Genomic DNA, 141,309 nt, shown 5'->3' with positions numbered 1-141,309 from the left:
AATTACACAGAGAAGCAGACCAGAGCAGACTTAAATGATGTTAGAATAAAGTCTGCAACTTTTCTGTACCGTGCATAAACCTCTTAGAAGGTTGTCCTTAAAAGCTAAAATAATGTAATTTTTGTAAAGTGTACGAAAAAACAGAACACAACTAGTTGCTTTGCATATTTATGGGGTATATTGTAACACATTAATGTGAGTCATTATTATGCAGAGACAGGGGAAACATCTGGCTATTATCTGTAGTGCAGACTTGAAGACAGAGACCGCAAAGAACAAGTAGCGTAGAAAATGAGTGTGTGGTACAATACGCCGGTGTATGTCGCTCTGAAGTGGGCAGTGGGACACAGCGCTCTATGCTTTTGTGTGGCTGCCATGGCAACCTCATAATTATAAAGGCCAGCTACATTTCTGTATATCTTTTGTGAACACTAACCTTTTGAGTAAAATCTAATAAAACAACAAACATAAGTGTTTTCTTATGAAATATTTATGCAAAGTCCTGCTTTATGAGAAATACTTCCTCATAAATAATTAATTTAATTTAATTTGGATTATTGTTGTTGTCGAAACGGCTTACTTACCCTCGTCTTTGAGCTTTTTACAATCTGTTTATTGTTTGGGCTCAGTAGGTACATGGGGTACAGATGGTGTAGTTATCAGGAGATACCCACTCTAACAGATGTGACATTCTACACTGATTTACACAGGGCTTCTTTTTTTCACTTATTATTAAGATGTTAGCTATAAAGTCAAGAAAACAGTCGCCTAAACGTATTTCATTCTATCCCTGTTGTGACTCATTTCAGCATTTGTTTTGAAGGTTCAGAATGTAAAACACTGACAGTCATAATGGAATGAGGGCGCTGTGCAGGATCTGACCGACTTCTCTGTGTATCACTTCAGTCGTCCCCTGAGAGATTCTTCAAAAACCCAATCACTCCAGGGGTAATCAGGACACAAGAAGAAACAATCTCCCGACGGTGATTGCCAGAATTAAGGTTACACACCCACACCTCCATCACTTTACCGCAATTACCGTCTCCTTGAATTTGAAACACCAAGTGATTTGTATCATTACACAGATCTCTCCATTATTTTTTTAAAAACTTTTACAGAAGGGGTGGGGATGCAGAGTGGTGTCAAAAAATGTAAACAAGGCATTTTAATGTGTGTCCAAAAAGCAAAGTTGTGGCTCAAGAAGCCTTTTTAAAAAACCTTCTTTTTGAGGAATTATCACATGATGGTTTCTAATCACGAAGGTTCAAAGTCAGAATGTTGAGGTCTACACAAGGAATTTTATATGACCTCTTTATCATTTGACAATCTTCTGACTGATATTATATTATTGTGTTAGTGTATGTACTGAGTGAAAACAAAAAGAGTGGGTTCAGTTTTGCTGCTGTGAAGGCTAAGGCAGGTGAGGGTGCATCCTTATAGTTGTCATGACAACCTCTTCACCCTAATAACACTGTTCTGATAATGAAGGGGGAGAGCCTTTACATGTTAACATGTGAAACACATTTACCATTTGTATCAGACATAGCTGTGCAATGTAAACTATTACATCATGATTAAATAAAAGTTCAAAAACATTAGATATAAAATCATCAACCTTACGTTTACATTTTTCTGAGAAGTTTTCATTTAATTAATAGTCATTTTTCCTGTGTCATAGAAAAAAATGTACTGTATATATGTTTCACATGAACATATTTGCCTGATTAAGCCAATATTCAATTTCAAATATGAACAAGAAGTTTATACATCATGGAAAATGATGTAAAAGTGGACTAGATTGGGTTGTGGTCTTTCTTGGAGGCTGGTTGAGAAGCATTTGAGAGGAACAGGCTGATGGATGACATGTAACGATGTAGAGCAAAATGAGGTAATAGCATTTAATGCTTTGTGTCAAAGCTGTGCTCTTCAAACGAGCAGCAGCATTGAGGCAGGTGATGAACAGGGTTTATGATGTGCATTTAAAAGGCAGATGCAATATTCTTAACGTAAGTTTAAGGTTCAGTTGTGGTTTTAGATCAACAGTTGCAGACTCTAATTAACAGTTTTCAACACACTGTCATTCTAATTAATGTTGTTTGTGTTGAGTCATGTTGGTGGCATACAGTGTTTCTAATTAATGCAGTGTTTACAGTTAACCTGAATGATACCGCAAGTAGTTCCACATAGCAGCTATTTATTTTCACTGTTCTTTTATTTATTCATTCTGCTGACATAGTGAAAAGCAAGGATCAAAACACTTGTGAAGTTTTCATTCTTGACACTAGAATGAGCTGGGGGGGAGCGAAGTGTTTAGATACGGTATACTGATTACTTTTACCTTCTGGCTGCCTGTGCTAAGAGGCTTTTAATTGATCCAAATGTTTCTGGACATGATTCCAAACAAACAGTGTTAGATTGTGTGAGAGTGTCTGCATCATCTTCAGTTGTTCAACCATAAACTGTCCTATAGATGGTTTCATCGGACACACGTGCTCGCCCGGAGTTAATGTCCGATCTGTGTTTGGTTATAATATAACGATTTATTTTCTATTTAATTTATGTTCATGTTAATTCTAATTCATATTTTATTGTATATTAATTGTAAGATTTGCGGAGGTCTACCAGAAGTTAAGTTTGGGCCACACAATGTTTGTTCATGTTGTTGCCGCTGAAACGGTCTATTGGTTAAGTTAATGACCACAAAATATGTGGTTCTTCATGGTCCACAGTTGTCTAACATTAATCTAAAATTTTAATGGTTTAAAATAAAATCAATTGTATATAGGTTTATAGAATTATTGTTTTAATATGAGTGAAAATGGAAAGCTTCTTACTATATTTGGCCAGAGCAGATGTGCTGCGGTAGCAGAAAAGTTACACCCAAACAGTACACTGGTCTGATGAGTCTGCTTTAAGCATCACCAGAAAAGATTTAAGACGAGAGACTATTTTGAGACATAATGCAGAGTGGGCAATTAGCCGGCTAATTATAGAAACTGTGAAAAGTTGATCTGCGCCTGCCCATCAAATACATTGTCCAAATTGAAGACATTTTTATTGTTAGTCATTTATTTATAAAGTTTTCAGGGTCTGGATTACAGTTTAAATACATTATGGCTTTTCACCATAGGGTGCACAGCACGCTGCCTCTGTCACTTCATGTCCTCATGGCATCAAAAGCTTCAGAGCAATTGAATTGAAAGTATTTGGCCTTCCTTTTGATGAACGGAAGAGAGATTGTGAATGCACACTGCATTTCAGTATGTCAGATTGATAGAATTTGAAACATTTGATTGAAATTTCTTATTTCACTTCCCTTGAGAAACCATAAGTGTGATGTCTTGCCTTGTTTTATGTGAATGAAAAGAATACTCTTTGAACCTAACAGAGGGCATGGTAAAATAATTTAGCAAACATTTTAGTCTTTCAAGATTTCCATTATATTTTGTATTTGTAGTTATGAATTACAAGAAACTGCAGTGCTGTTCTTCACACACCCGATAAAGTGAAAATCTTTTATGTTAAGGTAAGACAAAAATGTGACCAAAGCAAACTGTAGTGGTTTTTGTTATGTGACAGATGGCAGATGTTAAAAGGCTTAGCACTTATTGGTGAAACTTAATATATTGCCATGTGACATTGCACTTAATGTCATGTCATGGCAAATTATGTTATGATTCATCTTTTGTTCTTTCTCTCTCTCTCTCTCTCTCTCTCTCTCTTTCTTTCTTTCTCTCTTTCCATAACATACCATAAATGGTTTTGTCCCATTGTTATTCATTATGTTCTTACTCCATTCATGAAATGTCCATCTTTTTTGGTGACAAAAGTAATTACATTTTTTAACAATATTTTTGACTTTCCCTAAAAATAAAGGTTCCTAAAGGGTTCTTTGTCAGGCTGTATAGTTCCATAAAGCACTTTTGACACCCACAGAAGCTTCCTGTTGCACACAAGGTACTACAGACTAAGGGTAAGAAATAAGTGGTTCTTTAGAATTTATGACCGAAAGGTTATTTGGCATTGCTGCCTGTTCCTGTGATGTTTCTGGTCCTGCTCCCTCTCTCAAACACACACACAGAGAGCTCCATTTAAGATCAGAACTGAAATGTAATGCTGACTTTGTCTACTGTTGTATTTGGTAACAGCCCAGATTTAAAAATATGCACAGCCTTGATCTGAGCATGTGGTACGTGAGGTCAGCCTAGTTTAACTGGTACACACACAGTATTTTAAGGGCTGAGGCCAAGAAAGAGTATTAGGTGGCTCAGATAGGTGCTCAGGCCTAATCTGGGATTAACGGTGCTACTCCGCAGATTGCTTTAGGGATTTCTCAGGTCTCTTTAGGTTGCCTGGAAGAACCATGTTGATGTCAGAGCTGGTGATATCGGTATTGTGCCATCAGTTTTTTTCCTTCGATCTCTAACATCCCTGAGTGCTGGTTTATCAAGACAAAAACACTGCCTGACCTTTTTCACACATCAAAAATATGTCATACAATGCATATCAGTTTTCTTTTTAATAGAGTGGCAAAATTACAACTTTAAGATAGAAGCTGTTTTTGCTTTTAACAAATATAAAATCCGTACTAAAATGACAACAACAAAAAAATTCTAGTATGATGTTTCAAACTGTCAAAAGCACAAGGCAAAGAACTGAGCATCGTCAATGAATAATAATGAGAAGACGAGCATTAAGCTCCGCCCACCTCTACAGTTCTAACACGGAGCTGTCCGTCATCGGAGGTGCTGAAGACTCATCTACGCATCCTTGGAAGTACATGAAATCAGGACATTTATACATATATGGACAATAGATTAGTTCAGTAAAATGGAGATAAAACACCCGACACAGTGGGAAGAAATTGAGGGCCAAAAATGAAAACTCGAGTTTTTTCTTTAAAGATGGGATTTTGCAACATAACAGCTGCGTCGATCAAAGAGCAACTTGAATGAGCGGGAAATTACAATCTGCTGCATTAAATCTGTTCAATTTCTCATTTTTGTTGCTCCACAGGTAAGTTTCACATTATTATTTAATTTAGTAAAAACGTGAATAAAAGTTTTATACAAAGCCATTTTTGGTTTCCGTTTGTACTTGTATTTCTAGTCGATTAATTATTATTTTAACAAAATTAAAATGACCTCGTAACATCCTGCTTTCAAATGAGTTAACAGGATTCAGTCTCCCGATTGAATGTTTCTGGTGCACGTATAGCAGTGCTCAGATTTCCAACTAAACCGTTTAGTGACATAATAAACCAGTTTAGATGTTCACTTTAGAGAGCGATTGGCTAATGAATCATAGAAAACGAATCCAAACGAATTATTGCAGAAATAACAAAAAAAAGTGTCATCAACATAAGATTCAGTTAAACATTTTTTTTACAAATACATATTTGTACAACAACCACAGATTTACTATAGTCTCATCACAATAATTATAGTTTAACCATGTAGTAAAGCTGTGGTAACACAATGGTAACCAAAACCAAACCATGGTTACTATACTTTTACTATAATAAAAACATAGTACATTTTCCCTAAGAGTTGTATAGTGTGAAGTGTGACTGTCGAGTTACTTAAATTTTCACACATCAATGGGCATCTCCTAACTCGAAAAGAGCTTAGTCAATCACAGGTTCAACTCCAAAAATAGCTTTACTTCCTTTATCAATGGACTTATTACAATCTTGATATATAAGCAGTGTATTGAGTTTACATCCATTCAACTCCAATCTCAGAAGAAACGAATCAACTTGAAAAGGTTTTACTTACATCCTCAATAAATTTAATACAGTCTTGATTGACTTTCAGTTCATTGATTTTACATTTGCTAGGTTGATAACCTTTAAGAAAAGACAATCAAATATTTTAACATCCTAAACAACACAAGTGCACAATAAATGTTTGCACATTAAACATGTATTCCAATACAGAGCTGCATATACAAACAATGAAATATTAAGCAAGCATATCTTTATAAAGTCCGTACTTCATATTAATACAAAAAGACTATTATAGATTGAATATGAGCCAGCTTTGTCTAATTTAACAGCACTCGTCCTACCATCAGCGTCCCGGATTGACGTATCACTGATATGCATCCGCTTTCTAGCGTCCTCAATTTCTTCAATCACGAGGCACATCATCTTTTCCTCAGAAGACACATTTTGCATTCAAGCATTCACAGCACCAATAATCTTTGCAGACGAATGCCCTTTTTTAGTCTTTCTTGCCCGCGTTTGGCGTTCGCACGCTCTATCCACAAGCTCAGCTTACTTCCGTGTTCCGGGTATCTCCGTCACTCTTTGTAGTTTTCTGCATGCGCCATTTCCTCTGACGTCCTCTCACAATTATTTAAAATAAATCAAACTACTTTTCTGACTTCACACCTCCCACTTGACATTCTTGGTTCTTGAATCCAGGATGTCACACTTAACTCTTTTCCTCCAAATTATTGGATTGCTCTTCCACTGGTATCAGCATAACTAATCGTCGAACGTCTCTGTGAAGAACGGTTGGTGGGAATTGTATTATTTTCCCTTTTGATGGCCTTTCTTAAATTTATCTTGCAGGACCTGAGCAGAAGACTGGATGACTGGAGAAGACTCTGACATCAACTTCTCTTACGACACCTTTAGAATCAGCATTTGCCTTGATGACTTTTCCCATCCTATACTGACCCCATAGGGCATTATGGCCTGCAACCCAGACAACATCCCCCACGGCAACGTTTCTTTCTTTCGTATGCCACTTACTCCTTATGAACAGATTTGGTCCTGCTAGTTGGCTCCATCTTTTCCAGAATTTACCAATTTCCTCTTGGATAATCCTTAATCTCTTATATGGGTATCCTTCAAAATGAAAATCTCCTGGATCTCCTCTTGAACTTGCTCTTCCCAATAAAAGAGAGTTTGGTATAATATATTCCAAGCAATATTCCCGGCTCTGTGTTCGTGCATCGATTGGCCTTTCATTAACTAGGTTTGCTGCCATGTACAAAAAAGTTTGTAATTCACTCCATGTAAAGACACCTTCACTGCCCAGGTTAAGAAGAGCTCTCTTTACCACATGGACTGCAGCTTCAGCAGCCCCATTCCTATGGGGTGAATTTGCTGTATGAACCACTCAGTTCCATGCTTTCCAGTTTCTTCTTCTAGTTCTGACTTCTCTACTTTACTCAGAAACCCATAAAGATCTTTCAAGGCTGACTGCGCTCCCACAAAATTCAAGCCTGGATCCGACCACACCTTCGTGGGATGTCCTCTCATAGCTGTGAACCTCTTGTAAGATAGTAGGAAACCCTCTGTGGATTGATCACTCACGATATCTGTGTGAATAGCCCTTGAAGCCATGCAGCAATACACAATCCCCCAAACTTTCAATTGCACTCTCCTCTTGACTTCATCCTTTACTTGATAAGGACCAAATAGATCCACTGACACGAATTCAAAAGGCACAGCTGGTCCAATACTTTCAGGTGGGAGATCACCCATAACCTGCTTACATCTTTTCGCTCTTGCTTTCCTGCAGGTGATACAACTTTCCACAACTTTCTTGGCCAGTCTCCGACCTTTCACTACCCACGCTGTTCTTCTCATCCTTACAAGAGTTCCAGCAATCTCCTCATGATTTACATTATGCGCTTCATGAGCCAGTAGCAATTATACTTGTGCTTCAATGGGTAATAATGGAACTGTAAATCCTTCTTTTCCAAAAGAATCATATCTTCCGCTGCATAAATGAAGTCCTGTGTTTTCTTCTTTAACTACAACCAATCTACAGAGTGTGGTCTCAGGAAATATTATACTCGTTTGAGCTGCCAGAAAGAGTGCCTTCAAAGCATCCTCCCTCTCCTTTACAGTCAGCACATGCTCACTCCTTACTTCAAGGTCTTGTTTCCCAGAAGATTTACTTCTCAGATCAAGCCACTTTCTTACACTGCGCCATACCCAGCCAATGACTTTAAATTAGCTTGGTCAATCTGCTGAATTTGTTAATATTCACCAATCCTTCAGTGATTAATTTACTCAGCTTTTCCAGTTGTACCAATTCTTCTAATACTAGAACTTCCTTTTCTTCTGTACTTTTGTCCATCTGGGACAGTTCTACTCACTGCAGCTGAGAAGACTTTTCTTTGGAGATTATTAACTCTTTCTCTAGCCTCATCAGCGATCTCAACTGCTGATTTCTTAGGCCATTCATCCACAGACCGTTTAAGGAATTCTGGTCCATTTTTTCACACAGAATCTTCACCAAGGTCTTTAATACCTGCTCCTCGTGTAATGATATCTGCAATGTTCACATTGCCTGGAATCCACCACCAATCTCAACCGTCTCCTGTTTTATGGATTTCTCCAATCCTATTTGCAAAAAAAGGTTTGATAACCATAGCTGTCGCGTTGGATGGCTCCCAGCACTGTCTGACTATCCACAAAATGAAACCATTTCTCTACTTCTCTACTTTCCTTTCCAATTAGCAGGCATAAGACTTCTATGAAACTTAACCTTCTGGAGTCTCACATACTCTTGGAACAAATCAATAGCTTCTCCATAGATTCCTTCAGAAAGTGCTACATCCCTTTTCTCTCTGGTCAGATGCCCACATCCAGTTTCTTGAAATGCTTTCCTGACAAGAATTGCACCTTTCTGTTTAGCTGGTGTCACAAGACCAAGTGGGTCATAAAGTCCTGCCACCTGACTCAATAGATGTCTTCTGGTCAATGGGTTTGGTGTCTTAAACCTCACCTCTTCCTCAAGCAGAACCCACTCAGTCCTTACTTTCTTTTTCCGTTTGGAAAAATTGATGGAAGTCATAATATACAACTTGTCCTCTTCCGCCAAGTATCCAATTCCTAGAGCCTTATTGTTCTCTTCACTCAATTGATTAGGAAGTATAACAACTTTCTCGGGAATCAGACTTGAAGGTTTCTTACTTGTCTCTACAGGACCGGACCTCCCACTTTGACCTGACCAGATCCATGCTTTCAGTGAGAATCCACCAGCTTCCAAAACGTCTTCTAGGCCTTTCACTATTTCAAACAGTCTCCTTTGATTGTTATGAGATGTAAGAATGTCATCTACGTATGTGTCTTCCTCTAGAATTCTGCGTTCTTCCTTCAGATGAGCAAAAGCTGCCAGGCTCGTTGTCTCCCTCATACACTCAACCGGACGATCTCCAATGTTGACTCTGGTTATAGCATACTTCTCTATCTCCTTCTCTGGTGTATCCCTTCAGAGAAATTTGTGGAGATGCATTTCTCGTTCTTCTAGCCACACGGAATTATACATCTTTTTAATGTCGCCCAATAATCCAAACACTCCCTTTCTGAACCGGAGTAGAACAGCTCTAATAGGATTCAGTACATCAGGTCCCTTCAACAAGAGGTCATTCATACTAAGCCCCTTAAATTTCTGACTACTGTTCCACACAAGACGCACAGGTGTAGTGACTGAATGCGGGTTGGGGGCAACTAAATGGCTTACATACCAAACACTTATCAATCACTTCTCTCGTAAGCTTTACTGCAGTGCCTCTCTTGACCATCTCGTGAACTTGTGCAGCATAGACTGTTTTCCACTGAGGCATTTTCCCAAGCTGCTTTTCCGTTCTCAAGAAAGTTGACTCCACTCCGATTATGGTGAAGGGAACCCGGATCTTGGATCCATGGATACTTTGCATCCCAATGCGGTTGATCACTATGATTATCTGCTTGCACATATGTATATCCACTTCTTACAATCTCCAACTCTCTCTCCTCCTCCAAAGTCATCTCTTTTCTCCCTGGTTGGCAGTTTCCACAGTGGCAGCCTCCGCATTTTGGCTCACATGCAGCTCCAATGCTATCCCAGCTCCACCACTGAAGAAACTCTTTTCCACTAACAAGTGTGCTTCTTGCATTACCACAGCTTAACTTTCCTTCTTTAGAGGCTCCTGGAATCATGAATGGTTTAATCCTTCCAAGCACTTCCTCATACTTGATTGCAGCAGCTCTCATAGATCGTGCAAAGTGTGTTTTTGACTCGTACGCTGTCAGGTCTACTGCCTCAAATAAGTCTGGATGCGAACCACCCACCATCTTTCCAAGTGGGCTGTCCCACAGGACAAGATCTCCTACTATTTTTACCCTTTGTGGTGCAAGTTTTCCTTCCCGATGACTAAGTAACAGTTCTACTTCCTCAGGTCTCTTTAGCTCTTCTAAATCTACTTCTGGGAAGAACCTTTTCAGCCATTCTGGACTCACACGCTTGTTTACTCTTGCGATCTCTTCCAGACCATAACAGACAAGCTGGTGAGCCTTTTCTGTTCCCGTTGGCATTCTAAGGAGATACCTTTTAGTTTTTACATGAATAGCCATCTTCCCCACTCCATGAACAATCAGATCGATTTTCTCACCTCTTAATATGAGCCTATTAGCAGCTTTATGAGTTATGTAGTTTGTGTCATGTGCCAGATCGATTAAAGTTCAGATTTTTTTGTCCTGCATTGGTCGTCACCTCTTTAAGCATCATAAGGACTGGAAGCTCTTGAAGTCCATAATTTTTTGAAGTCCTAATTTCCCTCCTTTAGATGTTCCAATCATAGCCTTGTTGGTGAACGCTTTCACACACTTTTCCACCATTTCGGGAGAAAGTTTAGAAAGGAATTCTTCTTGCTCCACAGTTAATCTGCTTCCCTTTTTCCCTTCTTTGATGGTAACTTTATCTTCATACTCAGACTTGATCGACGACTTAGTCTCTCTTTTAGGACATATAAGATAATGATGATCTGCACCCTTGCATTCTTTACTCCTACACAAAAATGCATCCCTGAACTTACTGTCATCTTCATGATATCCAAAGCACTTCTTATACAACCCAAACTTTCTCAGAATTTCCTTATTTTCAGCCAACTTCAGTTCCTTGAACTTCTTGCAGAAGAAGATTTTAACTTTACATATGTGTCTCAAATCCGCACACAATGCACATACTATCTGATGTCGTTGCCTTTACTGATTTAGTGAATGCATGACTTCTTTCAAACTTTCTTTCTTGCCTTTCCACTTTATCCATGACTTTAAGTTGCTCTAGTCTCTCAAGGATTCCTTCTTCAAGAATTCAAGAAGCTTGTCAAAGTGGTTTTCAGTTGTGATATCACTGTTAGGAGCAGTCACTAGTGCAAGCCAATCCCTTTTCATAAACTCAGGAAGTTTACTTTCTATGGATTTAACCACAAGATGATTCTTTATAACCCCTGCATCTTCTAGGTCAGTGAGATCCACTAAATCTCTTTAGCCTTCTCCACTGTTTGGACAAGTTCAATGACTTTACATGGTTGTTTCCCCTTATGACAGGAATTCTCTCCAGTTCTTCCACAATCTCTATTGTAATTGCATATTTGTTTTCATATCGATTTGTAAGTGCTCTGAAGATATCATCCACTGTATTATAGGAGGACAATCTGAGGTCTTTCATAATCCTGATGTCTATACTATCCAACAACTGAATCTTTTGAACTTCTATGGATCCTGAAGGTTCACCTTGTTGTTGAAGGCTTTCCCAGTCTTTCCTCCAACGATAGAAGTCTCTCTTGTTTCCATTAAACACAGGCATACTTGCTGGTCTAAATCTAAATTTAGTCACTAAATTTAATGTCGCAATCACTTGCAGTCCTTCCAATTTCGACATCCTGTTGCACTGAAAGTACTACTTCCTCATCTTTACTCTAATCAGTCTCCATATTGGCGAGAAGTCCAATTCTATACTCATCACTAGTCTCGAAAACTCTCCGTGCAGCAAAAGAAAATTTCTCAAACTCTTGCTTGAGCTCCACTTCCATTAGCCTGAAAGCTTCTCTGCTGAGAAAGTTAACTTGTCTAGTGAAATTAATTTTTGCAGCAGTCCTTTCCTTTTTAAGCTGCTCGATTGGTTTTCCCACTGCTTCTTCAGCCATTTTGAACTTATTCACTTGACTCTCTTTCAGCAAAAGTTCCAGTTTTCACCTTCCTGCTCCACCGTCACGCCGACTGAGCTTGGCCTCTCAATTCTGCCATGAACACGAGGACAACTGGTGTTATGCTGATCAGCAAGCTACAGTATGTCCAAACTGTGGCTGTTAGCTATGGTTATCAACTGTTGAGTTACTTCAATTTTCACACATCAATGGGCATCTCCTAACTCAAAAAGAGCTTAGTCAATCACAGTCACACGGTTCAACTCCAAAAATAGCTTTACTTCCTTTATCAATGGACTTATTACAATCTTGATAAATAAGCAGTGTATTGGGTTTACATCCATTCAACTCCAATCTCAGAAGAAACGAAGATCAACTTGAAAAAGTTTTACTTTCATGCTCAATAAACTTAATACAGTCTTGATTGACTTTCAGTTCATTGATTTTACATTTGCTGTAGGTTGATAACCTTTAAGAAATGACATAATCAAATATTTTATACAAACATACTATATATTTTATACAAACTTAAATGTTTAAATATATTTCATATACAAACAATGAAATATTAAACTAGCAAGCATATCTTTATAAAGTCCGTACTTCATATTAATACAAAAAGACTATTATAGATTGAATATGAGCCAGCTTTGTCTAATTTAACAGCACTCGTCCTACCATCAGCGTCCCGGATTGACGTATCACTGATATTTCACAGCACCAATAATCTTTGCAGACGAGCGCCCTTTTTTAGTCTTTCCTAGTTTGGCGTTCGCACGCTCTATCCACGAGGGCACTCACTTAATTCTTGGTGTTTCGAGTCAGATCCGTGGGCGTGGCTTGTTGGTTTTGACTAAATCTTTGGTGTTTCAAGTCTTACGAAACCTTTACCCTAACCCACACCCTAACCCTAACCTTACTGTAACCATCTAAACTACCCATGATTGTTAAAATTGACGAAAAAACACGTTTGGGTGATCACGTCTGACTCGAAACACCAAGGATTTAGTGAGTGCCATCCAACGAGCTCAACTTACTTCCGTGTTCCGGGTATCTCCGTCACTCTTTGTAGTTTTCTGCGCCATTTCCTCTGACGTCCTCTCGCAATTATTTAAAATAAATCAAACTACTTTTCTGACTTCACAGTGACCGAAGCAACTTGTTTGCGGCTTTGAAGTGACTACTGAGCCCGTATTCTTAAAGCTTCTAAGAATCCTCTAAAAAAGCTATTAATTTATCTTAAAAACTTCTACGTAGGAGTCTTATCTTAAAAAACGATTCAGGACCAATCTGAGAGCAACTCTGCGCAAGGAAAAGACAAAAACTTTTATCTTAGTGAGGAGGTGAGGCCGACCCCGTTGCGATGTATGACACAGTCTTTTAAAGTCTTTTTTTTCTTCCTGTTTTACCGTACTCACGCACAAGTTATTTACCATGCTGTTAATGTCAACGTATTTCATAGTTTCTGTAAGTGCTGTAATTGTTTGTGTGATCACTATAGAAGGTTGTGATACAACCAAATCACCTCTGCAGCAGCATTTCTCCAGTTGCTAATTATGTTAATGTAGTGATTTCTTCTATTTCTGGCGCTATGGCATTTCTGCACTGTCTTGGAGATGTTAGCGTGTCTCTAATAGAATCGGTCACAAACATGAACCCTGCACGATCTAATGTGTTGTGTCTTATTAACTCACTGTCATTGAATTCAATGTAATTTTATTTTATAGCGCTTTTACAACTTGCATTGCATCAAAGCAGCTATACAAGAAAACCAAAACCAAGATAATCAAAAGTTGAACACACAAAAAACAATAAAAATAAAAAATCAGATAAACCTTAACAGTAATATGGAAATTGTCATGCATTGCAACACATTTCTTCTCACTTTTCGTGTTTCATCCATTTTCTCTGCTGCTAAAGAAACTTTTAAAGGGGTCATATGCCGCGAATACGTGTTTTTCTGTGTCTGTGGTGTGTTATAAGTTGCCCATGCATGTACTAGACACGTAAAATTGCAAAAATAAAGTGTCGGAACAAAAGATTCATTCTATCTAAAAGTGAATGCTCACCCAGACCTGCCTGAAACGCCTCGTGTAACCACACCCCCACAAATCTACCTCAGTTCGTGGTATGATTTGACTAAGACCACCCAAATGTATACGCAAGTAAGGTGGGCGTACCTGTCAGTACAATTGCTTTGGAACCTGATGTTCCAAATATGGTAAGAGGCGTTACATTTCCGTCACACGCTTACAGTATTCGACCAATCACTACGCACTGGTTAACTGGCCAATCATAGCACACCTCGCTTTTCAGAGCAATGAGCTTTGTAAAAAATCCACGCTTTTCAGAGAGGAGGGGCAAAGATGAGATACAAACATGCACGGTATGTGGAAAATACAGCGTTTTTTAACCTTAAATCGTGTATACACATTGCATTACATCTACAACAAACAATAATATTCGTTTTAGCTGTGTCATATGTTGTGTTTACATGATACTATTTCAAGGTACGAACACTAGAGGGAGATAGAGATGAGTTCTGTATTGAGGTTAAGAGTAAGAGAGAACTGTGTGTACCTTGTGTGCTACGTGTTGGTCTGTAGTAAGAGTTGAGTTGTAAGTAATCCACGTGCCTTCGTATTCTTTTATTGCTTCTGAATACCTTACATTCAGAACATCATATGACCCCTTTAAGTCTCTTAAAAGTCCTCCTCGCTACTCCAAAAATTTTGGACATTAAGAGCCCTTTTAAGGGTTAAGATGCTTTATGAATTACTTTTTTCTTTATTAGGATCTTTTCTGTCATTTTAAGGGGAAACGCCCACATTTCTAAGATTTTTTTTAGAATTTTGTCACTATGAGCAACTGTTTGCGCTAAGATTTTTCATGAATACGGGCCTGAACTTCAAGGGATCACCCTTGTTAGTCAAAGTTTTGAGAGTTTTTCTGAAATGAAATGAACCCTGGTTGGTGGAAATCAGGGCTGCTGACAAGAAGTTGGGCTTTGTGTTCCCTGCATTAGTATCACTCTGGATTTGGAATAGATTACACAAATAGCGTGGGTGGTGTTAGTCTAATTACAGTAATCTCTGCTCAACAATACCATAAAACTAAACATCATTATATGGAGAAAGTTTTTTTTGTGAAAAACTTAAATGTAAGTGTTGTTTAGAAAATGTACAGATGTTGTGTGTTCTTTTCAATAACAACACATTTTGAATCGATATACAACAACAAAAAATATAATTATTATTTTTTTTCTATCAGAAGTAACTCCTCTCCAAGATTTCTAGCTTGACTTACAAGTACATATATAGTGATCTTCCCGTGAGGTGGGTGGCTGATCTTAGTTTTTTAGGTATGAGTAGGATGTATTTTTAGGTTCAGTGTTTAAGATGGCAATGTTGTTGATGTGAAATTTGTTCAAACCAGTCAACAGGATAAATGCAACCTATTCAGATTTAAATACAACATACACCGTCACTTAACTTTACATTAGACCAGTCGGGATGATAAAATCATTCAAACTGTTCAGTGATCTTCTAAATTAAGCTGTTTGTAAATAGACTATAGAGCAATGAATAGTGTACTTTGTAAGGATCGGACACAATGCTATCTGCAATAGTTTCATTAATGGTAACCTATTAAACACTGCATTGATGAAATGATTCATAGAGAATATTCCTGTCATTTGTCACACTTGTTGTTCTATCAAGCACTGGATGAATAGGCAAAAAGACAAGAGAGAATGGCAAAGATTTGTACGGAGCACTCCTACCCATCCCGGCACCGGCTCACAGTTCGAGCTTCTGATGAGGAACTGAACTTGACTGAAAATGGAGCAAGCAGGTTAGAGTAACAAGACTAACATAGAGGTCATATCATTTTCCCCAAAGGTCTTCTTGTTTTATCGAATTTGTCAAAACATTAATAACGTGGAAAGTTTGATCAAAATGAAATTTCTTCTTTGTTTGGATTCAATCCAATGGGAGTACATTATGACTTACTTCAATGCCTAATAAAGTACTCAAGACTATCAGCGATCTATATTAAGTAATAAAAGATAAAGGACAATGATATGACCTTTTAACCAGATTAAACATCACTCTCACTTATCTATTCTGCATGAAAGTCAATAGATGGTGACAATAAATTAACCAATAAAATATAGCTCAAGTTTTTCTCCCACTGTTTCTTAGAGCACATTCGCTCTGTGAGGACACCTCTGACATGCAGGGAATTGTTACTGGAACAAGCCAGCTTCAGGACTCCAGGAGAAGTTCTTTCACAGGTGCAGGGGCTATGGCAAGGTAACATCTAAGTGATCCCTTGTGTATTGTTGAGCACGTGGACCTTACTTTAACTAACCTAAACCAAATGCATGCTTAGCAGTCCAGAATTCCGACCAGTGCAGACATGCATTACACATTATCTAACTTAACATGTTTTTTCAAACAAGCTTTATGGAAGAACTTAAGGAAAAAAGTGTGCATTTGATTTGGTTGGAACACAAAGCTACATACTGTACAAAGAGCTTGTATGTGTATTACTTGATTCCCGCCGATTTTCCAGACTCACTCACTTCCTGGTTATGCTGAGGACCTGGGCATCTCACAGGCTTCACAGAGAGGTTGAGCGTCCTGACTCCTTCTTGGAGCGTTTCCGAGGACCAGACCTCAAAGACTTATCTAGCCGAGGAAGTAATGCCCATTCCTCTGTAGGTCTTCCTGACAGGCCTCATAAGAGGATGTAAGTAAAGAAAAAGTGAGATTTCAGCACAAATCCTTCAGCAGACAGTGCGTTTTGCCATAGTGCAAACGCCCAGAGAATCAAAGAACCAAAAATTCATACAAAGCACGAGGATGGGTTGGGCCAGAAAATAAAATCTGAAAACAGTACAGTATGTAGATTTTATACCTGTAGTCTCCCTTTAGGTTAGACAACATAGCAACCACTAGTAGTGTAGTGTAGAAACGAATACAAATATATGTTCCCTATAGATAAATAGATCGATTTTAATATAGAAAGAGTCAATATCAACAGATAAAACAAAAGAACAGTAGTGACAGTATGGTCAATAGTCCTAGAATCATCCAAATTCTATAATAGTAACATTAAAATGAATGCTTTTTACTTCCTAAGAAAAGCCAAACATTGGCCTTTGGCACCTTACAACATGAACAACTGCAACAATACTGATGAGTAAGTAAACTCAAGTGTTATCTTCCCTGGATAGTAATCCCTACAACTGAACGTTTTAGAGCTAATTTAAACAAAAAATGTATATTTGAAATCGAGTTTTAAATAATAAAGTTAATATTATAATAACAGAGGATGTTTGTTTGATATTGTTAATAAGTTGGTTAATGCTGCCATCTGCAGGTAAACATGATACTGCATGATGAGTTTTAAAGTAGTGACCTGTAGTACCCTGATAGAAACCAGACTAGCTGTTAAAAAGTAATTAAAAAATACATTTAACAATATAAAACAATCAAAAACATTACCTTTAGCAAAAAGGAAGAGAAAAAGGAGGAAATAAAAAAAGATGGAGACAAGGAGGAGAAAAAAGATGAGAAAAAGGAAGAGAAAAAAGAGGAGAATAAAGATGAGAAAAAGGAAGCGAAAAAAGACGAGAAAAAGGAGGAGAAAAAAGACGAAAAGAAAGATGATAAAAAGAAAGATGCTCCTCCCCCACCGTGAGTATAAAACAAATGACAATTTAACAGTAGCAATTGCAATTTTAGTAACACTAATCAGATAAAAACTTTGATTATTTCTAAACGATCTAAAAGACAACATCTAAAGACAAATGCGGTAATTTAGTGAATGGGATTCTTTTTGAAAGGGGCCAGAAAATAATCTTCTGTGTTTTTTAGGAAAGAAGTTTGGATCATGGATCCATCCTCAGACAAATATTACAGATGGCTCTCAATCATAGCAGCGCCTGTTTTTTACAACCTCATTATGCTTGTTACAAGGTTTGTTTACATTGCTTATGAAATCAATAAGTCTGTGTGCATCGATGTGGTTAAAAGCTGAATTGTTTATATTTCTATAGGGCTTGTTTCAATGAGCTTCAGAACTCTTATACGATTCTTTGGATCATCCTGGACTACAGCTCAGATGTGATCTACTACATGGACACGTTTGTCAGATCAAGAACAGGTATGGTCATTTTTTATTTTTACCACTTGAAATTAATGTGACAGTAAGGGTAAATACAACTTCTGTTATGCTAATACGAGATATATAACTACTTTCATTTTAGGTTTCTTGGAGCAGGGCCTTCTTGTTAAAGATGGCAAGAAGCTGCGAGACCATTACAAAACAATCCCACAGTTCAAATACGACATGATTTCAATGATCCCCACAGATTTAATAATGTTGAAAGTGGGATTCAACAATCCTGAACTTCGCTTCAACCGTCTCTTCAAAATGGCACGCCTATTTGAGTTCTTCGACCGCACGGAAACCAGAACAAACTATCCGAACATTTTCCGTATCAGCAACCTTGTGCTCTACATCCTCATCATTATTCACTGGAACGCTTGCATATTCTTTGCCATTTCCAAAACTATCGGCTTTGGGACCGACACATGGGTATATCCAAACATAAGCCACCCTGAATATGGCCGCTTAGCCAGAAAATACATCTACTGTCTGTATTGGTCCACTCTCACTCTTACCACCATTGGAGAAACTCCTCCACCAGTTAAAGACTTTGAATATTTGTTCGTCGTTGCCGACTTTCTCATCGGAGTGTTGATTTTTGCTACCATCGTCGGTAATGTAGGTGCAATGATCTCCAACATGAACGCTTCTCGTGCTGAGTTCCAGGCCAAGATCGATTCCATCAAGCAATACATGCAGTTCCGTAAAGTCAGCAAAGATCTGGAGGCTCGGGTCATCAAATGGTTTGACTACCTCTGGACGGAGAAGAAAACGTGCGATGAGAAGGAAGTCTTGAAGAACCTTCCAGATAAGCTCAAAGCGGAGATAGCCATCAACGTCCATCTGGACACGTTGAAGAAGGTTCGGATCTTCCAGGATTGCGAAGCCGGACTGCTTATTGAGTTGGTGCTGAAGTTGCAGCCACAGGTTTTCAGTCCTGGAGATTACATATGTAAAAAGGGCGACATCGGACGAGAAATGTACATCATCAAGGAAGGGAAGCTTGCTGTAGTGGCTGATGACGGCGTCACGCAATTTGTGGTGCTCAGCGACGGTGCCTACTTTGGAGAAATCAGCATTCTTGGAATTAAGGGCAGTAAGGCTGGAAACAGGAGAACAGCAAACATTCGTAGCGTTGGCTATTCAGATCTTTTCGCCCTTTCGAAAGACGACCTGATGGAGGCGCTGACCGAGTACCCTGACGCCAAAAAAGCCCTGGAGGAGAAAGGAAAGGCCATCCTGAGGAAGGATAACCTTCTTGATGAGGCTGTGGCAAGCGCAGGTGCTGATCCCAAAGGTCTGGAAGAGAAGATTCACCGTCTAGAGGGAAGCCTTGATATCATGACCTCCAAATTTGCCAAGCTGATGGCAGAGTACACGTCTTACCAGAGCAAGATCAAGCAGAGGATCACCAACATGGAGAGTAAAGTTAAAACACTACGAGTTGAGGATCTGTCTGAGGTGGTCGAGGACAAGAAAGATGATGACAAGAAGGCAAAATAGTCCAAGCACAGACATTGGGGTTAATGGGGTTTTAGGGTCCATGTACATATTTCTTATAGCACATTACTTTGAAAAGGTTTATACTTATCTATTTATACATTTTACATATGACATGGTATTCATTTCCACATGTGTTCAAATATAATTTCAATGCCGTATATTATTCAATATGATATATTGAAGAGCTCAGATGATAATTATTAACATACGATGCAGGATCTTTGATCTTTATCATCAAAAGAAAGTATCACTGGTACCTTCTTGCATGATGTAAGAATGTATTCTTTGTTGACACATGACTAAGTCTAAACTTTAGACAGAAGTTGAAAAAGAGTGAACACAATTTGTTAACTCTTTTTCACATGCTATCCACATTTTATGCTTCTATAATAAACATTCTAACAAATGTGCCATGCTTGGTAAATAGTTCTGGTTTATATGAAAATGCTTTTGAATGACACAATTTAAACAATGTAGAATTTAAAAAGTGCTAGGGACTTTGTGGGGTGTGTGTTGCTCAAGGATCCAAATTTAGATCTAAAGGGGTCACAACATGAGTTTTTATTTAATTCTCAGAGGTGTAACTTTAATTATAATTTTTCCCCAAAACGTACTAAATTCAATTTTACACTAAGGTCACTTTACAATGATTTCTGTTACTGAGATTCATGAATTAATCTTAATCTTTTGTGTTTAATGTTTAAAATGACTTTTGCAGACAAAATATAATTGTGCCAACAGATAAGGTTTGTTTATTAGAAAACATAATACTTTTTTTATGGATTACTTGGACCAAATGTGTGTATAACCAGTGTCTTGGACCAGATCCTGTTCTTTTGTGCAATGTAATAAAAACTCAAGAATGAACGCATCAGTTACAACGTATTTAAATGAAATGCGGTACAGTTTGCAGGATTCTTGCTTGTCCCATAACAATTAGCATGCAAGTCAGTACTGACATGATTTGGGCATTGGTTAAAAATAAACAATCCATTTCTCTGTGACATGGGGATCCTTCGGAGGCTTGTTTTCCACCGTCAGGAAGAGCACAACGTTTGTGTGATATCGCAATCTTACTTGTTTTGCAAGCTTGTAAACAAGTCCTCCTCCCGATCCATTTGCTGCTCAGAAGGAACGCCAGTGGGCGGCGCCAATGATGCAAAAGTAGTAAGTGTTGTTGTTACCTTTGCTGTAGGTAGGTCATATGAAAATGACTCTTCTACCTTGTGATGTCACATATCCAGAGATTGTGCATTAGGATTTTTCCGGAGAATGACTCCATAAATGCTTTTCTTGTTGATGAGTTGGACATTTTATAACATGAAACTAGCAGGATGTATTTATGATACCAGGAACTTATTCTATGTCAAAACACGTTAACATGTAATATATGTCTATATGTCTAAATACATGTCTGGAATTCATAAATGGTGCTAAATTTAATGTGAACTTGAATCAAAAAAGCGTTTTATTCTACTAAAAGCTACACTGAAGATTTAGGTTGTTTTAAAAATAATAGTATATCTGTATATGCTCAATATAGCTTGAGAATCTAGAGAAACGAAACTTCTAAAAACCAGCGGTTTTGTCTTTTCTGACAAATGATATCTGTAATTTCATTCATTTCTTTGACACAATGGGATTTTGTAACACCTTTGTAAACACCTGGATTTCATTACACCAAAAGACAACCAACGTCTGCATCACATTTCCACACAGTCGTTTGTTTTTCAGTTTTGAATTTATTTAAGAATAATCTGAAACAATCGAATGTTTTCATTCTCAATATCAAGTTCTATTTCCCCCTTTTATGTTAGCGCCATCAGCAGTAGAACAAACCACAGTTACATTTAATATGCAAGAGGGTAAACAAAAAAGAACATTGCTAAAGTTTGGTTTCCAGCTATGCCTGGACAAACCGGAGCGGCGATTCTCAGCATAAATGTTTGGCACAACGAGACAGTGGTACAATTTGTGCCATTTTCCCCTCATTTTCATCCAACAGTATAGCAATTCGGGCCAGACACTGTGCAGAGCAAAAAACAAAGCAACTAAAATATAAACACAGTTTCTTCAATGGGGCACTGTCAATTTAGTATACTAAAAAGTCCACAATTTTGAATTAAAACAAGACAGGAAACAAAATAACAAAACCGTTTTAGAAAAGCTTTGCAAAAGATGGGAAGATTAGATTTTTCTTGTAACACTTCTTGTTTTGTCAGGAGTGCACCACGAGATTGACATCAATTGAGAGAGACAATGTTAGAAAGTGAAATGTGGAACACTGGCCGTAAAAAAGCAGCACAATTCGCCAAGCGGCATTACAAACAATGCAGTCCTTCAATAAATACAGGTTCCTGGACAAAACTGAGACTGGATTTTCTCTGTACCTTTGAAAGCATTTTGCCATAAGTGCGAATAAACTAGGGAAGACATGTGAACCATAATTAAAGAAAGGGCAGAAAAACTAAAGAAAAACAACAAAGACGACATTCTGAATATTGAGTTAAGTGCACTTTCACAGTTCAACCATTACACACCGATAAACTTCCGCTTTCTCCCTTTGATCTCATTGTTCTATTAAGTTTACATGGTGATCAGTCCTGCAGGTGTTGGAAAACCTCTAACCTCTAAATGAACAAAAAATGAGCCGATTTCCTGGCAGACATGACGTAAGAGATTTTATCCCTTAAAATAAATAATGCTAAATCTCAGTGCATACAAAAAGGGAGCCATAACACTTACATAAGAGGGAGAGAGCCAAGAGTCCAGTGTGGTTTTATCAACTATTTTAGGCACAGGTCACCAGAACGTTCCCATTTTAACCCATTTCACGTTGCCTTACGTTTAAACTTGATATTTACTTTAAGTTGTCGATGTAGAATATTTCTCCTTTGACGGACAAACGAGTGAGTTCTTTCGCAGATCCTGGTGTCTCAGAGCATGCCGAAGCCTTTGGCGTAAGTGATGGCTTTAAGGAGTCTCTCTCTAAGTTTCTCCTTGGTGGAGTATTCAGGGAGGAGCAGCACATTGAAGCAAGTATGAGAGGTGGGTAACCTGGTCAGATGAAGAGAAAAGCAGTATTATGCTTGAATTATGTCATGGTGGGAAGGTATATAACAAGTATAAATGTAAACCCTAGTTAAAGGACCATTTGAATTCACCAGAAATTCTCTCGCAATTTACTCTTACGCCACTCCAGATATTCTTCAGGCAATGTTTTTACATGTATGTAAGGAGAGTTAAAAAATCATATTTGATGGAACAAGCCTAATTTTTATCACATTTACACGTCACTTGGCATGCTGTCTTTCACATCAGAATTGGGTGACTTTTCACCCATGAGATTTGCTTTTGTTGAAATTCAACAGATACTGGTCTCAAGACAAAATGCAGTTTTGGAAAACATAAAGAGACCAGTCAATATTTGACCTCTTTACTGGTACAGAATGACCACCATACAAGTAAAGAGATCAAATACTAAGTGGTCTCTTTGTTTTCTAAAGCCGCATTTTCTCATAAGACTAATGGGGTTTGAATTAGGGCTGGGTGATATATATTGCGGTTCACGCTAATTATATGCGTCTAAATCGATTCTGAAATCAATTCGATGTTTTATGCACAGCTTTTCCGTGAACTACGGCTCTTTGATCAGTAGGAAGTACTGCTCGATCTAAAATCACTACGAGATTGAGTCGATTATAACATACATTTGAAAAAGCAACACTCGTCAAACATCATCACTATAAATATACTTTATTGTCATGAAAATACCTGAAAAGGTTTGAAGAAAAGCGATAGAATATGACCACTGGCATTTCCAGGAACTAATTGTTCTTCTTCTGTTTCTCATATCCGGAGTTTCTGCGCAAGAGCGCCCTCTGGCTTTCGGATGTGGCGGTATTTAACCGTAAGTCATTGAGAAACTGAGAGCATAAGAATCGCACGATATATCGCTCAGCCCTAGTTTGAATCTACATGTCATCCTACTTGAAATTTGTATTTTTATTGGTTTTGTGTTTTGCTTCAGAAGGTATTTAGAAACCCCCTGGAGTCATATGCATTACTTTCATGATGGAAGCACATGCTTTTTGGAGCTTCAACAAGTTGGGACGTGAACAGTATCTGATATCTGACATTTATATTCACAAAATAATATTTCTGTTCGACTGAAGAAAGGAAAGCATATACTCTACATCCTACATGAGAATTGTCATTTTTCAGTGAACTATTCCTTTAATCTCTATCCGACATTAGTGTTGAAAAATGGTTGACTAAACGTTCAATTGCACTAGAGCCCCTGTTGAGAAATTTCCATATAAAGAAATACAATTTTCTTGCCATCAGGAATCAAGTTTATTCTGCGTTTCCTCTTCAGCGAAGTCTTATTTCACATAACTGACACCATTTAAGCAATGTCTTTTCAAATGCAGTTGCCTATATGTAGAAGCTCTAATAGAGCTTAACTTTAATTTAACAGAATATTCATTTAAACTGTAATTAGGCATGACACCTTTCTCCAACTCTATCACTAGGAGTTTCTGCAGAGCTACAAACAAGTGATGGAACTTATTTTACATCGTACAGAGGCAGTTCTTATGTTTACCTGTCTGAGTCGGGGCCATTTTTGGCAATGATCATCTTGAGTTTGCCCAAACCTCCAACTGGAGCTCTATCTGTGCCAGTGGTGAACTGTAGAAACAACCTCTTCTGTTCCTGTCCGAACGAGTGCACAGTCTCCCAAAAATCTCTGAGAACAGACAAAAAATAATGCCTCTTTTCATCTTCTTGCATCATAAATCAGTCTATTATTTGATTCTTTGAGGTTAGCAATAACTAATCACACAAAAGAACATGCATGCAAGGATGCACATACTTAATAATATGGGAGTCTTTGTTGTATCCACCATCATACTCTGTACTATCTTCAAGTGCTTGAAAGTCGAGATTCTGTATGGGAAGAACACAATGTCAGTTACGCACGCGTCACACGCGTGATAATATCCCGGGATGTGCGTTCGACTCACCCTGCTGCCACATATAAGCAGCTCAATTTCTTCCGATCGAAACAGATACTTCAATGGGGATTCATTAGTGACCATGTGGAATCCTCTTCTGAAGGCCTTGAACTGCTTCTCTACACTTTTGTTCAGCATGTACTCTGCATAGAGGGCCACAAACTCCTGCAGATAGCCGCCACATGTTATATTGGCACAAAAAGAAACTAGTTTAAAAGTAATACTTAGTTACTTTAAAAGTGGACTGACCTTTCTGCTTTCATTGGTAACTGGGATTTTGTCGCCACCTTCCTTTAAATCATACATTAGTGGGTTTCCAAACAGGTCTGTCTGTGAGATCTGGTAGGTAATCATCATATCTTCCTCCACATTACCTTCATACTGCAGGAGATCCTTCAGACTCTGATAAAGAACCTGCAGAAACAGACCTCAGATCATTTAATACTATCACAAGGGGCTTTTTAAAGGGGTCATATGACACAGCTAAAACAAATATTTTCATTTGTTGTAGATGTAATGCAATGTGTATACACGATTTAAGGTTCAAAAACGCTGCATTTTCCACATACCGTGCATGTTTGTATCTCCTCTTTGCCCCACATCTCTGAAACGTGCGGATTTTTAACAAAGCTCATAGCTCTGAAAAGCGAGGTGTGCTATGATTGGCCAGTTAACCAGTGCGTAGTGATTGGTCAAATACTGCAAGCGTGTGACGGAAATGTAACGCCTCTTACCATATTTGGAACATCAGGTTCCAAAGCAATTGTACTGACAGGTACACCCACCTTACTTGCGTATACATTTGGGCGGTCTTAGTCAAATCATACCACGAACTGAGGTAGATTTGTGGGGGTGTGGTTACACGAGGCCTTTCAGGCAGGTCTGGGTGAGCATTCGCTTTTAGATAGAATGCATCTTTTTTTCCGATACTTAAATTTTTGCAATTTTACGTGTCCAATACATGCATGGGCAACTTATAACACACCAAAGACAGAAAAACACGTATTCGCGCCATATGACCCCTTTAAATAAACAGTTCAATAAAAATTCAGTGGTCGTTTGGCTAAGTTATATTATTTTTTCTCCGTGAAAAACACAACAGGAGATATTTAGTAGACTGTCCCTGTGTTCTTTTTTATCCACAAAGTAAACATTTAAAAAATGGTAAAGAAAAACTTACAAAAAATGTAATTGTCTACTCTAGACAATTGGAAAGATGTAATGATACCACTGATCGCTACTCACTTGTGATCCATTTAACCTGAGAAATGTGTTTTTTTGCTGCAAGTGCACAAAACAGGTTTTATTTTGCTAGGCTTGCCTGATCAAATATTTGGATCGGCAGTCAGCATATTGTTTTACTGAATTTGCTTAACAGCTAGTTTTGGAAAAATGTGTGGGAAAAAATGGATTATAAAAGAAGGTTAAGCTTTACCGGATGGGAGTCTGCAAGGTCTCGAAACGTTCCTTTCTTTCCCATCAGTTTTCTGTAAACCACCATAGGGAAGTGCACATCAAGAATGCAGTTATTGTAGATAGCTAGGCCCAATACAATGCCTATCAAGGTGAACTGGCCTTCATTTTCAAAAGATGAAGGGTTGAACCAGAAAAGTTTTGTGCTTTCATCATAGGTAAACATGCCTGTAGGAAACAGAAAGCATAAGATCGCATGATTTCAAGCCATCTCACTATTACTGAATCAAGCTGATATGAACAAACAACGATAATAACGATATTGTCACTTATTTAAAGGTTTGTCATGAAAATAAATCAGTTCACTTAAAACCTGATCAAAACAAATTATTTTTATTATTTACTCACCCTCATGTCATTACAAACCTGTATGACTTTCTTCTGCAGAACACAAAAGAAGATATTTTGAAGAAAGTTGGTACCCAAACAAGCCCATTGACTTCCACTGTATGAATACAAAACCACTGAGACATTTCTCAAAAATATCTTCTTTTGTGTTCCGTAGAAGAAAGTCAGTGATACAGGTTTTGAATGACATGAGGGTGAATAAATGACAAAACTATTCTTGGGTGAACTCTAACTTAGGTATACTACATAGCTGCTGCGTCATCCAATCATTTGAAAACTGCATCCATTTAACAATTTTAAGGGCAAAAAATGCAAATGCAGCATAAAAAATACAAATAAGACAACCTTTAGATGTTAAATATTTCTTATTAACAAGATTTCATTTCATTTTGGAAAGCATTTTCATACAAAGTGCTATTTATTAAACCATCGGTTTGTTATATCGGCCTTACTGATGCTATAGCTGATGTGCCAATAGTTTTAAACCGATAAAAAAAATCACCTACAAGCAATATCAGTGACTTTATTGAACAGACTAAACTTATACAAAAGGTACAATGCGTAACGTAAAGGGATAGTTCACCGAATAATGAAAAATCGGTCATCATTTACTTAACCTTTTGTTATTTCAAACCTGTAAGACTTTCTTTTTTCCACCAACACAAAATAAGATATTTTAAAAAAAAATTGGTAGACGAACATTGACAGTACCCATTCACTTCTATTATATGGACACAAAACCAATGCAACTCTATTGGGTGCCGCCGTTGTTCGGTTACCGACATTCTTCAAAATATCTTGTTTTGTGTTCTGCAAAAGAAAGAAAGGCTTGAAATGACATTTTTCAGAGAACTATCCCTTTCAACTCGAAGCAATTGTCAATTACCTATATCTGGGTTAAAGATCTCCTCTACAACCAGTTGAAAGAACTCTTTAGATACTCCTCCTTCATCAACTCCCTGCTCTCCTTCAAACTCCACATACAGCTGCTTCTTCAGGTCTGCTGGGTTTTCCATGGCAATCATCTCCAGCTAAAAATCAATGCACAAAAAGTCATCAATACAAACATAAAACAGCACTTAACACAATATCCATCTTTCTGAGCTCCTACCCTGACAAGAGCATCATCTATGATGTGGTCTCTGCGCACTTTGAGTCGCAGATAGGGGTTGAGTTGCTGTCCCTGCACCAGACTGTAGAGGGCAGTAATCCTGCGCTCACTGTACATGCGGATTCGGTTGTCATAGTACAGCCCTAGATTCTTTGTCACAGCGTTAAGAATGAACGGGCACGTCATAAAGGAGAACTTGCTTTCTGTCTCCACCTTGAAGAAGGTGTAATCTTTGTCCATTTCCAGCACCTCATTAAGAGGTTCATTGATGAACTCCTCAAAGGGGATAAGGGGTTTTCGACAGTCCGAGGTACGGATGCCCAGTTCCGTCTCCAGCGGGTCCACGCGTGGGCCTTTCTTATTGCGTCTTTCCTCCCCCAGCAGCTCTTGCAGGGTCAGCTCGCTGGACTCCGGGATGGGTTCATCGTCCTCCTCCTCGTTGTGATCCATGTCCAGGTCGCCGCCCAGAACGTTTGCATAGTAGACGATTTTCAAGCACTTGTTAGCCGCCACCACACCATCGTCCTCGTTGACCAGGTTGTCGCTGCTGAACTCGTTGCTGATGACCGTGTAGGTTATTAGCTGCTGGAAGGTCTCCACCAGTCGTCGGATCTGGTCGACGCCGTACTGCGACCACAACCGCGCCAGCTTGGCCAGAGCGGGAAGAGGTAGCTTGCTCATGGCCTTGCAGAACTGCGGCAGGGCGATCTCCAGATACTCCGGACTGTGGAGGTTACCGTTTTCCATGATGATGATGAAGACGTTCAGGTAATTGGGGTCGGCTGCGTACACGTTGTGATAGGTGAGGTCACATTCTACGTTGGGCGACAAGTAGACTAATGCGTTGAGGAATGCTGCTTCGATCTTCTCGTTCGATAACAGTCTGTCATACACTCTTCTTACCGCTTCGATGTCTACAGAAACTTCTACAGGGCCCAACTTTTGCACGTTGTTCTCCCCGTGAGACGACCCGTCCCCGGCTGACGCTGAAGCCTCGGCTTCCACCTCCATGGCTGCGGATGAACCGGAAGCCGTCTCTTTCTCATCTTCATCCTTGTCTTCATCCTTGGCCTGGAGGGACTTGAGCTCCTCCTTGGTGTGCTGCTTTGCCTTGCGGAAACTCTGGACCAGGCTCTCCGCATTGGAGAAAACCCTACCGATGACACGGATTAAAGGAGAATAGTCCCCAGTCTCACTACACAGGCTCAGAATTTCATACACCTTCTCTTCAGTCAAGTAATTCAGATCTGCCAAAGAACATGGTAAAGCAGATACAAACATGTATGAGTTTCTTTACAGGAATGGTTTAAAAGACAGCAAGAAAGTGTTTCCCTGAAATTCCATCATCATTTATTAACCATCATGTCATTCCAAACTCTAATGTATGGCTGTTCAACGATTAATCGCGAATAATCACATCCAGAATCAAATTTTGTGTTTACATAATAATGTCTGTACACTGTGCATATTTACTTTGTATTTATAAACACATACACATGTAAATATTTAGTAAACATGTATGCATATATTAATATTTGACATGTAATTAATACCTTCGTGTATATTGTATTTTTCTCAAATATATACATGTATGTGTATGCATTTATAAAAACTTAAACAAATCTTAGCCCCCATTGACTCCATAGTATTTATTTTCCCTACTATGGCAGTAAATGGGGGATGACATGTTTGGTTACTGACATTCTTCCAAATATCTTCCTTTGTGCTTAGTAGAACAAAGAAATGTATACAGTTTGGAACAACCTGAGGGTGAGTAAATGATGACAGAATTTTCGTTCTTGGGTGAACTATCCCTTTAAGCTGACTTTTCAAACAACAAAACTAAACATCACAGTGAGGCAAATAGATGGATATCTTCGAACGTTTGCAGCAAATCTAGGCTAGCGCCTAATGCACTAAAATTTCATAACACTCACCTCTAAAGTCCTCCCGTGTGGGTTGCAGGTCCTTATGGTTCATCTTCCCGTTACTGCACGCAGAGAAGTTGTGAGCTCCTTTGGCACTGTTCTCTGGGAAGGCTGAACTGGCTCCTTTCTTAGAGGGATGAGGATCACACAGTTTGGCATTATTCTTATACAACTCCAGGGCCTTGATGGCCGCTGCATTGTTATCCATGCGCTGGAAAACCGGTGAAGAGCCACAAGCCTCATTCGTGCAGGCCTCATTTCCACAGCCCTCTGTTAACTGGTGGTAGTAGCGCTCGATTAAATGCTTTGCAGCCGCTCGCTTCCTGTATCGGACATTCAGACAGGACGGCAGGTGGATTAGTATGGTTGAATCACAAAATGAGTTCACAACAGAGCAAATAAAACAACTTATTTCAACCATTGTAAAAACGGAGCGTTGTCCATTTCAGTTCATTAAAACATGACCGTTGCGTGTGCACACAAAAGACAGTTACCTACTCTATATTATAAACCTTAATAAAGGATCAAGCATTATAACTTGAAGCAACAGTTCACCGAAATATACAAATTCTGTCATCATTTACTCACCTTCGAGTTGTTCCAAATCTGCATAAATTTCTTTGTTCTGGTGAACGCAGAGAAAGATATTTGGAAGAATGCTAATAACCAAACAGTTTTTGGACCCCATTGACGACCATAGTAGGAAAATGACTTTATAATTTATTTGTTCTGTTTAACACAAAAGAAGATATTTTGAAGAATGTAGGACATCAAACAGTTCTGGTGCACTTTTGACTACCATTGTCATTTTTCCTACTATGGTAGTCAATGGCGTCCAAGAACTTGTTGGGTTACAAGCATTCGTCCAAATATCTTTTTGTGTTTTCAACCGACCAAAGATATGTATACAGGTTTGGACCAACTAGAGAGTGAATCATTTATGACAGAATTTTTTATTTTGGGTGAACTATCCCTTTAATAAGTGTTATAACAAAAGTCAAATTGTCTAAACATGAACATTGGCCTAAACTCAGCTGAATTACCAGAAAAACAAGCTTAAAATTTAATAAAATAAGTGTTTTAAAAGGTGCACCCATAATGCAGTTGACTCATGCAAAATGCCTTAGGACAGGAACAACAATACTCATGCAGTATTCTTGATTCCTATGAGTTATACAAGATAACTTTCATGCAAATATATTTCCTTGCTTCATACTGAAGAAATTATTAAGGAACCTTTAAGAGTTTCATATTTTATTTTTTGAATAACACAGACCAGTAGACAACTTACATTAGACTTGCTTGAGGTGGCCAATATCACACTCTTCTACAGCTCTGAACTCAAGAAGACCAAAAGGTGGTCACGTAGCAATCCTTCAAATGAACAGAGAACACTTTGCTGTCAGTGACACGCATCAATACTTTAAGTGCTGTACAATACCCAGATGACAACTTGACAGCTGATCAACACGATTGAGAAAGACTCTACTGTTGGTAAACATGCACCTAACGTGCTTGACCGGTGTAAGAAGCGCAATGTGTCAACATATTGCCTCTTAAACCCTTGCGAGCTGCCTATCTAGACAGCGTTTCGTTCGATGGGTTCCAAGCGTCTGTGACGTCCACAAATGGTGTCTAGGTAGACAGCTCAATGGATTTTAATCTCAGACCCACGTGTCTGCAATTACAACAGTAGTATAAACGTAAACACAGCTCAGAACTAAAAACACATGTCAAGGTTTCGCAATGGTAACATCCGCTACACCGGTAAACAGTCGTTAACCCCGAAGAGTATGAGAGGCCGCAGAGGGGCAGGCAGGGGGTATGACAGTGCACAAACGCCTTTAGCCGTGCACACACTGTCAATCTCAACAGAAAACACATATGCACATAAGAAACAGTCAGGCATAGACTATGTAAACCGTAAACTGTGCGTTTATTGAAAACTGAAAGCAGTAACCTTGCAGTAACTGTCATAGAGAATAATGGCAGGAAAAAGCTGACTAACTAGTTAACTTAGCCTAGCTAGAACCAATCGCCGTCTGACATTTCAAAGATACCGAATGGTTTTATTTAAGCAGTATAACGTTCGTTGCATAACCGAGCACGACTGAAACGCGGGAACGTACTCTCGCAATAGGTATTATAGGCATTTCGCTTTTTTACCAGAATTCCCACCCCCCCGTCCCTCCCGGAGCGCGTTAGCCGCGCGGCTAACTGGCCTAGTAGCTCTCGTTTCGGCAGCGGTAGCGAGCGATGTGGCCGGGAGAAGCGCGTTTAATGTTTTGACGGCTTACTTCGGCAGGTGTTTTGACGCGGGCGTACGAATCGGGACTCTCAACATCACAATCGCTCCGAGTGTGGCGTGAATTCAGCTCAAGCCCCTCCACAAAATATTCGCGGCCATCTTGATCAACTGTGAAAACACGGTGAGCGATCCCACAATGCAAAGCGAAACGAGGACGACCATCAGGATAAAAGAACACCACAGCGCTTTGGCAGTCTGATACAAGTCAGTCGGTCAGTTCATGTCGAGTGTCTGAAATATATAGAAACGTTTTAAATAAGAACAGAAACCTCATTTGAAGGCTGAATTTCTTGAAAATGAAACAAAAAGTTGTTTGCGTAGTATTCCATTTCATTCTTAGAAAGCAGTAAATCGAATTTGTTTTAAAATGGTAGAGCAGGATGTCATCAAGTTATTTAAATAAGCAAGCAATCCTAAAAGCGCATCCTTGTAAAATCGAAAAAACTGCAATTTTAGGGGTTCGTCAGCAGATGGCACAATTCGAAAGGAAAACCTGTAGAAATAAAATCAATGCAAGAATCCCCAAATAACTCCGCTTAAATAATGAAAACACAAACTGAATATCTTACCATGTTTTGGTTTCCAAGAAGCTGTTGCCTGTTTCTATAGCCTACTGCAGCCCGGCACATCAACAGATCCTATTCACATATCATAAAATCCTTTCACAACTGCAAGACACCATGCAAGATCTGCTTTGACCTAAAAATGTTTTTTCTGTTTTTTTTTGTCTTGACATTGTAAAACATTCCAGTCCCGTAATACATCATCTTCAAATGTGGAAATATGGCAAGTATACACAATCAGAATAGAAGTCACAATAACACGATCGTATATAGAGAGACTATCATACTATCCTTACGAACCTACTGCAGAGATTGCCTCATGCAGAACAATACAGTAATGGTAACCTATATACAGTACAGGAAAGGTTTTGCCATGATATTAAACCACCCCAATACTGTGGAAGAACAATAAACACGTGGGAAAAATGTTTATTATTGATTGTATTGATTATTGTCAATAAAGCACACAATGAAAGACCACTGTCAGATAACACCCCCGCTGTCTGTTCTGCTTATCTCACACTTGCAAAAAAGACCATTCCTTTGTGAGAAACAAAAAGACATTTTGTTAACATCGAGGAAGCTCTCGTAGGGCTGAATGGTGCAAAAGGTGACTGTGCTTACCATGATGCAGCTGTGGAGAATGAGGAGCTCGTGAATATAGACAGCTGTTTAGCCCGGAGTCAACAGGGTTTGAGATTCCACCCCACTCATACAAATCTGCTGCAGCGTTATTAGATGGAAAGACTTAACTACATCAAAGAGCGCAACTGCTGTGCAGTCTTTAAATGCATTTGTGTTGCCAGCATTTCTTTGAAAAACAAAAGGCAACATTTTTTTAGCATGTTTCTGTGTGTCTACCAAGCTGGGTGGTTGCTACGTAGAATGTTAACAAACATTTTCTCGGTGGGAGATTGCTTACGTGACCCGTTTGTCCATTGGTTGGGAAGAAAAACTGTAGAAGACTTTGTCTAGCCTTTTCCACCACACGTCCTCGGTCAGGTAAATGAAAGCCTGTGGGAGAATGTGGCAAACCCAGAACACCTCTGGCTCTTCTTGAGATTATAAACTGCCAAAGCAATAGGGAGTCTGGGGACACTCGCTGCAGGACATACTGTAAATAACCAACCAGTAAAAGAGACGGTCACGTAAGACACAACTAGTTCACATGCTCTCAAAGGCTATCAAAGGGTCTAATTCATCAGAGAGTGAGCACACAGGGACTCGGATCTTTACAAATGTTGCCTTACCACATGTCAGCTTTGTCATTCTGTGTTCTTTTACTAGATAAATGGATTTACGGATTTAGGGCATAAAGTGATGTATTGGCAGGGATCCACATAAGTGGTGCGGAGGTGCGCATGCGCGACCAAAATTAAAAATGCGCTCTGTAAATAAGTTTAGAACGCTCATTTGCGTACTGACATGGTTGAAACCTTTTGATGCACAATCACTGTTTTAGACCGACTAAATGTAATACTGGATAAGATTTCCGTTTGTACTGAATGCTGCCAAATCTACTGATATCTCGTTTGTTCCAGGTGATAAACGGGACCTGGGTGTAAATGATGAGAAACGGAGTATTGGTAGCTCCGCCTTTGTTGGTTCTGCTTTCGTTACTAGAAGCACGCGGCACGCGCAGCCTCTGTGAATGTCTGGAGCTGCGCTGCGCGTCTACCAAAACACAGCTTCTCTTAAACTTTCTAAAAGGACAAGCTGTTTAAACTTGACACTTGCGCGCAGCTTGTGTTTCTCTATGCTATACTCGATCCTAGCCCCGCAACGCAAGTCTCCATGTGCGTTCGCAAGTGCACTTCCCAGCAACCTGCCAAAAACCAAAAAGGTTGTAGTTTTAGGTTTCAAAATTGGTGTCGAAAATTAATATTTACTAATGTAAAAAGAAAAACAAGAAGAAATACATTATCATTGTATTTTAAGTGTATAGGCTACTTTAAAGTAATATACATATAGTATTATCCCACTTTATTATTTTGTTTATTGTTCATTAAAAGTAACTACTTTTTTACTTTTATTTTTAATAGGTAAATATAATTTGTCACACTATGTGCAATGTGAGCACCAAACCGAATCTCCAGGTGCTCTCTTGAGAACCAGATAGAAAAACGTATGTGCACCCCTGTGTATAGGAATAAAAACAGTGACAATACTGAAACACAATAAACAGCAATAAACAATTTGATCAATTTAAATTAGAATTATTATACTGTGATCTGAAGATCATAATATGGTAGATTTTCCCTAATACTTAAGAACATTTGCAAATGCTTTAATCAACAGCATGACTGAAGGCTTCAAACTGAAGGGAAAATATCCATTATTTATGCAACATTGTCCTTCATCCATTGATTTAGTTTTCATTCCTGCAGCCTTTTCAAATATCAGAAGACTTGAAAATTCAGAAATGCAGAATTGGATTTTTAGAGAGTGGATTTCATAGCGAAATGGAATATCGAGATAAAAACCTTTAGCAAATTGAACACAGACTTAATGCCATCATACAATGGCTACATACCTTGAAAAACATTATAGCTCCCACAAACCTATAAGCAAACAGTAAGTGAATTTTTAATGTATACTTTCTATATCTCTTAATGTGTAAACAGAGAATGACACCATCAATCTTCCAAGCGGTACCCTTTAGCTACTCACATAAACAACACTGAGACCAAAGTTTATTTGTATAGTGTGATGGCTGAAGCAATAGAAAAATTAAATATAGTGGGAACAGTTGATATTGCTATATATATATATACATATATACATAAATAAAACAACTTTTTCCAAAAAAAGAGACTTTGTTATTTTCTGTTAATAATAATGATAGTGAGGTATAAGAGTAAGAACCACAAGGACAAAACAGCCCGCTCCCATTGACCATTCTAGAAAATGCCTCTAGGACTCAATCCAATCTTACCATGTTGAAATGCAAGAGGATGTTGCCATTGACCTTTTGAGGAGTAGAAAGTCCAGTTATATTTGTCATATAGCCGTCCCCTCAACGCCCCTATCCCAATGACCTTTTCAACGGGCTGTTTAATAGTATGATAAACTGCAGCATTAGAATTACTGGTGGCTGTGGAATCATTTAAAAATGATTAAGAGGGGGTAAAATAAAAGCTGTATGATCTTCACAGTGTGACACCCAAACCTTTATTTAGTGCCCGTTGCTTAAAATAGATACATGCGTGTAAATGTTATCACTCAGTTGACTTGTACATTGTAAAATTGACATTGCTCATTTTCACACTTCTTTACCAACTGATCTGATCTTGCAAAAAACAAGCAAAATCAAAACGCCATGATGAAGGATCTGTTTGTCTTTATTGTAAGAAATAAAGGCATTGCTGCAAGTTTTGACTATCACCCAGTTCCTTTCTTATTACAAAATGGGTTCTGTCTTCCAGAGGAAATCCATAAATAAGCCCGCTTGTTTTGGTTGTAAATGTTGCTACTAAAATGGTACAAGGCAATTGCTTGAGTGATCACAGTGATTTCAAGTAAAAACAATTTGTCCAGCCTCAGAACGAATATGCTTGTAGACATCCTTGTAATTCATTTGGTGAGGTACTTAAAGGTGCTTTACAGTATCCTTGGTTGAAAGCACGGCTTAATTGACATTGAATGCCTGAACATGAGAAATTATGCATTACTTCTAAAGCAACATCTATTCCCGCCTCTTGGAGTCTAAACCCCAAAGCCCAAGCGTATAATTGATGTCTACCTTTATCGTCTTATTCTCTGTTCTGGTTGAGGAATAGTTCACTCAAAAATGAAACGTATTTCGTCATACTCACACTCTTGTCAATCCAAACCTGTATGACTTTCTTTTGCAGAACACAAAAGAAGATATTTAGAAGAACGTTGGTAACCGAGCAACACTGGTCCGTATTGGCTTCCACTGTATAAACCCAACAGAAAATTACCAAATTCTAGTTAATATCTATAATCTTGTGAATGTAAATGCAGTAAGTTCGGTAAACACACTGCAAAGTTTGAATCATCAGAATCAGATGTTAATTCATGATCCGAGTTGGTGACTTATCTTCAGCAGAGAAGTGATTGCAACCTACAGACGAAGTTTTCAGTATGCACATGACAGCTCATCGCTCAATGCTTTCCTTCTCATCAGTTTTAGAATCTGTTTAACTGGCACTGATGAAGAAGCGCTCATCAATCAGGCAGCCCCTGAGCCTTTCTGTCTTAACAATTCATTTTAATCTTGGACGGAAGCCATCAAAGTCACTTTCTAGGCCTAATGGGCAAACAACTTTGCTAAGATCGGCACAAGACCAGTTTCACAGGTAGAAGTGTACTGCTGTCATCGGAGCAAGATGATTGAGAACCAAATTTCTTTCAAGGGCATATATGCTGTGTAAAACATTCTGAGATCACATCAGAAATGTAGTAATTTATATTATTTATGTTAAGACCAGAAAAAAGGTAAAGGTGTAGTAATCAATTTCTGAGAAACATTTTTAATGGGCCAGTGTATGAAATTTAGCAGCATCTAGCGGTTGGGTATAGGCTTAGAAAAAAAAAACTTTTAACAAAAATCTGAAAACCTGCCTCATATTCATATGGTTTCAAATATTTTAACTCTCATTTTCAGAGCACATTGACATAATTATGTACAACCTTATTTACTATGCGATGGTTGATGCATGCCAGCTGCAAACAGGTGTGCATTTTTGTTTAAAGCACTTGGGTAGAGTTTAGCCATTTCACAGAGTTAATACATGTCGTGTCACAAGCTGCATGATTGAGCTCCTTTCAAGAATATATTTGTGAATCCAAACTCTCCACCGGTACACTGCCATAGATTATTCATATCCATCCAAGGTACTGTAGCCTGAATTATGTTTATCATCTCTGAAAGCACATTGAGCGGAACATACTGGCTCGAGTCTGACTCTGAAATAGATTTTTGTAAATAATGCATGTTTTCATCTAGCTGATGTACGCAGTTCTCATACAGACCTGAGTGTGTTACTTTTCTGTAATTGTATTGGATCGAAAATGAAGTCGTTCATTCTCTGTGACATTCAGCTAAGGCAGCTGTCATTTGAATTTGTGGCTGAAATGCTCAGGTTTCTAAATCAAACACTTAATTATTATTTTTGAGTTGCATAAGACGGATAAAGCATGATGTGAATATACATGTGAGTTTTTTTTAATAAAACATGATATAAACATTAAATCACATATTATAGATTAATATACGTAATAGATTATATGTATATTACACACAACATGAACATGATTTTAGAGTGAAAGTATGAATAGATGTATATAGACCAGTGTTGGGCAACTTACTCTGAAAAAGTAATTAACTACTAGTTACTAATTAAATATTCAACAATGTAATTAGATTACTGTACAAATTACTCTCTTATTAAAAAGTATTTAATTACTTATTACTAATTACTTTCTATATCCTACATCAACCTTGATTAGTTAAGTGAAAGGATAGACATGAAACGGCTCTTTTAATTCATTCAAATAAATAATATAAAACTACATAAAGTAGTATTATTAACTGACCAAAGTATTACAAATGTGAGAATAATACATTAAAGCACGGATTTTAAAGTTAGACTTTGAATTTTGATGTCAATTCCACCATTACACACACAAATATTACACAAGTATTTGGATTAATTACATCAGAAGTAACTGTAATTAAATTACAGGGGAAAATAGAGTGATCCCTTACTTTACTTTTTCCAAAGGAAAAGTAATTTAATTACAGTAACTAATTACTTAGTAACTAGTTACACCCAACACTGATATAGACAGACAAATATGGAATGGAACACAGCTGAAACACAATGAGTTTAAAGAGAGAAGTCATACATATGCATATTTGATCAAACTGCAGAATGATGATGTTTCTGTTATTGCTCACATGAACACAAGGAGTCTCTGTAATATCACTGATGCATTTTAATGCTTACTTTCATTTACTCAGAGAATGCTTAACATGAGAAGATACTGCTGTTCTTACTTTTTTAAATCTCTAGATTTAAACTTTTGCATGGGGATAATTGATTACTTTTACATATAGAGAGAAAATAATTTTCGTTTTGGGTGAACTATCCCTTTAAACTGAACTAAACTACCTATATTTTTTATAACAGTCATTAACAGATGGTATCACAACTTGCTTATTTATTATGATCCACCTAAAGTGTAAATAAATACAGGCTTAGTTTGTAAAAAAAAAAAACATGGGACTTAAAAAAACATGGGAAGCATATGTTAACCTGGAGTTACACTGCATGCAAAATATGATGGAATATTATGCTGTTAGTACATAGTCTGTCCTTCAAAACATTGATTCCGCTAACATGGGAAGAATGCGGCTGGCAATTTTTGCCAAGTGTACAGTATGTGTGGTATTACAAAATAAGGAATGTTTGGTAACAAAAGCCATCAAGGTCCAAACAGATGGGAAAAAGTACAGAAATTGACAATAATTTTCTTGAAACTCGAAACTGCTTGTAATGTTCCTCATCTGTAAGTCCTATTTAGCATCTGCTAAAAACTTAATGCAATGTATGCTTGCCAGATTTGGCAAAGCAAACTTAGTTTTAAGATTTGTTTGTAAGCTATAGGGCCCCCTTGAACCAATATAAATGAAATATATCAGATTTATAGGTTTTAGCCTTTATGTGCCATGAAAAGAACTATTTTTATACCAAACTATGCAATGGACTTTTTGTCAGTGATGCTATCATCACTTTTATCTGACCTGTATCAGGTCTTCAAGCTGATGAGTTGTATTTGATTGCCTCCAGGGACACGGTTGGGAAACACCGAGATAAATGATACACAACAAATGTCAAGTTTGATCTTCAGATAGCTGGCAGTTTGATTGTCAGTGTGCAAGAGCAGATTCCAAATTACAGTAACAGATAGCACTTAGCGGCCAACGGATTTTTTTGAAATTAGAAAACCAAAATCAGGAATCAAGCTTTTTTTTCTTTTTTGCGTTGATTATAGAAAACGGGTAACGAAAAAAAACCCCGTTGTCTGATTTTTTCAAATGTGTTTATAAATGGTAATCGGGAATTAAAATACTCGTGTGAAAATCCTATGTCTCTATTTTCTGCAGTTTGTACCGACCCGGAAGCGGAAGCAATCAAGGTGGGCGGGGCATGTGGACATATTCCTAAATTATAACCTTTCACTGTCAAACTCTATTTGTATCATTCATCTTACAGAGTTACAGTTCCTATAACGTTCTTGCAACCAAAAATGTATTGAAAATCTAACGTTCTAAGAACGTTTATTTGTAATATTAGAAGAACTTTAAAAAGTCCAGTTTGCTTAACGTTGCTGGAACGTTAATGTATGGTTAGCATAATGTTCCTATAACGTTCTTGCCACCAAAAATGTATTGAAAATCCAACGTTCTGAGAACGTTTATTTCGAACAAAAAATAGTTTAGATTAGGTTATTAAAATGTTATTTTAAGATGAGCAGTGCTCATCTGCAACCTTCTCTTTCAACATCATGTTTATTAACATCATTCCAGGAACAAAAAAGTATACAACAGTTACATGTGCAATCAACAAACAAAAACTCATTAATTTCTCAAAAATCTTTTTTTATTATGTTATCATGTTTTTGTGCTAGTTAGCTGTACTTTTTTAGTTATCATAATTTAAATAAAAACAAACCAGCTGCACTTTGATTTATATTAATTGGAATGCTCAATAAAAAACATGATTTTTGAAAAATTTTTAAAACGTAGTTATCTCATTTTGGAACCAAACTCTTCATTTAGATTTATGACAATGAATTATAACTTTACCACCAAAACGTAACAAACTTTCATATGAACATTTAATCAGTGAGAAATCTTATCTGAATGTGTGTGTGGGGGTGGGTGCATAAAAACTAGAGCTGTGGTCCATGGCCTGTCTCTTCATGCTCCATCTGTAAAGTAAATAGATGTTACTAACTTATTTAACACAGGTAAGAAAGTCATAGCATGTGTTTCTAGGTAAGGATGCTAACATTGGCCCATTAACTGACAGTAAGAATGTTCACAGATTAACAGTTAAATTGTTAAAGATAATTTGTCAAGTCAAACTATTTTACATTAATTGAATAAGTGTTGTTGACTGTAAGTTAGTAAGTATTGTTGAGCAATGCTAATCCATCAGTCACATGTGCTTTAAAGTTGATGTTTTTACACTATCAACAACATCCAAATAGACTGATGAGGGCTAAGAATCTTGCCCATTTCCCTAAATTAATAAAATATTAAACAAAATAAATAAATGTTGTTTTGAAATGTTAACTGTCATACTTGTAACAATGTATGCACACATTCCATAAACTCTACTTTACAAACAATAATGCAGCCAGGAAAGGGTGAGATGCAGTGAGTTCTTTTCACATTTTTAACATGCATGAAAATAAGTATTTTCCATCACTTTGTTTATCACTCTTGAAATGACCTCTACACTACGTACATAACAGCAGTCTATTTATTTTCAGGTCCATACAGGTTGATCAGTAGCCTATGTATATAAATGACCATATGAAACAAGTACGTAATTTAGTTGCGGCAGGAGCTGCGCGCTGCCAGTATATGTACAGTCAAACAAAACAATGTGCACAGTTATCAAAGACGCGAGTGCGCATACATTAAAACGTTGTGTTCGGCGAGACGAGGCGCGATGCTTCTGTGCAGTGCGCATACAGTCAACAATGTGTTTGGCAAAGACGCGGCGATCACTAATAACCCTTACGGAAATTTACTACAGTTTAAAAAAAAAAAAACATGGTTACTGTAGTAACCATGGTTTTGCCCCAAGTAATCAATGCACCAAAAAACCATGGTTACTACAATTGTAACACACACAAAAAAAACATGTTTAATTTTCGTAAGGGAATGACTACTGCATCACTCAAGCTTTAACATGGGGTGGCCTTTGTATTCGTGTTGTAACCTTTTCTTTTTTCTGTAATAAAACTGCATATTCGTGCAACGACATGTTCCAAAGACATCAACAGAACGGTTAATCATACTACTCGATAGCTTCCGCTTCCGGGTCACTACAAACAAACTGCACAAATAGAGACATAGGATTTTCACACGTGTATTTTAATTCCGATTACCATTTATAAACACATTTGAAAAAATTGGACAACGGGGTTTTTTTTTCGTTTCCCATTTTCTATAATCAACGCAAAAAAGAAAAAAAGCTTGATTCCCGATTTAGGTTTTCTAATTTCAAAAGGAAAATCCGTTGGCCGCTAAGTACACGGACCCCCCACCCGCCAGAGTGCTACTTTCATGTTTTATTCACTGAGAATGTCCAACAGCTATCGCAAGACCTGATGCGTCAACCTTCCAGGCTCAGGTGCACATTAAACATTCTAATGCACTAAAGAGCCAAATATCCCGCGTGGTTCTAATGAATATTCATGTCACTGTTCATCATGCTCAGGAGTATTAATGAAGGTTGCGGAAACTAATAACGTCACTTTTTGTCATTAAGCGAATTTTGGAAATGTGCTACAGTTACTGTGAGTGTGTGCTTGGTGAGGGACAGGGAGGCAATTAAGTGCGCATCAGTGTGTGTCATGGCCTTAATGAGAACTTTTATATTCCCGAGGCAAGCTGTCACTCCGCGGGTATCCTGTCTCATTTGTCTAATTGCACTCTCGTGTTAAACTTAAAAACAGACTCATCGTTGCATTCCTAGGAATGGACTAAACTTTCCCATTCTTCCTTTTTTACTTTTGATTTTAATAATACTCACAAGAATCCAAGAAATTTCCTGTTCTTAAAGAAAAAAATTGACTTTCATTTGTAGAAGTTGCGATTGACTGAAAGATTATGAGGGCCCATGAATAAAAGTATGACATGCACAGATATATCAATTATAAAAACACTACAATATTCCTTAAAAATTACATTTTCATTTCATTGTGTCGTCATCATATTTGTGTGAGAAAATAATGTGCGTGTGCTGTCCTGTACCAGTCCACAGCACCCCCAAGTCTTTGCAATTCTGGTACATCCAATCCAAAGTAATAGCACACTTCTCTTCAACAAACTGCATGAATTTAGGTGAGGGCAGTCATTTCTTACTGTGAAATCGGGTTTAGTCCTACATGAGCTCCCAAGAGGGCTATTCCCATAGGCAGCCTGAAGGGAAAGTGTGAGGAAGTCACACTGATGGAGAAACTTGTTTTGTGTGGCTGCATAAGGAACTGAAAATGTACACCTGTAAGAGACATGGATAATGAATGGCACTGCATTTAAACCTCACATTTCACAGCAATATAATAACCTTCATATCACATCTAGAATAGAAGAACCTCAACTTCAGTTTTCTTCAGATATTTTTCCTCTGTATTTGCCAGGATAGATGTTTAGGAAGCGGGAGATGATATTTTATAACAAGGCATTTTTACACAACTGAACTTGTTACAGATATTTTGTCATAATGGCCACTGCACTGTTTCTCTGTTGTCTTGTTAACCTGTACCAATTTCTTGTTTTTGCATCACTCCAAGCATCTTCATGTCAATTTCAGGTCAAATTAATAGTTTGTGTGCATTTATTTACTTATTTAGTAGGGGGCAGTGCATTAAGGGGGATAATGTGTAGCCAGCCGGTCATTATTGTAAAATAAAACCCTTTAAGATGATGCAAGACCCTCTGCTTTGCATCAGGATGGAAAACAATTTGTCCATGACCAGCTGACTGTACATTATCCCTGTAACATTTTACAATAAGGTTGTACTTGTTAACATTAGTAAATGCATTAGCTAACAGCATTTAATTTATTATTCTTTAGGAATGTCAACACAGCTACTCATGTTAGGCCGTGTTCACACTTGACTTCTTTTTTGAAGCTGCTAGCATCTGTTTTACATTATAATCCTATGGAGTAAACCGTGTTTTCAAAAAAAGTCCTGAGCGCTTTTTTAAACACCAGCACCAACGTCTTTTTCTGCAGCTCAGAGCGTCTTTTTATGTTGAAAAAAGTTTAACTTTTCTGAAAAAAAAGCTACGTCAAGCACCTTTTTCACAGCTCGCCAATGACAGAGACCATAACAACATGCGAGGAACGCGATTAGTCTTTGAAGGCTCAAGCTCGAAAAAATTTAATGGCAGCCGAAATGCCCTTTCGAGCATAGTTTTGTATAAATGTAAGTTTAATTTTCACTTTCAATAACTTCTGATTGCATTTCTAGCCAGAAATTGGTATTGGCGTTTTTAAATATGTGATTGGTTATTGCAAAGACGCTCTCTGTTTAAAATTCTAATAGACTTCCGTTACATTGCCTATGAAGCCTGGCTCTCTAAACTGCCTTCGAGCACAAATGCTATCTTTGAACATTGCCAAATTATGACTCCCCCATTCCCCTCTAACATTAGGTGTTAAAACGGAAGTATGGTCCGTCCGCATGACGCAATTGTCGTCATCCAAAGGGTCCGCGGTTGTACGCTAATTATTCTCTTTCTGCCCTCGCCTCGGGATGCCCATCCCGAGGTAGGGAGAGATTCCGCCAGGCCCAGATGAACGTCATATGCCCATCCCCAACTAGAGATTACGGCAGCTACATCGGAAAATCCCGTGCCATCCTCCTGCGAGAGCCTGCGGACTGACTGACCATCCCAGCTCCATCCAAGGCAATTCCATCACCACCCAAGAAAAAGGCGACCATCTGACCGGCCCAGCTCAGACAATTCCATCCCCAACCGAGAGCGAAGACGGACTACTTGTCACATTTATGCTAAATTTACAATACTTGGTATTTAATGCTAAACTTACATCACATGACAGCAGTTTCAAGTTATAGCTGCAATCAGTGACTTTGATTGGAGGTTGCTGGGTGGGTGTTTGTAGGGAGTGGGGGGTCTTATAATGATCTTGCTTGGTGTATAAACACCATGCACTGTGCTGTGTTTTACCTTTCTGTGTTTTTCTTATTTGCTCCTGTAAAGCTGCTTTGTAACAATGCACATTGTGAAAAGCGCTATATAAATAAAATTGAATTGTCAACACACCACGTTCGCTTCAGCCCAATTTTTGAGACGTGCCGCGTACAACAGCGCATGCGCGAAAAAGTGCCCTAGTCCACTAGGGGTCAATACACACACAGAAAGTGCGCAGTGTGTCATTGTCGAAGAAGAATGATGCAAAACCAACACGCTGAAACCAAGAACAGTAAGCATAGAAGCATATCCTTCTCCATACTGTTTGGTTGTTGTGATTTTGCTGTTTGCCTGGATTGTTTGCAATGGCGAAAACACTTCCTCAATCGTTAATTTGCAGTGGGTCTGTAAATGACGCGACTCAGCGCTGCCCTCTGATGGTCTGGTAGAGCACACATATTTGTATATTCATTTGTATTGCGCATGTGTTGAACTCGGACGTCCGCGCTAAATCCGTGATGAGTATGCGCGGGAAGATGTGTGGGCGCGTTTGTGCGCGAGACGGACACGGACGCAGAAAATCAAGTATGCACGTGGTTTTAGGATTAGGATTAGCTAATCCCCCATCAAAATCAATGAGTGGAGTCGTAATCTGGTGGGCAGTCAAAATTCGGCACAACACCGGCTGCTATTTGTAACCATAACGCTGCGAGCGTTTCTTTTTTTACTAAAAAAGCGCCATTGTCAACTTTTTCTTGTCAAAAAAGAAGTCAAGTGTGAACACGGCCTTAGTTTACTTTGCATTAACTGATGTTAACCGACACAATGGCTGATTAAAAAAATATATTAGTAATTGCAAACATTAACATGAACCAAGATTAATAAATGCTTCAGAAGTGTTGTTTATTTTTAGTTCATGTTAGCATATGCATAAACTAATGTTAACAAATACAACCTTATTGTATAGTGTTACCAAGTTCTCTTACTCAATGTTTACAATCTACATGACCCTCTTCCCCAGATATCACCACTGGATTTAACCGGTTCCGTTCATCTCAGCACATCTCTACAAACATGCAAACACACAGAAGACTTGAGAACACAAGTGAGAAACAGAAACGGAAAAAGGTTCTCCAGTGTGCTGTGCTAACATCAGAAAAGAGAAATGCCAGCAAGAAAAGATCATTATCTTCTTGTCAGGATGACGGAAGTAGATTTTGAAAAGTGCAAAGCAGGCGGTCAGTAGTTTGCCAGCGGCAGGGGCCGGAGGGATGATCTGTATGGCCGTATCAGCACAACATCTTTTTCTTCTCCGCTTTAAAGGAAATTCATTAATAATCCCTTTCCTGCCTCCTGAAACCGGACCACAGGTGTTTAACACACCACCCAACGACCAGCACCAGCGTCTCCGGGCCAGATATCATCCATCTTCCAAGTTCTTGCCAACCCCCTGCTAAGGATATTGAAAAGTGGTACTTTAAAGATACCAAAAATGACTTCATATTTTGAAAAAAGAACAGTTGTTCCAGCAAAAATAAGAGGGAATAAGATGAAAAGAATAAGAAAGTTGTTTGGTATTAGCCGAGACTGCTAAGCATAGTCCATTTAGCACCTGCAGAACTAGGGCCTATAATCTTTCCACATCACGATTGAATAAGTAATCATGTATTTTGAAATTCTACCTCTAATATTTTATTATAGTATCGCAATCTGCTTTTGAGATAAAATGAACGCTAATATTAAAATATTATATTGATTTAAGTGTCACAATATACCAGCATTGACAATAATTGATATTAAAAACCATTATAATTGACAACAAAAAACAAAACAACTGAAAGCATTGTTTATTTACTAAACAACAATGGGTATTGAATCGTTACCCTGGACTCTTTTGGCAATAATACTAATGTGAAAATCTGGTATCGTGGCAACCCTATATTGACAATATTATATGACACTATGAGACATGTGTCCATATGTCCAAGCCTCCCAAAATTCAAGCCCGTTACAACTCATGCACTGGGTACATTTCACCTCCATGTGTACTACAGACAAATATAATCAAACATCACTGTAAAAACACTTAAGGAATGATATCTTTTGGGTGTTGTTTATCAAGCCTTGATAACCTAGATTAACTTCAGGTTTACTCATGTTGCATAACAACATTTTAAAAGTGTTAAAAAGCTGCACAAAAAAACAGTTCCTTTGGGAGACGAAGCACATTTTAGGCTGACAGATGCTTCCAGTCACTGCCAGTTGGGTATATCATTCCCAAGGGAAATGTCTCCAGCTGTGCCCTGAGGTTAGCACATCCTTTTAAATTCTGTTCAGTTACTAGTCGGTAGTAAAGGGGTTATTAGAATGTGCTGCAAAACCACTGCCACACTGTTGGATTGAGAGGGGAGGGTGAGCCAGGGGTTAAAGGAATAGTTCACAAAATATAAATTTAGTATCATATTCCCACCTTTATGCTACTCCAAACCTGTATGACACAAATTTGAGTATTAATCATGGTAACTGAAGTTATTATAATATCGGTTTAATAATACAAACTTTCCAGCCTCATCTCAACGGAATTCGTAACTATTTTACAAGGTGGCGAATTCGTATTAAAACGGACGATGGGAGTCGTACAAAAACGTATGATTATTTGAAAAACACCACAGTGAAGCCCCTCACCTAACCCCACCTGTGTGAAAGCAAATTCTACTAAGACATACGCATGAGATGATACGAATTCATACGATGTAGCCAGCTAGTATTAGTAGTCATAGTAAAAAACTAGTAAAATAGTTACGAATTTCTGTGAGATTGTGTTAAAATTTCCAGTCCAGTACTGATTGGTGTTCCAAGAGCACTGATTTTTAGTACATGTTCATTTAGTTCATGTTTACGCTCTATACATGTATAGAATAATTCTCTTGTGTTACACATTTACTAACATACTCTATTTCGTGAGTGTAAACGTGGCAAAAGGACAGAAGAAAAGATAATAGTAGCACTGGAGGTCAAGAAACTTTGTATTTATTTCAGTTTGACAAATATCGTTCTTGTCTAAAATAAACAGCATAAGTGAACGATTAAACAAAATCCCCCAAAATGTCACAAAACCAGTTGAAAAACAGTTTTTAAGAATGTAGTAAACCTATACTGAACTGTAGTGAATGTACAGTGAGAACATACTGAACCTTGGTGTGACAAGTACAATGCATACAATGCACCAGAAATAGTCATGGTAGTGACAGTGACATGTGTCATTTTAAGTATTTACAAAAATAAATCCACCCAATAGTAACACGCATGTACTGTGACAAGCCATGAGACGACAGGCCTCAACTTTAGCAAAGACTTTGGAATGCAACTGTGAATGGATTTTATTACAGAATGTGATGCTTGGCCAAAACCTAAACAAATCTGGTATCCAAGAACTGAAAAAAAGTATATATAAAAAAGCAGAATCTCGTAAATTTTACATATAAAAAAATGTTCATTAAACGTCATTTATTAATATAATTTTCAACATAACTTTACACATACTGTACGTATACAAATTCACTGTACGTATTGCCGTCTACATGTGATTTCCAGTGTTAAGGCACATAACATATTCCACAATGTATAAAACTGTTCTTCCGGTGTAGCATATTCATCACTTTATCGCATACAAACGTTTCTTATTATCGGACTCTGAATATAAAACTATAAATAATTTCAGTATACCTCCAAGATGCTTAGAACACTTAAATTCAGACTAGACAAGAAATATTGCTCCCTCCGATCACGCACCTTGCAGCTAAAATGCCGAACCTGAGCTGTGCAAAAGTTCAACAAGGCAGAAAGGGACAAAGTACATGTGTGCTTTATATTAGCTTCTTCAGGGTTTTACTGTAGTATTCAGGCACATTCTGAGACACACCAAGCTTAATACTGTATCGCCCTCTCCGTAACCCTATACACAACTACGCCCAAAAACTTTGAGGTTTTATGTGTTTATTTATAAACGTCACAAGCTATGGAAGAAAACCGAGCGGAGGTGATCTCAGATTGTACACCTTTGATTTTTTTGGTCGGAACAAATTCTGTTCGCCCCATTCATTGTTTAGCGAGAACGGTGGATCTCATAATCCTCTGGGCAGGCTGTTCATAAATCAGTGATTTCAATAGCGACTACCCAAATGAGATCCCGAACGAACAGATTGGCGAGGCCTCAAGGTTACGCGAGCACAGCATGACAAATCATCTCATAAAAACTATTTTAGCATCTCTCTAGGGAACTCTATAATACGCCACACCCCTGACATTTGCACGATCGTGGAATATTCTCGCGCCGAACAGAAGCGTAACCGCCCACGTGCTCGCATGAAACATTCATTACACATATATTACAGCTTTAAAGTAATGAGAAATCGCACAGTCACGCTTTCGTCCATTAACTCCCTTCATTGCCTCGGAATAGACAGTAATCAAAACGGAATGTTTTCATGAAACTATTCTGGTGTTTCCCGAGGGCGACTCATAAACGCATACCATACGTAATGCTTCCTGTAATGAAAAAAATAGGACCAATTTGGGTACAGTAACAACACAGGCGGTGACGGCACAAAGAGAATGAATAATGAAGCAACAGCCCCGCGCAAATTATCACTGAATGATGAAATCAGCCCGAGCTGCTGGTTACAGTACAATCGCTCCCGAAGAGATTCCAGCAATCTTTGGTCAAGGAATAGTCATACAGATATTGTAAACCGAGCAGAAAAATACAATCTTAGAAGATAACAGGAGATGCGTATACATTTAAACAGAAGAGGCCGTAAAACAGGCCAGGAGCAACAAAACAGATGGGGTCAAGTGGAGTTATCAGCATTTCCCAGAATCCCCCATAATCTCCATGTAGCATATAGACCATTATTATCTAAAGCACTCTGAAGAGTGAATGAATATGACTTAAAAAGGCAAAAATTGAACTCCTATCCTGCAGGAATGCTTTGAACACAGAAGCAGCACAAAAAACGATTAAAACAACACACACAAATAATATCTGAACAGGCAAATGCAGCAAGCACCATATCTATCATAAACAAAAAGGCAGAGCCATCTTAAAGGTGCTAAAGACAACCACGCAGGTACGGGAATGTCTGTAATTATGCATGTGTCTGAATAGGAGATCTTTAAGAGCTTTAACCTAATCTGGACATGGAATGCAGCGGAGTGCCATGTGTTGTCCTCCTAACACCAAAAATCTCTACAAATTTGCTAGGCACTAACGCAAGTCATGTGGGGTGGGTAACGTTAAGGAATTTTGTATGGTTACACTTTAATAAGTGTAAATAAATATCACATACTAATACCTGAACTAATACTTGATATGATCAAATGGTCAATAAAGGCAAAAACTACAACGCGAGTCATGCGTAAAAGGGATAGTCGTCCAAAAATAAAAATTCTGTCATCATTTATTTAACCTCATGTCATTTAAAACCTGTATGAGACTCATTCTTCAGTGGAACACAAAAGATATTTTGAGAAATGTCCATACAATGGAAGTCAATGGGGGCCTGCTGTATGTTGTTTGGTTACTAACTTTTCCCGAAATATCTTTTGTGTTCTGCGGAAGAAAGGAAGTCAGACAGGTTTGTAATGACAAGAGGGTGAGTAAATGATGACAGAATTTTTATTTTTGGATAAACCATCCCTTTAAATAACAGCCATCTTAAATCAGTATGTTAGATAATGTAAAAATGAACACTAATATCAAATAGATCTGTGAAGTGGCAAACTCTACAATGACTAATTTAACAAAATGTTAAAACGTTATCTTGCTGGATTATCTGTGTAAATTGCATATAGATGACACCAAAAGATTCGAATTGCACGTGAGTCAGTGTAGGGTTTGCCACTTTAAATTCTTTGTTATTGTTATGGGAACGTTTTTAATGAAGTTGTCATTTAATTAATTAATCTGTAAATGTGAATTGATACATTAACTATCAAACGTGTAGTTAAGGTAGCTTTTATTCACAAATGACTCGGGACGACTGCAGTTTAGAAATTCATTTTACTTTACTGTAAAAAGAATTTCGCCACTGATATTTAAGGGTACTCTACTGGGATGCGGAACACAAAAAACACTGATGTGAGCATGGTGCTATCAGAGATGTCTGATGGTAGGAGGGGAAGGCTCTTTAAAGTCCGCCAAGACATCCAGGTCCAAATTAACAGAAAACGGAATGTCTCTGCACGGCGTCTGCCTTGAAAAACAAACCTCCTCCACTTCTGAGATGCTTTATAAAAAACAAAATTACAAAACAATCATAACACAACAGAAGACCAACCAGTTTGCATATGCTGGCCACTCTCGAAAAAAAACTTTATTCTAAACTTTATACATCTAAAATATATATATAGTACCAACCTATGTCTTTATAAAACCATCATGGAAATAATAATATATCTTAAAGCTAACGTGCAAATTTGAAACAGCGTAACAGGTAGAAAGTATCATAGAAATGTCGTTTTGACTGAATGTTCTTGGTTGTGTTGCGTGTCCCCGCCCCCTTTCGGCAGGAGCGGATTTTGGTTTGAACTGTCCTCGTCCTCCACCTTCGACAGGAGCTGTATGCTCTCAGTTTGACAAAGCAGCGGTGTGGAAGTGAGCAGACAAACCTGACAGAGGTCAACTGAGCTCAGCGTGGCCTCCAAAACTGTCCTGGAGGCTGGAGGATCTTTGGTGTACGACGCTTCCATCGCACAGTCTAAATTTCCAGATAGGGGGCTGTCTGAGCCCGGTCTGCAGGTCTCTGCTTTATCCTGCGTTTTAAGGTCGAGTATGACATGGTTCCCAGAGGTCTTTGAGCTTAAAGGCGTGTCCCACATTTCCACACTCTTTGGTGGGATAGGGCTGGCTATAGCTTTCTCCTTCTGTGTGGTGCCACTCACGTGGGCTTGCTTCATCCTAGGCCTGTAGTCTTTCTGGAAAGGCCTGCAGAGAGGTATAAATAGGGCCCGGGGGGTAAAAAGTGAGCAGAGTGAGCCCAGCTTCATCCGGCTTTGGCTTAGAAAGAGCCTGCGCATGTCTGCTGGCAGCCTGTCCAGTTGTCTTCCCACTTGAACTGGGTTTGGGAATAGAGAACCTTGACAGGCTCTATAAAAGTATCTGAAATAAACACGTACAATGTAAATTACATTTCCATTTGAATTCGGATAATTCATGACCTATGGCATTACAAGCATCATGCTCCTTTAAAACCGTTGTGGAGGCCTGAGTATAGTTAAAGGTCCAGTGTATAAAATTTAGTGACATCTAGGGGTGAAGTTGCGAACTGCAACCAACGGCTCACTCCACCCCTCTCCCCCTCCCTTTCGAAGCACTATGATGGCTTACACAGAACTAAGATGTCGTCACGTTTTCGCTTTGTTGTAGAAGGAGATAAAGTATATTCAAAACGCGCTCTGTAGAACAGTTTGTCTGTTCAGGGCTACTGTAGAAACAACATGGAGAATTCCATGTAAGGGGACCCGCAGTGTATGTAGATAGAAATCGCTCACTCTAAATTAATAAAAACATAATGCTTCATTATGTAAGGTCTTTATACAACTCTGAAGACAGTTATGTATATTGCATTTCTGTCATTAGATCCTCCAAAAAAATGACACGTTGCACCTTTAAGTACAAAATGCGAAAAAACCTGAACTGGATCAAAAAGTTGCTAAAGTCTACTAATGGTGCTATATACCTGGGAAGAAGAGCAGCGATAGGTGTGACAACACACAGCAGGTAGAACATAGGATCTCCCAGCAGCCTCTGCATGGTCCAGTAAGTGTTAGAGGGAGAGAAACAAGTTGGGCAGGACGCATTGTAGCACAGAGCGACAGTAAAGAAGAGAGATATACTGAAGCCAATCGATACCCAGTTCATCCATGTCTGTGAAAAAAAAAACAATAGAGTAAACCCAGAGGTTTATTTGACAAATTGATATTGCACAATAAAACTAATCTCTTTCTCAAATCTGTATAACTTTCTTTGTGGTGATGAACACAGAGAAAGATATTTAGAAGAATGCTTATAACCAAACAGTTCTTGGAACCCATTGACTACCATAGTAGGAAAAATTACTTTATACATTTCTTTGTTCTGTTGAACACAAAAGAAGATATTTTGAACTAAGATTGTAGGAAAGCAAAATGTTCTGGGGCACTCTTGACTACCATTGTGATTTTTCCTACTATGGTAGTCAGTGGGGTCCAAGAACGGTTTGGTTACAAGCATTCGTCCAAGTATCTTACTCTGTGTTCATCAGAACAAAGACATTAATACGTAAATTTTTGGGTGAACTGTCCCTTTAACAACACACAGAACTCCACGTTGGCCTCACCCCAGACGACCCACAAGAAGTTTTACACCCTTTCCTCTACAACGTGTTCATTTTCCTGAGCAGCATGTGGAACGTTGAACCTGCCAGTCCAACTATTGGAAACGTTTACTCTCTACTTGAGCCATTTAGCGTGAAGAACGGCCTCTTCCACACCAGAAGCCATCATCGTGTCCGGAAAGACAGTGGGGTTGCTGAGGGTATTTTTCACGCGGCGAAACTTGTCAGCTGAAAATTTACAGTGCCGGTATAATGGAAAAAGCTCTAATCCAATTCGCCCTCATAAATCTAAAACAGCGTCTCTCGGGAATGAAGGGAAGGAGAGAAGGAACACAGCAGCGCACACACATAACCACAATCGGTGCGGCCTGCAGTGCAACACCACTGCACGGAACATGCACACAGACAGCATCAACTATTAGCTTTGGCTACACTGCGTGTGTCGGCCGCATGATCGCCACCGTGGTGCGTGAGGGGCATGAGAACGGTGAGCCAAGCCAGCCTTCACGTCCTGTCAATCTGATGTATGGCCCCCGACGGTGCAGTGTCTCCCGATTCAGGCCAATCAGCGAGACTCCCCGCGCAAGTGTCTCCAAGCCTTGTCTGCACCTCACCACAGTCTTTGGGTTCATTTTACAACTTTAGAAAGAGGAACTGCTCGCAAATATGTGAGAAATGGGTTTCTGATTTGAAGAAAGTCACAGCACTTCATCATTTTCGACATCAAATCTTGTCAGTCGGATTGTGTGCTCGACATATATTGTACTGATACGTGATGTGACATTTTAAGAGATTGTTTCAGCAGACGTTAAATGACACACAAAATGGGTTAGCTACACAGAATAGAGTAAACAACCCCGTCATAGTCAGTATGCTGAAATATGACTGCGCTACGCAGTAATAGCAATACAACAGACTGGCCTAACATATTATTAGTCAAGCAGCCATTTACCATCCTATTACATCATATTTTATTTCTCGCAAATGTATCTCTCACCATGCTTCAGAAGTCGCTAAACGTCCCCATTATTTAGTTTGATTTATGTGCGCTTTCATATTTCCTACAGTTCAACTCTGAGACTGACATTTTGGAGACATTGATGCTTCGTACGTATAGAATCGTGACATGTATTAGTCGGTTGAACTTTACTGTCCAGCCTTAGCTAAAAATGGGTTGCTATACATGATTCAGCCACGGACAAAATTAAGAGAGAGAAACATATAGAGCGATTTTGATCTCATTAATTATTCACACATAAAACACGACGTACACTTGCGTAGCCAGTTTCACGTGCATAAAACCTAATTCACGTGCACAAATTATATTTATACATTCACAATACACGTGCGTAAAATAAAATTATATTCTCATAAAATAAGTTTCGCAAACGCTAAATACAATTCACAGACGTACAACTGCACTGCAAAAAATGACTTTCTTACTTATGTTTTCCAGTAAAAATGTCTACAAATTCTTGAAACAAGATGCATTTAAAGAAGAAAAGTGCAAGAAAAATAATCTTGAATTAAGGTTTACCTTTTTCTTAGTCACTCAATTCAAGATTATTTTTCTTACCCCATTGGCAGATTTTTTTGCTCGTTTTAAGCACAAATTCACTGAAATTTCATTTTTTTTTTACTAAAAACAAGACTTATTTTCTTAGGTCAGTTTGCTCATCAAGAAAATGCTTCTTGATTCAAGAATGTTTAGACATTTTTACTGGAAAATAAGAAAAAAAGACCTAGTAAGAAAGTCATTTTTTGCAGTGTGTGCACAAATATTGAACCAAGTAGATAGTAGAAATGCAGTCCTGCGCCTTAGGAGAGCAAACCCCATACAGATTTGAGGCTAAGGTATATTCAGATAGTCGCTAGATTTGTAGCTAGCCGCTTTTTGGAAAATATCTCGCTGAAGGGGGCTGAAAAATGACTAAATTGGCAACACAGGAAGTGAGTCAACCTGGCAAAAGGTGCTCTCTGCAGTTATGATTGGTTAAATGGTGAGGTTGAATCTGATTGGTTAAACAGGATGACAACTCAAGTGGGAGGGACAGCGCTGCCAAAAGAGTCTCAAAACACACACACACAAATCCAGGGCGATTCACACGTGAGTGACGATTTGCACATTCACATTCCATGATAAACTTGAACATTTTAAACTTTCGAATTATTTGTGCACAGTTGTACATCTGTGGATTGTATTTAGCGTTTCTGAAACTTATTTTATGAGAAAATAATTTTATTTTACACACGTGAATTGTTTTTTTGTGAATGTATAAATATAATTTGTGCACGTGAATTAGGTTTTATGCACGTGAAACTGGCTACGCAAGTGTACATTGTGTTTTATGTGTGAATAATTAATGAGATCAAAATCGCTCCATAGAAACAAACCTCAAGAGTGACATTAAGTTATCCAACAGCAATGTACAAGACTGACAGCATGACAAGACACATGAAAACTGTGATAAAAATCACATAAAAATTTAATTTTTGAACTTTTCCTAAAAACGTGTCGAAATATAACTGTTGCACTGCTTAAAAGTGAATGTGCACTTGTTTTACTCGCAGTGTTTGAGGTCTAGAAAAATAGAGAGCATGTTTCCTATTATTTTGACCTGTTTCTCCAGTTTCCATTTTCTGAAAATAAATGCAAGCAGAAATATACTGTATATGCAAATATTTTTATTTGAAATTTGGGAGTAAAATTGTTAGTAATTCACACATAGAAACAAAAATGATAATTTTACCTAAACACATACCTAAAAACAGTAAATTCAGAAAAACTGAAAATAATTTTGAAATGGTCTCTCAATTTTTTTTCCACGGCTGTATAACAATACAATACAACACACTTGGGCTGATGTTTAATATTACGGTTTAGTGTCATAATATAGTAATTAAAAATACAGCGGATAATTTTAGATAACACATTAGTATAATTATTGACATTTATCTAAAATCAAAGAAGCTTAAACAGAAGATTCAGAAGCTCTATCGCAATAATAATATGTTGCATATAAATATGTTGCGATTAACAACAGTAAATAAATATGACTACTAAATGCAATATAACCTGTGATACCACCATGTATAGTGATACAATGTGATACAATTTCTTAGTCGTTATTCAGAAGACCTATAGCATAAGGCACAAATGGTTGTTTAGATATTAATTTAGTTGCTTTTGATGTCCTATAACAACCGATGGTAATAATTCAGAGGCATCATTTCTACTCATCACCAATTTTATATTCGTGATTATTGTTTTTTGCCTGGATCCTACAATTTTACCTCTATCCTGTAATGTCTATTGTTCTGCTGTTCTGTACTTTGTGCATCCTATATGCACGATGGGCTGTTTACACTATAAGCAGCACGATCAGAATTAGCCAAACAACATGAAGAAATCCACCAGAGATTTGCGCAGAAATTGCGCTGAAAATGATCCCAACTACAGGTGCTGGTCATATAATTAGAATATCATCAAAAAGTTGATTTATTTCACTAATTCCATTCAAAAAGTGAAACTTGTATATTATATTCATTCATTACACACAGACTGATATATTTCTAATGTTTATTTCTTTTAATTTGATGATTATAACTGACAACTAATGAAAATCCCAAATTCAGTATCTCAGAAAATTAGAATATTACTTAAGACCAATACAAAGAAAGGATTTTTAGAAATCTTGGCCAACTGAAAAGTATGAACATGAAAAGTATGAGCATGTACAGCACTCAATACTTAGTTGGGGCTCCTTTTGCCTGAATTACTGCAGCAATGCGACGTGGCATGGAGTCGATCAGTCTGTGGCACTGCTCAGGTGTTATGAGAGGCCAGGTTGCTCTGTTAGTGGCCTTCAGCTCTTCTGCATTGTTGGGTCTGGCATATCGCATCTTCCTCTTCACAATACCCCATAGATTTTCTATGGGGTTAAGGTCAGGCGAGTTTGCTGGCCAATTAAGAACAGGGATACCATGGTCCTTAATCCAGGTACTGGTAGCTTTGGCACTGTGTGCAGGTTCCAAGTCCTGTTGGAAAATGAAATCTGCATCTCCATAAAGTTGGTCAGCAGCAGGAAGCATCAGAAGCGTCTCGCCTGGGCTAAAGACAAAAAGGACTGGACTGCTGCTGAGTGGTCCAAAGTTATGTTCTCTTGATGAAAGTAAATTTTGCATTTCCTTTGGAAATCAGGGTCCCAGAGTCTGGAGGAAGAGAGGAGAGGCACAGAATCCACGTTGCTTGAGGTCCAGTGTAAAGTTTCCACAGTCAGTGATGGTTTGGGGTGCCATGTCATCTGCTGGTGTTGGTCCACTGTGTTTTCTGAGGTCCAAAGTCAACGCAGCCGTATACCAGGAAGTTTTAGAGCACTTCATGCTTCCTGCTGCTGACCAACTTTATGGAGATGCAGATTTCATTTTCCAACAGGACTTGGCACCTGCACACAGTGCCAAAGCTACCAGTACCTGGTTTAAGGACCATGGTATCCCTGTGCTTAATTGGCCAGCAAACTCGCCTGACCTTAACCCCATAGAAAATCTATGGGGTATTGTGAAGAGGAAGATGCGATATGCCAGACCCAACAATGCAGAAGAGCTGAAGGCCACTATCAGAGCAACCTGGTCTCTCTTAACACCTGAGCAGTGCCACAGACTGATCTACTCCATGCCACGTCGCATTGCTGCAGTAATTCAGGCAAAAGGTGCCCCAACTAAGTATTGAGTGCTGTACATGCTCATACTTTTCATGTTCATACTTTTCAGTTGGCCAAGATTTCTAAAAATCCTTTCTTTGTATTGGTCTTAAGTAATATTCTAATTTTCTGAGATACTGAATTTGGGATTTTCATTAGTTGTCAGTTATAATCATCAAATTAAAAGAAATAAACATTAGAAATATATCAGTCTGTGTGTAATGAATGAATATAATATACAAGTTTCACTTTTTGAATGGAATTAGTGAAATAAATCAACTTTTTGATGATATTCTAATTATATGACCAGCACCTGTATATCTTTCATCGTTGTGATGATTTACAACATTTCTGTTTTTTAAAACGTTACTTTTATATAGTTATCGTCCATTGAACGACACTTTACTTACCCAGGTTTTGGTCTCGATGCCCAAATGGAGTAGAATGGTGAACAGGGCCAATGTGGTGATTGGAGTTCCCCATGTAAACAAATCCACATCAGAGTCTACGTAAGCCTGAGAATGTGTAACATACAGACAACTCTTCAATTACAGTAAATCATTACATTACATTGCCATTACATTTAGTATCAACAAGGCTGTCAACAAAAGTGAGACTTGTACATAAATTCTGCAGTATGATCCTATGATTATTCTATAATAAGCAGTCCCATAACTTACAACAATAACATATCCGTATGTCTTTAAATGATCTTCATTTAAGTCAATTGCGGGCTTTTTACTACAAATACTGATAATGCAAATAACAGCATGCGCAATTAATACAATGAAACCTGTAATTATAAATAAGAAGATACAGAGCTAAAGTATAATGTTTGTTAAAATGCTTTACGGGTTTAGATGTGGGACAATAACTTGTGCAGTAACCCGTGTCTTGTATTCAGCTTTAAATTTGAATAAATGCACAAAAGGATCAAATCAGACTTACAAAGTAAGGAATGAAGAAACAGATTAGGCTTTGGTAACATGCATCAATCATGTTCATCCAGAACATGTAGGGTTTATATTCCTGTAAAGCAATAAAAAAAAAAAGCTCAGTCGACTGTTCCACGAATCATACAGAACAATTTTACACTTTGTTTTATTAAATCGTCATTAGATGTCATTAGACGGTATGCTTTGTAACAACCTCAATATAAAAAGTCTCCTGTAAAGCATTTAGTTAGCAAAGCAGAAGCAAGTGCTTCAGTTTAATTTCAACGCTCTGATTTCGGTGCTCCGTGGATGATTAGTGGTTTTTATCAAATGTTTGCTCTGGTTCGTGCCGTTTTCCTGCTCAAGAAACTCAGCGCAGAATAAAAGAACCATTTAAGTAAGGATCAGCAAAAAAACCAATCAAAGCAATAACCGTGGCAACCGCTCCTCTGGTAATATACTTTACCTGCTTATCGAGGAACTGCTGATGCGGCACTCCAGGGGCAAGTCATGTGTGAAAACATGTGAATGAACATTTTTCAAGGCTTCTTATTTACCATTTACATTTCACTATCCACAATCTTTCTTGTCTCAATAATAATACTGTTTACGCTTTTTATTTACGGTGCGATTTATGTTCTGTCCAATCAGCGGGCGAGCAATAGAGTTCCTGCAGCTCTCAGCGCTATCAACTCCAAGGCCATGGGTTTGATTCACATGGGAACATGTGTGCTTATCAAATGCAAACCACCGCACGATCGAGTGATACATATCATCACTTTGTGTACTCCCAGAAAATCGCTTGCTTTTGCTAGCACGTTGCTTGGGATAAAAACTGCCAAATGCATAAATGTATATAAATGAGAAACGTACCTCTGAGTTTTGCCCGTTCATGTAGAGCTGAGGAAGCTCCTGAAGGGTATCTGCTGACACATCTTTGTCAAGAGTGCCAGTGATGAGCTGAGGGAATGCGGAGAACATCAGGTTGAAGAAGATGAGATACCACTGATCGACCATGGCTGACCCGGAGAAGCCACAGTAGAACTGATACCAGAAGATGAGAGCGACAAACATCTAGGACGAGAGACCAGAGAAAACGAAAGGGTCATGGACTAAAGTTGCTCTTACAAAACATGCGTGCTTATCAGGTTCGATGCTCTTCTGGAACGTTCGAACAGATCTTCAATACTAAAAATTAAATACTTAAAGAAACAGAACCAATTGCACTGATGCAGTTTTAAGATAATTTATTTATAATGATAAACCGAAAATCAAACTTAGGACTCACAGCATTCTTGTAGAAGAAGTAGAGGATCATGTTGGCTAGACGAGAGTAACACCAATGACCATGAACCAAGAGAAGCTTCTGCAGGTATCGAAACCGCGGCAGGGCAAAATCACTGGCCATTACCGCCTATGAAAAGAAATGGAAAAAATTGCATGATGTGTCTCATAACTTCTGTTTCTTCAAAACAATAAAACATAAAATTGTTGAAATAGGTCCTTCTCATAGCAAAAAAATGTCAACCAAAACAAAAATACAAATAAAGCCCTATTCACACGGGATTAGTGTTACCTGGGGACCTCTAGTCATTTGTAATACTTGCAGAAATTGCCTATGATATTAATCCCGTGCGAATCTGCCATGTCTGTAATTTCGAAAGTAAAAATTCCCCCACAAATGACCTACCATATTTTGATGAATACCGAGGTCCTGTGATAATATTAGTCCTGTGCAAATCGGCATCTCTGTGATTTGACATTTCACAGGCTTCATTTATCCCGTGCGAATGCGCCACATGAAATACAGATGTGGGGAGGTCATTTATAAATCACATGAGGTCCCCAGATAATACTAATCCTGTGCGAATAGGGCGTAAGAAATTATATTTTGCATAAAAATGTCATTCTCATTGGCCATATAAAAAATAAAAATATAAAAACATTTATTTATATATAAATTAGGGCTGTCAACGTTAACGCGTTAACGCATGCGATTAATTTTTTCAAATTAACGCGTGAGAAAATATTTATCGCAATTAACGCAGCATGTTTTGACATCCTTTGTCTAGCGTTACATTATGTAATCACGCTCTTATTCGTGTACAGGCTTTTAAACCACTTAAGCGCGATTTGAAACAGTTGCTTTGATGCGTTCAATGGAGATAGACAGCTTCTAAACTGTGGGACGCGGCAAAACGCAACGCGAGGTCCAGTCTGGTGTAAACAGTCACCTGCTAAGGGCTGCGTCGGTGAATCTCTGTCAGACAGCGCATCCGTGTCAAGTTCTCTTTCGTGCTTGAATGGATAAAACCACACAAGATTATGTCAGAAAGCCCGTTTTGTCTAGCATTTTCTTAAGCACAGACTTCAAAGTGTAAAATAAAATCTTAAATGAATGCAAAGAGTTGTGAAAATGGGAGTGCGGTGACGGTCAGATCTGCGAACTGAGACGGCTCTTAAAGGGGCCACGTTCTTAAACATGCTGCTGTGACTCCTGTCACTAATGTTAATCAAAGAACAAAATAAAAGAAGAAATCAATGTGATTTTGTAGCTTTAATGAGAATTCTTCTGCATTTAATTTATAATTTAGCATTAATAAAGACTGTAAAGTGTCCTTCAATTTCTGTATATTTCCTACATGAGCTCTCAATTATACTGTTGAATGGCTATAATTCATGTTAAAATAATCAATTTAATAGAGACATCAGTTACAATACTAATATCAAAATGTTAGCTTTCATAAAATGATGCTGTTAAAGAAATATGTTGTTTCTACATCAATTTGAAGATTAAATGTGAAATTATTAAAATGTAAAAGTATATTTTAAAATATAATAGTTATGTGCGATTAATCGTGATTAATCACAGAAAAAATGTGTGATTAATCCGATTAATTTTGTTAATCGATTGACAGCACTAATATAAATACATATTTACATATAAAATAAAAACAATCATCATTAGAATCAATAAGCAACTGCAGTTTACTATTGTTATACATACAGTACACGGTACATACTGCATTACACTAATAATCAAAAGCTTTTTTCATGACAGCTTTTTCAGAAGAGAAGGTGGGGTCAGGATGGTGGAGTATGTGTGTGTACAAATACTTTCATATATTTTGACAAGCTGGTACATTGAGGTAGTGCTAAAAACATTCACAGATGCTTTCGATCAAATGCCTTTAGGCCCAAGATCCATCATAAGAGACATGCATACATGCTGCCACGACACCATCATACATTCAGGAGACATATGAAAGATTAACATCAGCCTGGTGAAAACACTCTCATTTAAAAAAAGAAAGAAAATGATAACATTTTTGCATAAATGAATTATAAAACGTGTCTCTAGCTGCTGAAAACAACTCCCCGTCCATCACCGATCTATTCTTTATAATACATTTGTGACAGCTGCTTGCATCAGGCAGCTAACATATAATCTATCAGCGTGACAGATACGGCTTTGTCACCTCTAATGGTGGCCGGGATTTTATTCAGTGACGTTTGGCCTGACACAATCATTAGCCATCTTCTCCACCCTTGCTGTTATTCTCTCAACATCAAGGACTTAAAGCATACACGGCAGGAGCGATGGATTATTACCAAAGCATGTTTATGACATCATGGCTGTGTTGACTACTGTGCCCCTCCTCGGGTAGTTTATACATAAAAAATTTTGTTTGGGTAACATTTTTTTATTAAATTACTTTGAATATATTTTTCAAAAGACACTTGTTTTTCATATGAGAAAATGTTAAAGAAACGAATTTGCAACAGTCCCGAATGATACCCATTTAAATTACCATGAAATCAAAACTAATTTCTTATTTACATCCATTTTCTCACGCAGGGTCGCACCTGCCATTTTTTGCTGTGGTGTGTAATATAAAATTTGTGAAATTTAAAAAAGCCTATCTGTATTTTGATGCTTTAAACTTTTTTCCTAAACAGAGTTACTGTTTACAGAGTCGCCGTGGTGACCAATCAAATCAAAGAAGAGAGTTAAGGTTTGAGTGCAACCATAGGAGTTCAATGGTTCTAAACATTCTTTATTTATCATTTTTTAACAATAGAAATGTTGAGCGATAGGATCCACTGATGCAAACTACAAAACACTGTTTTAAATGGAAAATATGTAATTTACGTGATTCATGTAATGTAATTCGCAATTATCAGTGTGACGAGACAAGAGAGAGTAACGGAGTTTATTAGGAAAAAACGACGTTGTTTTTATTCCTCCTTTTTCCAAGTGAATTTTAAGCGGACACTTTAAGATACAATTGCATTTTTCCTTCTAGAGTTTACACATCAAGAGTTTTACTCTTCGAAGGGAGTAGGGCATAGGGATGATCACTTCTGAATGGAACGAAGGGGTGACCTCTGGAGGACGAGACGCAGCTCTTGTCTGGTCTGTGCTCAAAATTTAAAGGGACAGTTCACCAAAATTAATGAAAGTAATGAAATTAGGTTATCAACTCTTTTGACAATCACAATACTTCTAATGCAAGGTTTTTGTTTTTTTACAACTTTCCGCCATCCCATACCTTCTGCAGTTCCTCCACAACATAACCCCCCCCAAAAGTTGGCAGCCCTGCCCAACCACATAAACATGCTACAAGGAAATAGAAGTAAGATACGGGTGAACACTGACCAATAGCAGTTTAAAAGCTTTACAAACAGGTTGCGTTGCGTTTTAAGTCATCTTAAGCCACACGATATCGTGTGAGCACAGCAGGTTTTTATCGCTGATGGTCGCACTCCAGGAATGCACCCAGTCCTGTTTTATTAAACTGTACGCTCAAGGTTAGCGTGTGATGCAATCGGAGTGATGCCATTTCACTGTCGACACTGACGTAACGGTTTACACACCGGCGGCAATTTTTTAATTCTGTCACTGTGCGCCGGTCCGGATCTGAGTTTTATGGCGGACGGAGAAGGGCGTCACTCTCGTTCTTTGACCTCAGAACGCTTGGAATAATTGCACTTTTGGAATAAACTGCATATGTAGCTGTAGCTTCCTGTTTCGTGTTGTGTTTTATATTGTATAATATACAAACTGTTAGGTTTAGGGATCGGGTTACGTGCTCAAATACGACTAAATTGTGCATACAAATGAATAAACGTACACAAAATACGACGTCTGATTAAATAAAAAATCATTACCCCCCAATATAATATAATATGGTGTTGTTAACGTTACTGTTGTTGGAAATTGTGATACCGGGTTGCAATATGTACCTGATGGTACGTATTTTATGGTGCTGCAAAAAGTGTACAGAGATACGTATTTCCTATGAGACCAGGTCGTTTTTAATTCATGTGCCCTCATAATCAAACATTAACTTCCTCTCAACAAATAATTCAGTGGCTTAGTAAATATCACAAAAATCAACAGCTATATTAACTTAATAAAATCTTGAATAATAAAAAACAGATTTTTTCAGAGGGACAGTTAATTTCTCTAAAATGTGCATATTTTTCATTAAATAAACTTAAATAATATAAGTATTTAATTAACAAATTATATATTTAATATACACTTAATATTTTTGGTGAATTCTAATAGAAAGTTTTCAGTTACTGAGACTCAATTTACTCAATTTAAATAGTATATTTCATACTCGGCTTTAAAATTGACCCTTTTTTGTGTAAATTGTTTAACGTAAAATCATATTTAACCTTTAGAGTGTAAACAACATTTCTTATTTGCATGATGTATGACTTGATCTGGGGGTGGGACTATATTGACTGTCCAATGGCCAGCCTTCCAAGTTCCAACAATTCAATCAATTCCCCCAGGATAAAACCAAGCCGCGCCCTAAACTTTTTATCATTCCACGGGCTGTTGTACTTAGATCTCCATCACAACTTTTGTTTTATGTCAACTTCACAAACCTTAAAGATCACTGAGGTGCCTTGAAATGCACAGCTTTGTTTAACGGCGTTGGTAATATTTCCACTGAACCGAAAATTTGGGCGGGGCATACTGAACGGCTCCTCCTCCCTTGACAACAGCCAGTACAGTTTTGATAGGAAACTGAATTCTAGAATGATGTCATAAAAATCACTGATCTGTTTTGAGAATCTGTAAATTTTGAATGATCTTCTGATCCTATGAATTAGGGGTTCTCAACCTTTTTGACTCCAAGGTCCCGGTTGTATTCAACAATATTCAATTCACTAATTCACTAATCGTCAGACTGATTCAAACTGGTTCGCAAGTCATTTGGTTTGTGAACTGCACAACAATTGTCAAGATAGTGTGCAACCAACATTCAATTTTTATTATATATTATTTTGTCGTATTCAAACGCAGAAGTAGCGCACCAACAGAAGCAACATCGGAACCCCTGCTCCATAGTGTGAGTAACAGAGTCATAAACAGATTCTCATTATAGTTGGGTTTTTAATGCTGAACATTGACCTCGGATGAGAGGAGCACTTCAGCACGCAGTAGAGAGAGTTGCTTCGATATGCCAGGATCTTTCACTGAATTAATGAATCCGCATGACGCACAAGACAAAGTGTCAAACAGATGAGATCATGGTTGCTCCCCTGTGTCTCTTCTCACCTCATCAGGATGAGCGCTCTCCAGGCCACTGAAAACAGGGCTGATGGGGTCAGGTTGGTGTTTTTGTGGGTGAAAGCAGAGTTTCTGAGAAGCAAGATCGCTACCCATCGCTTGAAGTCATTCCCAGAGAAGGACTTTTATAAATGAACATTTAAAGCGAGCATATGCTGTGTGCATCACCCAAACACAGCTCATCTGTTTCCGCTGGGATTAAATGCAATTCAGCATGGCGCGGGTCAATGTAGCAGCCGTAGAGTTAATTTAATGTTAAGGTTGTGTAAGGTTTCATTTATCAACTGTCGGAGTATGGAGCGCCTCCGTATCCTGGCCAAAAAAATTCATAAAACATGAATTATGCATATCCAGTATCTTGGCACATTAACTCTGCAGTCCTGCAATGTTCATTCCTTTTTTGCTTTGTACCCAAGGCAGAACGGTATATAAAGTGTGGACATGTTGCAATCTGGTGCATGCACTGGATTTAACCAGAAGGCAATCATCTTCTCTGCTCCGCTTTTTACAACACCAGCTTTTGCCACACATTGTATTATTAAATTCAGAGCGAGTAGTTTCTGCAACGCTATAATTTGCAAAGTGATTGTTTTGAAAACCGGTTTGTTATTTCAGAACGCCGGTCTTTCCCCAAACTCATGCTATTGGTTAAGTCGGGCTAGTAAGGGTGTTCAAACAAACAATCGAACAATGCACCCAATTCCCATACATTTTCCCATTTCTTCTTACCTGCATACCCTCCTGGCCAGAGATCCCCACCCCGACATCGGCCACCTGGATCATGCTGACATCATTAGCCCCATCACCTAAAATGAATGAGAGAATCAGAGAGAGAGTCAGAGAGAACATCCGTTTCACTTTGCACAATGTCATCCTGCATTAATGCAAACATTGCATCAGCTGCAACAACATAAAATTCACAAAATCTCAAAATAACTCAACGGAAACGGCAGTGTTTGAACTCAGTCAACCGTAAGGGGACACTGCATTAACATTGTGACCTTACATCAATGTCTTACACCGATATTTTATTAAAAAAACTGTCAAATAGGATCCAAGTATAAGAATCATAGCAGACAGCAGAACTGGTTTGCAAGCATCAAGCATGCCTTTGGTTTTGTACTAAAAGTCTGACAAAATATAATAACTAAAAGAAACTTAAAAGCAACGGATCTAAACTCTAACATTCCTCGCCAACACTTGACTCTTTTCTTTGTAAGGCCCGCCCACTTTTCGCAACCCAATCAATTCTCAAAAGGCAAAATCAGGCTCATTGAAAGGTCCAGTGCATGAAATTTAACGGCATTTAGTGGTAAGGTTGCGAATTGCAACAAACTGCTCCACCGCTCGCCTCTCCCTTCCGAAGCACTACAGTGGCTGACACAGGACAAAGATGATGTCACTTTTTCGCTTTCCCGAAGAACATAACATTTACAAAACACGCTCTGTAGAGCAGTTTGTCCGTATAGCGCTAGAAACAACATGGCCAATTCCATGCAAGGGGACCCGCAGTGTATAGAAATAGCTCATTCTAAAGTAATAAAAACATTATACACCTCTGAAGACATAGTTATGTCTATTATATTGCATTTCTGTCTGATCCTCTAAAATGTTTTACATTGGAACTTTAATAAGTAAAAAGAGTTGTGAACACCATTTCAGGGTGACTTCAAAATCTTCATTCCAAATGTCTGAAAGGTGCGGCTGTTCGTATAAAAAGCCTGTGTGACTAATCATTATAAGCCATAAGCGCAATTAAACAATTATGAACTGTAAATCAACCGTACGTGACACCAGGGAGAGGCAGGCTGTTCTGTCAACACACACTTAAGTGTTTGAAGATGTTTGGCTTGGACCTCCGAAAAGACCTACAAGTTGTTTTCAAAAGCATCTCTGCCGCTGCCTCAGGAAGAGAGCACAATGCTAACTCAACCCCGAGCTATCATCAAAAGCGCACTTTTGAGCTAATAAGCTAGCAGCCTTTGAAGTATAAAAGCCTACCGAGACCATCGGTTGCCTGTCCAAACTGAAACAAACAAACATGGCAGCCAAATTCAACAAGACCCCCTTTATTTGATGTACAGCAACAAAGCAAACATATTAGGGATGATAACTGCGGCAAACGCTTCTCCCCCATCCACCCTAAATCTCTGTTCACCGAAGCCACACAGCGAGTGAGACGTGTCTCAGATTCATTCTTTAACGGAGCCTGTCGATTTTGTGACAGAAGAGCTTATTTACAGCACCTCCTAGGGCTGTTGGAGCGCTCCCTTCCTCCTTCCCTTTGCAAACGGCGGTGTTAATGTTACAAAAAATCTGCTTTTGTGTTTTCTTGTGCCAGAAATGAATAACAAAACCTTTATTAAGAAGAAAATGGGAGAGAGTGACCTGAGGTAACCTACAATTCTTTCTTCCTTCCTCTACAGGCAGGTGGCTCGGTCCTGATGCACCTTGAATGGCTCTCTCTCTCCCTAAAGCCATCTGGATAATTAACCGGAGTGCTGCGTAGGCTTGTAAATGTGGCATTCTGCGGCGGGGAAAGGACAGACACGTGCTGTCCAGTCATCACCAAAATGTTTACTCGGCAACACTGGGGACCATTAATCTCCGAATTCGACTTGGCAAGCAAAAAAGTATGAGAAACAACAACAATAACAAAGAATCTAGCCTGCCCATTTTGGGCTTTTTATGAAGATACAATCATTCACTGCTAAAAACGCCACTAGCGTTAGCTCTGCGGGACACGGGGGAGTTTATTTCTGGCTATTGTCTTAGTCTGCAGTTGATGTTTACAGCCACTAAGGGCCCATCAGCTGCAAATTGGACTTCTTGCAACAAAGGCATATTAACTGAACATTATTAAACCAAAATCCTGCTTGAGAATAAACATTTGGAACAAACGTTGGATAAAATATGGAAACTTAACAAAAAAGGTGGAAAAACACTACAAGTAATGTATATTTTTAAAGCTGCAAGTTGTAACTTTGCCTCTATAGATGGTTTCAGCGGCAACAACAAATGTTATGTGGCCCTTAACTTCCGGTAGACCTTTGCAAAGAATCAATAACTTGGGTACTTTTAATTTAATTTAATACAATTAATAGAAAAATATTGAATTGAATCATTAAAGAAAATATTGATATAAATAAATATTAATTAAATATAAAATAAACTGTTACAGTATAACAAAACACAGAAGTTAAAGGGATACTGCACCCAAAAATGAAAATTCCGTCATGAATCGCTCACCCTCGAGTTGTTCCAAAACTGTATACATTTCTTTGTTCTGTTGAACAGATATTTAGAAGAATGCTGGGAACCGAGATTTCTGGGGTAGCCAAAAATTGTAGTCAAAGGTGCCCCAGAACTGTTTGTTTTCCTAAATTCTTAAAATATCTTCTTTAGTGTTTAAAGCCACAGTCTGGGATTTTTAGCAGCAGTACAAAAAGATACCAAAACAAACCCAGGGCTCCAGACTAACTTTTTTTACTAGGAGCACTGTAGCCCCTTACTGAAAATTTTAGGAGAGCAAGCAAAACATTTAGGGGCACACCTTAAATCAGCCTGCAATGCAATTATTCACATTTTTGTGGAGGCCGAGTCTACAGAGAAGCTTTGTTATAGATTGGTGCTAAATAAAGAGACTGTAATCTGAATTCATTTGAACCAACAGAAATTGTGCTTGTCAAAAAGTATTAATTGTTTACAGTGTTACACATCAAAGCAAAATTCAAGGTCTCATGTTATTACGTTCTTACGATGATTTTATTGTGTATTAAGGACACTTTCCTCATGTTCACACAACACATGTAAATATAACGTCAAAAAAAAGTAACAAGAGCATTCGCCTGTCGTTCGTTCTAGCTGTGAACGGATTTTAAATGATCCAGCGCTGTCTCAAGTAATCTACACATAAATGACGTTTCCTGTCTTATTTATTACATAAAAGTATAGGGTCTGTGGATTTAAAGTATAAAAAGGAGGATAAAAGTCAGGCTGGAGATAGGACCCGTGTTAATATTAAGACTAAGATTAATATTAATTATAATAAGACTTTCCAGCGGATACGCGTTAGGACCTGCAGTACTATGGCGAAGGCTTTTAGCGACGATACGCTAGCAACAGCGATACTATGGTAAAGGCTTTCCAGCAGAGACGTTGGAGAAAAAGATGCTTTGATTCGGATCAGTATGTGCGTAACTATGGTTTTGCTGTTTGTCAGAACCAAGATATGTTGTTGTAATATTAGCTGTGTAACGGATCATTGTTTATCTGGAACCAGTGTGCTGCTTGTATATACGTATACTTCACAATAGATAGAAATTGCTTATTTTAAGGTAATAAAACATAACAGTTCATTAAGTAAGGTCTTTATACACATCTGAAGACATAGTTTTGTATATTCTATAGAATTTCTGTCAATAGATCCTCCTAAAGATCCCACACTGTAAAAATACAATAATAATTTCTACTATGGTAGTCAATGGTGCCCCAGAAATCTCAGTTGGTAACATATTTCTTTGTGTACAACCAAACAAAGACATTTAAACAGGTTTGGAGCAACTTGAGGATGAGTAATTCATGACAGAATTGTCACTTTTTGGGTGGACTTTTAACTTCGAGCCAGGCGAGTGCATCCGATAAAACCATCAATATTGCCATCTCTGTTTAAAACCTACTACTAGATTTTTTACTACTACTCAAAGATGTGCGATTTTGACTAGTAAATTCCTGTTGAGTCATGGGGAGGAAACAATGTCAGACTATATGTAGCTTCCAAAAGTGTAATCGTGTTTAGTCTTTTAAGACATGCATGATGTCATTGAGGTTTAAACTAGCGACTGCCTTCCACAAACAAGAGCGACTTTTCATCAGAATGAATGATAAACTAGCTTGTGCTAATGTTAATTTCAGTACTTACTAGGTGGCTTAGCACCTCTGCTATTGTCGGTTATGATTTACCCTGACACGCTAGCCTACGACAAGTGGAGCTAGCCAAATTCGGGCAGAATTCCCGGGCAGTCTATACCCGGCAAATGTTAAATTAATTTCCTGTGAAACGTCTTGGTTACGGATGTAACCTCGGTTCCCTGATGGAGGGAACGAGACGTTGTGTCGAACCGACAGAATGGGGTTTGTCTTGAGAACCTATCATCTTCTGAGTATTTAGAAAAGGCCAATGAAAATTGGCGAATGAAATTTGCATGCCGGGCTCCTCCCCCGGATATCCGGGTATAAAAGGGAGACGGCGTGCTGCATTCATTCACCTTTTGGTCTGAGGAGCCTAAAGCATCCTCCCCCCACTGCTGGGGTGGGCGGCCAGTGTTGTGGCATGAGGGACACAACGTCTCGTTCCCTCCATCTGGGAACCGAGGTTACATCCGTAACCAAGACGTTCCCTTTCTGTCGGTCTCTCGACGTTGTGTCGAACCGACAGAATGGGGTTCCTATGGAAAACGCCACAGCACTGGCACTGAGCCGCGTCACAATCTCTGCGGAGTGACGTTGACTGGCCTGGGCGAGTCAGACGAACACGCTACGCGAAACTATGACCCTCCAGTGGAGAGGAAGGGGGACCCAGAGCTTTACACAAAGTTGGGAAGCCCCTATCAGAGAGGCGCCCTGAGCCAGTGCCCACGAGGAGGCGACACCCCGAGTGGAATGCGCCTTAACTCCTAAGGGGCAGGGGCTATCTTGCGACCGGTATGCCAAGGATATGGCATCCACGATCCAGTGCGCCAGTCTCTGTTTGGAGACAGCTCTCCCCTTCTGCTGACCTCCAAAACAGACAAAGAGCTGCTCAGAGCTTCTGAAGCTCTGTGTGCGATCCAAGTAGAGGCGCAGTGCGTGTACTGGACACAACACGGAAGGGGTTGGGTCTTCCTCCCCGGTGGGGAGCGCCTGCAAGTTCACCACCTGGTCCCGGAAGGGAGTGGTGGGAACTTTGGGCACGTAGCCGGGCCGTGGTCTCAGGATAACATGAGAGTCTCCAGGCCCGAATTCTAGGCAACCCGAGGACACAGAAAATGCTTGTAGGTCCCCTACCCTCTTGAAGGAGGCGAGCGCTACCAGGAGGGCCGTCTTTATCGACAGGCGAGAAAGATCGGCCTCTCCTAGGGGCTCGAAGGGGGGCCTCTGGAGGTCCTCCAGGACCACTTCGAGGTTCCAAGAGGGTACGGGGCGCGGGCGAGGCGGATTCAACCGCCCCTCAGGAACCTGGTGACCAGGTCGTGTTGTCCTAGAGACTTAGCAGCAACTGGATCGTGATGTGCGGCTATAGCGGCAACATACACCTTCAGTGTGGAAGGGGAGAGGTTCTTCTCAAGTCTCTCCTGGAGAAAGGACAATACGTACCTGATCGAGCATCTCTGTGGGTCTTCTCCGTGAGAAGAGCACCAGGACGAGAAGATGCGCCACTTGAAGGCATACAGTCTCCTAGTGGCCAGGGCTGTAGCCTGAGTGAGGGATCTCCTCGTCCCGTCCAGGGGCCAGACATGGAGGTTCCAGAGGTCTGACCTGGGATGCCAAAACGTGCCCCTTCCCGAATCGGCCAGGGGGGAGTTGTTGTCAGGCACACCAGCTCTGAGAACCAAGTCCGGTTGGGCCAATAGGGCGCAACTAGTAGCACTTGATGCTCCTCTTCCCTGACCTTGCACAGGGTCTGTGCAATGAGGCTCACTGGGGGGGGAAGGCGTACATCCTCTTGTCCCGCGGCCAGCTGTGCGCAAGGGCATCCGTACCGAGGGGACCGTCGGATAGGGAGTACCAAAGCGGACAATGGGTGGAGTCCGGGGAGGCAAACAGGTCCACCTGCGCCTGGCTGAACTGCTCCCATATGAGCTGAACCGCGTGAGGGTGGAGTCGCCACTTTCCGCGAGGTGGCCACTGACGAGAGAGCTGGTCTGCTGTCTGGTTCAGGTCGCCCGGGATGTGTATGGCTCGCAGGGAGCTGATCACCTGCTGACTCCACAGGAGGAGGCATCGGGCGAGTCGTGTTAGCTGAACGTGTTAGCTGTGTTAGTCGTGAACGAACGCCACCCTGGTGGTTGATATACGCCACGGCAGCTGTGCTGTCCGACCGGACCAGCACGTGCCTGCCCTGCATGAAGGGTTGGAACCTCTTCAGTGCAAGTAGCACAGCCCACAACTCTAGGCAGTGGATATGCCAACGCAGGCTGGGGCCCGTCCACCGCCCCGACACTGCGTGCCCGTTGCACACAGCACCCCAGCCCTGAAGGGAAGCATCCGTCGTTACCACGACGTGTCTTGATACCTGCCCTCCCGTAGGAAGGCCATAGACGACCAAGGGGTCAGGGTGCACCGGCAGAAAGGCGTGATGACCATACGCCTGCTGCCGGTCTGCCACACTCTCCAAGGAACTCGACTCTGTAGCCAGTGTTGCAGCGGTCGCATGTGCATCAACCCGAGGGGGACCACCCCCGCCGAGGATGCCATGTGTCCCAGGAGCCTCTGAAATTGTTTCAGGGAGACCGCTGGCTGCCTGAAGTGCTTCAGGCAGTGTAACACTGACCGGGCGCGCTGTGTAGTCAGTCGCGCTGTCATGGAGATGGAGTCGAGTTCCATACCGAGAAAGGAGATGCTCTGCGCGGGGGAGAGCTTGCTCTTTTCCCAGTTGACCTGTAGCCCCAACCGATCTAGGTGCCGGAGCACCAGGTCCCTATGTGTACATAACAAATCTCGCGAGTGAGCCGAGATGAGCCAGTCGTCGAGATAGTTCAGTACCCGCACACCTTCTTCCGTGAGGGGAAGGAGGGCGGCCTCCACGACCTTCGTAAAGACTCGTGGAGACAGGGACAGACCGAAGGGGAGGACCCTGTACTGATATGCCCGTCCCTCGAACGCGAACCGCAGGAACGGCCGGTGTCGAGGGAGGATCGAGACATGAAAGTACGCGTCCTTCAGGTCGATTGCCATGAACCAGTCCTGACGCCTGACGTCAGGATGCTCTTCTGCGTGACCATCCTGAAAGGCAGCTTGTGTAGGTGTCTGTTCAGACATGCAGATCCAAGATAGGGCGCAACCCCCCGCCTTTCTTGGGGACAATGAAGTACGGGCTGTAGAACCCGCTGGACATCTCGGCCGGTGGGACGGGCTCGATCGCTCCCTTCACCAGAAGGGAGGCGACCTCCGCCCGAAGTACGGGGGCATCCCTGCCTCTGACTGAGGTAAAAAGGACGCCCCGGAACTTGGGCGGACGTTTAGCGAACTGAATCGCGTAGCCGAGACGGATCGTCTTCCTCAGCCAGCCTGACAGTTTGGGAAGCTGAGACCAAGCTCCCAGAAACCGAGACAGGGGGACTAGAGGTTTGATCTGCTTCATCGCCCCCACGGAGGGTGGTTCGATGGCTAGCAGTACGGATTCCGTACTCGGCTCTGCTGTTTTTCCTGCCTAGCGACTGTCCAGTCTGTCTGAAAGTGCTGAAGGCTGGTGTTTATACTCGACATTGCGCTTCGCCGTGACGCAACGTAGAGTTGCCGTCCACCGTCGACCAGAGGGTGGAAACGGTTGTGAAAACCCAGAGAGAGAGGAAACTCTTTTTGTGAGGAAGTGGGCGCTGGCCCCCCAGGGGGGACCAGCTGATGGTAGGACGGGGCAGGAACCGTCCCTATCCGACCCAGCAATGGAGTGGCTGGGTTCGGGCCCGATGGTAGCCTCGATCTCCCTGGGGTCTCTCCGTCAGGGCCGCTTCTGCTTCCGCGACGGCTGCTGACGGGGAGGCGGTTTCCTCTTTGACATCCTTTTCCGGGAGGCAGACTGAGAAGGGGGCACTGGAGCCGGAACTGGAGTCGAAGAGGGCCGGGGCTGCTGGGAAGCAGATGCCGCTCGGGATCTCGAAGGCCTGACGGGGGCCGAGTCACGGCGGGGCAGGATATGTCTGATGGCCTCCATCTGCTTCTTCACCGTCGAGAACTGCTGAGAGAAATCCTCAATGGTGTCACCAAACAGCCCTCCCTGCGAGATGGGGGCGTCGAGAAAGCGAACCTTCTCGGCGTCCCGCATCTGCGCAAGGTTGAGCCAGAGGTGCCTCTCTTTGACCACCATGGTGGACATCGCCCGACCCAAGGCCCGTGCCGTCACCTTAGTCGCCCGTAGAGCGAGATCGGTGGCGGTACGGAGTTCCTGCATTATCGTTGGGTCGCTCCTACCCTCGTGGAGCTCCTTCAATGCCTTGGACTGATGGACCTGCAGGATTGGCCATGGCGTGGAGGGAGGAGGCGGCCTGACCCGCAGCCGTGTAAGCCTTCGACACCAGAGATGCCGAAAACTTACACGCCCTGGATGGGAGTCTAGGCCGAGCCCTCCAGGTGGCCGCTGTCTGTGGGCACAGGTGCACCGCGACAGCACGCTCCACCTGGGGGATCTCGACATAGCCCCTGGCCGCCCCACCATCGAGGGAAGTAAGGGCGACTGAGCCTTTCTGATTGGAATGGGCTGTGAGGGGCGCATTCCAAGTCTTACTCAGCTCCTCATGCACTTCCGGGAAGAACGGAACCGGAGCTCAGACCCCAGGTACCACGTATCCAACCGCGAGCGCTGGGGTAAAGGCGGTGCTGTGCACTGCAGCCCAATGTTCGCAGCGGCCCGGAAAAGCATGGTTGACATCTCAACGTCCGCCTCTTCCTGGGCTCGACCCCCCGGGGGAGGGAGCTCCGATGAATCTTCAGGGTCGGATGCCAAAAGATCGCCCTCCGATGCTGTGATCAACATCTCATCTTCGTCACGTACTTCATCTTCGTCACGTACTTCCGAGTACGTGGCCGAGGAACAAGACGGCGGTAAGACCGTCTTTTAAGGGATGGTCAGACGAGCGAGACGGGGCATGAACGGTCCGTGAGCCTGCAGCAGGCGGGTTAACGTTCACAGTGATCCCCATATCACCCCCGGTGTTAACCGAAGCGGGCGGCAGGGCCGTAGTCACTGCCGTCACAGATCGGGTAACATACGAGGTGGTGGCTTTATCCATAAAGAATATCGCCACCCATGACCGCAACGTCTGGATAGGCATCCGCCCGCAGTGCGGGCAGGATGTATCCACGAAGGCTGCCTCAGTGTGCCGGAGACCCAAACACCTGAGACAGACATCGTGTCCATCCCCTTCCTTAATGAGCGCGTCGCACCCAAGAGAACAGCGGGACATGCCACGCTGGAGAAATTTGCTCTTTTAGAAAAAGAATTGCTCAGACACTTCCGGAACTGCCGAGACGCCCAGGGGAAAGTCGCTGCAGGAAGGGACCGTCCGCTGCACCACGTCGTAGATTCCAGCAGGATAAGATCAGCGAAAATCTGGAGAACGCTCATCAGATGCTTAGGCTCTGAAGAACAAAAGGTGAATGAATGAGCACGCCGGCTTCCCTCTTATACCCAGACATCCGGGGAGGAGCCCAGCATGCAAATTTCATTCGCCAATTTTCATTGGCCTTTTCTAAATACTCAGAAGATGATAGGTTCTCAAGACAAACCCCATTCTGTCGGTTCGACACAACGCCGAGAGACCGACAGAAAGGGAACTGTACCCATCCGATCAACATATATACTGTATATATACTATATATATATATATATATATATATATATATATCTTTATAATCTTACTGTTGTGATTCGAGGAGCCAGTACGGAACACTACTTAGTCACTGGCTCAAAAACAATTTTTGTTTATATAACCAAAAAAGTTACGGATTGCAACTTTAAATATTAATCACCAATACACTCTCAATTCACCATTTATTGGCATTTGTGGCAAAAGGTTAAATCCAAGAGCACTTACCTATGGCCAGCGTCATGACCTTGAGCTTGTTACGGACCAACTTGACCACCATACTCTTCTGCAGGGGCGTCGATCGGCAGCACAGAACGGACCTGCAGCTCCGAGCCACCGCCAGGAACTTGTCTTCCAGACTCTTATCAAGCGCGTAGGCCAGCGTCCGGCCATCAATCACCAGTCCGAGCTGATGCACCAGGAAGGGACTGGTGTGGGCGGAGGAGTCTGGAGAACAGACCGGTGAAGAGAAGTGGAAACTGCTGTAGTGTCTGGCCGCTTGAGGATCTGGTGGAGGGTTGCAAAGGAATTTCGTCTGGATGTAGTGCAGGCTGTTCTCGAGCAACACAGCACAGGCCTCCTGGTATATTCACACGCACAAACATAAAAGGAGAAGGAAGGTCATGAAAGGATATGATGATACCGCACGTGGACTGACAACATCTGGCAAACAGATAAGTTTGAGTCAAGACGAATGACTCAGAAATGCAACTTTTAGCTCCGTGAACACGGACCTCAGTTACAGTAAAGCCACATTATATAACAAACACAATCACTAGACACACACATGGAAAAATGATGACTAATATAGCTAGTCAGTGATGAAGGCATTCTTATGAGACAAGTCTTTTCCTTTCAGTTAGCCAGATATGAAAATTCTGTCATTATTTAGTCATGCCATCTCAAACCTGTAGAAATTTCGTTTTGCAAACCGTTATGCTGCTCTTGCTATATAATGATTAATGGTCAACGTTAAATCAATGGTCCTGTCCACAGAAAATCACGTGTTGCCCACACCCAGAATAAACAATGATGAACAAACCATTTCTGAATTCTGGTCACAGATGGGCCAGATAGATTGAAAGCTATTGAATGAAGATTTGAAGTATGTTGCAAGTTGTATATATATATATTTTTGTATAGTATTTTTTTATACACACACAAGTTTAGAATGAGGAAGAATACATAATGACAGAATTGTATTCTTTTTTTTTTTAAACAAAACTCCTGCAGATACTTTATATACAAGACAGGAAGGAGTTATGATGAAGGCATCATAAGTCTTTTCAAGTCAGTCCAACTATTCTGTGTGGAAAACATATATAATCTACAAATGCAAAATGCCATGCAGGGGCAAACAGATATAATACGGTATTCAAGAGATATGTGCGAGAAAGCAGGATGGGAGAAATGGAGCTACTTTTGTGTTTTCAACTGGGACAATCAAGCCTTAAGTTACAGGAAATACCTTCATACATTCTGCCATTCCTCGAAGCAAAAAGCAAAACAAGGAAAATAATCATATCAGTCAAATAATAATTAAATACAAGATCAAATATAAACTACTCAAGAGATAAAAAGGAATTATAAACAGGCTTTCTCACACTTTCTGTGAGGAATAGTGTGAGGATACTGTTTTAACAAAGGCCTGGATAAAATGAAAACCATACAATCTAAAGATAAACCTTCTACAGTGCCTTTAGTTTTCTACATTTTAAATTAGTTTTAATGTGACCTTTACATAAGAAGAAAAAATTGTGCAACAGAAGAAATGGGTTATTTGTATTAGTAATAATAATCACCTGAGAAATGCTTAAACTACACATATTTGGAGAAACGGCCCATTATAAAATATAAACTGCCATATGTAAGCATTTAGAGGGAGAAGGATATCCCGAGGAAGAAAACAGCCAGCCAGGAGAAACTGAAGCAGTGCATGATGGGCATTACCTGCGAGTCAGCATTAAGCGTGATGATCTCCTCCTCTGGGTCCAGCAGTTTGCAGGCATACGCGATGTTAATGGCAGTCTCCTGTTTATCTCCAGTCAGCACCCAGATCTGAAGGCCAGCTTTCCTCAGAGAGGCGATGGTCTCAGGAACCCCATCCTGAAGCCTGTCCTCAATACCTGTAGCTCCTATTGACACAGAAACAAAGATTTGATGCATGCAACCTTGTCTTTGGATAACAGTTTGTCAATAGCGTTCCAATTTATATTTCTGCTGTTCTCAGGTGATCTGATTTGATCGAAACTTCCTACTATATAGCACAATGAATATTTGGTGTGTGAGCAGGCCAGTTTGCAAGAATCCTGCTCTTACCCAGAAGGTGGAGGTTGGTCTCTAGTCGCAATGCAGACTCGAAAAGCAACTCCTCCCTTTTCTGTATAGCCGTCTCGGCCTCCAGGTGATGCTGTAGCCAACTGGCATACTCCTCCTTACTGACCACCTGAACCAAAGACACACCACACAAAAACAAACACTGAACACTCCTCCACACGCTGTTGTTTGTGAAAAATAAGTTGCCTAAACTCAAGACACTCCCCTCGGGGATCCCAGAAGTGTTGTAAGGACAGACAACGCTCTAGTTGTCAAATATTGTTCACTTATTCTCAATTTCCACCTGGCGATACACGCAAGAAACGCATGTTTAATAAATGTATCAGATTTGCACCCCAGAGGGATTTTCAGCAACTTGAATTTGGGTCTGTTTAACACAACAATATTCTCCCTAAAAGTTTTATGCATGTTATATAAGTTGATTTATAAGTTTTAAGCATTTCTACAGTACAAAAAGTTTTCAGAAAATAATGCATGCCAAGAAGTTTATACAGTTTTTTAAACCACTTTGAGCACTGCTAATATTGTTGGCTCCTATGATAAATTGCTTGTTGTTCGAAATTGCACCAAAGTAGCTGTAGACAAAAGCATATGCTAAATAAATAAAGGTAAATGATGTGAATGTTTTTCTCATTATTCAACATTTGGCAACAATACTTAGAAATACTATGATGGTGGGGGGTGGAATTTAAGCCTTTTTAGTATAAAAGGGGGGCCTGACTTGTAGGTTCGGTACTTTTACGGGCACCGACCGAATTACGTCGGTACTACCGAGTATCGATTCACATTAAATCACTCTGTGCCTGAGAGAGAGAGAGAGAGAGAGAGAGAGAGAGAGAGAGAGAGAGAGAGAGAGAGAGAGAGAGAGAGAGAGAGAGAGAGAGAGAGAGAGAGAGAGAGAGAGAGAGAGAGAGAGAGAGAGAGAGAGAGAGAAAGAGAGAGAGAGAGAGAGAGAGAAAGAGAGAGAGAGAAAATTAAGCATACACTCGCGTTAAGGAAATGCGTGCTCAGACGCACACACATAACACTGCGCTGAACATTTAAGTTTGTTAAGGCGCTTTGTCTTTCTGTCCACCAATGAATAAAATCATCTCATGAAATACCGAAACAAAGTTATTAGTGACAGATCAGAGCAGTCGATGGAAAGAGGTGAGTGAGGCCGTCAAGGTGCAGTTTGAAGCTGTGAACAGCGCAGCAGGAGACTGATGCACGTTAACATTATGTATCATTGTATGATCAACATTATATATATATACTGTATATATGCGTGTAATTCTTTCAGTATCTCTGTTAAAAATGTATATTACAAATCAATCTGTTATTTTCAGTAATGATGCTGTTAAAAATATTTTTGTAGACTTTTCAAGTTTTGTTTTTCTATATTATCTAATGGTCTGTTAATGGTGGAGGCCTCATGGTTTGGGTAAATTATCACACTGCATAAACAAATGATTATGTCAAACAAATTCAACAAATGTGAAATTGAGAGGTTTGGACTTTTTTTCATTGAAATAAATGTTTTTAATTACACAGAGTAAAGTACCGAAAAAAGGTACCGTTTGGTACCGGTACCGGCTAAAAAGTGAACGGTACCCAACCCTAGTGACTTGCAAAGTATTACAGAGACCAACTTAAAAAATAAACAACAGTTTAAAAAAAAGGAAAAAATCCACAACACGACTGCAGAATGGTGTGAAAAATAATCGTCCCCAAGCTGTTGAAAGTTTCCACGCTGTTAAGGTGACTATTTAGCAACAGCGGTAATGAATCTTGCTCATATTTTTATTTAAATATATAGAAAGCGTAAAATAGAGGGAGAGAGAGAGACCCAGAGAGAGAGGGCGAGAGTTGTCACTGAGTCACTCAGCATTCAAAACTAAAAAAACCTCAGACTTGTAAACCATCTGTGCAAAAACTTTCACAAAGCACCCCCCCCCCCCCCAACAATGCAAATGTTATCCTAAACAATTAATTGTTACTAAAAGTCCGTTCATCACTTACCTTTTTGGCAATACAGAGTGTTCTGAGACCATCTGCAGCGTAGAGATTTAAATAGTTTTGAGTTTTAAACAAAAATTTTCTTTGCCGTTTTCCTTTGACATCATCTGCAAGATAAAAAAAATAACATCGGAATCAGAAAATGACCATTTTTATTAAGACTAAGACTGAAAACCAACATTACACACAAACATTTGGTCTACTCAACAAAGCCATTAGACTTAATCAAGATGGCAGACTGTTTGACAGGCTGACTGGATAACCTGACTACAGAGCATTGTAAGCTTTATCGCTCCTGTGTTATTGCTCACTGCATTGCTTCCTGGCAAGAAGAGCAGAACAAACAGTTTGGGAAGATCACTTTCCAACATGGACGACCGTGAGCCAAGACGAGGGGGCGATAGCACCAACTTCACATCACCAAATGATTCATCGCAACTGTGGGGCGACTGGAGCGGCATATCCTGCATAAGACTTATCTCATGACTTATGTATGATTTATGAAACAGTAAAAAATGATTTTTCAAAGTCTTGGCTCGCTTCATCTTTTAATAATGCTGCTTCTATTGACCCAAGTCTGCAGCAATAGTGGGACCAAAACGAATTGCAAAAAGAGCAGGATAATGTTGTGTGCCTGTGAAAAACTCATCTCCACTATGGCAGGGCGTTGCTATGATGTTCTGAGTGGTTGCTCAAGGGCTGCTTACTGGCCCAGGTCAAAAGTCTACATTTATACTATACATTATAATATACTTCAGATATGACTCCTATCCGTCCTTCCATTAAATGTTTTCATGACTGTTCAGAAATCTGCCAAGTGTCCAAACATTCAATGACTTGGAAACAAAAAGCTTGCCTCAGAACAGAATGCTTTTTTCTTCAGAAATTAACCCACGAATGGTTTACAGTACTTGTAGTTCTTCTGTGCACATTACAATGAATTAAGATTTTCTATTTTTAAAAAAATTACTTCTGCCATTCTTAGCTAAAAATACAAAGCACACAAAATCTATTTTGAAAATGTTCCAAACTGTCTTTCCTCACACTGATTTGCAACTGTAAACCTAAAAATAAAGTGTGTATGCGTTTATAAATCCAAAATTTATATGCACAGTACACAAACAACTTTAATTCTGGATGCGATTAATCACGATTAATCGTTTGACACCCTAAATATATTTTATATTAATAATATTTATATGGACAATATAAAACCGCTTTTAGTGAAATTTATTTTCATAGTTAGTTTCTTTTTAAATGTTTGCCAAGTCACACCATAGGACAGGACACATGTAAAGTAACCTGTAATTTTATGCTTTTAACAGAGGTGGCGACAGAGAGGCAAAAGTCACTTGCATAAGAGAAAACTCACCAAAACAAATTTCACTTTCGCAGTACTGAAAAACAATAAAAGCCATTCGCCAAAGTAAGACCTAAAGATTGGAAATTTCTTCCAACGTTAGTATTCATCTGCATTTAGGAACATTCTTGTGTTCGTCTCTCCTCTTCCACCATGTTACATAATGCCTGGAGATGCAACACGTGCCGCCCATGTTTGTTTTTCCAAATCTTTGTGGCTGGTGAAGGCAGCATTATGTCATAACTTAATGGTTAAAGATTTGTAAACTGTGTCTGATTTTGTGCATTGTGTCATCAGATGAGCACGACGCACCTCCCACCGCCTCTGAAAGGAGCCATTGTACCTTCGGTGAGTCGGCTGTGCTAATTGCATGTCCACACCCAGAGGTGGCAAACAGTGCAGGAATATACACAGAGCATGTGTGTGTACGTGCATGAAATAATCCACTGTAGTGAAATACAGTCTGGGTGTGTGCTTGCGTCGTGTGTAGGAGTTTACATCTCTTTCGGCAAAGGCCAGGCCCGGTTGCATAAAGCACCTTAAGTTTTTCCCTTAAGTATGACACTTAAGGGGTGATTTTCCTTTACCAAAGACAATAGGAGAATAACTTAAGTAAAACTTAAGGACACACTTAAGGGAAAATTACACTTAAGGTTCTTTATGCAACCAGGCCCAGACATTAATAAACATAATTTTAGGCTGCCCACAACACACATGGCAGAAAGAGGAAATGACAATAGAACTGACACCACTTAAAGTGGGCTTGTTTAATTTTTAGATGAATACTTTCTTCTTTCCTAGTTTAATGCAAGAGACAACTGTAAGCAAACTATTTGCAGGTCCAAAAGAGTAAGCACTTCCGGGTAAGCTTGGCACAGCAACAGCGGTTTATCCAATGGTGTGATTCCGGGGGCGGGACTATCTGATTGCTGTTAAATAACGCTCCTAGTGCAAATGTTACTTCTAACTTCCTACCAAGGTGCTATAAATATGCATGCATGGTCTGTAACTTTATAAAAAGTGCAAAGACAGCATATCTAAAAACGACTATCCCCAAATACAACATACTGCCCTTCAAACAACCAATCAACAGAATTCAAGGTAACTAATCTGTCAACGTTGATGGCTGAAAGGGACAAAAAGTGAGATGATTTTTCTCCGAGAAGCCCGATAGGCCTTCTTTTGATTTTTGAGCTGATTAAATTATGAAAAGCTTCTTCCAATGAGAACATCATGCAACAGCCCCCGGTCAAAACGATCTCAGACATGTCAGTCATTTAAAGCAAAGATTTTTACGATTTTTTTCAATGGAGAACATCTATAGCTATAGACCCCTTTTGCATCGATGTCACGCTAACGTCACGGCATTAGCTGGAGGCAAAACAAAAGGAAAACTGGAGACGGCCAATACAAACCAGCCCAGATTCGGCTACATAAGGAGTTTAAAATATCATGTTGTTGTGTTGTTTAGTGCCACAATTGCTATTGCCAAACAAAATCACGGATGACAGCTGTCGTTAAACACAATAAAACGAGCGAACTGAACAGAAACGATCATCAAAAATGCTTGCGTTTCCCTTCATAACACTTAAGATAAAAAAAGACTGTCTTTTGTTGGTGTGGATTATGATTTGGGTATGTGTCTAAAAATATCTCACGTACGCCCAAATCAGAAACTGGGGAACAAGGTTATTTTTCACATAGCGTTAGCTTTTGAACACAGGGTATCCTAGCTAACTTTGTTAGTTATACAACTAGCAGTTAACTATCGGCCAGAAACTAAACATGAAGGAAACTCATCTCTTTTTCTTTAGTTGTCACAAGTGCAAGTGTCACAGCCACTGTAGATGTATATGCTCGAAGTTTATCTTTACTATACACGCTTGGTTTCTCTGTCTGGTAGGTGTAGATGTCAGGGCCCGGTTGCATAAAGCACATTAAGTTTTTCCCTTAAGTATGACACTTAAGGGGTGATTTTCCTTTAGCAAAGACAATAGGAGAATAACTTAAGTAAAACTTAAGGTATACTTAAGGACACACTTAAGGGAAAATTACACTTAAGGTGCTTTATGCAACCGGGCCCGAGAGAGAGAGGGAGAGAGAGAGAGAGAGAGAGAGAGAGAGAGAGAGAGAGAGAGAGAGAGAGAGAGAGAGAGAGAGAGAGAGAAAGAGAGAGAGAGAGAGAGAGAGAAAGAGAGAGAGAGAAAATTAAGCATACACTCGCGTTAAGGAAATGCGTGCTCAGACGCACACACATAACACTGCGCTGAACATTTAAGTTTGTTAAGGCGCTTTGTCTTTCTGTCCACCAATGAATAAAATCATCTCATGAAATACCGAAACAAAGTTATTAGTGACAGATCAGAGCAGTCGATGGAAAGAGGTGAGTGAGGCCGTCAAGGTGCAGTTTGAAGCTGTGAACAGCGCAGCAGGAGACTGATGCACGTTAACATTATGTATCATTGTATGATCAACATTATATATATATACTGTATATATGCGTGTAATTCTTTCAGTATCTCTGTTAAAAATGTATATTACAAATCAATCTGTTATTTTCAGTAATGATGCTGTTAAAAATATTTTTGTAGACTTTTCAAGTTTTGTTTTTCTATATTATCTAATGGTCTGTTAATGGTGGAGGCCTCATGGTTTGGGTAAATTATCACACTGCATAAACAAATGATTATGTCAAACAAATTCAACAAATGTGAAATTGAGAGGTTTGGACTTTTTTTCATTGAAATAAATGTTTTTAATTACACAGAGTAAAGTACCGAAAAAAGGTACCGTTTGGTACCGGTACCGGCTAAAAAGTGAACGGTACCCAACCCTAGTGACTTGCAAAGTATTACAGAGACCAACTTAAAAAATAAACAACAGTTTAAAAAAAAGGAAAAAATCCACAACACGACTGCAGAATGGTGTGAAAAATAATCGTCCCCAAGCTGTTGAAAGTTTCCACGCTGTTAAGGTGACTATTTAGCAACAGCGGTAATGAATCTTGCTCATATTTTTATTTAAATATATAGAAAGCGTAAAATAGAGGGAGAGAGAGAGACCCAGAGAGAGAGGGCGAGAGTTGTCACTGAGTCACTCAGCATTCAAAACTAAAAAAACCTCAGACTTGTAAACCATCTGTGCAAAAACTTTCACAAAGCACCCCCCCCCCCCCCAACAATGCAAATGTTATCCTAAACAATTAATTGTTACTAAAAGTCCGTTCATCACTTACCTTTTTGGCAATACAGAGTGTTCTGAGACCATCTGCAGCGTAGAGATTTAAATAGTTTTGAGTTTTAAACAAAAATTTTCTTTGCCGTTTTCCTTTGACATCATCTGCAAGATAAAAAAAATAACATCGGAATCAGAAAATGACCATTTTTATTAAGACTAAGACTGAAAACCAACATTACACACAAACATTTGGTCTACTCAACAAAGCCATTAGACTTAATCAAGATGGCAGACTGTTTGACAGGCTGACTGGATAACCTGACTACAGAGCATTGTAAGCTTTATCGCTCCTGTGTTATTGCTCACTGCATTGCTTCCTGGCAAGAAGAGCAGAACAAACAGTTTGGGAAGATCACTTTCCAACATGGACGACCGTGAGCCAAGACGAGGGGGCGATAGCACCAACTTCACATCACCAAATGATTCATCGCAACTGTGGGGCGACTGGAGCGGCATATCCTGCATAAGACTTATCTCATGACTTATGTATGATTTATGAAACAGTAAAAAATGATTTTTCAAAGTCTTGGCTCGCTTCATCTTTTAATAATGCTGCTTCTATTGACCCAAGTCTGCAGCAATAGTGGGACCAAAACGAATTGCAAAAAGAGCAGGATAATGTTGTGTGCCTGTGAAAAACTCATCTCCACTATGGCAGGGCGTTGCTATGATGTTCTGAGTGGTTGCTCAAGGGCTGCTTACTGGCCCAGGTCAAAAGTCTACATTTATACTATACATTATAATATACTTCAGATATGACTCCTATCCGTCCTTCCATTAAATGTTTTCATGACTGTTCAGAAATCTGCCAAGTGTCCAAACATTCAATGACTTGGAAACAAAAAGCTTGCCTCAGAACAGAATGCTTTTTTCTTCAGAAATTAACCCACGAATGGTTTACAGTACTTGTAGTTCTTCTGTGCACATTACAATGAATTAAGATTTTCTATTTTTAAAAAAATTACTTCTGCCATTCTTAGCTAAAAATACAAAGCACACAAAATCTATTTTGAAAATGTTCCAAACTGTCTTTCCTCACACTGATTTGCAACTGTAAACCTAAAAATAAAGTGTGTATGCGTTTATAAATCCAAAATTTATATGCACAGTACACAAACAACTTTAATTCTGGATGCGATTAATCACGATTAATCGTTTGACACCCTAAATATATTTTATATTAATAATATTTATATGGACAATATAAAACCGCTTTTAGTGAAATTTATTTTCATAGTTAGTTTCTTTTTAAATGTTTGCCAAGTCACACCATAGGACAGGACACATGTAAAGTAACCTGTAATTTTATGCTTTTAACAGAGGTGGCGACAGAGAGGCAAAAGTCACTTGCATAAGAGAAAACTCACCAAAACAAATTTCACTTTCGCAGTACTGAAAAACAATAAAAGCCATTCGCCAAAGTAAGACCTAAAGATTGGAAATTTCTTCCAACGTTAGTATTCATCTGCATTTAGGAACATTCTTGTGTTCGTCTCTCCTCTTCCACCATGTTACATAATGCCTGGAGATGCAACACGTGCCGCCCATGTTTGTTTTTCCAAATCTTTGTGGCTGGTGAAGGCAGCATTATGTCATAACTTAATGGTTAAAGATTTGTAAACTGTGTCTGATTTTGTGCATTGTGTCATCAGATGAGCACGACGCACCTCCCACCGCCTCTGAAAGGAGCCATTGTACCTTCGGTGAGTCGGCTGTGCTAATTGCATGTCCACACCCAGAGGTGGCAAACAGTGCAGGAATATACACAGAGCATGTGTGTGTACGTGCATGAAATAATCCACTGTAGTGAAATACAGTCTGGGTGTGTGCTTGCGTCGTGTGTAGGAGTTTACATCTCTTTCGGCAAAGGCCAGGCCCGGTTGCATAAAGCACCTTAAGTTTTTCCCTTAAGTATGACACTTAAGGGGTGATTTTCCTTTACCAAAGACAATAGGAGAATAACTTAAGTAAAACTTAAGGACACACTTAAGGGAAAATTACACTTAAGGTTCTTTATGCAACCAGGCCCAGACATTAATAAACATAATTTTAGGCTGCCCACAACACACATGGCAGAAAGAGGAAATGACAATAGAACTGACACCACTTAAAGTGGGCTTGTTTAATTTTTAGATGAATACTTTCTTCTTTCCTAGTTTAATGCAAGAGACAACTGTAAGCAAACTATTTGCAGGTCCAAAAGAGTAAGCACTTCCGGGTAAGCTTGGCACAGCAACAGCGGTTTATCCAATGGTGTGAGTCCGGGGGCGGGACTATCTGATTGCTGTTAAATAACGCTCCTAGTGCAAATGTTACTTCTAACTTCCTACCAAGGTGCTATAAATATGCATGCATGGTCTGTAACTTTATAAAAAGTGCAAAGACAGCATATCTAAAAACGACTATCCCCAAATACAACATACTGCCCTTCAAACAACCAATCAACAGAATTCAAGGTAACTAATCTGTCAACGTTGATGGCTGAAAGGGACAAAAAGTGAGATGATTTTTCTCCGAGAAGCCCGATAGGCCTTCTTTTGATTTTTGAGCTGATTAAATTATGAAAAGCTTCTTCCAATGAGAACATCATGCAACAGCCCCCGGTCAAAACGATCTCAGACATGTCAGTCATTTAAAGCAAAGATTTTTACGATTTTTTTCAATGGAGAACATCTATAGCTATAGACCCCTTTTGCATCGATGTCACGCTAACGTCACGGCATTAGCTGGAGGCAAAACAAAAGGAAAACTGGAGACGGCCAATACAAACCAGCCCAGATTCGGCTACATAAGGAGTTTAAAATATCATGTTGTTGTGTTGTTTAGTGCCACAATTGCTATTGCCAAACAAAATCACGGATGACAGCTGTCGTTAAACACAATAAAACGAGCGAACTGAACAGAAACGATCATCAAAAATGCTTGCGTTTCCCTTCATAACACTTAAGATAAAAAAAGACTGTCTTTTGTTGGTGTGGATTATGATTTGGGTATGTGTCTAAAAATATCTCACGTACGCCCAAATCAGAAACTGGGGAACAAGGTTATTTTTCACATAGCGTTAGCTTTTGAACACAGGGTATCCTAGCTAACTTTGTTAGTTATACAACTAGCAGTTAACTATCGGCCAGAAACTAAACATGAAGGAAACTCATCTCTTTTTCTTTAGTTGTCACAAGTGCAAGTGTCACAGCCACTGTAGATGTATATGCTCGAAGTTTATCTTTACTATACACGCTTGGTTTCTCTGTCTGGTAGGTGTAGATGTCAGGGCCCGGTTGCATAAAGCACATTAAGTTTTTCCCTTAAGTATGACACTTAAGGGGTGATTTTCCTTTAGCAAAGACAATAGGAGAATAACTTAAGTAAAACTTAAGGTATACTTAAGGACACACTTAAGGGAAAATTACACTTAAGGTGCTTTATGCAACCGGGCCCAGGCCACTTAACTGGAGATAATCATGTCAGTTTGTCTCTGGATCTATTGAGTTAGCGCGTACAGGTCGACCAGGTTCCTGGCGTTAAACTGGTGTTAACTTTTTCAAAAACAATCGCTGTCCTAGACATGTTAAAATTGAATCAGATTTTTTTCTAGTCATTGTGAAAAAGCAAGCAAACAAAACGTGCTACCTAGCATTAGTAATGCGGTCAGGGGGATCTTTCTGCCTCCACCTAAGCTCCGCCCACAAAAACACAGTAAAACAGTGAAGGTGTCTATACATGAATTATTCTGTTGTGTTTTCATACTTCCCTCTTTTAACCAATCAATTATTAGTTGGTTATAAATTAGTTAAGCATAACATAATGCACTGCATTTCAGTTATTTTTCAAGTTGTTTAATACTGGGGTGGGGGGTCCATGGTTCTGTAAAAATGAAACCTTAATTGCAAGTAATGTTATGGACCCAAACATTTTTTTTATTGACAGCATCGGTAGCATGCTGTCGAGTCCCACAGGGAATTGTAAGAGCCTTACTGTATGTATTTTTGTTTATCATTACAAACTGCAGGACATGTCAAAATGCTGCTCTTTTCACAATACAGCACAAAATGCTCTTTCTCCAATAACATGAGCAACTAGATAGCTGATGAACTATAAAAAGGCATACATTTAAATAATGTTTTTGGCTGTTTACATGACATTTAGATGTAAAGTGCAGGGCTGTGTAAGCAGTACTTTGTTTCAGTCATTTAAGTACACAACATTAGAGAAAACTGCCACAGTGGCTCTTATCGTGCCTGGAATACTAACAAGCCAGATTAACTTTGCCATTAAGATAGTTTATTACTGCTAAAACCTTTGACTACATCAAGAACCAAGACAAATCTGGAACATGTCCAATCGGTGTTTGGGGGAGGGGATATACCACCCTGACCCTGAGAAATAAGGTTATGGCAATATTTACATTTACATTTAGTCATTTAGCTGACGCTTTTATCCAAAGCGACTTACAAATTAGGTAAACAATGGAAGCAATTGGAACAACATTAGGACAACAAAAAGCATAAGCTAAGTAAAACTGGTCTCATATAGCCTACCACAGTATTCAAAACTACGTTTTTTTATTTATTTTTTTAAGGATAGAAAAAGTAGAAAATAGATAGAAGTCAGAGCTAATCGGTCAGGTGCTCATGGAAGTGATGTGTTTTCAGCAGATTCTTAAAGATGGCTACAGAATCCACAAATGTGGAACAGATCAAGAGAAGGTACGTGTGAGTGATTTTTTTCTCTTTTTGGGATGGCACTACAAGACGTCGTTTGTTTGCAAAGCGTAGGGATCTAGTGGGTACATAAGTCTGTATTAGCGAGTGACGATAAGGGGGTGCCGAACCAGTGGTGGTCTTGTAGGCCAAGAGCAGAGCTTTGAATTTGATGCGAGCGACTATAGGCAGCCAATGTCTTAATGAAGAGAGGAGTGACGTGTGCTCTCTTCGGTTCATTGAAGACCGCTGCCGCTGTATTCTGGATCATCTGTAGAGGTTTGGTTGTGCAAGTTGGAAGTCCAGCCAGTAGCGCATTGCAATAGTCCAGTCTGGACAGGACAAGAGCCTGGACTAGGACTTGCGTAGCATGCTCGGACATTAAAGGTCTTTTTTTTCTAACGTTGTAGGGGATGAATCTACAGGACCGGGTGGTGCTGGCAACATGATCCGTGAAGTTTAGCTGATCATCGATTACCACTCCCAGGTTTCTGGCCGTTCTGAAAGGTGTGATGGTTGATGAGCCTAGTTGAATGGAGAGGTTGTGCTGAATCATTGGGTCGGCCGGGATTACAAGCAGTTCTGTTTTTGCAAGGTTCAGCTGCAGGTGATGGTCCTTCATCCAGAGCGAAATGTCACTCAGGCATGCTGAAATGCGTGCAGAAATTTCATCTAGTCCGGATGTCAATGTAGTTTACACAACTTATTTAGAATAATAGACCATGTCAAACTAAAGCATGAACTAAACTCAGAGCATTTCCTAAGATGATCTAGAACATCTGCAGTGCTCTCTTAAATGAAATACACATTTTTGAACAAAGCTCATGTTTTCTCGTGCTGTGTCACGTGTGTGTTGTGAAACGCTCTTACTTGTAAACAAACAGTAAACAGTGAACCATCAACACGTTTTCTTCCTTCTGTTCTTCAAATGTATATTTCTGCAAGCCCACGTCTCTGTGTCTGACAGGTAACGCGCATGTTGCGGTGTCTGACGAACAGGTCGCGCGGGTGCGCGCATATAGCGGGCATTTATCATTGCTGGCAAACAATATGACACATTTGCAGTTTTGATTGTATAGATATAGATTAATATCCACTTCATCCAATGCTCTTTGTGTTCTGCGTGTTCTTAAGTTTCGCGCTACGAGGAGTGAGTAATCCTGCTTCAGATGATTCAGATCGTGCTGCGAACTGAACAAATCATTTGAACTGATTCATTGGCCTATTCAAATGGTTTTGCCCATTGTTCAATTAATGCTTTCAAAAGAATCGACTCAAAAGAATCGATCACTCGGGAATGCCCGTAAAAAGAGACGACAACCTTGAAATAAACAACGCGTTTTAAAAAGCATGTTTTAAAATGAAGGAACGTCACGCAATGCAAGTTATGTAACGAAGTAAAAGTACAGATTTTCTATTAGAAATTTACTCAAGTAAGAGTAAAAGTACACACTTTTAATTTTACTTAAAAAGTACATATTTTCCAAAATGTTACTCAAGTAAATGAAACGAAGTAAATGTAAAGCGTTACTGCCCACCTCTGCAAGGCGGTAGTAAACAAAGCATGTTTCCTAGCAACGACACTGCGTTTAACTCAATAAGACAAGAATAATCAATAGTCAACACACTTACGTGCTTCTGTTGACTGCTGCTGCTAAACTGCTTCTACCACTGTCTGGACAGAGTGCACCATTTAAATACTTTACCTGGCATTGGACACGCCTTACAATATCCCACAATAAACCAGCGAAACCAGCACGAGACTAGACATGACTAGATATGAATAAATGTGCCACCCTCAAAGTGCAAAGGCTATAAAATATTTAAATGTTTCCTAATAAATAACACTGCTCTACACCTATATTCTTACGCTAGAAATAGATAACTGCTATTTGCATTTTGAAGAAAAGCATGTTGGCCAATCGGCCAAGAGCCATTCATTCATTCATTCTATTGGAATAGGTCTCATGTGCGGTCTAACTGGAGCATGGAAAAGAAAAAACAGACTTTATCAACATCTTAGCATGACCAAAAAGTGTTTTAAAGCATAATCAACACTAAAGTTCAAAATACACTAGACATTTTAGATTTAGTTCATATGGGGAGAGGTTTGACAGCATGCCAGGTGTCAAAGGGATAGTTCACACAAAAAATCTGTCATTATTTATTCATCCTCATGTCGCTTAAAAACTGTACATGACTCTTTCGTCTGTAGAATTACAAAAATATATATTTTGAGAAATGCGTCAATGATTTTGTCCATACAATGTAAGTCAACGGGGGCCAATGTTGTTTGGTTTCCAAGGTTCTTCAAAATATCTAAAAGAAATTAAATTACAGGTTTGGGATGACATGAGGGTGACAAAATGATAAAAGATTTTTTGTTTGGATGAACTATCCCATTTGGTGCAAATCTGAGCTTCACATGCAATGGGGTACTTTTATTACTGCAGTCGTACCTGTAACCGGTCTGATCAAATCCATGATGACTGAATCGGCACCCTTAGTGTACACTGTGATTTGCTCAGTCAGCGGGTGCTTGACAACCACCGACATTCGTTTTCTCGTGGAGTCGAACCCCAGCGTGTGCAGCAGCTCGAAGCTCAGTCTGCCCAAGTGAGGAAGCTCCACGGTCACCTGATCCGGCAAACGACCCACAAGGGCGCACTTGTATGCCCGGGCCGCGTACACAAGAGCAGCCTCGTCCGGCGACTCCGCCTCGTATCTGAGCTCGCACTCGTCTTTAGCCAAAGCCTTTGTTTTATCGTAGTTGGGTGGGACAGGACGGAAGGCATGCTGAAGGTCATGATCTGGAGGCTTCTCTTCGTTCAGCTTGGTGAGCGTGCTCTCGGCCGAGGGGGAGGACAGCATGCTAGAGCCCACTCTGTGGGAAGAGCGGTTGGTGGCCAGGCTTGAGGAACTGCTGCTGTTGGAGCCAGAGGTCAGGCGGCTCGGAGTGAAGCGTTTGATGAAGTCCTCTATGGTCTTCACTGGAGACTTCAGCTCGTAGCGACGCACCTTGATGAGATCAAGGAGAAGTTGTGAAAACATAAATCCTCCCAAATATTTCCACATGACAGGGGAGTTACTTCGATAAGTCAAATAACAGTTGTTTTAATACTGGAGCCAAATTGGAAGGTTGTTTTGCAATTTTCCATAAATGAAGACAAATATTTGATACCACCCATACAGTGCTTCCAAAAACATTTTGGAATCTGCATGTAGTCAATACTTTTTGCAAACACAGTGTGTCCTTTGCAGCATCACAAAACAGATAAAACACAACATGGCTAGCATAAAATTTAAGACACAAGTGATTTTGTTTCTCATCTATTTATATTAATGGCTTTATGCCGAGAACATTCCACGCGTCGCCACATTGACTTCTGGAGAAAAACCTTTGGTTATTCTGATGATAAGTTTCCACTGAAGTAAAAGTTTAGAAGACAGGTGACACATGTTTTCTTTAGAAGATCTGTCTTTGATGTGAATCATGCATGACACTTGGATAAGCAAGGACCAAACTGGTATTGTCAAAAATGGATTTAAACCATTTTTTCAGCCAGCCAAGTGGCGAGTAGTTCAGCATTACTTGTCTGTCAAAAAATTTGATATATATTCATTTTTAACACTTTCGACAAGTATAACATCACAGAACCAGAACTAAACTATTGCTGCCATTGAGAATTGGTCTGTACCAGTCTCAAGCTGCTTACCTTCTGTCTGGGCTGATTCGGCGAGGACACAACGACAGTGTTGCAGATAGTGAGAGCGATGAAGAAGTCAAAGACGTCACAGAGGTCAGGGGGAATCTGTCTAATGGACTGACTGTGAAAACGCATAAACTCCATCTGACTGCTGCACTCATTGACTTTATCCATAAGCTGAGGATCCGGAGTGATGTCCTTTTCCTGTTAGACCAATAAAATACATTTACCACCACAAATATCACTATAGGATTTAAATATTGTCTCAAATCTAACACATATTCTTACACAATATGAACATTTTTAGGGAATCTTGTCCTTGCAATAAAAGTTAATAGTGATCACATCTGCCAAACTTTAAGGCATAGTTCACCCCAAAATGAAAATTCTGTCATGAATTACTCACTATCTAGTAGGGATGTAACGGTATTGTAAATATGGAAGTATCGCGATAGCATTTTTTCCCGATACTATCGTGGTCGCATGTCGATAGATCTTCCAGGCAAAGTGTAGTTTTTTCAGCCGAATGGAGCGAGTTGAGGGAAGCGGGAACTACAATTCCCATCAACCCATGCGTGCCCATCATCCTCTGCGCTCTGCTGCCGCCCGCTACAGATTAAGTTGAGCGAAAATGGCGGATGCCGCTAGTGGCATAGAAACGGATTTACAAATTGTTGAAGCTAGGGCTGGGCGGAATGACGGAATATTCTGTTACAGCAGAATAAAATGTCAACCGTAATAGATTTTTCTATTCCATGTATTCCGCGGAATGTAAATAAGTAGGCGTGGTTAACTCGGCGCTCTCCAAATTAGGCGCTATTCTGAAAAAACTAATGAATTAATCCACCCGTAACAAATGAACGTATCAAACATTCTTTTGACCTTCTTTCAGTCTGTAGTTTAGTGATCCGCTCCAGTCCGGCGCGTTCTCTCTCACCCGCAGTGCTCGTGCAGGGATCTGCGCCAGCATTTAAAAAAGCTCATTCTCAACACGTATTTCAGAAGTCAGGTTGTTTTGAAAAGCTGTTAATAGTTTTATAAAGTTTAACTTCAGGCGAGCCAAGGTGAAACTTGCGTTGAAATGCGCGATGATGCTCGTGAGCGCTTTGATGTGACGCGCTTCTACCTCCACTTTTGGGAGACGCGTGAGGAGTCACCAGAGACTCGCAGTGCAAAAACAAGCCCGAGAATAAACAAACCTAAAGACAGAGAGTCGCAACACACTAAAAGTGCTCATCTAATAGAGGGTGAAGAGCGATAAAGACCTACAGTACAGACCCCATGAACACCAGTTTAGTCATATACTGTACTCTCACTGTTATACTGTTTGTGCATATTCATACTTTATTGTTATATATGTTGTCTATCTTCCTACTGTATACATATGATATAGCCAGAAGATCAATATGAATAAATAATACATCTGATTATCAGAACTTAATTTGATATCTTTAGTACATTTTCATAACTTACCTACATATTAACTATGGTGAGCATTTAAATGAACTGTAATAAATAAATTAGTTAAATCAATCTAAGAAAAATGAGGTATAAAATATAGAATTATAATGGGAGATTGTTTCATGAAATATATCATTACCTTGAAATAAAATTACCCATTCCTTGAAATAGATTTTTGGCCATTCTGCCCACCTCTAGTTGAAGCTAAAGCGAATTATAAATCGCATGTGTGGAAGCATTTCGGTTTTCCCGTAAGAAACGAGAAAAGGTGACGGACAGACAAAAAACAATATGCAGACACTGCCAGACTGCGGTGAAGTACAATTCGGGGAATACGACTAATATGAAATGCCATTTGTGACATCACCCCGAAAAGTTTCATGATGATACGAGGAGAAAAAAAAATAACAGTGAGTGAAGCAGTGAATGAGGCGAGTACCTGACTGGTTGTGAGTTGTTAAAAGTTGACAAACAACTCAAACTTTTTTCATTTTAATTGTTTCATGTTTCATGTTCTCAATTTTTATGTTATTAATTTTTATGCTATTATATTATTGTTCTTTGCACTTTAAAATTACCTAATCTAAAAATAATAAATGTGATCTTTGTTCAGTAATAGTTTAATAAACACTTATGCCACATTTTTCCAAGTCTTCATTTGTTTTGTTTTTTTTCCTGCACAAAATTCAATAAATATCGTATCGTAGTCTTCATATCGAGGTACTATCATATCGTGAAATGTTGATACCGTTACATCCCTACTATCTAGTTGTTCCAAACCTGCATACATTTCTTTGTTTTGGTTGATATTTGGAAAAATGTTAGTAACTAACATTTCTGAGGCATCATTGACTACCATAGTAGAATTGTTTTTTAAATGGTAGTCAAAGGTGTCCCAGAACTTTTTGCTCTCCTAAATTCCTCATAAGATCTGCTTTTGTGTTAAATAGAACAAAACAATATACAATTATTTTTCCTAATATGGTAGTCAATGATGCCCCAGAAATGTCAGTTGCTAACATTATTCCAAACATCTTTCTTTGTGTTCAGCAGAACAAAGAAATGTATACAGGGTTGGAGGAACTTGAGGGTGAGTAATTCATGACAGAATTTTCATTTTTGGGTGAAATATAAAGAGAATTCCCATATTACTGAATAAAGTCCTACACTTTAGCCTGTTCCTTAAGTTAGTAAATGGCTTTGGAAGAGGTTTTATACTTTTAGGAGCTTTGTGAGGAGGAGATTCTTCAGTTCCACTTTTGTTCATCACAAAATATGGGTTTGGATCAAAATAACGACAATTATATAGTTCCTAAGAAGGACAAGCATCCCATACAAAGCTGTTACTAACCATGGGACTGCTGAAGGCAGTGTGTTTGGACAGAATGCTGGCCCGTTTGGCTTCGGCTCGGCTCCCTGTGCGACGGTGAGATTTGGTGCTGTGTGTTCGCAATACCACTTTTCCGCTCTGGTGACTGGCGACGCTGTCCCTCCGTGGGAGAGTCCCACCATGAGATGTGCAATCCTCCTCCTCTGAATCCACCTCCTGGTACATAGCAAGCCTCCTCGCTGTGGGAGGTCAGATTAAAAAAAAACTCTGGGCCATATTTGGAGAACCCAATGTTTGGGTTTATTATTTGTAAAACATGCTCATTTACAGATGATTTGGGCACATTAGTATAGGACTGGGACTAGGTATCCTAACCGTTGGCATCATGTGAGTATTCCACTCCTGCCACAGTACAGCGTCGAAACACCATCTTGTTTTCTGTGAGTGTGCCGGTCTTATCAGAGAAGATATACTGCATCTGGCCCAGGTCTTCAGTGATGTTCAGAGCCCGGCATTGCAGGTGAGAGTCCGTCTCCTCATCATACAGCTCAGCGTCCTGATGAATAAAGTACACCTGGCATATCTTCACTATTTCAATGGAAACAAAGAGCGAGATTGGGATCAGGACCTGGAGAGAGAGAAAAAGTGTGTGAGAGATTTATTCCCATAGGGTCATTATTCATTCAGGGTCTAGGACCAAATGTTAATTTAATCTATAATATCTGGAAATCTAAATGGATTTGAATCTAAAGCCAGACACAGTGTTACATTCATACTTGCTTCACCTGGAACACTATAATCATGGTGAGGAACAGATAAATGGCCGAAACCACTGGAGATAAATCTGTTCCTTCCGGACTCAGGACGTCAAAGACGGGCCTCTTATCTCCATACTGAAACATCCAAAGACCATGACCTGGAGAGGTTTTTGAGAGAGGGAGTAAGGGAATGATAATTCAAGTGACACTGAAGATGAAAGGACTGCAAAAAATGCTCAGGGAAACCAAAACTATTAAACCACTGCTTCCTCTAGAATTCTTTCTCATATCAGATACAATCATAAAACACAATGAAATACATTCCATTGAGACAAGACAACGTTCAATGACTTTCAATAGTAAAGGACTACACATCTTAAGCATGGATTCCTATTTGTTGTGCTAGTCATCGATTTACGTATGGTAAAAACAGGTTTAATCAATCTGCAGAAAAAAATGCAGCTACAGGAGAACGGCTTTTAATGCTTGAAATATCAAACTGTTGTATATTTTGTATATTCAGTGTATATCCGGTTTCTTGTAACTCCCAAGCTCTTGTAGGCACCAACACACACACGCGCGCACACGCACGCACACACATTTACGATGTAACACCTTTGTAATTTATGTGAAATTATGTGAAGACAAAAAATAATAAAAATCCAAACTGTTACACTGTGTCTTCACTGAACGCAACAAGACATGACAAACGGCTTGTTCTTAATGGGTTTGTCGTGTCGCTTCACGCCGCATCCAGTGTGGACAAAATGTCAAATTAAAATGGGTTCTAATGCATTCTACTGTCTTTTGTCATGCCGCGTCGCGTCCGGTGTAGACACAGTGTAATATTTAAGCATCTTTTGTCACCCTTTGCTTAAATTTCTTTTAAAGAGTACATTCCTCGAGATCATAAAAAATACATTTCATGAAGTGTATAATTTTGCCGTGTTTGAATGTAAGCAATCTGCCAAATTGTAAATCCGAAGGTGAACGAATAACAAAGTTATTAGCTTATAAAAAGTAATCGACTCTGAATCACTTGAACAAGTCATGACCTGTCCGAATCTTTAACCACAATGTATCTACGTCACTAGAAATAATCCCCGCCTAGGACTGACTGCGAAAACTTAACTCTCTCCTCCCCAAACACTGTACTAGCTCGTTCGTGACGTGTGCATCATGTCTAAGAGAAGCTGTGTTCTATGTAGTGAAACTAAGTCAGTCTTATTTTCACTACCAAAGGAAGAACTTCTGAGGAAAAAATGGTTACTATTTATTTTTCAAACGACACCAAAGGAGTATAAACCGAACGTTTTACTTTGCGCGCGTCATTTTACCGAAGATTGCTTCATCAATCTTGGCGCCTTTACTGCAGGATACATTAAACGTCTTTCCTTAAAAGATGTTGCAATACCAACTTTATTTGGACCTGTAAGCTCCACCGAATCACAACCTGTAAGTGTGACTCTTTATTTTTGTCTTTACTTAAAATTAAATGTGTGTGACGTTATCTCATGTCTGTGTTTAGCTAACATTACCGTTATTTTTGGGGTTGTTACTGTTTGTTTACCTAACGTTAGCTATAAACTCGTTGCGCTAATGTAAGTGTTCAACCATATTAACTCGCAAAGTCTTTATTTCAAGAACTGCGTGGTGTACTATAGTTATAATAACATCTGAAGATACGAACACCGTACACTGTATGCCGTGATAACTAACTGTTACAAGAGAAGTGTCTAAAACAGTCCTTTTTCTTACTGGCATCTGTATAAGGATTAAAGAATGATTCGTCAGACTCAGGCTCGAACTGGTAAGGTAAAATCGACGCCATCTCTCTCTATACACTGTTCATATCCAACCACCTGCAAACCGTAATACAGTAGTAATGATAGGCGGTCCATTTGCGACACATGCTGAACGCGTTTGACCATTCACAGCAGACTAGACCATTTGACCAATCACAGCAGACTAGACCATTTGACCAATCACAGCAGACTAGACCATCTGACCAATCACAGCAGACTACACTATCTGACCAATCAGATCAGACTACGCTGGCGGAAAGGCGGTGATTACACAGATGAATCGCGGAACGAATCATTTGAGAGTCAGTCAAGAAGTAAGGTAATAAAAACTGCTTATTATTACGAAATAATAGTATTTTTACATCATGTATATACATAAACTTGTTGTTGGACACTCCATAAACCAAAATAAGCCCTTAAAAATATTGAGGAATGTACTCTTTAAAAAAGTACTTTTATCAACCAGCTTCTTTTGGGCACACTGTGATACTTTTCAATTGTATTAACAAGTATTGTATTGTATTTAAATAGTAAATTGTAAAAAGCCGTCTTGTCATTTTACGTACCAATGGCTGAAAAGAGGCACATGACCAGCAGTATTATGACACACCAGAACACATCTACATTCATCTGCCGCTCCAGTTTGCTTCGTTTGTAACGCGGCCCATTGTTGTTCAGCATAGCTTTTGTCTCATGACCTGAAAATCAACAAAGTAGAACTCACTTTTTGAATAATGAAGGATAATAATCGTGAAAATTACATGTATGCAGCCGTTTTTAATTTTTAAAAGCAACAAGGCAATCAGGCTTACTTTAAATGATTTATTATGTGCATTCTATTGGAATCTAACCCATGACTTTGGCATTGCTAGCGCCATGATCCTGTCCCGTTGCTAACATTTAAAGATGTACAGTATCTCACAGAAGTGAGTACACCCCTCACATCTTTTCATGTGACAACACTGAAGAAACGACACTTTGCTACAGTGTAAAGTAGTGAGTGTACAGCGTGTATAACAGTGTAAATTTGCTGTCCCCTCAAAATAACTCAACACACAGCCAATAATGTCTAAACCGCTGGCAACAAAAGTGAGTACACCCCCCTAAGTGAAAATGTCCAAATTGGGCCCAAAGTGTCAATATTTTGTGTTGCCACCATTATTTTCCAGCACTGCCTTAACCCTCTCGGGCATGGAGTTCACCAGAGCTTCACAGGTTGCCAATGGAGTCTTCTTCCATTCCTCCATGACGACATCACGGAGCTGGGGGATGTTAGAGACCTTGCACTCCTCCACCTTCCGTTTGAGGATGCCCCACAGATGCTCAATAGGGTTTAGGTCTGTAGACATGCTTGGCCAGTCCATCACCTTTACCCTCAGCTTCTTTTGGGGTCGTTATCATGTTGGAATACTGCACCGCCCAGTCTCCGAAGGGAGGGGATCATGCTCTGCTTCAGTATGTCACAGTACACATTGGCATTCATGGTTCCGTCAGTGAACTGTAGCTCCCCAGTGCTAGCAGCACTCATGCAGCCCCAGACCATGACACTGCCACCAACATGCTTGACTGTAGGCAAAACACACTTGTCTTTGTACTCCTCACCCGGTTGCCGCCACACACGCTTGACACCGTCTGAACCAAATAAGTTTATCTTGGTCTCATCAGACCACAGGACATGGTTCCAGTAATCCATGTCCTTAGTCTGCTTGTCTTAGGCAAACTGTTTGCGGGCTTTCTTGTGCATCATCTTTAGAAGAGGCTTCCTTCGGGGATGACAACCATGCAGACCAATTTGAAGCAGTGTGCGGCGTATGGTCTGAGCACTGACAGGCTGACCCCCCACCCCTTCAACCTCTGCAGCAATGCTGGCAGCACTCATATGTCTATTTTCCAAAGGCAACCTATGGATATGACGCTGTGCACGTGCACTCAACTTCTGGTCGACCATGGCGAGACCTGTTCTGAGTGGAACCTGTCCTGTTAATCCGCTGTATGGTCTTGGCCACCGTGCTGCAGCTCAGTTTCAGGGTCTTGGCAATCATCTTATAGCCTAAGCCATCTTTATGTAGAGCAACAATTCTTTTTTCAGATCCTCAGAGAGTTCTTTGCCATGAGGTGCCATGTTGAACTTCCAGTGACCAGTATGAGAGAGTGAGAGCGATAACACCAAATTTAACACACCTGCTCCCCATTCACACCTGAGACCTTGTAACACTAAAGAATCACATGACACCAGGGAGGGAAAATGGCTAATTGGGCCCAATTTTGACATTTTCACTTAGACATTAATGGCTGTGTGTTGAGCTATTTTGAGGGGACAGCAAATTTACACAGTTATACAAGCTGTACAACTCACTACTTTACATTGTAGCAAAGTTTCATTTCTTCAGTGCTGTCACATGAAAAGATATAATAAAATATTTACAAAAACGTGAGGGGTGTACTCACTTCTGTGAGATACTGTATAAAATTGTGCATAATCGCACCACAAACTAGAACGGGCACCAGCATTCCCAAACAGAACTGTAAATACAGTTGGGATGCTCAAGCAAACGGAGCAGAGCTGATGTTATTAGTATAGTATTTAGTCAACATCAGTATAAGAATACAGACAAAATAAAACTAAACGTTGCAATGTTTATTTAGTTCTTGTATTTATTTGTTTATTTTTGTTGAATGACTGAGAATTGATGTTTGAAGTCCTGACTTGTATAGAGAGCAGCACACCTGCATAGATGATGATTCCCACAGCCTCCTCCGTGTTGCGGATGGTGCAGCCCCTGAGCAGCAGATTGTCTTTGTACAGCCCATCTCTCCTCCCACTGCAATGGATTCTGTCACACACACAGCACAGCCTCATTCATCACACTTGTAATACAACAAATCAATAAGGACCAGACATAATCTGGCTTCAATCTGAATTTCTCCATCCCCATTTGCTACAACTACGTAAGATTCATTTTAGGACGGAAGTTAGCAACGCTGACTCTTAAGATCGTGTCACAGATACTGTAGAGGGAGATCAAACAAAACTCTTGTGTTCCTTGTTGTTGACCACATCAGTCCATCACAGCTGACGGTCTGCAGGGTTCCCCAGGGCTACTCTTTCTCAGCACAAAATCAATAGCAAAGCCAAGACCTCACTAAAACGGCTCTGTGCAGGTAAAGCCCTGAGGCCAACTCAACTTTCATTCAGTCAATGCAGCACTTTTGCTAAAACCTCAAAGATCTGTCATAAAATGACTGTAGCAAAGATTCTCATGGCAAATGAGTTTGGGGGTGATTTTAATTCAACAAAACCCCAGATCTGAATGGGGTGTGTAAACACCAGGGAGATTCAAGCCCAGTTGCTAGAGTTCTTGGTAAAAAAGGAGGCAAATGCAAATTGATCTCGGATTGAAAGTGCCGTGAATGTTAAAGACCTGGTGGAAGCCTTGTAATCTTTTAATGCAAACTCTAATTCCTGTTCTTAATTCAGGATTAGATGTGTTGGTTAAAAAGATATTCTCTGAACATTTCCTGTGATTATAATCCAATATGGCACCTATAGAAAGGGTATGGTGCCCTCCGCTTTTCAAGAAGTGGACTAGGGGTAAAAATGCACACATACAATCAAATAAAGTCAGATTTACTGTAGTGTATAAAATATAAATTATAAAATAAAAGTCATTTTGCTGAATTAAATTATTCACATTAGATTATTAGCAAGTTTTTATGCAATGTTAGAAATATGCAGTAGTAAGGCCAGTGGTGGAAGTAATTTTATGCAGATTGACCTGGGTTCAATTCCCATGCTGAAATAAACATAAATATTTAATAAATTGCATCTTTAAAATTGCATCTCTTTGCCAGAGGATATATCAACAAGAGCGGCATCTCATTTGGTTCAATTTCAGTTTTGATTTCACTTAAAGGAATAATTCACCCACAGACAAATAACTTTCTATTAAAATGCCATCATGTCATCTTCGTATATGGGACTCTGAAAAGCACCCACATTCATTATTAAAGTAATCCAAAAGACTCTAGAGTGGGTTCATATTTGTCTTCTGAAGCAAAACAATTATTGTTTTGAGCATATTTAGCGATACTAAACCAAAACAAGCATATCCAAGAGCTACATTTAATTAAAGCAACACACTAGCTTGTCTCCATCACCCTATTTTTATGCACACTTTAAAGTATCGCATCAGAAAAACATGATGGAAACACCTGATTTTGGTAAAAAAAACACCCAATTCGCAAAAAAATGTTTTTTACGCTCGCTTGAGTTCAGAATCAGAAGGAGCTTTATTACCAAGTATGTTTACACACACAAGGAATTTACTTGGCGACAGGAGCTTAGTGCAGAAGAAAGTGTACACATGGTGCAAACAATAACATAGATGAAATATACATGAGAATGAGAAAAAAATGAGAATTAAATAATAACAATAATGCACTATATACAAAAAGTGAAAAACTATAGACAACAAACAACATATAATTGTTTAAATTAATGTGCAGATGTGTTATTTACACAACGTATTGTTTCTAAGTTGTGCAGTGTAGTTGGTTTTTAACTTGTGCGAAAAAGAGTTTGCACATTTGCTAAATAAACTCTGACGTAACGAATAATTCCATGCGACTCAGAACTGCAAACTCGGAAGAGATGATAAAGGTAACAGCCATACTGCAGGGATGGGTTGGATTGGTTGTCAGGTGCGGCGTGATGGGCCTGGGGGCTCCTCCCCATAAGACTCTTTTTTTATTTATTTTAACATGTAAATTATTCATTCTGGCACACTCCGACAAGAAAAAAGACAATATTTGCGTCAATTAAAAAAAACTGTCATTCCAGCCACAATTTGCTGGTCAAAATGTATTTCTTCAGTCTTTTGGTCTGCACAAGTTTTTCAAGTGTACCACAACATGACAACATGAGCAGCAGCTAATCACATGACGTATGACCTAGGTGAAGCTCACACACAAATGAGACTCGTGCTGCTAGCATAATGGTTTAATTTTGAGCTACAGGAAAAAGAAGTGAAAAATATGGATTTTGGTCAAATTTGAGATTTTCATAAAAATAAGTACATTGCCCTCGTCTCGCGATCCCAATGCTCAAAGTCATAATTAAACATCTAAAATGATGAATATCAATTGCACCCAAGTGCTTTACTCACTTAGAAGGGCAGAGCTCTAGAAGTGGAAGTTCGAAAGGAGATTGGCAACTGTCTCTCATAACATAGCAGAGCTGAATAATAAATATCACCGCCATTTTCTCTTTATCCGAGATGATACTTTGCATTTAAATATGGCACCCGAGGACTTACATTTTATAAATCACCAAGGACCCCCCCCACCCCCTCCGGGTAAAAACTCTTCGGATCTATACGACTCACAAGAATGGCATATTTGGATTCAAAAAGGCAAAATTCGTCAAAAAACGGCGAGTCCCCACGAATGTCTTCACAGTTTCTGGGTCTTGTTTTATTTGCTGTCGTTTACTAGGTTACCAACACAACCATCATCAACTTGAACTTGCAAACTTTGAAAAGATTCGCTTCACGTTTAAATGGAGACCCAGCCATTGATAACTCTGAATCCCACTGGTTTAAAAAAGATGAAATTATTTATTTGTGTTCAACTTCAAGTTGCAGTTCACCCAAAAATAAAAAAATCTGTCATCATTTACTCACCCTCTTGTCATTTCACACCTGTGTGACTTTCTTCCGCAGAAGACAAAAGAAGATATTTTTAAGAATGTTGTTAACCAGCACCCATTCACTTGCATTGGTTTTGTGTTCAAACAATAGCAGAGAGGGTGTCGGCTATTCAGTTACCAGACTTTTTTTAAATATCTTTTTTTTGTGTTCTGCAGAAGAAAGAAAGTCATACAGGTTTGAAATGACAGGAGGGTGAGTAAATTATAAGAGAATTTTCATTTTTGGGTGAACTATTCCTTTAATTTACCTTAAAACAGATATCTTTGCTTTGATATATTTTTCTGCGACTACTTCACTCCATGCGAATACAGTGTCAGTAATATTTTCCATATGTCTTCTATCAGTTCTGAAGTAATATTTACCTCCGAGCGACTGCAAAAACACTGTCAAGAACGCCGTCAAGGTAACAGTAATCTCCTCTTTGATAGCTTTCACTACACACATTTGCCAGCTGGGCTAATAACTTAATGTAATAAGCCACTGTTTCAACAAGACTGAGTCCCTGGCCCTCATCACGCAGTATGTTTTCCCTTTTGCTCCTGTAAGCCACTCTGTGGTAACTTGGCAAAAAACGCTGGCAGCACACCAAGAGCCTCTGTTCTCCATCACCCGGGAAATAAATGTCATAATTTTTCTGTTTTGTGTCAGCTGACTCGCTGGCCCTACTGTCATTACCATCTAAACACCAGACATACACTTCAACCTAGACAAGGCTGACTGGACTCAAATTCGACTACTGTGCGTAAGTTGTAGAACTACATTACCGCATTTAGCAGACGCTTTATCCAAAGCGATTTACAATGTTTGTACTCTGTACATTTTCAGTACGTACATTCAAACTCCTGACCTATGTTGGTGGAAATGCTCGACCAGTTAAGATCCTGGAACTACTGTTGCAGCCATCCTGTCACAAATACTATGCTAATCCTGTGCTTTAGTCACAATTTAAGACATTAAATCCATACCTTAAAAGTTCAGAACTTAAAAAATGAAAGGCGATACAAAATAGTGTAAACATTGCAACAAAGGGGTCAAAGTTTGAGAGGTCAAGGCCCTGATGCTAGTCGTAAATATATCACATGGATGCAAAAAGCATATTTTTCCATTGACAGCTCCTTAAAAGTAAATATTTTTTTAATTCTGCAGAGATTGTATAAATTGCAAATAAATATACTTATTTTTACTCTCTTTTTGCATCATGGTAATCATTATAAATCATCAGGCTTCCAATGTCGTGTTGCCAGTACACTGCAAGTGTGTCTTCTCAGCTCCACTCACTGTCTAACACAAACTTGGCTGCTGTTATTTATTATCATCATTCTAGTTGATGATGACAAATTTGCCAATATGATCGAATGATTAAAAAACTATTGCTTTGACAGAAATAACTTACTGGGCAAATTTCAATTAAATTAAACAGGACTACTCCATCTGACCTTGAAGGTTCCCAATAAAAATGTAAAGCGATAGTTCAGCCAAAAATAAAAATTATTTTATTATTCGCTGACCCTTGTGTCATTCCAAACAGCTATGATTTTATTTCTTCTACAACACAAAAAAGATATTTTGACCAACACAAGTAACCAAACAACTCTGGCACCCATTGACTTCCATTGTATAAACACAAAACCACCGAGACATTTCTCAAAATGTCATATTTTGTGTTCTTCAGAAAAAAGTGTCATATACTGTATATGTTTTGAACAACATGAGGGTGAATAATGATGACAGATTCTTTTATTTTGGGGTGAACCATGCCTTTAGGGGCAACATTTCCATGACATTTAGATTTTTCTTTCAATAATTAGATGGGTTAAAAAAATTATAATAATAAATGACTGCATTGCACTTACATGTATCCTCGAAATCTGTTGAGGTCGTTGTTGGGCTTCTCACATTCAATAACACTGTTGTATTTTAAGGGATCAAACTCGCAGTCCTGCAACAAACACAAAAATATGACCATTTGTGATTTGTGTTTTGCTCTCATGCTCATGAGTTAAAGATTACATGAATTATTAATGGATGGTTTCCCAAACATGAAAAATTCTACTCACTCTGTCACCAAACTAAAATGTTAGTCTGCTTCTCAAAAAAGCTTTAGACAACTTGGAATAGTCCATACAGTTGTACAGACTTTCATGTTTTGATTTTGATAGACACTGGGTAACATCCACTTTTATTCAATGAAAAAAGCACTTAGTTCTTGTTTTATTAATTCTTTTGTGTTTAATTTTTTTGTGTGTTTAACATTAATTCGATTGTTTTCATTCTTATTTTGGGGTGAATTGTGTCCTTAAATTCAGTTGTCAGAATTCAGGGTGAGAGGAACTGAAGCAAATGAATATTTGACTTTGGCAACTGGTGTGAAATGACGCTTCTCTTCATGGGCAAACGCAGACCAGCTGAATACATACACAAAAAGCAGCACCATCACATTAACAATTCTGGACACCAAGGTGCTTCTATTTAGTTCTTTACCCACCCTGTGGGCTTTCACAGCAATACTCTGCATTACTAAGAACTCACCAGGTCGATGAAGCTGCGCACCACCTGCCTCTGTTTAAGGTTGGTCTCTCCATCCAGCGTGGCCGTCTCGATGTGACACAGGCGGTCCGGGTCACTGGAGCTGAGCAGCAGAACGTCAGCAGGAAGAATCTCATTGCAGCGCAGACGGATGAAATCTCCAACCCGAACCTCCTTCCAGTATTTCTCCACATACTTCTTTTCATTCCTACAGAGGGCACAAAAACAATTAGAACCATAGTGATAATACTACATGGTATTCTATAAACATAATACTAAATGGGTACTGTCGTTGTTCGGCTACCAACATTCTTCAAATGATTTTCTTTTGTGTTCTGGAATTTGAGAATGGGCCTTTATAATTTTACAAGTGGCTTTTTTCTCACAACTCTATTTTTCTATTGCCACATTCACTATTCATATTTCATAAGCACCAAACAAACTACACATAGAACTAAACAATAAATAGAACACATTTGGGGTGTGTTCACAACTGGGAGGGTAGTGTAGTGTTCATAGAGCTGGCTTAACATGACAGGAAACGTGAAGGCGACTTCAGGAGGACAAAAAATAATATTACATGGCTTTAGCAAACACGGCTGCAGAGAGGCTGGGACTCTTAAGGCGTCTGGGAAACAAACCTTCCCTCTGTTTCTTTTCCCGCCCTTCCACAAGGGTGCTCTTTTTACTGCCACGCGGGAAAGTAAAGCGTCCTCTTCGAGAGGCGACTACAAACTAGAGGAAGAACAAATTCACCATGGTTTAAAGGGGGTGGAGAATGTGGTGGTTTACCACAAGGTTGAAAAGGGATGTTTGAGTCACCTGTTGGCAGTCTGAAAAGAAGTGACAGAATATAGAACCTCTGGGCAGACAAAGCTGGTTCATACTTATGTTTCAAGTCAATAGAGATTCGATTTTCTATCCACAAACTATAATTGACAGTACATATATAAAACCATATTTACTTTTCTTCAATGCATATTTTTTCATAATAACAATTGTTATTTTCATAAGACAAATATTGAAAAATAATTGAAGAACTCTGACTGAAAAGAAGTAGAAATAATAAATATAACTAAACAAATGTCACTTAATTGACCCTTTTCGCTTTTGTACTCATCTCACAAAAGTCTAAGATGTGGCATAATTGTTAGAGACTCGGACTTGTAACCCAAACGTTGCCGGTTCGAGCCTCAGTACCAGCAGGGATTGTAGGTGGGGGGAGTGAATGATCAGCGCTCTCCTCCACCTTCAATACCACGGCTTAGGTGAGACCCTTGAGCAAGGCACCGATCCCCCCAACTTAGGGATGGGCGATATGGCCCTAAAACTCTATCACGATTGTAGAGAATCTAGCATAAGCCAAATGGTCGGAGTCATTGAAAGAAGAGCCATCAACCCCCACTCCCTTTTGTCCTGGTTTCTTTTGCTATCATCATCAAAAGACCATAGCAAAAACCTGGCTCCAGGGGTCTGGTTTTAGAGTTTTGATAACGTTTTGTCTCTCTGTTGGATATTTACGACCCCTATGCTTCAAAGCATTGGTGAGAAGTCTCTGTCTCATCTCTAACTTAACATCTGAGGCTAACCAGAGAAATGTCCCTGACAATAGGAACTTATGTGATTAAACTGTCCTTTTCTATACATATATCTAACCATCTAGGTTGTGTGTTGGCGCTCGTGCCATTTTAAATAGTCTGTCACAGTTAGATATACAAGTTTAATTCAGGCTTTGTTTGTATGCGTTCCATCTGAATGAATCATGACTTGTTATAATTCAAACCTGTCCATTTTTGATATCTAAATATTTGTCTTTACAATTCCTCCTTGTATATATACATTGTGTGACCATAGAACACTTTCTTTTCATTATGTTATAATTGGGAATGACATTTTGTAAAGTTGCCAGGAGGTCATAAAGATGCAAATTAGCTGTTGAGTGGACAAAGAACCTCTTCCCTGCTCAACTCTGATTGGTCGATTCAAACTCAGGTGGGCATGCCCTCTCATGAGGTTAAATATCGAGCCTGCCCTGAAAACCTCCTCTTGTCTTGCTGTCCTCTCTTCTCTTCCGGCTTCGTGCCTTCCTCTGGTCTCTTCGGAGACTGCCCTCCCCCCCCCCCCCGGGGAAAGGGATGGAACAATGGACTTCTACTGCCACTTGGTTAAGCCATGCGGGCCGATCACGAGGCCCGCAACGTTCGGCAGGACTTGCCTTCTGAAACCTTTTGAACAATTCCATCTCTACACGCGCATACGGATATCGGTCCAGCACAGAGCTTGCAAGTATCCGTTTCTATTTATAGAATAGCTGCGTTAAGTCTGTGCCTCTTTGTTAAAGATGATTTTTATTGGTGTTCAGAAATCGCTGCCATGCCCCCCCCCTCTCTCTCTCTCTCCGCGCTTCCAAGCGCATTTGTGTTTCATGTATTTGTTTGTTTTAATGCGATTGTCATTGTTTTTGTTATCATGTAGAGTAGCGTTTTTAATAAACAACCATATATATTCATTTGTGATGGGTTTTCTGTATTCACGCTCACAGACTTGGTCCCTTTTACTGTGTTTCGATTTACGCTACCTTTGCTCTAAATCCTGTTTGGTAAAGTCACGTTACTTATGGCCATGAGATAATGTAAAGTATATAATATCATTGAGGCATTTGCTGGACGAATGCATACAAGTATTGTTATGCTTTATATTACTAATCAGAGACCGTAAAATATTTATATTTGATCACTAAACTAAACTAAACTAATTCCTTGACTGAAATTGATGTTTTAAATAACTCATTTCATGGATATGATCTTGAAAGATCTGGTGGAGAACCATATTTGGTGAGCTTTGCTCATCAATATAATAACGTTAGCTAAAACCGCTACACGATAATTCCTGGTATTTGTTGCGATAACGATAAAAATGACGGAACATCCATAACGCCATCCACCACTGTTTTTTGCATCAAGTGATAGTAGCTGCATGTAGTCTAGACCCTCAGAAAAATAAATATTATCAAAAAGTAAAACTTACCCCAAATCGAACAGCTCCTAAAATATACCTACAGTATTTTTGTAAATATAAAATATAATAGTGAGATTCGACTTCAAAAGTTTGTAGTAAAGAAAAGTTAAATGAACTAAAGCTCAATAAACACATCATGTCATACCTAAAACTGTATATATTCTATTGTTGGGTGGAAACGATCGATCGCATCACGCTGTCAATCACTCTCTCTTGAACTGTGTGAACCTTCTCTTCTCATGGCAACATACACTGAATCTGTCTATGACTCGCGCTACAGAAAGAGAACAGAAAAATGCGGATAAAAGAAATCTAATTAAATAATCCATGCTTTTATACGCTCATAAACGTATTTAAAATAACGTAATACAAACTCGCATTTTGTGCTGTATGTAAACAGGCAGCAGTGCTGTGCACGCTGTGTCGCTATGAAAGCACATGTGGGCGAGAGCTGCGCATAGGACGCTCCGTTCATCCTGTATATAACAGGCAAGAAATTGTGCACGCGCGCATAACATCTAACGAATGTTTAAACAAATACTTTTAGCCAAACGAAATGTTGCGGTGTAACGTATTATGACTATCAACGAATACTTAAAGGAATTAAATAAAACGAAAGTGAAACTAAACATTAACTCGGATGCATCTACAGTGCCAACCTAAACGAGATTTAGAGCTCGTCTTTTAGTGCAAACTCTTTCTCAGCTTCACGTCCGCCCTCCACTACACCCGTTTTCGCTTCACATATGAGTTGTGACTGGGTCTCACAAAGAAATACGTCATCAACTAGAATTTATCGTTTATATCGCGGGAAGACTAATTCCTATCGTGTGGGGAATTTCTACCGGTATATCGCAAACGATATAATATCGCAAAATTGTCTTTATCTTGGGTCTATAGTATTACAAGAAGTGGGTTGGTTCATTTTAGCTGCAACTTCAATAAAAAGTTTAAAAATCTTATAAATGAATTCTACTCTAAAGATTTATATGTATCACCACATTTTTGTGTTAGTAAAGAACTGAATCAGATAATCACATATATAGGTTGATTTATTCATTTTTTATATTTTAAAAACAAGTAGAAGTTGTGTTGAATGTCATTTTACCCAAGTGAAATTACCATAGTTTTAACGTAAGGACAAGCAATCAGGTTGAATGGAATTTTACGTTTGTTTTACACAGAGTGAACGACTTGTACATGAGTTTAGCATGTGTCAGAGTTTAGCATCACTGTTAGCATACATACCCCAAGTAGACGGAGCAACGAGAGATGAACTACAGTGCAATAAAATATCTCTGATAAATCTCTGTTTATTGCACAAAACTATCACTGTATAAAATCTCTGTTTATTGCACAAAACTATCACTGTATAAAAGTCTCCAATGCAGAATGGAACAGACTCGCTCATGCGCATCCTGGACACAGAATGATGCGCTTAATACATTCGCTTCTACGTTATTTACAGTCATGCGCATTGGATGCAGAATGATGCGCTTAATGCACCTGCTTCACCCATGAGCATCCCGTTAATTTATCGCGATACCACGAAATCCTATTGAAATCTAGCTCCCTGCGATATGCAATGTGTCGATATTTTTTTTAATGTGTAGCTTGTCCGTGAAGCACGGCTCTGGGATCAGTAGGAAATGCTGCTCGATCTAAAAGCAGTGCGAGTTTGAGTCGCTTATAATGTGCATTTGAAAAAGCAACACCCGTCAAACATGATCATTATAAATATACTTTATTATCATGAAAATACCTGATGAGGCTTGAGTAACAGTGATAAAAAGATGTCCATAGGCATTTCCTAGATTCTAGAACATGTTATGGTCTTCTACTGCAGTGCGTATTTGGAGTTTCCGCACGAGCGCGCCCTCTGGCTTTCGGGTGCAGCAGCATTTTCCCATACTTCACTCAAAAGCTGAGCATAAATCACGTGATATTTATCGTCGGTTTATCGCGACAGCCCTAATCCCTACATTAAACACCATGCAACTATAGGCTATACAAACTATAAGCAAAGCCTTGCCATCACATCCGGGAAATAAGTAAATTTGAGTAAATTCACAGGCTTAATTATCCCGTGCGAATGCGCCACATGAAATACAGATGTGGGGAGGTCATTTCTAAATCACACGAGGTCCCCAGATAATACTAATCCTGTGCGAATAGGGCTAATGTGTAACCTAACGTTACGTGTCTAATCAATTTCACAGAAGGCTCCAACTAAGTTTACTACGCAAACTGCTATCCAATCATAGCAGTGGGCATTAACTTCCAAGTCTTCAATGCGGCCCGCCCATTAAAGCAGAAAATAGCCTTTTACTGATTGATTTTGATGTTTTTGAATGTAAGAAAAACCACGCAAACGTCATAAGCAGACCTCATACAACAGTACAAATCAATAAACAAGGCCAATTCATGACACCTTTAAAATTAAAACTCTGTAGACAAAAGACACAGACGAAGAGTTCAAGAACTCCCACCATCCGAATGTGTCTCACTGTCAGGCTTGTTTGGCGGTCTGAGGGAAGCCATTTTGCAGTCTGCACCTATGTTTAACCCCACTGCTGAAAACAAGAACATGACTTTGAAGTCACAGAGCAGCATCTGTACAGCATCCAACTGCAAGTTTATAAAAAAACAAGATATAGACACGGTGGTCATGAGGATGTTACACTGATGGTGCCCTGTTATTGCACCTCCCAATTCACAATCTAGTTGATTTCATAAACAATTCTGGTCATTGTAAAAACTTTGGAAGCATTTGGGGAAAGGCCAGGGTTTTTCCTGCATAGAGAAATTGGAGGCGGCCGCCTCCATCAAATGTCGTGCCACCTCAGGCTAGGGCTGTCACGATTATGAAATTTGATTGACGATTAATTGTCTAATAAATCATTGCGATTGTGACGATTAATTGTCTGTTTTAGGGCTTTGTCGATTATGACGATTAATTGTCTGTTTTTGAGCTTTGACATTTAATAATCATACATTTTTGATTCAGCGATTGAAACGACCATATTGTTCTGAATACAAGCTATGTTTTTTTCTTGGAAATACATCGGAAAAAATTGGGTCATCATATATTTAAGGTTTAGGCTTTTAGCTGTCAATAATACAACCACCAAATACTTGTAAATTAAGTAAATTGATCAGGAGTGGATTGAAGCCACCATTAAAATACTATCAGTCATAGAAAAGCTTCTAGTCTGTTTTTTTCTCACTTTCAAGACTGCAATTAGGGCTGTGCCGATAAACGATATCATATCGAATCGCGATAGAATGTATTTCAAAAACGATGATAAGCTATTGGCATTTTGACTCGATATGGATTAATCTTACAGTCAAACAGAACGCAGAAATAAACGCAACAACAGTCAGTCAGCGTGCAACTTTTAGCATGCGCGTCAAAGTACAAAGTCCATTTCATACTGCACTTGGCAAAGAAAACTCGACATGAGGAGGAAAACATTACTGGAAGCGGAAACAAAGGTGAAACTAACCTCGAGTTGTCATCACGCGGTTTATCAAGTGTCTTATTTTTTTTTCGCAATCGCCGGTTAAACAAAACAAACTTGAGGCGCAATTGCAAGCGAGTTACTTCGAAACTCAAGCACAAACGTTTTTATATCCATCGTTAACATACCTGCTAACATGAGCTGGTGCTTATGAAACAAACCAGCGCTGCCCTGTACAGATTAGAGATGTAATGAAGTGAGTTTGTGTGCACATTAAAATATTGAACCTTGTATGTAAGATGCTTGCATGATTAAAGAAATGTACTACAGTTTATGTGAGATGTCTTTTTGAAAGACTAAGGTTCACTGAATGCATTGAATAAAACCCACTACTCGAGCAAGACATTATTGCAGCGTTATGTATGTGCGCAGGTGCTGAGCCAATAGCGTTCGAATGTACGCAGTAACGGAGCCCTTTCATTGGTTGAATGTACTGAAGGAACACTCCCTTTACTTAACCAGTCAATTGAGTCAAAATGAGACTGAATGAACTGGTACATGTTGTTTATGGCCTAATATCCTCTGTGTTGCAACAGTGCATTCATTTAATTGAATTTTAACTGGTTAAAGGTTAACTTTTGTTAATAAACTGTATTTAAAATAGATTATTTTAAATACAGTTTTGTAATTAAATATATATCGAAATAAATATCGTTATCGATCAATATAGAAAAAAACTATCGAGTTTACTTTTTTGCCATATCGCCCAGCCCTAACTGCAATAAAATTTTACTTGTGTGTTAATGAAATTTTGGTAGACTGGTTTTCACACTGAGATTTGCTTAAATAATATTAAATTGTACTGCAGGTAATTTGTATATGTTTTAGTGTTTTTTTAAGTGATTGTGTTGTGGTGGTACATTTTACAAGTATTACCATGCTTTAGTAACAATATACAGTATACGCTATATGCAATATGCAGATACACTACAGCTCCCCCTAGTGTCTTCTATAGAGATGTGCAATAATTGCGATGATCTGAAACCATCGCGATGAGGTCAAACAATCGCGATGAGACGATTATTTAATAATCGTGACAGCCCTACCTCAGGCTCTCGCCAAAATTATGTTGCGAGTCTTCACAAGAAATGCTGGAAAGTGAACCACAGAGAATGCAAGATGTGAATGAGCATTGCTCATTTAGAAAGACTGGTTAATTTCAGTTGGCTATTGTGGGCTGAAAAGTTAGTTGAAATGATAAAAAAGCTTTATTTGATTAAAAAAACATTTCTGTTTGGTTGAATAAAAGTAATGTTTTATATAATTAATAATTGTCAATTTTATCTAATTTTATTACAACTTTTAATATGTCAAACTCACTTTGTTTAAGCCACTTAAAGGTACGGTAGGCCTACGTGTGTGTACAAGATCAGGATGGCACCACCTCAGCCTCATTTTGAGCCAGGAAAAACCCAGGAGGCTTGTAAATGTCTAAAGCTTTGACAGTGAAACGCGGATGGACAAAAGGTAGAAAAGGGGAAACAAGAAAATAGTATTTAACACATGTTAAATTCAGACTAGATCTTGATTTAAAGTTAGACTACGTTCACACTGCCAGCCTTAATGCTCAATTCCGATTTACTGCTCAGAGCAGATTTTTTTGCTCACATTATTCAAATTATTTTTTTAACTTGGCATAGTCATAAACTGAATCGTATGCACAAAAGAACAATAACACGTCACACACAGCAGCAAAAGTTAAATAAAAGTTAACATAAAAGTTGCATCAATTCTGGTATTCGGACTGTTCAGACTGAGCTTGCATTGCGAAACATCAAAACACAAAAAACTACCCGATTTAGCATCACATATGAAAGTGGCTCAAATCAGGATCGGATTCCATGTGGTTTGTGTTGTTAACACTGCCGAGCAAAAAACAAATCTGGGACACATATGAGCGAAAACTATCTGATTTTGGAAGTAGTGTGAACATGGTCTTAATCTTCAGAAATTCTCCATAAAGGGATAGTTCACCACCCCCCAAAAAATCACCATCATCATGTTGAAAACCAGTATACAACTCTTTCTTCTAAGGAACACACAAAAAAACATTCTGGAAATGTGGTTTTGTATTCATACAATGGAAGTCTATAGGGTCTAATATTGTTTGGTTACCAACATTTGTCTTTTTCCATTCATTTATCTCCAGGAGGAGGAACGTCACACAGGTTTCAGCTCGAGTCACGTTGGATTTTGTAGGTTAAGTTGAGCGTTCAACTGCTAGTGTGTGTGTGCGTAAAAGGGCATGGCCTTAAATAATGTCTCTAAAGCTGTGAAATGCTTTGATTCATGCTCAGGCAGTTACAGCACATACACCCTGCAGATGAGCGATTACGTGTAATTCAGGATTTACAAAAAGGTCTGAATAAAGCATGGGTCAGCGCCAATGTTGGACCTTACAGTAAACCCCCAAACAGGAGAGCAGGAGCAGGAAAGCTATGCTATTATATACAACAAGGACCTTAACACAGAAGAGGCAAAACGTTTCAGTTTTCATAGCACAGGAGCTGGTAAACTCTGTTTAGAGGATGAAAAGCAAGCATAAAGTTTGACTGTTTTAGTGCAGAAAACCTTGGTGTACCTTGGCAAAGTGGACCTCAGGGATTTTACTCTCATTAAACTGGATAATCATGAACAAAACATGCAACCGTCAGACAACAGAAAAGGCCTCTGGCCATCACATTCAGAAGCATCGCAGAAATTTACAAGCTCGCATCCGAGGTGAACCTGAGCTGTTTGAGGTAGCGTGAACTAGGGTTGCGCAGTAAACTGGTTCTGGAAATTTACCGGTACATGTTAGATTTCAATCGGTTCAATAACTGAATTTTGCTCGTTTCGGTACTTGAAACACTGCTGTTCCAAAGTTCACCGCTATGCGGCAGTATGCTTTTGCGACCATTTAAACTGAGACACTGTGAGTGATTTATTACTTATTCGGCTCTTTCTACTTTCGCGGAGAGATCTTTAGATTGTTTTACAGTGTAACGTATATTCTACATGTGCGATGTGTCTGTACATCCCCATTCAACGGCATATATAACGTTATCTCAGTTAGCCTACTAATCATCATGAAGTTCTCTTTCTTGTCTTGTATATGTTCTTATACTGTCAAATACGCACGCTGTTATGTCAAAAACACAAAAGGTTCACATAAGCACAGTCCGTTGTTTTAAATGTATATCTGCATCAAAAAAAAAGAATTTGCCTTAAAGTGACAGTAACCTAATACATCTGTGTCACATATTAAAGAGAAAATGAAACTTTTGTAGCTTTATTTAGAGTCATTGCATATTTATTTTATACAGTGAAGACTGTGCAGTGTTTTATTTTTATTGATCATTCAGTTTTCATCTTGAATGCTACTGTTAAATAGACCTAAATAGTTGTTCAAAATTTAATTGTTCATATTTGTGGGATTATGTTGATAAGTCTATATAACCAAAGTATTTTTCAGTAATACAGTGTAAAAATAAGATGGTGCTATATAAAATATAAGAATAATATATAAAATATGCATTAAAGCAGTTACAGCAGTTTCATGCAGTCTTCTTAATATTTTTTCAAATAATTTATTTTGGGGCTGGTTGTGGTATCGATATTACCGGTATTAGATTCTAGTACTGTACCGAAGCCAAAATTTTGGTATCGAGCCAACACTAGCATGAACCATCTCACCATGCGAAAGCTCAAAATTCCTAAAATTCCTGTCTCTCAGAACTCTCGCCGAAGGAAACAAGTCGATATCAGAACCCCACAGGAAACTATGTCATACTGTACACAGATTATAAAAAGCTGTCATAGTTTTGTCATGAGAGCTGGCGGTTCATGCTGCGCTTTTATATATATATATTTTTTTTTAAGTAAAAAAAGCTGCGCTTTTTAAAAGAAAAACACAATAGAAGGACTTTTGATCCAGCTGCTGCCCGCCGAACACAGGAAAGGAGGGGACGCAAGCTCTTTCTAGACATTTCTATTGTTTTCCTGATCCGTCTGTCTTGAAAAATTACCTGCATTATGAGTTACATGTTATATTATTCTCAAACTCACAACAGGCCATGTCAAATTGTCAGGAAGGTGACAGAACAAGATTTTGAAGGCTTCCAATTTTCCAGAATAAAAACAAAAGAAAACCACGCTGACTTATGTTGCAAAAACAATGTGTCTTTACTACTTCATGAAAAGCACATTAATTTTGCAGGCATTCAATAGAACAACTCAGCCACCTGTTGTGGTGATATCTATATTTACAATGATGAAATTTTTTGTAACAGTGTTTTTTTTTTTTGCATTTTAGTTCGGGTTTGAGATTGGTTGGTTGTGTGTAGTGATCAATGAAGATCCAAATTTAAATTCATGACATTTAAGTCGTTAACGGATTATATTGATAAGTGTTAAACAATTGGGCTACACAGGTGTGGACAATGATGATAATGATTAGAGCTGTGAATCTTCACCTGCCTCACCATTCGATTATGATTCAGAGGGTCACGATTGCATGATGCATCTTGTCCGCCATTTTTGTTATTAAAAATATACAAACAATTTAACCTTTTTCTCTTACAATTTCTTTTATTTAGCAGCTTTTGAAACAAAACAATGTCAAATTACATGACAACTTGTCTGTAACAGAATGTAATCACAAAACCCCTTTATAGTACAAAGTAAATATATTATCAAGAGGTTTCAACCTATAAACATAAAATTCTGTAGCAGCTTTAACTCTTAATTCACTTAGAGTAAGGTTAATTCAAATATAAAATAACTTAACAGGCTGCTTTTTTCCTGAAAAGAAAACTAGCAATATAGTGCAATGCAGTGCATTAACTGGAAGAACATGACTGTGACAAGCAGAGCGGGACGAGGGCCGTGAGAGATGCGAGACCGGTGCAACGCGGTGCAATGAGCTTGGTTAAAAATCTGCGCGTTTCAGAGGTGGGACAAAGAGTAGACACAAACAAGCACAGTATGTGGAAAATACAGAGTTTGAACCTTAAATCGTGTATACACCTTGCATTACATCTAAATCAAACGATAATATTCGTTTTAGCTGTGTCATATGTAGACATATGCCCGGTTAACCCAAAATATCTATCACGTGATTTATGCACAACTTGTGAGTGAAGTACGATAAAATGCTGCTGCATCCGAAAGCCAGAGGGCGCTCTCGTGCAGAAACTCCAAATACGCACTGCAGAAGAAGACCATAACACACGTAGTTCTAGGAAATGCCTAAGGACATGTTTTTATCACTGATCCTCAATCCTCCTCAGGTATTTTCATGATAATAAAGTATATTTATAATGATCATGTTTGACGGGTGTTGCTTTTTCAAATGCACGTTATAAGTGACTCAAACTCGCACTGCTTTTAGATCGAGCCGCATTTCCTACTGATCCCAGAGACGTGCTTCACGGATAAGCTACGCATCAATAAAATAATCGATACCTTGCATTATCGCAGCCAGCTCGGTTTCAGCAGGATTTAGTGGTAACCGCAGTTAACCGGGCACATGTCTAGTCATATGACTCCTTATATTACTCATATATTACGTAATGCTAATTTCGACAACTTGAAACATGAAAATGTTTATTTCACTGCAACTAATGTTAATGAATTTGGCCTTAGAAAAATACCTTTTTCCATACCTAGAGGCCAGTATTTTCCTCCTAAGAAGTTAAAATAGTCGTCGCCTTCAAGTTACAGCCTGTAAATAAATTTGCATCCATGTGTTTTTTTTTTAAACGCACTATAATTCCTTGGGTGCCTTAGATGATCTTATTTATTGATGCAAAGCTAAACAAGACAGACACTGACCATGAAACGACAAAGAGAACAACATATATGTGTATGTGTATATATATATATATATATATGTCCGTTTCAGAGTAAGGCGGTGTGAAAGAGAACTCAGTTTACTATTTTGTGCTCTGACTCCCTATGCACATATCTCAAACAACCCGTTAGACCAGAAGGCTTTTAGTGATTATTCTTCATGAAAGCTGCATTGATGCACGTTTGGCTTTTATCAATAGAGACTCGCAAATAAATAGGATTTAACGTGATATATAAAGTTATACATGCTTTGCAGTATTGTAAGAGATCTTTACACAATAGTATAGTGCTTAAAGTTTAAACACATTAGCTTCACATGCATATAATACACGCAACTCATTTCGTTATTTTTGCTGTTTTATAACTTAGCCGGGGAAATTCTTGTATTCTGCAGGCGACAAAACATATTTGAGATGCAAGATTGAGCGCATCACTCGTTTGCTCTGTCGGTCCTTCCGCTTCATCATAGAATTACATGCTCCTCTTACACCCGCGCATTACGTTTTGGGGGCGGGTACACTGATAGATAAGTGAATGGTTGAAAGAGGGGAGACGACAATGAGTGACTGAATGCGCCGCTTGCGCAATATAACATTTCTGCGCATTGAATTTATAATACACAAAAATTATATATTGATCAGTTTGGCAGTCACCCCGGTGCGACCATTAAGAAAAACTGGTTGCACTGGCAGTTAAAATAGTCGCAAAATGCGACCATTAGTCGCAGTCTAGAGCCCTGATTTATGTGCGGTGGTGATCAGCAGGATTAGTAAATATCTTCCTCAGATGACGGTCAGGTAATAAACAGGACAGCAAGCACTACAATGGCTCCGTCTGTGTTGGAGGGTATTTTTAGGATCTTAACATCAAGCCCGTTTACTTTATTTATTGTCAACATTATAAATAATAAAGCCAGATATTCTTGTCAGATCTGGGTTTAGTTACCGGGAGTTAGAAGAGCAGCATGTTTTCTCCACTGTCGGCTTGTTAACCGGCTGAGGGACTTTCACCAGAGTAAAATAGGCCTATATGCTTGTTTTTCTTATCAAGAACATGTAAAACAAAATGAACAAGATAATCATTTATCACAGACTGTCAATATACATTGAGTCTTTTTTTTGTATGTTCTGTTTTTTATGATTTCGCTCCGCGCATGTTTAAATGCAGTTTTATGTCTTTTTTCTATTTTTTTGTTGCCAATCTTTTCAACATGAAAAAACCTAAATACAGCATATAATATTACTGGGTTATGAATATTTAAAGAAAATTATACGCTTGATGTGAAATTGTGACCAACTTTATGGAGATGCAGATTTCATTTTCCAACAGGACTTGGCACCTGCACACAGTGCCAAAGCTACCAGTACCTGGTTTAAGGACTATGGTATCCCTGTTCTTAATTGGCCAGTAAACTCGCCTGACCTTAACCCCATAGAACATCTATGGGGTATTGTGAAGAGGAAGATGCGATATGCCAGACCCAACAATGCAGAAGAGCTGAAGGCCACTATCAGAGCAACCTGGCCTCTCGTAACACCTGAGCAGTGCCACAGACTGATCGACTCCATGCCACGCCGCATTGCTGCAGTAATTCAGGCAAAAGGAGCCCCAACTAAGTATTGAGTGCTGTACATGCTCATACTTTTTATGTTCATACTTTTCAGTTGGCCAAGATTTCTAAAAATCCTTTCTTTGTATTGGTCTTAAGTAATATTCTAATTTTCTGAGATACTGAATTTGGGATTTTCATTAGCTGTCAGTTATAATCATCAAATTAAAAGAAATAAACATTTGAAATATATCAGTCTGTGTGTAATGAATGAATATAATATACAAGTTTCACGTTTTGAATGGAATTAGTGAAATAAATCAACTTTTTGATGATATTCTAATTATATGACCAGCACCTGTATATTAAAAGATCGAATGACATGCTAAAAAACAAGTATGTGATCTGCATGATTGAAGAAATGTAATACAGTTTATGTAATATGTCTTTTTGAAAGATTTTTCTCATTCATTACTGTCTCAAGCAAAGACAGCGCAGCTTCAAAGAGACACGAGCCAATAGCGCTTGAGTGTGAGCTCCGTCAGAGCGTTTCATTGGTTGAATGTACTGAATGAACACGCCCTTCACTGAACGAACGAGTCAATTGAGTCCAAATGAGACTGAATGAACTGCTACATGTCGTTCATGGTCTAATATTCTCTGTGTTACAACAATGCATATCCAATAGTTACTCAACTTTTCTGAAAAATAAAGGTAATGACCTGGTTTAATTTTATTCCAAGGTAAAGTAAATTATTTTGAAAGAGTTAAATCTTTTTATGGAACATTTAATTACACAATTTAAATGAGTTAATCCAGATAGATTTTAGTAGACTAATATAATGTAGATTTCGTCGACTAAAAATAGACTAAAACTATGATAAATTGGGATGACTAAAACTAAATTGCATTTTAGTCAAAAGACTATGACTAAAACTAAATCAAAATTTGCTGTCAAAATTGACACTGATCTTAATTCTAATTTCAGTTAAACCTTAAAATGTTAAAATTATTTATGAAGTTGTATGTGCAACAAAATAAGTTACTGAAATTGTTAATATTTTGAAAATAAATGTTATTTGAATTTCAGTTTCATTTTTGAATTTTGTTCAAAATATCGAGATGTGTGTCGTACCGTGAACCCAGCATCGAGATATGTACCGAATCGTGAGCTGAGTGTATCGTTACACCCCTAAAAGCTGCCATAGTGCAACATTCAAAATAAACGCACAAAAGATGAAATGCACTATGAACACCTTTATTATTACTGAGGTTAATAAAAGAAACAGGCTCTAAAGAACAATAGACCAAAACAAGAGGAAATTCAGTCGTAAAACATCAAACCTCAATCGTTACAGCATTTTAGAATGCACTTTTAGAAACTTGGACAAAGTAGCTGCCTCTTCAAAGGCATCCTCTGGAGATCACCTTTGTTGGCTTCGGCCGCATATGACATCGAGGATTATTCAGGTTTTATTTCAGAAAAGCAACTGTTACATTGGGTAAGTGACACAATGTCTTCTTAAAAAAATTATAACATTTATATATATTTCTTTGAACTCAAACCTCTTGTCGCCTGCGCACTTCCGCAAATGGACGAGGCGTTTGTAGTTGATGTGCATGCAGTTGCCGTTGTGCTATTATTCAGGCTTCGGGCTCATGCGGTGTACATGGGACAATAATCCAGCAGTAAAAAAGTAAATCACCAAGAGGGCTGAGCGAGCGACCCTGAGCGTATTGAGCGAGCGGAGCAGAATTTTCTCTCCGCTCCGCGAGAAATATTAACGCTACGCTCACATGCTCTGGTTGCGATGCATTACACTTAAAAACTCCTATGACTAAAAATGTCACAGTTGGTTTACGCGTTTTTGTGCTTGGACACTGGATGCAAAAGCAAGCGCCGTGAGTGCGGATGATGCACGTATTTTTATACTGGCCACGTTTTTGAAGTCGCGGCTCTCTGTCTTCTGCAAATATAACATACAAGTGTGAGCAACGGGAGATGGTGAGAAAGCAATGCATCCTGGTTTTTTCCACGTGTTTTAGATATTAATGCCCCCTAAACAATACACACCTTCCGCAGGCATTTCTTAATTTCTTCCAAAAAGTTGTGGGGACATGTCCCACCCGCAAATTACACCTATGCTTCTTGTATAAGCAAGAGCTGCTGAGTTTTACTATAACTTGACTGTTATGCATACAGTATTACAATTCTAGAACTAGAATGTTTGATTGGTAAAAACGTACTGTATATTTGATTGTGTTGCAATGACCAAGGAAGAATAATATATTTATTAATATTGTTTAAAACATGCTCTCTTTGATTTTTGTGGTTTTAGTTTGTGTAATAATACAATTCTATAAAAACTATTTAAAAAAGTTTTTTTAACCCCTTTGAAATCCACTGTACCGCTGGCGGTACACTGCATGTTTATGGTTAACTTTGTGACATTAAAAAAACTCACGAAACAAAAAGCTAAACATGTCACATATCTTTGGAAAGCTGAGATTCTTGTGATTCAAATAATGTAAACCATTTAGGGGAACGATCAACACTGAAGGTACAATCAGTGTCTTTGTCAGACCACCAACAATCAAATAAACAACGACTAAACTGACGGAACTCACCTATGAAGCCTCCCGATAGTCCACTGATTCATAAAATTTCAACAAAAACGGTGTTGTTACACTGTAAAGGCTCCAGTCGATCTAATTCAATGAAATATTTAGCCCAAAAACATTTATATTTATCCATAAACATCCACGGAATGTGGTAGTGTTGTTTCAAGTTAGCCGAAAGAGCAATCAAATCTTCAATGTTTTCTGCGGTGTAGCTTCTTTTCTATTGTAAACAATACGAATTTGTTGATGTCAAAATGGCCACTGACCCCTGCACTTTGAATTGACACCTCATTTGAACCAATAGGTGAATCTAAGGGGTGTCATTAGGCATCAATAGCCAAGGAGCGCCCTGGATGACCAATGACACTGCCCTCAATTTGATGGACAACAGATCGATCTAATCGCATCAGAATTTGCACATGGCTGTCTTGTATAATAGCCAATGAGCTTCTGAAAAGATTAATATGCAGCTTTAGTGGGAAGATTCAATCTATCATGCAAAACAGTCTGTGCACAAATTACTGTAGTGACACGTGCGCCCGTGCGTAAAGAGAGCGTTGGAGGGTTTACAAGTGAAAGTTAGCGTTGAGAGATTATACAGGTGAAAAATGGCAAAAAGGATGATAAAAACAAAGTTTACACTTGACGAAGTTGTTGAAGAATGTACTCGGCGTGACAGTGATCAATCAGAGGATGACATTTCAGACGAAGAGAGCGATGTTTCATCCATTGACTCGGTTGCAGAGGAACTGTTTTTGGATGGCGGAGACGTCACTCTCGACAAGTAAGTATTTTATTTTATTATATTATATACCATATTTTACTGTGTATACTGAGTTATGTGTTTTGATGTGTTCCTGCACAAGTGTATATTGTTTATGCATGGGTGTAACTTATATGTTTGCGTGCGTGCATGTGTGTGTGCGCTCGTGCACTGGTGTATATGTCTGGTTGTGTGTGTGTGTCAGGTTGTTTGTGTGCATGTGTTTCTGTTTATATATGTGTGAGCATGTAAAAATATATCCAAATGTTTTGTAAACAATTTTCTCTTTGCATTTTGGTAACACAGACAATCAAATGAAACGGATGAAGACTGGGAGCCAAGCAGCAAAAAGCCATATACCAATAGGCAAGATGACAGCACCTCATCGGAAGATAAGCCCCAAACCTCACCTACCCAGAGAGATTCTGCCAGCAAAAGACCAAGAGGCTAAGGACGGGCTAGAGGAAGAGGCATAGGATGGGCTAGAGGAAGAGGGAGAACTGCCAGCACCAGTGGTCAAGCTGAGATGTCAATCCCCACATCTGAAGAGAGATGGAATGATGTTGATGTTCCAGATGTGACACCACCACAACCCACCTTCAGACCCACCAAATCACCAGGCCCCCAGCTCATACGTACAGCTAACTACACAGCTTTACAGCTTTTTCAACTTTTACAAACTCTGTGTTACTGACAATAATTAAAAACACCAATGATTTTGGATCAACTCATCACTCAAATCCCTCCAACCCATCCAAAAACCAAAATAAACACTCTGGTTTCAAAATCTTTGCGTGGGAGCATACGGTGGATCAGAAAGGACTCCCTCCTCTTTGCGCAATGGCGAGACACAAGGGATGTTTTTATGTGCACAACACTCCACACAGCCCATGGGGGGGGACACTGTTCAGAGAAGAGTGAAAGATGCAGATGGGCACTGGGTTTTGAAGAACATCTCTGTTCCACCAGCAGTGAAGGAGTACAACCGGTATGTATTATATAATCAACAATCTTTTATGCTATTTGAAATGAAATCAAATATGTGACTCAGTGTTGTTTTTTCTTCCTGTACAGGTTCATGGGTGGAGTGGATCTTTCAGATTCGCTGATCAATTATTACAAAGTCATCCACAAGACCCAGAGGTGGTATAAGACATTGTTTTATCACTTTATGGACATTGCTATTGTGAATGCGTTCTTGCTTTACAAGGATCTTACCAAAGGTAAAGGAGAGGTACCCATGCACCAAAAGGCATTCAGAGAGACACTTGTTGAGGAGCTGGCAGCAGCAGCAAAAATTCCTGCTCCATCGTCCACTCCACGCAGCAAACATCACAAGCCTGTGCATATCACTGCACATAGCACCATGGGTCGTCTGAGGTGCAGACAGTGCCAAGCAAAGACACCAGTGAAGTGCTCCTCCTGTGACATACCGTTGTGCTTTGTGCCAAATCGTGATTGTTACAATGAGTGGCATGATGCCAATAACTTGTAAAATTTGTAAATAGTTATGGTCTTACAAATTGACTTATATATGGTTTTATATAAGGTCTTCATTGATAGATAGATATATGTGGTCTTATGTTAAGTTTTAATACCATAGCACTTGTTTTGTATCTGTACACACTATAACTTGTTTATGCTTCAGTTACTATGTGTCAGCAATTACTGACAGTGAATCTGGATGAGAGATTGAATAGCACTTAGTGTAACCTTTCACTGGTGCCCAAAATTATGACTGTACAATAAAGCATTCAAAAATAGCAGCATTTTATGTGTTAACATTCAATGTGGTTAAAGGGGTCATTTGGAGTCACCAAATGGCCTTTTTTGGGAAGCGCCTATATATAAACTTAGAAAATTAGTGTTTTTACATACACCTATCTAAGGTATTGTTATCAAATTTGAAACTAGGCTTGCTAAGGCTTCGTTCTGTGATCCCAATGTGTTTTCAAGCTAATACCTCCCAGTTGTAGTCATCTGCAGGCATTTTTTAACAAAAAAATTTAGGCGGAATATATTTTTTTCCCTTTTCAATGTGTTCAAAGTTCTATTACTCAATACCAGTAAGACTTGCAGTGATTCTGACTGTTAATGAACAAACCCCAAAGTGTCTCGTTTCAAAAGATGCACAAACCATACATGTACTCCAAAGGGTTAAAGAACAGAATACAGTTTACTTTGGGCATGCCTTTTTTAGGAGTTTTAGGTTAATTTTACAGGAATTAATTCATTTTCGGTTTTTGGCCAAGTGCATCCTGAATTTTCGGTATCGAATTTTCATTTCGGTGCACCACTAGAAAGAACACTATGCACCCTTAGCAACGTAAATGAAACATTCTGTTGCTGTTTACAGTCGATCAGAGATTACTTTTTCAGCGAAAAGAAGTGATTTTACTTCATGAAAGTTGCATTTATACATATTTTCTGCGTTAATATTTGTATTGTGTGGTAACCGTTTTATAAAAGCAATAAGGTACTCAATGCTAGTGCTGTATTGTGAATAAATCACAGCTGAAGGGGTTGCAGGCACTCTACTTGATACATGATTTATTCACAATAAAGCACATACTCTCATACCTTATTGCTTACATATTTAATGGCAGGATCTGTGGATGAAACAAGATGCCTGACATCTTAAATCTTACATATTACGAGATCATGTAAATTACTAGGGATGCTCCGATAGATCAGCCGCAGATTGGTATCGGCCGATAATCACAATTTATGACTCGATCGGTACTCACTAACTTGGCCTAGCTCACGAACCGATCACAATATGATGACATCACCGCGTGATGACGTCCAGAATGCGTGAGGAAGTAAATGATTTGGAGCCGCAGTCATGTCATCGCCTGTGTGGAACCATTACGACGTTTCGAGAAATTGCAACAAAAAGTTGCAATTTGCAGTGTATGTTCCAAAGAAATCTCACGTGGAGGAGTCTTGTCCAAATCGTTTAATACGACGAACCTGATTCGACAAGCCACCGCGAGACGTAGGCCGAATACGAAAAACTGGCAACTGCAAAGGCAAAGGTTAGTAACGTGACTCTCACTCAGCAGTCCATTATAGAAGCTCTGAAAGAACACAAACTTTACACACCAGACAGCAAGAAAGCCAAGGTTATAACCACGAAGATAATTGAATTTGTATTAGAGGTCGACCGATATTGGATTTTCCGATAATGATAACTAAGGTGGTCAGTACCTACCGATAACGATTAATTACAGAGTTTTTTTAATGGTTTATTTCAAATAGAAAAAAACCGCACAAAGTAAATTAGCAATGAAGTGTATTACATCAATAAACACGTTGCTTGAACCACTAAACTGTATTGTACTTTTAAATAAATCACATAAATATTAACTACATTAATAAATATTCAACTCCAGTGTATGATTTAAACAAAATTATAAGTAGGTGATTTCTAAAATTTTTATAATTTAAAACATTCTTGGCACCAAACTAGCAGAATGACGGATCTATTGTAATATTTTACAATATATACTGTCATGTTCACATGCGTGTTTGTTTACATCAAAACGAATGTCATTAATATTAGCCATTCGTGCTGTCTCTGTCATCTGTTTTCTATTTCGGAGGTGGATCTCACGCACACGCATGCACACGACGCACACACACAATACTCACAAATGCCTATCCATAGTTACAATAATAAAATTTAAACATTTCTGCGTGTATTTTTGTCACCATGTTTTAACTTCTTAAGCTAACGTTAATAGGCTACTAATGTTAGCGCGCTCTCAGTTCTGTTGGCAAAAATACATACTGCTGTTCCCCATTAAATGCAGCATATAGTCAATAAATTAATTACTTTTTAACATCATGTTTACTAGGGCTGTGCAAAAATATTAATACATGTAACTATCGCAATCTTTTTTTTTTAATAGCGTATCGATAGTGATACCTCTACTATCGATATTTTTTTTTAAATCATGTCATAAACATATGGCCAAAAGTAAGTGGAAGTGAGCATGGCGAAAAATATAAGAACGCTTGGAGCTCTCAGAGCTGATGTGTGGGTGTGCTCTGGTTTTCAAAATAAGTAACGGAGTAATGAGTTATATAAAATAATGCTGTTTGTAGGCTTCGCAAGTCATGACACAAGTCACTTGGCTACTGCCGTGCATTAGACAAAAAGTTTATTAAGAAAAGTAACAATGACATTTATTGTGCTTTCTCAGATGTGACACCAGCACATTTACAGCATGGAGGAACCAGGGGTTTTAAACTGCCCATGTTCAGTGTTTTAACTGTAATGCACCACAACAGCCAAATGAATTGCGTGACCCACCTTATTCCCCTGTGCTACCCACTTGAGTGGCGCAATCCACAGTTTGAGAAACCAAACCTCTGATCTAAAGGTCTATGCATCGCACATCATGGCTATTCTGCAGAGGTAAGGGATGTTTTTACACTCATCCTTACAGAAAATCCCCGGTGGTGCATAGCATGTTGTATTTCTAGCTCTACTTTTTACATTTTCTATTTAAAGTATTGCAATATATCGCAAATGTGTATCGTATCGAAATACATAGCAATATATTGTATCGTGACCCATCTATCGTGATATGTATCGTATCAGGAGGCACTTGCCAATACACAGCCCTAATGTTTACCGCAACTGGCTCTACCTTGTCATCGTGAAACTTTTAAACCCCCATCTGATGTATTCCGCTCTGTGCAGACTGTGGTCTCGCGTCTACAAACTATAAACTGTATAGCTCCAAACCAAACAGGCTGTCAGTTTTATTTCCACCTCTAAAGGTCTGTTTTACACTATACTAGGAACTCTCCACCTGCGTATCACAGTAGAGCTTTCCCTGCTGTCTGGATCAAATGCAACCAGGAAAATTTATCTGTGGGGATTATTGCCGATAGTTCAAATTATCGTTATCGTGCAGATTAATAGGCAAAAACGATGAATCGGTCGACCTCTAATTTGTATGCATTGATAATCAGCCGCTGTCAGTCACAGAAGACATTGGATTTAAACGTTTTATTGGGCATCTTGAACCACGATATCAATTGCAACAGCGCAAATATTTTACCGATTTAGCTCTCCCGGAGTTATATCAAAATGTTTACAGCCACATACACAGTCTGCTGCACGAAAATGTGACTGCTGTGAGTTTAACAACTGACATTTAGAGCTCTAGCGTATCACCTATGTCCATGTTAAGTTTGACAGCGCAGTGGATAACTCAAAACTTTTAAAAGGGGCAAGTGGTTCTCCACTCCCAAGAATTTCCTGGCTACACAATGCCGAGGCTTTAGTCGCTAAATACAAATACATGTTGCAGGCTTGGGTAGGGATGTAACGATTCACCGTGAGCCGGTTGAAAATCGGTTATAATGAGTGACGATTCAATTCAGTTGAGGCTTGAACTGAATCGCAATACATTCTTTGAACAGCAGGGGCCGCTATTTTCACTGCAAACCTAAACGTGGATGCTGATATTTCTTAAATGCAAAAAAATCCAAGAAAAGCACAGACAGTATTAGTTTGTTTATATTAAAGAGACTTTTTCTATTATTAATTTGTTATAAAATCGCAGTTTACTTTTGTTATTTGAAATAAAACATTATTTTATTATGCAAAGAAACGTAAAGCATTTAAGAAATAATGCAAGGGAAGTTGTTCATTTCTAATTTGTTTCAACTCATTTTTTAAAAAATAAATCGTGAGTAAATCGTGAATAAATCGCATCGTGAGATCAGAATCGTGAATCGCATCGCATCGTGAGCTGAGTGAATCGTTACATCCCTAGGCTTGGGACATACCTCAAGAGAAAGTGCATGTCGTACTACGCGATAATGCAAGGAACATAGCAAAGGCCATGAGAGACTGCATGGCACATACTTTGCATTTATGTGCCGGCGCATTGTTGGGCATTTTAAGCATTCGCCCCAAGCATACTCGCGCTTAGGAGATATTCAAAAACAACTTGGCCAGTCTCCTAAAAGGTTGCAACAGCAAGTTGACACGATGGAGTAGTACATACTATATGCTCAACTCTCTGCTGGAACACAAACATGCTTTAATGGCATACACAGCTGATTATGACATCCCGACTCTCAATGCAACACAGTGGAAATTAATTGAAAATATGGTTTCCATACTTGCACCTTTTGAAGAGTTGACCAAAGAGATCAGCTCATTAAAATCATCTGCGGCTGATGTCATCCCATCTATCAGTGCCCTGAAGCACCTCCTTGAGAGAGAATCCGACTCAGACCATGGAGTAAAAACATCGAAACATCCAACATTGATAGGGAACCTGTTTATATTGTTGCTACGGTCCTTGATCCCAGGTAAGTCTTAATTAATTTTTAAGATATAATGTATTTCATATAGTACGTGACCCTGTGAAATCCAGGCTAAAATTTCAATCTAATAAGATCGCATGAGATATCGAACATCAACGTTTTTTTTTTATAATTTCCCTGTGATTTTAATCTTTGACATGGTCTTACTCAGTCAATATTAAAGATATCAAAGTTATATTTTATTTATAACGATGGTTATTTTTCCTTCTCAAACCAAGGTACAAGGATAGATATTTTGATGATCAAACCAAACCAGAGGCACACAGCACCTGTGTGACAGCACCTGAGATAAATCTGTACATCTCTGTGCCTGTCATCCCACGATCTGCAGAACTCCTGGTGTATTGGGAGAGGAATAAAGGCCGGTTCCCAGCTTTGGCAGAGGCAGCACAAGTTTACCTTAGTGCTCCATCGACGAGTGTTGATAATGAAAGGCTATTGAGTACAGCCGCACACATTTGGATTAAAAGAGGAATACACGGTCTTCCCAAAATGCAGAAAAACTAATATTCATTAAAAAAACTTGCCTTACCTAATTAAGTAGGAAGGGCTACTCAACAGCTTGACAATCACTTAATTATATTTCTGTTAGTTTTTTGTATCAGACTACTCCATTTTGTTCTTTTTTGAGTATAAATGATTCTATTTATTTTCTCCTCCTCAGTCTTTTATTGGACAATGTTTAATTAAACCTAATGAGTTACATCAGACTTCGCCATTTTGGAGTTTAAATGTTTCTGTTTACTTTGTTCTCACTGTAACAGTGGGCAATGTTTAATTGAACCTTGAGTTACATCAGTCTACTCAAATTTGCTCTTTTAGGAGTTCAAATGTTTTTTTATCAATTAATTTTGTCTACAGACATGAACACCAGCTTATAACACCAGTCATATACTGTACTCTCATTGTTTGTACATATATTCATATGTCATCGTTATACTTGTTGTCTATCTTCCTACTGTATACATATGATATAGCCAGAAGATAAATATAAATAAATAATAAATCTGATTATTAGAACTTAATTTGATATCTTTAGTACATTTTCATAATTTGCCTACATTGTAAGTAAGGTTAGCATTTAAATGAACTGTAATAAATAAATTAATTAAATAAATCTAAGAAAAATGAGGTATAAGATATAAAATTAAAATAGGGGATTGTTACCGTTAAATATATCTTTACCGTGAAATTAAACTATTCATTCTGTGAAACAGATTTTTGGTCATTCCGCCCACCCCTAGTACTCGGTATCGGCTGCAAAAATTCTGATCGGAGCATCCCTATAAATTACATTTCATGGAGTGTGTAATATTGCCGTGTGTGAATGTAAGCAGTCTGCCAAGTTTTAAAGGTGAATGAATAACAAAGTTATTGGCTTGGAAAAAAGGGAGTCGACTCTGAATCAGGCAAACGAGTCGTGCCCTAGTCCGATTTGCGAACCGCCGCGGATTTACGTCACTACATATAGTCCCAGGACTGCCCACGAAAACTTCACTCTTCTCCCCCAAACACTGTAGCTCGTGAGCCTCGTTCGTGGAAGACCAATCATAGCAGACTAGACCATCTGACCAATTAGATCAGAGTAGGCTGGCGGAAAGATGGGGATTAAATGGATGATTCGCCGAACTAATCATTTGAGAGTCAGTCAAGAAGTAAGGCAAGAATAACCGCCTATTATAACAAAATAATAGTGTTTTTACACCTTGTATGTACGTAAACTTGTTGTTGGACACTACATAAACCAAAATAGGAACATAAAATCTAGGAATATTTACTCTATAAAAACCAGAAGATCATGTTCAGTATGACACTGTACAATATCATCCGAACAGAAGAATGTTGACTAATTTTATTTATATCCATTAGGCTTGTTGCGATAGTCGGTGTCACAGGTGATACACGATGTCCACCCGCCTACCGATTACATCAATTGTCCACTGCGGCACCGACCCACCGTCATTTTTTATTTTTATAGTAATGAATCACTTAGTTTAGTTAAAGATCAGACTGTGCATCTGAACGCGGCTGCTGAATTCAGCGTAAGCGGAACAAGTGTCGCAGCAAAGATCAGCAGCAGGAGTTAGATTTTATTCATCATCTGAGGAGAGTGAAGTGCTGACTGACCAGACGATGACGGAGGCTTTTTTTCTGGCAAAGAACGTGTAGTAGAATATCAAGAGCCGGTTAAGTTTAAAAAAAAATTTGTTCTAATTTTCAAAAGCCGGTTCTTTGCCATTTATTTAACAAAGTTTTTTGTTTCTTATTCCTTTCTTATTTATTTATTTAACAAATGTTTTTCGTTTTGTATTCCCTTCTTATTAGTTTCTTATTTATTTGTTGAACAATGTGTGCCGTGATTACTCATTTTGTTAATATAGGCAACTTATCTAACGTAAATGTTTTTATTTTCGTTTCTTATTGATTTTTTGCTTGATGTGTGCTGTGATTAGGGCTGCACGATATATCGAAAAAGTATTGTTATCTCGATAATAGTATATGCGATATCCATATCGCAGAGAGTTGCGATAAATTAAATTTGTTTCATGTGTCAATCAATTGTGTGTTGCATGCTCAGATTGTCCAAATTGGACCAATCAGAAGGGGCATTACTATCTTTATACCCGCCAAGTAGGTGCTATTATACTATTGGCTAGACCGCGGGCCCAAAGGTGAACCTAGCGGCACAAAGCAGAGATCGGACAATAAATATGGCAGGAATAGAGATGAGCGAGGAAAATGACAGTGACGAACTTGTGCCTAAAGAGAACGGTACGTTACGTCTGAAATATGGCAATATTTTGCTTGGCTCGACATTAACGCTTGTCCGGGAGAAGTGAATATTTTGTATTGGCAAGTGAGAGAGAATTTTACTTGCCCGACCGGACAAGTACCTTGAAAACAAATTCATAACAACAGTGCGACATATATGTACAGTAGAATAATACGAATATGTGTATCAGACAGAGCTGCGTGTATGTGTGAAGTGCGATTGTCGTGGTTGCGCTTGTTTGTGTGTAACAATAACCAATAGTGCACTGCACTGAGTCCATGTAACGTACGTTAATTAGATACGAACGCGGAATCCTGTTATTTCAATGTCATCTGGCTGTTCTGCGTGTCTGAGTGAATTATGTGCACAGTTTAACATTCAACACGGGTGATGGTCGAGGATTTATCTGCGTCTGCATTGTATGATGATATGAACACATGAACTTCATCTCTAGAGTTGTTCTGAGAGTTTATTTTAGGGGCGCTTTACTGTTTGAGTGAAGCTATTGGCAAACACACAAAAACTTGAGCCTTCCCAGAAAACCCATCAAAATAAAAGTCCTGTTGAATTGAACACACACTGTAGTGTTAGTCTAAATGTTTGCCTCTTCCTCGATAGTTTTTTTTAACCTGAATTAGATTTAATTACATCAGAAGAATATCTATTACCTGTTTATTTCAGTATGATAATTACTTGTATAAAAATACCTAATAAAAATAGTATTTCTCTAGGAAATGTTATATCGCAAGAAATATCGTTATCGCAATATTCAACAACAAAATCGCATATCTTCTCAATATCGTACAGCCCTAGCTGTGATTATTCGTTTTGTAAGGTCTGTATGCAAATGTCATTGTACTTTTTTATAGTTTTGTGTGTTTTTTTTAAGAAAGGTATTGAACCCACCATTAATTCAAGCAATTGCCGTTCCCGAATTGCCGCCATTTTAAAACTTAAAGTAAAAGGCCGCATCTTCGACCACCCCACAGCAAACCCCCCACCCACGGTGTCCCCGGTACAACTGGTGTTTTTGCACATCGATTAACCGGTGGGAAAATTTCATCACCGCAACATTTAATCCTCTCAATTTTTAAGGCATACAAACGAAGTATTTAAAGCGTCTCCTTTTAGGAGTTATTTGCATAACATCAGGCAACACGACACTTGCAACTTATGTTTGTAGCTAGAGTGCAATGCCTGGATGTCATGCACACGTGAAAAACATCCTGTCAAATATAGTGGTGAGATGCTGGAAAATTCTTGTGTCTGATCCATTGTACAAATCAGATTTTGATTCTTCCAAGTACATTAATCATTTACTTAAATGAGAATGCATAAATACAGATCCATAATGGACAAACACTAAGATAACAGACTAAGACAAAAATTTCAGTCTAAGGTCAAATCAGGTTCAGTTCGGATGACATAAGCTGCCACTCCTGGATGCTTTGCGGAACGGTTTTCAGAAAAATAGTCATTCGTTTCAGCAAATTCAATTAAGCCCAACCTGGAGAGCAACATTAGTCCCGGCAGGCTAGCACTAGCTCAGATTGTGGAGTCAGAGAAACACTGTGGCTTTTTACAGAGTAGGTACATAGTCTGAACATGGCTGACAGAGAAGCTTTTCATCAGGAATAAACAGCCTCCAGACTGACTCTAGCAAATACACAAGTGGAAGCCCTCAAAACACAGATGAAAGACAGCCAGATGTCCAAACAAGCTATCGCCAGTGTCGGAGAAAGCCTGACAATGTCCTTCATTTCTGTACAGAGTGAATTTTTTTATCTGGTAAAGGTCCTGTAACTCAAGTGGATGGAGATGAATAATTTGTTCCTGCAGGTTCACGCTGTGAGAACACTGTGTTTATCATCAAGGCCAAAAGTGAAGTTAAACAACATGCAACAAATGCCAAACTTAATCATAAATTGCAACTCTTGACTAAAATAATCGTCAGTTAAATTACCACATGCTTTCCCAACAAAGGCTCTAGACTGAATATGTAGTTTCATGAGCCCACAATCAATGCATTAAATTCTGACATCATTTACTCACCCTCATGTCATTCCAAACAAACACAACAGCCAAAGTATGAAAAGATTACTTGACGTGATAAACGATAGTTACACAGTATACTTAATGCGAATAAATTTGTTTAATTAGTTATAATCCATTACAAAGAAAAACGTGGCTGATAATTGTATTGAAAATCGTTGTTATTCAGTGATAGTATACCACTTAGGCCTGGAATGCACGAGCACCTCGGCCAGTCTCACAGCACTCACTTGTGTTTACATCCAATCACAGTCCTCATTCTTTACCTTCATCACTACAACAGTAGCTAGGTTTTTGAGAGCCTTTTATGTGATGTGTAGCATTTCCAACAACAAATATGTATCAAAAAGTAAATGTGGCATACCCTAGCCCAAGCTTCCTGAGCCAGGTGCTGAGCCTGTCTCCCAAAACCCTAACGAATTGCAATATGGACAACACTTTTATGCATTAATGGCGCGTCCAACATTACTTTGCAGTATTTTGAGCATCATATGTGCAGTCGCCCATGTTTGTGGCTAACCACAGTGCTCGTTCAACCAACAGGTAGATAGGCCTCACTAACAGGTCTTCTCAGAATCATGTCACCTCAACCAAGCTGTGTGCCCATTGTCAGCTAGAAAAAATGAAAAACACTCATGACTTCTTGAGAGTTGAACCGAGATAGTTTTCAAACACGTGCTTAACTTACCTACTGTAAACGAGACAGTCCATGTGATTTATTTCTTTATCCGATCTGTGTCGTCTGTAATCCTCCCATAAATCTTTGATAGCGGTAACGGATAGTATAAAGACCACAGGGGCGATAGCCAACTCTGGTTGAAAAGCATTGACCACAGGCACAAAATTCAGCAAGGCTATGAAAACAAAATACACGTTGGCAAAACGGTGGAACTGCTCGAAGAGGTTCTTCGGTAGAAAAGAAAGCAGAGTGTATTTTGTGGTTTTGATCTTATTGTTTGCATAGTGTCTATTGGGGTTATCCGATCCTTTGGTGTGGTCATACAAAATGTTGGCGTGTACGATCCTTGTTTTGCTCTCCTTTTTGCTTTTCCTTCGCTTGTGCTTTTTTACTTTGGTACTTTTGGCTTCTCCAGACTCTCCAATCTCTCGCGCCATACTTCGCCCAAAACTCGCCAAACTTTTGTCTCTCTTCCTTCAGCAAATAAAAGATGGTTTCTATGTAATCATGTTGATCCTCCTTAATGACGAGGGACTGTATGAAATGGTCTTCACCCCGTTTTGTCTTCCTCACCCATCGCATCAACTCTCTCCTTTTCGCTCGTTAAACCGCTGGAAAGTTTTACAGCGGCATCTTTTACTCCCTCAGCATATGAAGATGCTTTAAGACAGGGTAGATATATAGCTCACACGATAACCCTGTACTATATTCGTATTTCTGTTTAAAGCCTATCCACATGATCACAAATGCAGTATTTTACGCAGACTGTGTTAAGTGAACGAGCCAATCACGAGAAGGTAAGAGCGCAACGTCATGTGACGCATTAAATCCCCGCCTATTTAACAAAGAAACCACTTTAACTGGAAGTGCCACGCGTTACCAGTGAGGAAAAAGTGTATTTTGACATTGCAGGGTTATGAAATAGGCCTACACTTTTACTTAAAATTAATATATACTTTGCATTTATATTGTTTAAATAAAACCAATCATCCGTTTTTTGGTACAAGCACGTTACAAATGTAATACAAAAGACCAATTTGAACATGTATGGTCCAATATACAATAAATGCACTATGTTAGGAACAGTAACGGTAAATTGGGTAGGTTATAAACTGTTATAATATGTAGGTTATAATCCTTCGTAAATAACCTTCAATCTGTGTAAAACTGGTTACAACCACTATCAAATAACTTTCAAAGCAATTTCTTGATGGTACCCAAATAAATCCTGATAATGTGTTGTTTATATTGTGGTTTTACTTTGATATTATTCTCTTTGAAGGTTTTTTCTTTATTAGCATTCTAGCTCAGACTTTGTCTGTAGTGATAAACACAATTTAGAGCATTGTTTACCACTGTCATGGAGTTCAAAGTTAATTTGTATTCTGTAAAGTAATTATTTTTCGAAATGGTATCTTGTTTACGAGTGAACATCCCTTAGTATTTTAGGAGTAGGATTTATGAGACATCCCCACAAATCCATCAAGGACCATTAAATGGACCACACCAAAAACAAAAAATCTGTTGAATTAAAAATTAAAACGATAAACGTTCCATAGCACATTGATCATGCTAAATATAGCCTACACCCTTGTTTGGTAGAGATTCACGTGCCTGCTGTTTATATTACCTCCACAAACAAGTTCATTAGCTTTGCGGTGACTCAGGAGCCTGCAATTAGGTAAAAGCAAACGTGCCGCCTTGTGCGGTTTATTAAACTCCCAGATCTATTTTCCCTTGTTATCTATTATTTAAAAAAGAACATCTGTCCTACTACTTTGCAGTAACTGTTTATATCATGTTGACAAATATTGAGTGGTTTGAGGAATGAAATAAAAATGTTGGTCTTTCATGGCATAAAGGCAGTGGATTGAGAAATATATGAATTGTATAATGTTATGGCTGAAACTAAGGATGTATTGTTTGGCAATTCTTTTTTACAGGAACAAGTTGGTAATTGTACCAGCTCTGCGATGTGAACGGGAAGAACTGGTTCAAATTTCCATTCAGGATGTTTTCTCTTTCTTCTGTTGTTGTGCCCTTATATAGGTCTGTGCATATATACTGCTGTATCTATAAATTTTAAGGAATTGATGTGATTGTAATTGTAATTGTAATTGATGGCTATCACTATGGATTTGCAATGCATTTGTGTTTTTTGCATTTGATAAAAATGTTGAGCATGGGTCACTTTGTTGCATTGTCTCTTCTCTTTAATATCAGCTGGTGTAAATGAGGATTTTTTTCTGCAGGATTATGACACATTGTGATTTATATGTCTGCTTACAAAGTCACACATTTTAAACTTCTGTATTAGAAGGCCATTTCAGTACACCATTGTTTGCCTTTGTAAACTTAAGTTCAGTGCAGGCCCGGGGCTGGCTAGACTGGGGGGACAATTGTTCTGGTATAGTTCTGCATAATTTTCACTTTTCTGTGAATAAACAGAAAGATCATTATTTAATAGATGATACAAATAAAAAATATTGAATGCGTTATTTTTTAATCGTCAGCTGGACATTTTGGGAGGGGTCCAAGGAAAACCTGGGGAAAATGCCCCCCAGACCTGGCCCTGGTGAGTGCTTAATATACTATCTTCTAAAATAGCTGGCTTGTAATGGAAAAGATCAGATTGTTATTTTGGACATTCTTTTTCTGACACTAAATTGTTTTAAAGATGGATGGACGAATTTCAAATTCACTAATATGCCATTACAAATGTGTAAGCAAATGGTTTCTTTACTCAATTTGTCTTATCTCAATAAAGATGCAGTAATGTTTATGATGAAAAACAAATTATATTAAACTTCATTCAAGTTGTAAGAAATTACAAGGCGTTTGTGTGAATTGTACTTTGGACAGATATTCTGTGTATTCCAAATAATACATCTGAATTCCTTAGTCTGACTCATTATAAAATAAATACGGGGAAAGCTTAATTAAAACAGCAATGAAACTTGACTGGTATGTCCCAAGATTTTTTTTGAGGGAGAGGCTCACAGTTTTCGATCATCTGGGAAAACCTTAACATTTCGGGCCTTTAATGCCTGGAATTGCTCCCTGTCTCATTACTGTTTTTCAGCCCATTGTTTGGTTCCATGCTGCAATGTCTCGGGTCTGGATCTCTTTGACCATCCATTACACTGAAATTGAATTGTTCCCCAATGCCAAGAGGAGTCCAATTAACCATTATTTTTTCCCCAAACCCAACAGCTGGATGCTGGTACTGCAAATCAAGGGCGACAGTGGGCTGGATGAGGCCTTGATTGATCTCCCCCTGCCCTGTGCGCTCAGGGCTAAATGACCTGCAGTCGCAAATCTGCTGAGATCTGGAGCTGCAGATAGATGCAACCTCTATCAATAAACCCAGAGAGTCTGCTGCTTTGAAAACTGATTCTGCATTTGATACTCTTTTGCTGCCCTTGATCAGATTGTCTTTTAGCACATCAAATAAATGTTAAATTAGAACATTAAGCCATTGATGGTGTTACAGTGTTATGTCCTTTAAAGCTGCCCTCTTGTGGTAAAGCTGTTAATATTTTGATTGCCTCAACAGTCGTTTGGTCATGCTAGTTTTAGATATGCTGACTAATGCAGAGTACTTGGCGATGGCTTGCTCAGAAAAATAAATACGGTGGTGTTCCTAACAGCAAAAAGCATTTGTTAAATCATATTGATCTAATCTAATTGCTTTCATTTTTTCATCAATGTTAATGAACAAAAATGTAATTCATCATTAGTATGCGCATGGGACAATTAAAAAGAGAACAAAATGATTAATCTGATTCAACAGAATTCAATTGGAAATAAATGCATCTTCATAGTTATAAAACTTGTATTAGCATTAGTTGAGGTCTACATGCATTAGGGAAGAATTTAACACTTTGGTGCTCTTGGTGATTCGTCGAGTGCAAATTTCCTCTAGAGCTCTAGTGACATCATTCACACTTAATTTAACAAGAATACAATTTTCCTCCAAATTAAGCAGCAATGTATTTTTGCTATTTATTCAGGGACATTATGTCAACATATACTGTCATTCACACGTGATGAATTTTCTCTCTCTAATTTGCTTTGTAACTTCATTATCAGACATTACAATGAACCAGTGAGCCATGAAATCACATGAAAGGCTTATCAATATTCCAAGGAAAGCTGTCACGGGTGAAATATTCGGGAATGATGATCATTTCAAACGCTGGCATGTATGTCACTAAACACTGACATTGTTTACAGCAATCAGTGACCAACTAGTGGGGTCCAAAATGATATTATCAGCATAAAAGTGACGTTTGAGTAAACACCGAAAACATTAATGTAATTGCTTGGTTTCTGATACGTCCCTCTTTTGATTTAATGTCAGCATGCACTCAAGATGGCATGGACTGCACAAGTTTGTACAAAAAGTAATGATCCATCTAATCCCAGCATGATCTGAGAATGTTCCATTTGTACAAAGTTGTCAAGAACAATACCATCAATTTGAAGCTTATTTGATGTGCAGAATCTATATCCATTTTACAGCATTAAGATTTATTCTTTAATCCAGGTTTAAACTAGATCGCTTACAATTACTCATTTGCTACGTAAAAAAGGGGAAAAATATATTTTGATACGTTCTGGACACAAAACAGCTGGTGAGACAAAAGTTTTGTCCTCTGGCACCTTATTGCGCACATAGCAGAGCTTCAAAAATTGCATTGCACATATTATTCAGCTTTATTTTGTACAGCTCATAATTCAAGCACAAGCAATGAATCTGCAGTACAGGCAATGAATTTCATTTCTACCTTTGTTTCTTATGCCAGATTTAGCTGGTTCAGCAAATGAAAAAAAAGCCAAAGCACAATACAGTAGATCCCTTTCAAACCTCTAATTGACCCTTCGCTAAGCCACGCCCGAAAACCACCACAGGCCAATCGTGGTTTAGCAACCGTAACTAGGCGTGGGAGGTCTGTCAAGCTTTCGAGCGAGGGAAACATGCCGAAGCGTTGTGCGTATGGATTGTGTAAATCTGATAGCCAGTATCCTAAAAGTTTGGACGGGGTGGTGGAAATTTTTCCGTTCCCGAAACCTAAAACCCAAGCGGAGAAATGTCGGACGTGGATCAAGCAGTGTGGAAGGCCTCATTTACAACTAAATGTGGGACATTCTAAAACGCTTAACGTAGCTAAACAGCGATCAAGGAAAAACAAATTTCTGTCAAACCTTACTTGTATTAAACACTTGCTGCTGTCAAAAGAACTAGCTCTTGTTCCGCGGATAAAGTGAATATCACGTCAAGCGTTTTCACCCCCATAGAAGTCCATTATAAGGAAACGGCTCAACGTGGCGTAACGTACCTAAACAACGCACTGTATCATCAAATTTATATTTCTGTCCTTTTTTATCAGAGCTTTTAGAAACATTTGTTCTAGTTTGCTCCACAGGTCTTTCAGCTCGATGTAACAACACTGAAGCCAGGAGTTAGCTTTATTGCCTTTCAGCCTCATTTCTAAATATTGGTTTCAGACAGGGTATAAAGAGGCCCCTACTGCACTTTTTAACACAATGCACGGTGGCTTTTGAAGTATTAATTACAACTAAAATGACAGAAATTTGTCTAAGCCACGTTAAGCTGTTTTCTCTTAAAATGGACTTCTATGGTGAGAACGCTTAACGTGATATTCACTTTATCCGCGGACAAAGAGCTCGTTCTTTTGACAGCAGCAAGTGTTTATTAGAAGTAAAATTTGACAGAAACTTGGTTTTCCTTTATCGCTG

At 39.1% G+C, this 141,309-nt stretch overlaps 3 protein-coding genes across 5 annotated transcripts; 1 reads left to right on the top strand and 2 right to left on the bottom strand.

Moving 5' to 3' along the window:
* Nucleotides 1–4,724: 4,724 nt before the first annotated feature.
* cnga3a (cyclic nucleotide gated channel subunit alpha 3a) lies at nucleotides 4,725–20,594 on the top strand. Of its 3 annotated transcripts, XM_057338066.1 has the most exons (9): nucleotides 4,725–5,016; nucleotides 15,654–15,786; nucleotides 16,137–16,247; nucleotides 16,510–16,686; nucleotides 17,080–17,139; nucleotides 17,451–17,636; nucleotides 17,817–17,918; nucleotides 17,999–18,105; nucleotides 18,209–20,594. In XM_057338066.1, the coding sequence occupies exons 2-9, from the start codon at nucleotides 15,686–15,688 to the stop codon at nucleotides 19,612–19,614; spliced, it is 2,250 nt and encodes a 749-aa protein (XP_057194049.1). In that variant the 5' UTR covers nucleotides 4,725–5,016; nucleotides 15,654–15,685; the 3' UTR covers nucleotides 19,615–20,594. The 3 variants fall into 3 exon arrangements, with proteins under 3 accessions (XP_057194049.1, XP_057194051.1, XP_057194050.1); XM_057338068.1 differs by lacking the exon at nucleotides 16,510–16,686; XM_057338067.1 differs by lacking the exon at nucleotides 4,725–5,016 and having other exon boundaries at nucleotides 14,829–15,786.
* A 725-nt stretch (nucleotides 20,595–21,319) lies between these two features.
* ube3a (ubiquitin protein ligase E3A) lies at nucleotides 21,320–31,935 on the bottom strand. The gene is made up of 11 exons (XM_057338065.1): nucleotides 31,790–31,935; nucleotides 30,784–30,866; nucleotides 29,502–29,815; nucleotides 27,565–28,811; nucleotides 27,340–27,484; nucleotides 26,068–26,273; nucleotides 24,882–25,046; nucleotides 24,642–24,797; nucleotides 24,491–24,564; nucleotides 24,221–24,364; nucleotides 21,320–22,671 (listed from the first exon to the last, which is right to left on the bottom strand). Coding segments are annotated over exons 2-11 (2,574 nt in total). The 5' UTR covers nucleotides 30,786–30,866; nucleotides 31,790–31,935; the 3' UTR covers nucleotides 21,320–22,550.
* A 15,372-nt stretch (nucleotides 31,936–47,307) lies between these two features.
* Nucleotides 47,308–136,227, bottom strand: atp10a (ATPase phospholipid transporting 10A). Its single transcript, XM_057338212.1, has 21 exons — nucleotides 135,556–136,227; nucleotides 106,387–106,591; nucleotides 105,711–105,796; nucleotides 100,877–100,983; nucleotides 98,716–98,847; nucleotides 96,372–96,502; nucleotides 95,962–96,214; nucleotides 95,608–95,825; nucleotides 92,805–92,999; nucleotides 91,548–92,106; nucleotides 84,387–84,490; nucleotides 77,776–77,902; nucleotides 77,407–77,591; nucleotides 75,685–76,036; nucleotides 65,624–65,700; nucleotides 59,591–59,716; nucleotides 59,176–59,376; nucleotides 58,316–58,396; nucleotides 57,778–57,882; nucleotides 52,032–52,219; nucleotides 47,308–51,451 (listed from the first exon to the last, which is right to left on the bottom strand). Exons 1-21 carry the CDS (start codon nucleotides 135,981–135,983, stop codon nucleotides 50,797–50,799), a joined length of 4,515 nt encoding a protein of 1,504 aa, XP_057194195.1. The 5' UTR covers nucleotides 135,984–136,227; the 3' UTR covers nucleotides 47,308–50,796.
* Nucleotides 136,228–141,309: the final 5,082 nt, after the last annotated feature.

Source organism: Triplophysa rosa, linkage group LG7 (genome assembly GCF_024868665.1).
Source record: "Triplophysa rosa linkage group LG7, Trosa_1v2, whole genome shotgun sequence".
Classification (NCBI taxonomy): Eukaryota; Metazoa; Chordata; class Actinopteri; order Cypriniformes; family Nemacheilidae; genus Triplophysa; species Triplophysa rosa.
This window is presented reverse-complemented; position numbering and strand designations above follow the sequence as displayed.

What these genes read in the sequence shown, in the direction of transcription:
- atp10a (XM_057338212.1), bottom strand. Translation starts at nt 135,983, where the DNA reads ATGGCGCGAGAGATTGGAGAGTCTGGAGAAGCCAAAAGTACCAAAGTA. An exon ending in GACTGTCTCGTTTACAGTAG is followed by an intron (nt 106,592 to 135,555) that starts GTAAGTTAAGCA and finishes TGCCCTCTGTAG; the next exon opens with GAATGAAAAGAAGTATGTGG. An exon ending in GGTCATGACGCTGGCCATAG is followed by an intron (nt 65,701 to 75,684) that starts GTAAGTGCTCTT and finishes CATTCATTTTAG; the next exon opens with GTGATGGGGCTAATGATGTC.
- cnga3a (XM_057338066.1), top strand. Translation starts at nt 15,686, where the DNA reads ATGGCAAAGATTTGTACGGAGCACTCCTACCCATCCCGGCACCGGCTC. An exon ending in GACAGGCCTCATAAGAGGAT is followed by an intron (nt 16,687 to 17,079) that starts GTAAGTAAAGAA and finishes TTACTTCCTAAG; the next exon opens with AAAAGCCAAACATTGGCCTT. An exon ending in AAAGATGCTCCTCCCCCACC is followed by an intron (nt 17,637 to 17,816) that starts GTGAGTATAAAA and finishes TGTGTTTTTTAG; the next exon opens with GAAAGAAGTTTGGATCATGG.
- ube3a (XM_057338065.1), bottom strand. An exon ending in CACACGGGAGGACTTTAGAG is followed by an intron (nt 28,812 to 29,501) that starts GTGAGTGTTATG and finishes GTTCTTTGGCAG; the next exon opens with ATCTGAATTACTTGACTGAA. An exon ending in GATCTTTAACCCAGATATAG is followed by an intron (nt 26,274 to 27,339) that starts GTAATTGACAAT and finishes TGTTTCCTACAG; the next exon opens with GCATGTTTACCTATGATGAA.